General features: G+C 47.4%; 1 protein-coding gene and 3 pseudogenes across 1 annotated transcript; 3 read left to right on the top strand and 1 right to left on the bottom strand.

Annotated features, from left to right (window-relative positions):
* Positions 1-70,647: 70,647 nt before the first annotated feature.
* sult6b1 (sulfotransferase family, cytosolic, 6b, member 1) lies at positions 70,648-134,912 on the bottom strand. The gene is made up of 7 exons (XM_070889240.1): positions 134,603-134,912; positions 123,973-124,097; positions 112,901-112,990; positions 86,799-86,925; positions 79,553-79,647; positions 75,607-75,763; positions 70,648-71,369 (listed from the first exon to the last, which is right to left on the bottom strand). Exons 1-7 carry the CDS (start codon positions 134,838-134,840, stop codon positions 71,239-71,241), a joined length of 963 nt encoding a protein of 320 aa, XP_070745341.1. The 5' UTR covers positions 134,841-134,912; the 3' UTR covers positions 70,648-71,238.
* LOC139274273 (U2 spliceosomal RNA) lies at positions 127,416-127,648 on the top strand (annotated as a pseudogene).
* LOC139274316 (U2 spliceosomal RNA) lies at positions 127,770-128,008 on the top strand (annotated as a pseudogene).
* On the top strand, positions 128,130-128,330 carry LOC139274262 (U2 spliceosomal RNA; annotated as a pseudogene).
* Positions 134,913-144,179: the final 9,267 nt, after the last annotated feature.

Here is a 144,179-nt window from a genome sequence, read left to right as displayed (position 1 = left end):
CTTTGAGGTCCTTTTTAATTTATCTCCTAGCTCCCTAAATTCAGCTTGTAGGACCTCATTCCGTTTTTTACCTATATCGTTGGTACCTATATTCACCACGACAACTAGCTGTTCACCCTCCCCCTCCAGAATGCCCTGCAGCCGCTCCAAGACATCCTTGACACTTGCACCAAAGAGGCAACATACCATCCTGGAGTCTCGATTGCAGCCGCAGAAGCGCCTATCTATTCCCCTTACAATAGAATCCCCTACCACTATATCTCTCCCACTCTTTTTCCTGCCCTGCTGTGCAGCAGAGCCACCCATGGTGCCATGAACTTTGCTGCTGCTGCCTTTCCCTGATGAGTCATCTCCCCCAACAGTACCCAAAACTGTATATCTGTTTCGGAGGGAGATGACCGCAGTGGACTCCTGCACTACCTTCCTTCCATTGCTTTGCCTGATGGTCACCCATTCCCTATCTGCCTGCGGTATGACCAACTCACTAAACGTACTATTCATGACATCTTCAGCATCGCGGATGCTCCAGAGTGAATCCATGCGCAGCTCCAGTGCCGCAATGCGGTCTGTCAGGTGTGCGGTACCTTGGACATTGGATCAGTCAGGGCAAGAAAGCCATGACAGAGGACAATGGAAAAATATTGAAAGAAGGATGGCTATTAGGGACATGCCTAATCCCCAGAATGTCAGGGGAGTAAGGAAGGTATTAGGACTTTTCAATTATAGTCGGAATTTTATACCTCAATACACAATAGCGGATCCCATACAGAAATTAATTAAAGGAACCGGGGTACCCCTACAGAAAATAGATTGGAGACCGGAACAGGAAGAGGCATACGGGGAACTAAAAAGAGCTTTGATGTCAGCCCCTGCCCTAGTATTGCCAGATCCCAATAAACCTTTCCACCCATATTGTGATTAGGATGGTGGAAGCTATTTCGCCATGGTAATGCAGGAACATGGGGGCCGGCAGAGACCTATAGCCTACTACTCGACGAAGAAAGACCCAGTGGTTAGTGGGATGCGCCGGTGTGTGGTGCTCAAAATAAGCGAACCAGGATGATGGAACAGACCATTTTGCACACAAAACATACTCTGGTAGAATTACTAAATACTGGAAAGCTGCAGTCGATCTCGGACTGGCGAAAGGCTGAGTGGGAGGCCGTATTGCTGCCCAAAGACAAGTCAGTAATAATAAAAAAAGCATAATGGAGTTAACCCCGGTACCGGGGTGCTGACAGAAGGGGAGGAACATAGCTGTAGGGAACGAGTAGAGGAGGAAATGGACAGCGGGGTAAAGGAAGAGCCATTGGACAACCCAGATAAGATTTTATATGTGGACAGATCCAGAAAATACATTGATGGGGAACCCCATACTGGGTGGGCGGTGGTCACACAGGAGGGAGAGACAATAATGGCAGGAGCGCTCCCAGGAGACAAGTCAGCTCAGGTGGCAGAACTGGTGGCCCTTATAAAGGCTCTCGAGTCAGCTAAAGGAAAGCGAGTAAACATATATACAGATAGTCGATACACTTTCAGGGTGATTCACGACTATATGGCAGCTTGGTCACGACGAGGGTATGTGACATCTACTGGCGAGGTGGTAAAACATGGAAAGTAGAAAGGCTAGTGAAAGCAGCAAAGGAATCATGGGAGCAGCAGTAATCAAGGTAAAAGCACACACAAAACTAACTAGTAAGGGCCACATGCACCCCCAAGACCTACCCGCCTTGGGGAATCGGTTTGCAGACCGAGCAACCAAATGAGCGGCAGCTGAACAGAAGCCAGAGCCAGCATTTAAGGTTGAAATTCAACCAGTAATGACTAACAGTGTTCAGACAGACATAAATATAGCCCAGGTCCACCAGAGTGTTGGAGTGGGTTTTCGGACATAGCAAAGCAGGATGGGGTAAGCCACCACTAAATGAACTTTGTACCAAGAAGCCTATCTGCTGTCCCTGATATGAACTCTGCAGCAACAAGTGACTCCTGGCCAGTGCAACAGAATAACTAACCACAAAAGAAGATACAGAGGAAGGGCCCCCAAACGCGCGCCATGCTATCAGGTTTCACTAGGACTAAAAAGTTGTATGTAAATGAATTGCATTGCCATATGGATTGATTGGTTGTATGTAAATGAATTTAAATGATTGTATTCCGGCCCTGTAAACTGCTTATAACCCCGCGGCACAAGGCACTCGGGGAGAAGGTGTTCGCAGATCGTGGGATCTCAACTCTTCTCCCAGAGCTCTGTTAGCAATAAAGTTGTCTCTCTTACTTTACTAGAGTCGATGTGAATTTATTTTCACTAACAGGATACCGCGGAGCTGGATAGTCGTATGACCCAGTAGAACGGGACAGTAGTCAATTTCTGACCACCCAGAAATTATACCGGGGGAAGCGGCTGGCCGGCGAAGTGGTATCAAACGAATAAAATAGATTAGATGAGTTCCTACGAAATGAATTTAAGGAGCTAGGAGCTAAATTAAAAAGTAGGACCTCAAAAGTAGTAATCTCGGGATTGCTACCAGTGCCACGTGCTAGTCAGAGTAGGAATCGCAGGATAGCTCAGATGAATACGTGGCTTGAGCAATGGTGCAGCAGGGAGGGATTCAAATTCCTGGGGCATTGGAACCGGTTCTGGGGGAGGTGGGACCAGTACAATCCGGACGGTCTGCACCTGGGCAGAATCGGAACCAATGTCCTCGGGGGAGTGTTTGCTAGTGCTGTTGGGGAGGAGTTAAACTAATATGGCAGGGGGATGGGAACCAATGCAGGGAGATAGAGGGAAACAAAAAGGAGGCAAAAACAAAAGACAGAAAGGAGATGAGGAAAAGTGGAGGGCAGAGAAACCCAAGGCAAAGAACAAAAAGGGCCATTGTACAGCAAAATTCTAAAAGGACAGAGGGTGTTAAAAAAACAAGCCTAAAGGCTTTGTGTCTTAATGCAAGGAGTATCCGCAATAAGGTGGATGAATTAACTGTGCAAATAGATGTTAACAAATATGATGTGATTGGGATTACGGAGACGTGGCTCCAGGATGAGCAGGGCTGGGAACTCAACATCCAGGGGTATTCAACATTCAGGAAGGATAGAATAAAAGGAAAAGGAGGTGGGGTAGCATTGCTGGTTAAGGAGGAGATTAAGGCAATAGTTAGGAAGGACATTAGCTTGGATGATGTGGAATCTATATGGGTAGAGCTGCAGAACACCAAAGGGCAAAAAACGTTAGTGGGAGTTGTGTACAGACCTCCAAACAGTAGTAGTGATGTTGGGGAGGGCATCAAACAGGAAATTAGGGGTGCGTGCAATAAAGGTGCAGCAGTTATAATGGGTGACTTTAATATGCACATAGATTGGGCTAACCAAACTGGAAGCAATACGGTGGAGGAGGATTTTCTGGAGTGCATAAGGGATGGTTTTTTAGACCAATATGTCGAGGAACCAACTAGGGGGGAGGCCATCTTAGACTGGGTGTTATGTAATGAGAAAGGATTAATTAGCAATCTCGTTGTGCGAGGCCCCTTGGGGAAGAGTGACCATAATATGGTGGAATTCTGCATTAGGATGGAGAATGAAACAGTTAATTCAGAGACCATGGTCCAGAACTTAAAGAAGGCTAACTTTGAAGGTATGAGGCGTGAATTGGCTGAGATGGATTGGCGAATGATACTTAAGGGGTTGACTGTGGATGGGCAATGGCAGACATTTAGAGACCGCATGGATGAACTACAACAATTGTACATTCCTGTCTGGCATAGAAATAAAAAAGGGAAGGTGGCTCAACCGTGGCTATCAAGGGAAATCAGGGATAGTATTAAAGCCAAGGAAGTGGCATACAAATTGGCCAGAAATAGCAGCGAACCTGGGGACTGGGAGAAATTTAGAACTCAGCAGAGGAGGACAAAGGGTTTGATTAGGGCAGGGAAAATGGAGTATGAGTAGAAGCTTGCAGGGAACATTAAGACGGATTGCAAAAGTTTCTATAGATATGTAAAGAGAAAAAGGTTAGTAAAGACAAATGTAGGTCCCCTGCAGTCAGAATCAGGGGAAGTCATAACGGGGAACAAAGAAATGGCGGACCAATTGAACAAGTACTTTGGTTCGGTATTCACGAAGGAGGACACGAACAACCTTCCGGTTATAAAAGGGGTCGGGGGGTCTAGTAAGGAGGAGGAACTGAGGGAAATCCTTATTAGCCGGGAAATTGTGTTGGGGAAATTGATGGGATTGAAGGCCGATAAATCCCCAGGGCCTGATGGACTGCATCCCAGAGTACTTAAGGAGGTGGCCTTGGAAATAGTGGATGCGTTGACAGTCATTTTCCAACATTCCATTGACTCTGGATCGGTTCCTATGGAGTGGAGGGTAGCCAATGTAACCCCACTTTTTAAAAAAGGAGGGAGAGAGAAAACAGGGAATTATAGACCGGTCAGCCTGACATCGGTAGTGGGTAAAATGATGGAATCAATTATTAAGGATGTCATAGCAGTGCATTTGGAAAGAGGTGACATGATAGGTTCAAGTCAGCATGGATTTGTGAAAGGGAAATCATGCTTGACAAATCTTCTGGAATTTTTTGAGGATGTTTCCAGTAGAGTGGATAAGGGAGAACCAGTTGATGTGGTATATTTGGACTTTCAGAAGGCGTTCGACAAGGTCCCACACAAGAGATTGATGTGCAAAGTTAGAGCACATGGGATTGGGGGTAGTGTACTGACATGGATTGAGAACTGGTTGTCAGACAGGAAGCAAAGAGTAGGAGTAAATGGGTACTTTTCAGAATGGCAGGCAGTGACTAGTGGGGTACCGCAAGGTTCTGTGCTGGGGCCCCAGCTGTTTACACTGTACATTAATGATTTAGATGAGGGGATTAAATGTAGTATCTCCAAATTTGCGGATGACACTAAGTTGGGTAGCAGTGTGAGCTGCGAGGAGGATGCAGTGAGGCTGCAGAGCGACTTGGATAGGTTAGGTGAGTGGGCAAATGCATGGCAGATGAAGTATAATGTGGATAAATGTGAGGTTATCCACTTTGGTGGTAAAAACAGAGAGACAGACTATTATCTGAATGGTGACAGATTAGGAAAAGGGGAGGTGCAAAGAGACCTGGGTGTCATGGTACATCAGTCATTGAAGGTTGGCATGCAGGTGCAGCAGGCGGTTAAGAAAGCAAATGGCATGTTGGCCTTCATAGCAAGGGGATTTGAGTACAGGGGCAGGGAGGTGTTGCTACAGTTGTACAGGGCATTGGTGAGGCCACACCTGGAGTATTGTGTACAGTTTTGGTCTCCTAACCTGAGGAAGGACATTCTTGCTATTGAGGGAGTGCAGCGAAGGTTCACCAGACTGATTCCTGGGATGGCGGGACTGACCTATCAAGAAAGACTGGATCAACTGGGCTTGTATTCACTGGAGTTCAGAAGAATGAGAGGGGACCTCATAGAAACATATAAAATTCTGACGGGGTTAGACAGGTTAGATGCAGGAAGAATGTTCCCAATGTTGGGGAAGTCCAGAACCAGGGGTCACAGTCTAAGGATAAGGGGTAAGCCATTTAGGACCGAGATGCGGAGGAACTTCTTCACCCAGAGAGTGGTGAACCTGTGGAATTCTCTACCACAGAAAGTTGTTGAGGCCAATTCACTAAATATATTCAAAAAGGAGTTAGATGAGGTCCTTACTGCTAGGGGGATCAAGGGGTATGGCGAGAAAGCAGGAATGGGGTACTGAAGTTGAATGTTCAGCCATGAACTCATTGAATGGCGGTGCAGGCTAGAAGGGCCGAATGGCCTACTCCTGCACCTATTTTCTATGTTTCTATGTTTCTATGTTTCTATTAAGTGAGGAAAGAGACATAACTTGATAGTATGTGATAAGAGTTAAGAAATTCAGACTGTAGTGGCGTACAACGCAGACTGAAAGTAAAGTAATTAGTGATGCGGGGGTTGATTATTTTAGTCCAATGTTCATAGAAGGTGATATAGAAATCGGTGCGGAAGGGAGCTGATCACTCCAACCAAGAGCCGGACTCCGGTGGTAAGGAAACACGTTAATCTTCACGAGCAAGACAAGAGGTCTCTGCGAGGTGAATCGTGGCCGTGAGTATTTAAGTTCGGAAATTCCATAAACTAAAGGGGAATACAGGAACATAGAATGGCAGGTAAGGAAACGGACGTAAAATGTGGACCGCCCAGGTCCCTAATTAACTCTTACATGACCGATCGACAAGTCTTAATTATAAAAATGCAGAAAGACGGCTGGGATGTATCCCAGACATTAGAACAACAACGAAATTGGATGGCAAAACAAAAGAAAGATAAAACCAAAAAGGTCAGAGTATTACTTGTACATCAGTTAGCGGGACTAATTGAGCAAGTAAAGGACAGAAAAAGGGGACATGCCATAACTGCGGGAAGGTGGGTCACTTTGCCAAAGAATGTAAGGGGAAACGCATGGAAAAACAATGCACATATTGCGGCAAAAAGGGACATTTAGACGCGACCTGCTATAGTAAAAATGGCTATCCTAATAAGGCAAGGACCCTGTCAGAACAGGAATACCAGCAGTGGCAGGAGTACAAAGCCACCCTGTGATGCCCGGTGGTCCCTATACAAAGTAAAAAGGAGGGAAGTACATATGTGTCTGCACTAGTAGGGGGCCGACAGTGTGAGATGCTAGTGGACACTGGAGCCTCAATATCCATTACCAATCTACCCCTTCCCGTAACCGACAAAAAGGCTTTAATAAATGGAATAGATGGACGGCCAACACCGGCCTACCTGAGCACCACCCAAGTGGTGGAAATTGATAATTTATGTAATGAGATTTTACGTATGCAAGAATCGTGAGGGAACAATATTGGGGAATGACGTAATGAAGGAATTTCAGGCCCTGGTTGATTGTGGCAAGGGGAAATTAACATGGCCAAATGCAGATGGCAGTAAGGGAGATTTGGGACAGATAGCTCACCATATGGAAAGTTTAGGTGTAGCAACAGCCACAAAAACCAACTGGCATACCGAGACTGGAGGATATGGCGGCATTTGTGCCTCTGTGCCTGGGGTTTGGGCACAGACAAAATTGGATACCGGAAAGGCGGCATGGACCCTATTAAGGTCCCTGGACCATCTCATAAACCACACCGGCAATACCCTATAAGACCCGAAGCCAGAACAGCAGTTGTAGAAATAGTAAAGGGACTAGTGGAAAAAGGTATCTTCAGAGAAACGGTTAGCACCACTAACTCCCCAACATGGCCAGTAGGGAAGCCAGATGGGAGTTATAGACTAACCATTGACTACACCGCCCTTAATAAGGTCACCCCCAAACTATACCCGATAGTGGCCAGTCCCTCCACAATCCTTAATGGATTATCCCCTGAACATAAAATCTTTACAGTCCTGGACATAGCCAATGGCTTCTGGGCACTTCCCCTCGACCCAGAATCACAAGAGAAATTCGCCTTCACGGTGGAGGATAAATAATATACTTGGACCCGATTACCACAAGAGTTCCATAATAGTCCTGCCATATTCCACCGAGTCATGAACGACATACTAAAACAAATAGAAGTACCGGCAGGAAATAGTATTTTACAATATGTCGATGACATATTAATAGCTTCAGAAACCAAGGAGGGACATCAGGCAACCCTATACCTGGTGTTACGAGCTTTGGAGACGGCAGGCCTTAAGGTCAACCCAAGAAAGCCCAGGTAGGGAAAACCCAAGTCCTGTACCTAGGGTACTGCCTTTCAAAGAGGTTGAAAGAAATGCCCTTGGATCGGAAAAAGGCTGTCAAGGACATGCCTAGACCAGTAACGGTAAGGGGGGTGAGGAAGGTACTGGGTCTCTTTAATTACAGCCGGAACTTTATCCCTGAGTTTGCAAAGATTGCTGAGTCTATACAAAGACTAGTAAAGGGAGGAAAACCGGCCCTAGACCTTATAGAGTGGGGCCCTGAACAAGAACAGGCGTATAGTAAACTCAAGTCAGAACTAGTCTCCGCACCTGGATTGGGACTGCCTGACATGGGTAAAGATTTCCACATCCACTGTAACAATGAAGATGGGTTCTATACGACCGTGGTCACCCAAGATCACGGGGATAGCCTATTACTCTACTGCCGAAGGTCCGGTGGTGACCAGATTATCCAGATGTATAGCTGCACTAGACTGCGCAGCTTGGGCAGTAAAAATAAGTGAGCCCGTGGTAATGACCGGAAACATCATGCTCCACACCAAACACACGTTGGTAGAAATATTAAACACAGGAAAACTGAGAACTGTTTCTAATATGAGACGGGCAAAGTGGGAAGCAGTCGTCTTGCCACCCATAAAAGCAGTAACTATAATTAGAGATGTAGGGGGAAACCCTGCGGAGGGCATAGTGCAAGAGGAAGAGCCCCATGATTGCGGGGACGTGGATATGGACATGGAAGAGGATAGAATAAAAGACATGCCCCTTCAAACCGCAGAAAAAACCTTGTTTGTGGACGGCTCGCGAAAATACGTAGAGGGACTACCTCGTACCGGATGGGCTGTAGTTAACCAGGATCTAGAGACAGTCAAATCAGGGCGAATTAATGGGGGGGTCGTCAGCTCAGGTGGCAGAATTGGTAGCCCTCACCCGGGCACTGGAACTATCAGGGGGTAAGATCGTTACTATCTATACGGACAGTAGATATGCATTCGGGGTAGTACACGATTATATGACAACATGGGGGAGGAGGGGTTTTATCACAACCAGCGAACATCCCATAAAACACCAGCTGAGAATAGAAGCTCTCTGAGCAGCCAGTAATAAACCAAAACAAGTAGCGGTCATTAAAATTAAAGCCCACCAAAGGGAACCGGACCGAACCAGTCCAGATTGGCTGAGTCACCAGGGAAATCAAGCTGTGGCCTTAGCTGCACAAGAGACATTAGAACAAGAGGAGTGTGAGGAAGCCTCAGTCAGCACCGCTGGGGTCCGAGACGAACAGATAAGTATCGAGAAACTACACTAGGACACTTCTGAGGAAGAAAAGGGTATGTGGACAAAGCAGGACGCAACGCAAGGAAAGGATAACGTTTGGAGACGAAACAACAAGGTAATGGCGCCTGAATGCATACAGAATACCTTATTGGAGTTGCACCATGGCCTGTCCCATTCTGGACGAGAGGCCATGACCGGGAGTCTTGGAAGAGATTGGTGGTGGAAGGGGATGGGGAGAGATATTGCCAAACATTGCCATCGATGCGTTACGTGCGCACAAAATAATCCAGGCAGGCCCATTAAAATTAAAATGGGACACCAGCTCCGTCCACGGGGGCCATGGGAACATTTACAAATTGATGCCCCCATCCCATGGAAAAAGATATTGCCTAGTGATTATAGATCAATTTACCCGGTGGGTGGAAGCTTTCCCCACACGTGATTGCACTGCCTCAACAGTGGCAAGGATATTGACCGAGCAGGTGATTCCCCAATGGGGAGTGCCTCAACAGTGGCAAGGATATTGACCGAGCAGGTGATTCCCCGATGGGGAGTGCCTCAACAGTGGCAAGGATATTGACCGAGCAGGTGATTCCCCAATGGGGAGTGCCTCAACAGTGGCAAGGATATTGACCGAGCAGGTGATTCCCCGATGGGGAGTGCCTCTTCAAATAGATTCCGACCAAGGCACCCACTTCACCGGGAAGATTGTAAAAACTGTATGCCAGCTAATGGGCATAAAACAAAAATTCCACATCCCCTACCACCCGCAGAGTTCTGGAATGGTAGAACGCATGAACCGTACCCTTAAGAACGCCCTGGCCAAGGCCATGGAAACATCAGGAAGAACGTGGACAGAAGTATTACCTATTATATTAATGAAGTTAAGAGCCACAGTAAACCGGACAACCGGATTAAGCCCTTATGAACTAATGACAGGAAGGGCGATGCAATTACCAGGAAGCATCATAACAGGTGGGGCCAACGTAGGCCCATTAAAAGACAAAATTAAACGGTATGTTTTGGAACTAAGCACTCAAATCAAAGGGATGTGTAAATTAGCAAGAGACAATCAGGAAGAGAGAGACGCTCAGAAAGAGCTTGAAAGGCTCCCTGACATCCCGATGGCAGGACGTCGCGTCATGGTAAAAACATTACCTGAAAAATCAGGGTTTGCACCAAAATGGAATGGCCCATATGAGGTCATAATCAGTGGAGACACCTGTGCCTGTCTGGACACAAGAGGGAAGAGTGTATGGAAACATTGGACCCAGTTGAAATTGTACAAAGAAACTAATGAGTAAACATAAGACATGTGATTCACGATAATGTAACCAGGATACTTGTTTATGCACCCCGAACAGGTGACGACTGCAAGCAAGTCCAAATTACAGCTACTGCTAATGTGTAAATATTGTACTGTTTGAGCGTAACAAACGTGTCTAAGATAGCGTATATAATCGCGTTACTCGATGGTGTCATGGTTGTTAAGCTAATAGGATTAGAAGATAACTTGTTTTTCAAAACCCATATACGTTTACACGGCAATCGAACCGTGTGTTACCCACTAGCCCAATCAGTAGAGGCCCTGTTCGTGGCCACCCCTGGGTGGACCCCCCATGACTTATATACGGCGGATACCTCGGACGTACCCTGTGAGGGACAAACGGGCGAATATAGAAGGGGTATACAGGGAAGATGCGTGGAATTAATAAATCCCACAGATCCCGTGTGCAGGGGGTCCCGGGGAAAGGACGAAACGGTATGCTCAGACAATGCAAGCTACCCGCTTTGCTTCTCGGGGCAAGGATGGGGGTGCGTATATGCCCTGGTCCCCGAGAACGCCACCTGTGTGCAGACGCAGTGTGCCCGTCAGCACTGTCGAATGCATAGAGGCCAGTTTACTTGCACCTGTAACGAGCAAAGATGCCTGAACGTGACCGCAGGGAGGCAAGTTATCTGCGGTCAGTGCAACGGAATTCATGTCAGCTCAGAAACACGGGCATACCCGTTTGATGCTTACCAATTGGTAGGATCGGGCTCAAATTCAAGGGAACCGAGCAATTGGTGGTATAAGCAGTTCACGAGTGTTAGCAACACTGACGTAAAGTGTTATAGAGCTAAGGAGGGATTCGTGTTCCTCCACAACACCACCTTCAAGACCGCAACACCGACCCTCCCGGTCTTCTTTGCACTCACTGTTCCATGCCCTCAAAGGGGGCATACCCGAGGAAGGATAGTAACACGGGCCATCAGCAAGGAGTTCTGTGCCAATTAGGAGGATCCTATCATGCTGGGATCATCACTCGGCCATGGGTTCCTCGGGGCCCTGTCTGTGGGGGGATCAGCGGGGGTAAGTAATGCCAAAAATAGGAACTATCTTATTTGTGGATTAACCATTCTGGGAAACAGCACATCTAAGGGATTGGATGCCATCAACCGGGAGCTGTCTGAATTAAGATTGTATACGCAGCAGACCCGTTATGCCGTAGATTATCAGTTAGCCCAACAGGGGGGAGTATGCACAATAATAGGAGACAAATGTATAACGCATGTTACGGATGAATCATACAATATCACCCAAGCCATTGATGCCATAAGAAAGCAGCTTGACGAGTTCAGACAAGGCTCAAAAAGGGGGAATAGCTGGCTTGACTGGCTATTAGGGGGATCCTGGGGGTCCTATTTAACGCATGGAGTAGTTATTCTTGTTGTAATAATAATTACTTGTTGCTTGATTATCGGATGTTTTAATATCTGCTGTAAAGTCATGATGGCCCGAATAGTGCCGGTTGCCAGCGTGATCACCGGAAAAGAACATCTGATGGGAACACCCAGAGACGCCGAGGAAGACAGAGCGGACGACGCAGGCACAGACCACTACCTATGAAGGGTAGGCTAGAGCTACAGGCAAGGCAGGGAAGTAACTTGCCTCAAAGGTAGGCACTGAGCCACCTTCATTGTGGTCATCTGGATTTCGTGAACATCCTCCAGGACCAACAGGGGGAACTGTTGGAGTGGATTTTCGGACATAGCAAAGCAGGATGGGTTAGCCACCACTAAATGAACTTTGTACCAAGAAGCCTATCTGCTGTCCCTGATATGAACTCTGCAGCAACAAGTGACTCCTGGCCAAGTGCAGGCCACTGTTTCATAGGAAGCTTGGCAACAGAATAACTAACCACAAAAGAAGATACAGAGGAAGGGCCCCCAAACTCGCACCATGCTATCAGGTTTCACTAGGACTAAAAAGTTGTATGTAAATGAATTGCGATGCCATATGGATTGATTGTTTGTATGTAAATGAATTTAAATGATTGTATTCCGCCCCCTGTAAACAGCTTATAACCCCGCGGCACAAGGCACTCGGGGAGAAGGTGTTCGCAGATCGCGGGATCTCAACTCTTCTCCCAGAGCTCTGTTAGCAATAAAGTTGTCTCTCATACTTTACTAGAGTCTATGTGAATTTATTTTCACTAACAAGTGTCGATCAGGAAGAAAGACGTGAATGGAGTAAGCACGGGGCCCACCAAAAGGGTGACATATGGGTATGGGGTCCCCAGGAGCAAGTTGTGGCACCACAATGCTGCAAGCAACAACTACTAACATTATATCACCGGATAACACATACCGGGAGAAGTAACATGCTGTACCTGCTCTCGTAGTACTGGTGGTGGCCAGGAATGGGAAAGGATGTAGCAAAATTTTGCCAAAGGTGCATTGTTTGTGCCCAACATAATGTAGGCAGGGGATGCAAGGTACAAATGGGGCATCAACCAAGGCCACAGGGACCTTGGGAGAATTTACAGATAGACTTCACCGGCCCCCTACCAGAGGATAGGGGAAAAAGGTATTGTCTGGTAATCATAGACCAGTTCACCCAGGTGGGTGGAAGCCTTCGCTACCAGGGACTGCTCCGCTTGAACGGTAGCGCAGATCCTGGCTAGCGAGGTGATACCTCAGTGGGGAGTATCCCTACAGATAGATTCAGACAATGGGACATATTTCACTGGTAAAATAATGAAAGAAACATGTGCCCTGTTGGGAATCAAACAGAGGTATCACATACCATATCATCCCTGAAGTTCGGGAATGGTGGAAAGAATGAATAGGACCTTAAAAACGGCCCTGTCCAAAGCAATCCAGGAGACAGGCAAGGGATGGACTGAGGTGTTAGCAGCAATTCTAGTGCGGCTCAGAGCCACCCCAGGGCGAACTGGACTAGTGACCTAAATGGCAGGTAGGAGGCCGGGTAATTCTGCCACCTGGCTCATCTCCCCAAAGCCTCTCCACCACCTGTATGGCACAAGTCAGAAATGGAATACACTCCACTTGCCTGGATGGATTCAGTTGCAACAACACTCAAGGTGCTCAACACCACCCAGGACAAAGCAGATTGATCGTGACCCCATCCGCTAGCCTAAACATCAATCCCCTCCATCACCGCGTAACGTGGCTGTAGTGTGTACTATCTACACTGATGCACTGCAACAACTCGCTATGACTTTTTTGCAGCACCTCCCCAAACCCATGATCTCAACTGTTGTATATGCTGACTATGGATGTACTCTATGTGTAGTCACTGTGAGATTGTAGTCACTGTAAGATAGAGACTTGTTTACCTGATGTACTATCAATAAGGTTCACACTGGGTACATACATGCTGGCACCACTAGAGAGTGTAACTGGTGGAGACCAGGAGTTTCGTGCCTTGGTGGCAAGGCCCTGTATAAAGGATTGTACAGCATGCTTGCACAGCACTCTGGAGTTTGGAATAAAGGACCAGGGTCACTACAGTTCAAGCACAATATATTGCCCTGTGGAGTCATTCATAAGTACATTATAGTCATAATATCAACCACCTAGAAGGACAAGGGCAGCAGGTGCATGGGAACACCATCACCTTCAAGTTTCCCTCCAAGTCCCATACTATCCTGACTTGGACATATATCGTCATTCCTTCATCATCACTGGGTCAAAACCTGGAACTGCCTACTAATAGCATTGTGGGAGCACCTCCACCACACCTTGAGCAGTGTATATTTGTTGTTGGGTTGTTACAATGTCCACTATTATTATTTCCTGCTGGTAAATTTGCAAGTGAAAATCTCCCACTCATTGCCGAGACAATGCAGAAATCAAGCGCAGGCAGTGGAAAGAGCCTGCGGCAAACCAGACTTCACACCCACCCTTTCCCACAACGACTATCTGTCCCACCTGTGACAGGGACTGTGGCTCTCGTATTGGACTGTTCAGCCAACTATCATTTTTAGAGTGGAAGCAAGTCTTCCTTGATTCCGAGGGACTGCTTATGATGATGACAGGCAAATGAAACACTTAGAAACATAGAAAATAGGTGTAGGAGTAGGCCATTCGGCCCTTCAAGCCTGCACCGCCATTCAATGAGTTCATGGCTGAACATGCAACTTCAGTACCCCATTCCTGCTTTCTCGCCATACCCCTTGATCCCCCTAGTAGTAAGGACTACATCTAACTCCTTTTTGAATATATTTAGTGAATTGGCCTCAACAACTCTCTGGGTGAAGAAGTTTCTCCTCATCTCGGTCCTAAATGGCTTACCCCTTGTCCTTAGACTGTGACCCCTGGATCTGGACTTCCCCAACATTGGGAACATTCTTCCTGCATCTAACCTGTCTAAACCTGTCAGAATTTTAAACGTTTCTATGAGATCCCCTCTCATTCTTCTGAACTCCAGTGAATACAAGCCCAGTTGATTCAGTCTTTCTTGATATGTCAGTCCCGCCATCCCGGGAATCAGTCTGGTGAACCTTCGCTGCACTCCTTCAATAGCAAGAATGTCCTTCCTCAAGTTAGGAGACTAAAACTGTACACAATACTCCAGGTGTGGCCTCACCAAGGCCCTGTACAACTGTAGTAACACCTCCCTGCCCCTGTACTCAATCCCCTCGCTATGAAGGCCAACATGCCATTTGCTTTCTTAACCGCTTGCTGTACCTGCATGCCAACCTTCAATGACTGATGTACCATGACACCCAGGTCTTGTTGCACCTCCCCTTTTCCTAATCTGTCACCATTCAGATAATAGTCTGTCTCTCTGTTTTTACCACCGAAGTGGATAACCTCACATTTATCCACATTATACTTCATCTGCCATGCATTTGCCCACCTGTCCAAGTCACTCTGCAGCCTCATAGCATCTATGTCAATGTGGCAATGGCAGTTAATTTACAGAACTGCTTCCAGTTCAGTGTGCTAACTTTGTGAATTTACCAGATTTACATTGCGGGACAGATTCAGAGCACCATGGGCAGCATCGAAACAATTGAACATGTCTAAGTACGCTCAATCTGCAGTGATACAACAGTACATAAAAACATGAGAATTAAGAGCAGGAGTAGGCCCTAGGACTCCTCGTGCCTGCTGCATTATTCAATAAGATCATGGCTGATCTTCGACCTCAACTCCACTTTCCCGCCCGATCTCCATATCCCTTGATTCCCCGAGAGTCCAAAAATCTGTCTATCTCAGTCTTGAATATACGATTCAGCATCCATGGCCCTTTGGGATAGAGAATCCCAAAGATTCAGAACCCTCTAAGTCAAGAAATTCCTCCCCATCTCAGTCTTAAATGGCTGACCCCTTATCCTGGGATGATGTCCCCTAGTTCTAGACTCTCCAGCCAGGGAAACCAACCTCTTAGCATCTACCCGGTCAGTACAAAACACTCACCAACAGAAACCAGCCTCAGTATGAATCTATGAGTGACATTGACAGATAATAACAACATTAGTAGAATTTATCTTCTACAAAGTTTTGGATTGCTGTGCTTTATTTTTTGTTGACATTTCCCTTTCCCTACAGATCACAGCACCTCCTCAGGAAATGGAAATTGTATTAATCTTATTTGAATTCTGTATTTTTACCCAAACAAGTGAATTACATCTAAATTGTGTGTTGTTTTACCTTGCACTAAACTCAATTTGTAATGATAACGGTATAACTTGCTATACAATGGTAAAAGGGCCTCAGATGGATTGAATAAAATTTTGAGTTGTCTGGGTTTCCATCTGATTCAATAATCATTGACAAAATATTTGTACTTTTGTCAGATAGAATAAACAGTAATCTTATGTTACCAGATGCCCAACCCTCCAGTTTCTTACTAGCAAATGCAAAAGGTCATTTTGGCAGTATTTCTCACTCTCTACATTTTCTGGTACAGGTTTAGCGTACTAATATTTGGTTATTACTTATGAACTCAAAATAAAAGTTAAAACTTGGAACTGAGGGAGAGAAATTGGATAAGGGGGAGAGGAATCTCATTTGATTTAACCTAAATGCCACTATCTAATTTAAAATAAACATTTATATCTAAGTCTCACTTAAACACATTTTATTACTGTAATAATGTCTTACACTGGGAAATAGCTGCTGCTAAGACAGAGGAAGATGGGTTTGAACATAACATGAAAGCAGAGGATCAATTTTAGAAATGGCACCAAATACTGCTTTTACAATCCAGAATGTCAGTGAGTGGCTCAGTTGGTAGCACCCTTGCTTCTGAGTCAGAAGGTTGTGGGTTCAAGCCCTGTTCCAGAGACTTGAACACAAAAATCTAGGCTGACATTCCAATGCAATACTGAGGGAGTACTGCACTGTCGAAGGTGGCGTCTTTCAGATGAGACATTAAACTGAGGCCGCATCTGCTCTCTCGGGAACGTAAAAGATCCCATGGCACTATTTCGAAGAAGAGCAGGGGAGTTATCCCCGGTGTTCTGGCCAATATTTATCCCTCAATCAACATAACAAAAACAGATTAGCTGGTCATTATTATCTTGCTGTTTGTGGGAACTTGCTGTGTGCAAATTGGCTGCTACGTTTCCTACATTACAAGAGGCGGGAGTCCAGAGAGGCAGCGTTAGATGCAGGAAGAATGTTCCCAATGTTGGGGAAGTCCAGAACCAGGGGTCACAGTCTAAGGATAAGGGGTAAGCCATTTAGGACCGAGATGCGGAGGAACTTCTTCACCCAGAGAGTGGTGAACCTGTGGAATTCTCTACCACAGAAAGTTGTTGAGGCCAATTCACTAAATATATTCAAAAAGGAGTTAGATGAGGTCCTTACTGCTAGGGGGATCAAGGGGTATGGCGAGAAAGCAGGAATGGGGTACTGAAGTTGAATGTTCAGCCATGAACTCATTGAATGGCGGTGCAGGCTAGAAGGGCCGAATGGCCTACTCCTGCACCTATTTTCTATGTTTCTATGTTTCTATGTTTCTATGTCTATGTTTCTATGTTTCTATGTTTCTAACAGTGACTACAGTTCTAAAAGTATTTCATTGGCTGTAAAGCGCTTTGAGATGTCCAGTGTATAAAAGGCATTATATAAATGCAAGGTTTTCTTTCAGAGATGGTGTACACTGTATTATTTGAGGAGCAGTACTTTTAAAAACCTTAAGCTTGTCACAGAAGTGATCACTGAGATTTGCTAGGTATATGCTCTAGATTTACTGACACCTATTGCTGTACTGGTGGCCATAAAAGTCACTTCAGCTATTTTTTGCCAGGTCTTTAAAGATCTGTGGAGAGAACCACGGTGATAGGAATCAAGGCTTCATGTCCATCTTCAGGATGCGCTGTTCCAGGGGGTGGGCAAGTTCATCCATTTTTTTAGAAGAAAAATTGAAAAATTGAGACATACAGCAAAACTTGTGTAGCTGGATTCCTAACTGTATTGGGCATGAGTGACAGCACCCACATTGAAATATAGGAGCCACCGGTTTATCTGCATTGGTGTAAGTCACCCACAAGGGCATTTACTCCAGCAAAATGTACGTGATGTGTGACATTCACAACACAATTCTTCAGGTGACTGTGAAATTCCTGGGGCTAGATTTTTCATTATTTCAGCATGCATAATGCCCACTTAAAGTACATTTTAACGCTGAAATTAGGTGTAACGCCCAGATAGCGCCCATTTATGGAAACTGACGCCCATTTTTCGGACATTGATCGCCGAGCGTTACTTTCGGCATGTAAATAACACCGGGAAAAAATAATACCGCCCACCCACTTTTTTGGGGCAGAATCATCAGAATGGACGAAACCAATGCCCATAATATCGCCCAGCGTTACTTTCGGCACGTAATTAACACCGAGATTCAATATAACCGACCGTCCACTTTTTTTTGTCGTAAAGATCAAATTTGTCGAAATTAACGTCCAGTATATCGCCCAGCGTCACTTTCACCACCTCACACACATCTCACCCACAATATCGCACGTCCAAAACACCGCTCTGAAAAAGTGGAACTGTTCTGAACTAATCACAGTGGTGTGGGCGCCATTTTTCAAATCGCAGGTCGCTTCATTGAAAAGGCTGCTTCAACTTCGGGGAAGTTTTTATTGACTCTGGAGTTCTTAGGTGAAGTGACCATCTGAACAGACATCTTTTCAGACTGTGGATGATTGGGTTTTAGTGTTGAAATTATTGCTTCTGAACAATCGCCATTATACTTTTATTGGAATGGGGTCAGCCATTTCTCAGCCTGCATTGATTAATACGCAGATGCTGCAGAATACAAATGGCACAACGCCTAATGCACATCATTATGTGCCCAATCTAAAATGTGCCAGACTGAGGAGGAGGTCCAGACAATACACACCCCGCACTTACAGGGAGAACCGGTCTTACCTCGACGTGTCCAAGAACACCTGCCTTTGGAGACTGTGCTTCCACAAAGTGGTGATCACTGAAATATGCCAGCTCATCAGGGCAGATCTGCAGCCTGCCATCACCTTCAGGACATCACTGTCCGTCGAGGTCAAGGTCACCGCGGCACTGTCATCCTATGTGTCCGGTTCCTTTCAGGCCTCCGTGGTTGACATTTCCCCTTTATCTCACCATGCTACACATTGCTGCATTAGAGAGGTCACGGAGGCCCTGTACGCGAGTAGGATGGACTTTATCAGCTTTCCCATGACCATGGAGGCTCAGACTGGCAGGAGCATTCTACCGCATTGCTAAGTTCCCCAGGGTGCAGGGAGCAATACAGTGTACTTACATCGCCATGCGGGCACCTTTTCAGGACCCAGAGCTTTTTTGCAACAGAAAAGGACTTCACTCCCTGAAGGTCCAACTAGTTGTTGACCACAACCAGATAATTATGGCAGTGAATGCCAAAAGTCCAGGCAGCTTCAATGAGGCTCACATCCTGCGTGAGAGCGCTGTCTCTGAAATGTTTAGCAGTCAGCCACAAGGACAATGCTGGATGCTTGGTGACAACCGATATGGCCTAGCCACCTGGCTGATGACCCCCCCCCTGCGTGACACCTACACCGAGGCTGAGAAGCGATACAACGAGAACCACAGAGCCACACGCAATGTGGTCCAGAAAACAATTAGTGTGCTTAAGCAGCGCTTTAGATGCCTGGAGCACTCAGGCGGGGAGCTACAATACAACCGTGATCAAGTAGCTCAACTCGTGGTTGTGTGCTCCATGCTGCATAACCTGGCTATCAGGAAGGGCCAAGAATTGCCAGAAGGGACTGATGGTCCACCTCAGGAGAGAGAGGAAGAGGAGGACGAGGGCTGGACGCTTACCTCGGGCCAGACAATCAGGCTGACTATGCAACCATGCCCACGCCTCCCTCCAGACCGCAGGAATGGGCCCGTGGTGGCTGCATAGCTGCAAGACTCTTACGTCAGGAGCTCATAAATGAGCGATTTGCCTGAAAGAACATTGCTGTAATTGACAAAGCTGACACACTGCTGTGTGTGTGCAGCTCAGGAATCAATGGTGGGCATCATCTTGGTGCCAGTTAAAGTTTAAGTTGATTCAAGTTAAGTTTAATTATACCCTTTCATGTTAAGGAATCACCAGTGTGTAACGGTCCAGCCATCTGAGACAATGTGCAACAAGGTTATGTTGAATAAAAGACATTTAATATGACCATTGGTCTGAAATCATAAGTATCATGGGCAAAAACACCCCACCCCTAACCCACTTTTCGACCATTGACATCAACCAAATGGTCAACATGTCCAGCAACACAGAACACAAATGCAAAGCAGGAGGGTGGCCCCATTCCCTCATACATTGCAATAAATTGCATACACCAAGATGGAGATATAACACAGCCATCACCTGCAGACATGCACCTCACTTTCCTTCCCCCCTCCCCTTCTTCTCCCCACCTCTACCCCTTCCCCTCCTCATTCCACGCCGCCTGGCCAAGGAGCTCCACAGGCGGTGTTTCATTGGCGGGGTTGAAGGCAGAGCCAGTGGTTGCACGGGTACGGGAGCGGGGCATGCCGAGGTGGGAACATTCTCGGATCCAGAAGCAGGATCTTGGTCCTGCCTCTCAGCTGTCATTGGCAGTAGGGGTGCGGAACCTAGGGGTGGAGTGCCGTGCTCCTGGACCACTGGGAGGCCTGTGCCAGCAGTGTCCTTGGCTATCGCCTCCAGGGCCTCTGCCATCTGTGGAACGTACTCCGTCATGGTACCGGAGATGCTGGCCAGCTGTCGGGATATGCCCCCACAATGCATTGAGGATCTGGTCACCTATGTCTACAGTTCTCCTGGACAACTTTACCATTTCTCCGCTCTTATCTGGTGCTCATGGACCAGAACTGCCGCGTCCACGAAACCTCCGCGGGGTCGGCACCATCCTGGGGACAAATGGGGTGCTCTGTGGCGAGGTGCTTGGGCCCGGTACCTCCAGAGTGAGGACGGGAAAGAACGGAGGACCACTAGATGGCACTTGGGGTGGAATGACTTTTAGAAACATAGAAACATAGAAAATAGGTGCAGGAGTAGGCCATTCGGCCCTTCTAGCCTGCACCGCCATTCAATGAGTTCATGGCTGAACATGCAACTTCAGTACCCCATTCCTGCTTTCTCACCATACCCCTTGATCCCCCTAGTAGTAAGGACTACATCTAACTCCTTTTTTAATATATTTAGTGAATTGGCCTCAACAACTTTCTGTGGTAGAGAATTCCACAGGTTCACCACTCTCTGGGTGAAGAAATTCCTCCTCATCTCGGTCCTAAATGGCCTATCCTTTATCCTTAGACTGTGTCCCCTAGTTCTGGACTTCCCCAACATTGGGAACATTCTTCCTGCATCTAACCTGTCTAACCCCGTCAGAATTTTAAACGTTTCTATGAGGTCCCCTCTCATTCTTCTGAACTCCAGTGACTACAAGCCCAGTTGATCCAGTCTTTCTTGATAGGTCAGTCCCGCCATCCCGGGAATTAGTCTGGTGAACCTTCGCTGCACTCCCTCAATAGCAAGAATGTCCTTCCTCAGGTTAGGAGACCAAAACTGTACACAATACTCCAGGTGTGGCCTCACCAAGGCCCTGTACAACTGTAGCAACACCTCCCTGCCCCTGTACTCAAATCCCCTCGCTATGAAGGCCAACATGCCATTTGCTTTCTTAACCGCCTGCTGTACCTGCATGCCAACCTTAAATGACTGATGTACCATGACACCCAGGTCTCTTTGGAACTTCTTCACCCAGAGAGTGGTGAACCTGTGGAATTCTCTACCACAGAAAGTTGTTGAGGCCAATTCACTAAATATATTCAAAAAGGAGTTAGATGAGGTCCTTACTACTAGGGGGATCAAGGGGTATGGCGAGAAAGCAGGAATGGGGTACTGAAGTTGAATGTTCAGCCATGAACTCATTGAATGGCGGTGCAGGCTAGAAGGGCCGAATGGCCTACTCCTGCACCTATTTTCTATGTTTCTATGTTTCTATATGGCTCGCGGTAATGTCCAATTTCAAAAATGGAGACTAGGGGCTTTGAAAATGGGCAACAAGCCGGCGATCTGAAAACCCATTTTTACTGCCCACGCAGGAAATAACGCTCATTTTTGGGCGATTTGCACAAAAGTGTAAAATCTAGCCCTTGAAGGCTACACATGATTTCACATTTACCTAATCGTATGCTCTGACTTTATTCAAACTAGACAAAGAGTATAAATGGAGTTGGGGGCTCTGTGATTGATAACTCTTCCCTTAAGTGAGTGTGGCATGGGTCAGTGACATGCATATTGGCCCCTCATGATGCCACACTGATCAAGGTTCTGATGTCAGCAATGCCATGGGGAGATAAGCACCGCCTCTGAGTCAGAAAGTTGTGAGTTCAAGTCCCACTCCACAGACTTGAGCACAAAAATCTAAGCTGACACTCCAGTGCAGTGCTGAGGGAGTGCAGCACTGTCGGAGGTATCGTCTTTCGGATGAGACGTTAAACCGAGGCTCCGTCTACTCTCTCCGGGGGACGTAAAAGATCCCATGACACTATTTCAAAGAAGAATACGGGGAGTTATCTCTGGTGTCCTGGCCAATATTTTTCCCTCAATCAACATAACAAAAGCAGATTATCTGGCCATTATCACATTACTGTTTGTGGGAGCTTGCTGTGTGCAAATTGGCTGCCGAATTTCCTACATTACAACAGTGACTACACTTCAAAAGTACTTCATTGGCTGTAAAGCAGTTTGGGACGTCCGGTGTTGGTGAAAAGTGCTATATAAATGCAAATTTTTCTTTCTATGACAGAGATAGTGATAAACAACAAAAATTTGCTGTTAAATAGCATCTTTAACATAGAAACATGTACCAAGGCACTTCCCAGAGGCAAGAGATAGAACATAGATGGCGTCAAAGAATAAGGTATCAGAGTAGTTGTCAAAGTGGTGGATATTAAATATGATCTTAAAGGAGCAAAGCAAGATGGAGTGATGGTGGGATTTAGGGATGGAATTCCAGAGCATGGGACCTGTATGGCTGAAGGCACCGCTACCAGTGGTGGACCAAAGGGAGCTGGGGTGGAGGGGTCACGGGGTGGAGGGGTCATGGGGTGGTGAGGGCCATACAGGAAAGTTCATGCTCTTCCAAGGCTAGATGTTGAACAAGCAATCTGACACTACAGAGGGTTGAAATAAGTGATAGAAATGTGTGTCATTAGCATACTTGTGGGAACTGGCCCCACTTTAATTTGGGCCTGAAAAAAGGATGAAACATTTCTGTTTCTATCACTATGTAAGGTGAAGTATATAGGGGCCGAAATTGATGAAGCCCCCCCCACCCCCGCCCCCGCCCAAGTGCCACCCAAAGGACTGCCGATGGCTGCTGAGGTGCCTGATGGTACTTTGGGTGGGGTTTTCATCAAAAAGATCCTTCAAAGGGCAGCGGGCGGCAAATGGGGGACTTATGCCGCCAATCTCGGCGGCAAAAGCGCTTGCCGCCCAAGTACCACTGAGGATGGAGTTGGGCCCAGGAGGGTCGAAGACCTGCAAAGAAAAATCATCGTTAAAAAAAACCCATCGGAACACCTTCAGGGAACCCCAGTAAGTAGCTGTGAAAAAAATATCTTAAAAATGTTTGCCAACCTTTTCTTTACAATCTTCATACTCACCGTCGGGGACAGACCAGCCTTCTCCCAGTGGTCCACCCCCGTTCTGGTGCTGACTCCCGCCCACACCAATCTGGCATCTCGGCAGGCGGGAGTCCACTTACGCCACTTGACCGTCCGCCTGCTCTCTTCACACCAAATGGACCGTGGCACCGGATGGAACCCGAAGAGGAATGTCGGCGGCAGTGGGTGGTGTGTCCATCAATTTCGGGCCCCTAGTCTAATGTATAAAAATGTTAACAGGTAGAATTATATAGGCAGGGAACATTTTGTGAACAGTTACTGCACTTGCTCTGCGCTCAAACTCTATATCTTCGAATTCATGTAAGTACAGTAACAATGCAGGGTACCACCTATTTTTCTCACCTATTTGCATCACTTTCTGATTTAATTTCAGATTTCCAGCTTTTTATTGTCTTCCTTTTTATCTCGGGTATATTAGGAATATTATTCATGAGCGACAGCTTGCAATCCCAGGGATGCATAAATCTCAGGCATATATACACTTTGCTAACTCATGCAATTTCATTCAAATATTGATTTCCTCTATTGTTTCAATGCACAAAATTCAAGGGAAAGAGAGAGAAAGAAAAAAATGGTATCCCTGGTGTTGGTCTTTTTTTCATTTTGGAAATTAATCTATTTTTGTTCTCCCTGGTTTCCTCTTTACATCCTTAAGTACCTCCTCCCTCCCCCCGACCTACAAACCAGCGATGGGTTCAATTTCACATTTTCATTTACTTGCAGTTTCCATCTATTGCTCTGGACTGATTGTGTTATTATGTTCAACCAATTTCACAATAAGTGCTCCAGTATGTTGACATGGGGAATGATTGTGAACCTCCTTGATTCATACATCCTTCCCCTAACTCCAACCTCCCTTTTAGGATCAGTGCGTGTTTCTTTTAAAATCTCCCAGCTATATCTGTGATGAGTTATGTTGGCCGTCAGGTACCCTACGCGTTGTTGAGGCATCCCTCAGAATCGCTGCACGCCATCATTGTTTATTTTAACTTGCAACAACCAGCTCTTCTCTCCACAGGAGCGCAGGCAAATCTGAGGTCACAGAGGAGCCTGCGACCTGTCTGCCTGTTCCGTGGCTGCCATCCTGGTTAAGGAAAGATTGAGAAAGTGCAGAAGTCTCTCTCGATAAGTGTGCATTGGAGAGCAGTAAAAAAAACCAAGTGTGTTACATGTTACAAAGAAGGCGCTTTGTATGGGTCCTGTATTAACGAGATATCTGTAAATAACGTGCTCTGTCAGAGATTGCTGTATGTGAGAGATGGTTACAGCGAGGGGTTAGTGTGCCGTAAATACGGTGTGTGTGCTCTGAATGGCTCCTGTTCATTGCGCCGTCTGTTTTAAAGACAACACAATCAGTATGTCAGACTGTCAACATTGCTTCGTGCGCACTGCACATATAGCACCCTGTCGATAGGCTGCATGCCAGATACATCACTGAACCGCAAGGAGATCCTTATGCAAGTTAATCTCTTATGTTATTAGGATCACGATCTCATTCATATTCACTGAAACATTTCCCCTGAATGTGGCAATCAATTAAACCTTTTCTTTATATATTGTACCATCTGCGATCCCCCCCTCCCAAAAAGTGCCTGAGGATATTAAGAATTCTAATTTTGTTAATTGGCAATCTGAAGAGCCAGAATCTATTCCCCTGGATATGTGTCTTTCACCCATGTTGTCTCTTACAATGCTATGGACTGCTATAACATCAGACTCCATAACAAACCCCAGAGGCAACAACCAATAGCATCCAAAAATCATCAGATGTACTAATCTAAGAAATGCTAATGATGAATTCTAGAAGGCAGAATTGTTGGACAAATCAGTCAAATTCACTTAGAAAATGATGTAAACACTGTACACAATTTGTTAGTTTATAATTTATGGGTTTAACAAAGATCTCTTTTGACAAGTGACATCAGGAATGTATAATTGTGCAGAATTTAAAACACATCTGACAAGCGACTCGACGAAATTCAAACATTTTATTGTAATTATTTTTCGTGCCAGGAATATAAAAACATTCACAAGATAGACCAGTGTTTTATGTTTACATTTTTACATATTGATTGTGGAGATGAACCAAAGGCGAATTTTATTCCACATGTTAGTTTGTCAAAGGCTGCTGCTTTTTTTGATAATGTTGAGGAAACGTTATCCATATATAAACCCGACCCAACAATAGAGATATTGATATTAGTGGGCAAAGGCTTCATGTGCTTGTATGATATTCCTCTGTTTCTGTTTTAGCAGAGGAGTTATCCGTTTAATGCAAACGGATAATCGCCTGTGTTAAAAGAGAACAAAAGAATGTGGTCTGGCAAATATCACTAATTGCTCGGCTTGTAAGTCTCATGAGGAAATCTTTCAGCTTGAGGGTAAAACTCCCTCTCTTCAAAATATGTTTCACCCTTTACTCTTTCTTGGTCTCCACACACCACACACAACCTGTAGCCAAAGCTACAAGCAGGTCTCGGTTATTTCTGCTCTCAAGCTCTGGGAGGCATACAAGAGCCCCTAGGTGACCCTCCCTCCAATCTTCCCCTTCTGAAAGGAATCAGTTGGCCTCTGTCAGATTTTAACTACCTCCGCTTGGCAGAAATGGAGCGGTACAGAGTTAAAATGGAGGCGGGGGACATACCGGCACGTCCCTGCTCCGCCATCGTTTGTCCCAGACACGTCCGCTGGTGGGCCGGGGAGCCGACCTGAATCAAGCTGGAGCCTCATTAATCTATGCAAATCAGGGTTCTATGACGCACACACGATCCCAATCCGATTGGGCGGAGCAAGTGCCTTGGACGCTCCACTCAGTAATATTTGGCAATACAACAGAAAAGGCCCGAAAAGCTAAGCGATAACTCTTTTAAAAAGGGGCCAGGAGGAGCAGGCATGCTGCTCTGGGCTTCACATAAATAATCTGGGTTACTGCCGCCCCAAACCCCTCTCCTCCCACACCTGTGATCGTACCCCCACCACCCCATCTCCTGTGTGGGTTGCCCTCCAGGTCAGCCGATATTGCAGCAGGTCTGAGCCAGCGGCCCAGCGTCTTGAAGTGGATCTGGCCTCCCAGCGGAGGGATTGGGCTGGACACCCAAAAGTTAAAATCCACCCTGAGCACCTCGAGTCTCGTCGCCGAGAGCATGCAGAAAACAAGCGCAGGCGGCGGAAGGATCGTGCGGCAAACCAGTCCCACCCACCCTTTCCTTCAACCACTATCTGGCCACCTGTGCCAGAGTCTGTGGTTCTCGTATTGGACTGTTCAGTCACCTAAGAACTCACTTTTAGAGTGGAAACAAGTCTTCCTCGATTCCGAGGGACTGCCTATGATGATGATGATGAAAATCCATCCTAAAGGCTGAAATCGCTGTCTGCCTTCAAGAAGCTAGTTGAGCAGATCAAGTCCCAGGACTCCCATGGATCCGCTTTAAACGGATAAGGTTCACGTTGTGGCGGAGCCTCACCCGAGGTTGGAACATTCGGTGTAGGATTTGGGCATCATGCAATTTTCAGAAGGGATCCCTGCCAGTAACTTGCTCTCATTTTTGGCCCATTGTCGCCACCAGAAACATAGAAACATAGAAAAATAGGTGCAGGAGTAGGCCATTCGGCCCTTCGAGCCTGCACCACCATTCAATAAGATCATGGCTGATCATTCATCTCAGTACCCCTTCCCTGCTTTCTCTCCATACCCCTTGATCCCTTTAACCGTAAGGGCCATATCCAACTCCCTCTTGAATATATCTAACGAACGGGCATCAACAACTCTCTGTGGAAGAGAATTCCACAGGTTAACAACTCTCTGAGTGAAGAAGCTTCTCCTCATCTCGGTCCTAAGTGGCTTAACCCTTATCCTTAGACTGTGACCTCTGGTTCTGGACTTCCCCAACATCGGAAACATTCTTCCTGCATCTAACCTGTCCAGTCCCGTCAGAATTTTATATGTTTCTATGAGATCCCCTCTCATTCTTCTCAACCCCAGTGAATACAGGCCCAGTTGATCCAGTCTCTCCCCATATGTCAGTCCTGCCATCCCGGGAATCAGTTTGGTGAACCTTCACTGCACTCCCTCAATAGCAAGTACGTCCTTCCTCTGATTAGGAGACCAAAACTGAACACAATATTCCAGGTGAGGCTTCACCAAGGCCCTGTACAGCTGCAGCAAGACTTCCCTGCTCCTATACTCAAATCCCCTAGCTATGAAGGCCAACATGCCATTTGCCTTCTTCACCGCCTGCTGCACCTGCATGCCAACCTTCAATGACTGATGTACCATGACACCCAGGTCTCGTCGCACCTCCCCTTTTCCTAATCTGCTGCCATTCAGATAATATTCTGCCTTCATGTTTTTGCCACCAAAGTGGATAACCTCACATTTATCCACATTATACTGCATCTGCCATGCACTTGCCCACTCACCGAACCTGTCCAAGTCACCATGCAGCCTCTTAGCATCCTCCTCACAGCTCACACTGCCAGCCAGCTTAGTGTCATCTGCAAACTTGGTGATATTACTCTCAATTCCTTCATCTAAATCTAAATTATTAATGTATATTGTAAACTGCTGGGGTCCCAGCACTGAGCCCTGTGGCACCCCACTAGTCACTGCCTGCCATTCTGAAAAGGACCCATTTATCCCGACTCTCTGCTTCCTGTCTGCCAACCAGTTCTCTATCCACGTCAGTACATTACCCCCAATACCATGTGCTTTAATTTTGCACACCAATCTCTTATGTGGGACCTTGTCAAAAGCCTTTTGAAAGTCCAAATACACCACATCCACTGGTTCTCCCTTGTCCACTCTACTGGTTACATCCTCAAAAATTCTAGAAGATTTGTCAAGCATGATTTCCCTTTCATAAATCCATGCTGACTTGGACCGATCCTGTCACTGCTTTCCAAATGCGCTGCTATTTCATCTTTAATCATTGATTCCAACATTTTCCCCACTACTGATGTCAGGCTAACCAATCTATAATTCCCTGTTTTCTCTCTCCCTCCTTTTTAAAAAAAGTGGAGTTACATTAGCTACCCTCCAGTCCATAGGAACTGATCCAGAGTCGATAGACTGTTGGAAAATGATCACCAATGCATCCACTATTTCTAGGGCCACTTCCTTAAGTACTCTGGGATGCAGACTATCAGGCCCTGGGGATTTATCGGCCTTCAATCCCATCAACTTCCCTAACACAATTTCCTGACTAATAAGGATTTCCTTCAGTTCTGCCTTCTCGCTAGACCCTCTGTCCCCTAGTATTTCCGGAAGGTTATTTGTGTCTTCCTTCGTGAGACAGAATCAAAGTATTTGTTCAATTGGTCTGCCATTTCTTTGTTCCCCATTATAAATTCACCTGATTCTGACTGCAAGGGACCTACATTTGTCTTCACTAATCTTTTTCTCTTCACATATCTATAAAAGCTTTTGCAGTCAGTTTTTATGTTCCCAGCAAGCTTCCTCTCATACTCTATTTTCCTAATTAAACCCTTTGTCCTCCTCTTCTGAATTCTAAATTTCTCCCAGTCCTCAGGTTTGCTGCTTTTTCTGGCCAATTTATATCCCTTGGATTTAACACTATCCCTAATTTCCCTTGTTAGCCACGGTTGAGCCATCTTCCCCATTTTATTTTTACTCCAGATAGGGATGTACAATTGCTCAAGTTCATCCATGTGCTTTTTAAATGTTTGCCATTGCCTATCCACCGTCAACCCTTTAAGTATCATTCGCTAGTCTATTCTAGCCAATTCACGTCTCATACCATCAAAGTTACCTTTCCTTAGGTTCAGGACCCTAGTCTCTGAATTAACTATGTCACTCTCCATCTTAATAAAGAATTCTACCATATTATGGTCACTCTTCCACAAGGGAAACGAAGAGTAGAGTTCCTTCCCTTTTAGTCAGGAGGAATCATGACTTCTTTTGGAGTCTCATCTAAAACACCGACAGTGCAGCACTCCCTCAGTAGTGCACTGAATTGCCAGCCTAGATTTTGTGCTCACGTCTCTGCAGTGCAGCTTGAACTCACAGCCTTCTAACTCACAGGTGAGAGTGCTACCAGTGAGCCACAGCTGACATTGTGGTGAAGTGGCCTTCCCTGGAGGGCATACCATTAGTTTGTAGCATGGTGACCTCCTGACAACATCTGAAACAGGAGTAGCTCTTAGTGTGCAAGTCAAAGCTTCCCTGGGTTGTTACTTTGCAACATGTAGCGATCATTACTGTACGATAACGTAACACCCACCTCCCAATAAAACTAATTTTGGCTTTTGCTAATGATCATACTGATATTAAAAATAGATGAGGGAATGGAGTAAAGAAAAAAAGAAAGAATTTGCATTAATATAGCACCTTTCATGACCTCAGGACATCCCAAAGCGCGTTACAGCCAATGAAATACTTTTGAAGTGTGGTCACTGGTGTAATGTAATATCCCAGCTGCTTTCTTGGAAAGGAACTGCCAGTTCTAAATAGATAATTAGGGTCACATACATGATGATCAAATTTAGTTGACAAACAAGGGTGGGGGGTGTATCATTATCCAGCCCATTGACATGTTGCTGACAACTAGTTATGCGCCATTAGAAACGATTGTCATCACTTGTCACAAAGTCTTGACCTGAAACTATCAGGGAAATTTCCACTGGGGCCTGTGTTCAACACAATTATTAATATGGGGGACCTGTATTTTTTTTATTCTTTCATGGGGTGTGGGTGTCGCTGACAAGGCCAGCATTTATTGCCCATCCCTAATTACTTTTGAGAAGGTGGAAGCCTTCTTGAACCACTGCAGTCCGTGTGGTGAAGGTATTTCTACAATGCTGTTAGGGAGGGAGTACCATGATTCTGACCCAGCGACGATGAAGAAACGGAAATATATTTCCATGTGTGTGGCTTGGATGAGAACTTGGAGGTGGTGGTGTTACCATGCACCTGCTGTCCTTCTAGTTGGTAGAGGTCGCAGGTTTGGGAGGTGCTGTCGAAAAAGAAATCTTGGTGAGTTGTTGCAGTGCATCTTGTAGGTGGTACACACTGCAGGCACGGTGCACCGGTGGTGGAGGGAGTGGATGTTTAAGGTGGTGGATGGGGGGGCCAATCAAGCGGGCTGCTTTGTCCTGGCTGGTGTTCTTCTTGAGCGTTGTTGGAGCTGCATTCATTCAGGCAAGTGGAATGTATTCCATCACACTCCTAACATGTGCCTTGTAGATGGTGGAAAGACTTTGGAGAGTTGGCAGGTGAGACACTTGCCACAGAATATCCAGCCTCTGACCTGCTCTTGTAGCCACAGTATTTATGTGGCTGATCCAGTTAGGTTTCTGGTTAATGGTAACCCCCAGGATGTTGATGGTGGGGGATTCGGTGATGGTAATGCCGTTTAATGTCAAGGGGTGGTGGTTAGACTCTCTCTTGTTGAAGATAGTTATTGCCTGGCACTTGTGAGGTGCGAATGTTGCTTGCCACTTATCAGTACCAGCCTGAAGATCTTGCTGCATGTGGGCATGGACTGAGTCATTATCTGAGGAGTTGCGAATGGAACTGAACACTTGGCAATCATCTGTGAACATCCTCAACTTCTGACCTTATGATGGAGGGAAGGTCATTGATGAAGTAGCTGAAGATGGTTGGGCCTAGGACACTGCCCTGAGGAACTCCTGCAATGATGTCCTGGGGCTGAGATGATTGGCCTCCAACAACCACAACCGTCTTCCTTTATGCTAGGTATGACTCCAGCCAGTGGAGAGTTTATGTAATAGCACCCGGCCAAAATTCCATTAGACTCAACATCCCTGCACTCGCTGACATACATTGGCTTCTAGTTCCCCAACGTCACAAATTTAAAATTTTCATCCTCGTGTTTAAATCCCATCATAGCCTTGTGCATTCCCATCTCTGTAACCTTCTACAACCCTACAAACATCTGAGAACTCTGTATTCCTCCACTTCTTGTGTATTCCCCACTCCCTTTGATCCACCATTGGTGGCTGTACCTTCAAGTGTCTAAGTCCTGGAATTCCCTCCCTAAAACTCTCCACCTCCAACTTCCTTAAGACTCTCCTTAAAAACCTCTTATTTGGCCAAGATTTTATTCACCCCTCCCCATGTCTCCTCCTTTGGCTTGGTGTTGTGGTTTTGTCTGATAATGCTTCTATGAAATGCCATGGCATACTTTTTATGTTAAGGGGGCTACATAAAAACAAGTTGCTGTTGTTGAAAGCTCTGCTTCCTGACATTACCCCTGAATGACCTAATTTTAAGGTTGTGCCCCCCCCTGTTCTGGACTCCCCCCACCAGAAGAAATAGTTCCCCTCTGCTGCCCTATCAACTCCTTTAATCATCTTAAACACCTCAATTAGATCACCCTTTAATCTTCTATATTCAAAGGAATATAAGCCCAGTCAATGCAACCTGTCCTCGTAATTTAACCCTTTTAGCTCCAATATCATTCTGATCAATCTGTGCTGCACCCCCTCCAAGTGCAATATATGCCTCCTGAGGTGCAGTGCCCAGAATTGAACTCAGTACTCTAAATGGGACCTAACCAGAGCTTTATATAACTGTAACAGAACTTCCACCACTTTGTGTTCCAGCACCCTTGAAATAAAGGGCAACATTCCATTAGGCTTTCTAAATTATTTTTTGTCTCCTCTGACATGTTCAGGCATATACAAAGAGGCCTGTAATGCAAATCCTAAGGTAGTGATGGGTGCAGGCAAAATGCATTAGGCATGCCCCTAGATTGTTTTTGAACTATTCTTCCGCATCTGAATCATGCAGCGCGATGGAAGCCTCCCCATCCTCAGGAATTTTCATCCTCCTCACTTTGAACTTTAAATATCATCAGCAAACAAGAATAATGAAGGAAGGTGCAATGTATTTGCTTCATGGCTTCTTTTCTTAAGAATTCATAGCAACACATTACTATCAAGAACTAGTTGGTTTATCAACAAAGGTTTAACAATCACACTACACATTACCAGTTCATCCACCAGGCTCACAACTGCATACCTCATCGTAGATGACCTAGACTCAACTGACTGGGGTTTTATTGAGTCTTGTGAACATCACCTGACTGGCTGAACCACTCACAATGCAACAGCTCTACAAATCTGCGAGCATACTCAGAGATGCATACATCACAGAAGATACTGGGGAAAAAGAACAAAAAACACAAAAATAGCAGACTACATTCCAGAATCAACTGGAGCATGGAGCAAATGTATGTAGAAACACCCTCCCGAAAAATATTTTGAACAGCAACTTAAACTGCACTCTCCCTTTAAGAAGCCTACTTGAGCAGGTCTGATCTCAGGAATTCCAATGTGCCTATTTTATAATGGTGAGGTATGTGCTGTGGTCCGAACCTTGCCCGAAGTTATGACTTTTGGCGTGGAGCCAAATTTCAATAAATATTCAGAGTGAATTACGTTTGCACGTGTGTGTGGCATCTGTGTCCTGCCCCCAAAGTCATGCATCAAATGTGTGGCGCAGAGTACTTTGGGTGCGTGAGGTTGGGGGACCCAATTTTACAATGCACACCTGTCATCAGTCAGGTTCTGTACCACAGAAAATCAGAGTCACACAGAGGTTTTCTTATGAGCAGTTTTCGTGCATTGATGCATTTTATATCCAAAAAACAGGTATGTTAGAACTTAAAAAGACAATATTTTTCTCTGGACATACCCCCATCGCATTAGCTGTATTAGTGGATTTGGAAATGTTGAATTGATACCAACCAGGCTTCCAGATACCAGTGAAGGTCGCACTACGCTCACATCCTGTGACAAGGTCAGCTGTCATTTTCCTACCCCAACAACACAGTGCCATCACACGTCAGCAATGCCCACAGTCATTTCTTAAATCAAGGCTGCTTTGCTCAAGTTACCTCACTGTATTTGCTGCCCACAGGTCCCGCAACAGCCACAGACAGCCAAAAGCATTCTTTTGTTAGTGTTGACTTCGCCCTCACTTGATATCTATCAACGATACCCATATTCATGAATGTTCAGTCCTATATTAATAGGAGAGGCTTCCATCTTATGATGGTGCAAGTGGTGTGCGATGCCAAGAGCATCACAGATGTGCTACTGACTATTGTAGTAGCAGTCGCAACTCATTTAACTAACCGTGCCAATTTGCAGCTAGGCATACCACTTCTGCCAGGATAATTAATTGTTGGATGGCTGACAACTAACATTAATCTGTATATCTCTCCACGGTACTATATGGGGAAAAATATTATCGTGCAACCGCAAATTTTCCATTGACCACCTCGTTGATAGATTTGGCACATCAATGGCTCATTTACTGGATTAATTGATGCAATGGCAGATTGTGGGTCATCCGACAATTTTTCAGTGCAATTGATTGATAATGAAGGAATTTTCCCAAATAATAAAGACAATCTCAGGCGCCAGAGAATTGATGAATTTAAATGTTTTTAATTAAATGTGCTTCTCTGAGTTTGGTATGGAGTGCTGTCCATAATGTGTTGCATTACACATATTCTCAGTATTGCTGATGCTCACATATTCAGGGCTCAATTTTCCCCAAGCGTACTTGAAGAGTTACGCCCGTTTTTTGGGGGCCCAAGTACGCCAAAAAAAAAAGGTTCTAAGTTTCCCCATTGGATTTCTTCATTTTGGCATAGCCTAACCTGTCCTTTAGTTTTAGGGGTGGAGCCTTGGTCTGCGCCAAAAAGATCGGGTTGCCATGGTAGCCAGGGACACAATGTGAGCTGAGGCTGCAAAGTGAAACAAACAGCCAGCTTGCAACACATTAAAACACATTGCATCAACTTAAAAACACATTAAAACACATTGCATCAACTTAAAAACATATAAAAATATATTGCAGCAACTTACCTCCAATTATTAAAGCTGGTGCCGATCCCCGCCCCTATCCCAGGCCGAAGGGCCTCCCGGTCTGCTTCCCCCAGCCATCCAGCCCCTTGCTGGTGCCGGTTATGCTCCCCTAGCCCTGGCCGAATGGCCTCCCGGTCCGCTCCCCTGCCCCGGTCTGTTTCCCTAGCCCACCCCGAGCCTCGAGTGCCTTGCCAATCCCAGTCCTGCTCCCTGCCCCCCCCTCCCTCTCCCAGCACTGGCCGAAGGGCTTGCCAGTCCGTTCCCCGCCCGACCCTCATCCCTAGTGCCTTGCCAGCCCCACTCCCCCCCCCCCCCCCCAGCCCAGAGTGCCTTGCCGCTCCCGCCCCTAGCCCAGGCCAAATCACTTCCCCGTTGTTGTGTTCAGAATAAATCCACAGGACTGTTTTACAAGCTCAAGCTGTTGTGACCTTGGTCTCTTTATTCAGACTCCAAAGTGGAGAAGCACCATGGCGAATCACCGTTTATACCTGCTTGCCCCAGGGTGCACAGGTGATCCTTAGGTCTCCCACAGGTGTGCCCCCTAGTGGCAAGTCTTACATTTTGGTGAGGTTTATATATATATACATAACACTACTCCCCCCCAAACATACAGCCAGCTCGCAACACATTAAAACTCATTGCATGAACTTAAAAACACATTAAAATATATTGCAGTAACTTACCTCCATTTATTAAAGCTGGTGCCGTACCCGCCGCTATCCCAAGCCGAAGGGCCTCCTGGTCTGCTTCCCCCGCCCGCAGGTTGAGGTGATCTAGCGCCCCGCGTCCCCGGGTCGATCGCCTGGATTGAAGTCCTGACATGGTGGGTTCATATCCGTGGTTGACGGCGAGGTCGATTGTGATAGTGGGTCGTTGGGGGTCAGGTCCTTTCACCGTGGTTCCTGGTTATCTGTAATTTGCAGGTTGGTCAGGTCCAAATGCATTACGCGTTAGCCCAGTACATGGTTTCACAATCAAATGCTCCGTTTTCATCGCATACACTCCATTCCCCCCTCTGGCTAATGCGGGGCTAGCGGCCCAACTGGAGCTCTGAACATGGTCTACATCACTTATTCTGATGTCGTGTGGAGGGGCCGTGCGATCATGGTGCATTCTTTGCTGATGGCATACAGAGGGCTCGGTTCTGAGTGATTCTATCTGGTGACTGCGTAGCACCCAGGATAACGGGTCTGTAGGGAGTCTACCGTGACACGTGTGGTGCTTGGTTTAGTGATTTGGGCTGCCTGCTCCAGACTATTGTTACTGACCCTGAGGTCTAGCAAGCCCAGGCTGGCCACAATGGCCTTGAGACTTTTGGTAGTGGCGGGAGGCCTAGTGGTCCCCGTAGATCCTGGGCCATAGAATGGGGGCCCCAGACCACCGACTGTGTGGAGCTGCCCTGTCTTACTTTGCAACATTGGGGTGGGCCTTTCCTCTTTGCGATGAATAGATTGCAACATCCCGTCCAGCAGTTCACCTTTGGCAGGCGGTAGCATGAGATCCTGGTTGGTCCAGGTCCTAAACTGGGGGGCCGTTACGGTTGACCCCTCACTTTCTAGCACCTCCACGACCACAAGTGGGTCTGCAGACTGCACTGTTTCCACCCCGGTGGTGGGCAACGGTAGCCAACTAAGGGCATAGGTACCATTCTCAGTGCCTGACCCGTGGCAGATCATGTTGCAGTGCACAAACAGTGTTAGACATTCTCGAAACAACACATCAGTAATGGTGCCTCTACTCTTCCAAACTAGTGGGATGGGCAATGTTATGTCTTTGGATGCTCTGATAATGACTCCACGAGGCAATGTATTGCACTTGACAGTAGTGACCTTAGTCCATTTAATATAACTCCAGAGTGATGATCACACCTGGTGGCCTGCCTTTTATACTAGGCCAGGCGCACCTGTACAGGTAACCTACAAGTCTCCCACTGCAGTGCCCTCTGGTGGCACACCTTAGTGACCATACAGCTGGTGTACAGGTTTCCCATAGTAGTGCCCTCTGGTGGCACATTATATGTAATAGTACAGGCAGTAACATATCTAGATACATGGCATCACTCTCCCCCAAGTCCTTAGTGCAAATCGCCTTCATGCATTGACTGTGCTCTGGGCTTAGCTCTATCTGGTTGACCCTTGGAGGGTTGTTTCCATGACAGGCAGCTTGTCTGACTCGAGCACATATTGGGATACTCTTTGGTTCGTCTCTTTAGTCCCGTGAATACAGGCTGCTGCCTTTGTTAGTTTATTGGATACATGTTCAATTGTTTGGGGTTCGCCCGCTACTTTTGCTTGCTGCACAACACTCCCAACCCCATGTGGTCACACATCACTTGTTACAAGTACTTTGTCAGATACATATACGACCCGGTTAGTGTTCGCCGCTACTTTGGCTTGTTGTAAAGTCCCCCTGACCCCATATAATGGTACGTAATTGGCCGCGAAAGACCACTCACATGGGTTACATAGTGCAAACATCTTATTGGAACGTGGTGGGTTCCTGGCCTTCTCAGCGGCTGCCCCTTTACCTTTGCCCCAAACTCAGTCGTCTTCCTTGTTGGGTGACACATTCCTTCGTTCCGTTGCGGCGACTTCCCGTGGTCTGGACACTCTCTCGTCCCGTGGTCTGGACATACCTTCGTCCCATGGTCTGGATGCCCTCATAGTCCCGTGGTCTGGACATACCTTTGTCCCGTGGTCTGGACATACCTTCGTCCTGTGTTCTGGACGCCCTCTCGTCCCGTGGTCTGGACATACCTTCGTCCCGTGGTCTGGACATACCTTCGTCCTGTGGTCTGGACGCCCTCTCGTCCCATGGTCTGGACGCCCTCTCGACCCGTGGTCTGGACGCCCTCTCGACCCGTGGTCTGGACGCCCTCTCGACCCGTGGTCTGGACGCCCTCTCGACCCGTGGTCTGGATGCCCTCTCGACCCGTGGTCTGGACGCCCTCTCGACCCGTGGTCTGGACGCCCTCTCGACCCGTGGTCTGGACATACCTCTCGACCCGTGGTCTGGACGCCCTCTCGTCCCGTGGTCTGGACGCCCTCTCGACCCGTGGTCTGGACATACCTTTGTCCCGTGGTCTGGACATACCTTCGTCCTGTGTTCTGGACGCCCTCTCGTCCCGTGGTCTGGACATACCTTCGTCCCGTGGTCTGGACATACCTTCGTCCTGTGGTCTGGACGCCCTCTCGTCCCGTGGTCTGGACACCCTCTCGACCCGTGGTCTGGACGCCCTCTCGTCCGAGTCCGTGATGCCGACTGCCGCGATTGTCGTCCCCAGGGATTTGGCCTCTGGCGTCGCGGAGACACATTTGGATCGTTTCGACCTGGAGCCTCTTCCATCATTGCGAAGAGGTCGTTGGCTTTGAGTGGTGGGTACCGCGCCTGTACTGCTGCTCAGTTGATCTTCACCTCCTTCTGGTCGTGATGAATGGCCTGTGCCTCGGGGATCTGCAAATGGATCTGCACTTCGATGCCTGGTTCAGCTGAAGGTGGGGGCTTTGCTCAGCCTTTGAGAAGGGGAGACGTCGTTTGCTGGAGTAGGTACGCAAAGGTCTTCCCAGTTCCATCGAATCTTACCCATCCACCTCCTGCCAGGCAGCGTTGGCCCATCACCTGAAACAATCCACAGTGGTAAATCGTGCACTGCTCCCTCATGGGATACTCTTATGTCCACACTACCAATAACTGGTATTAGTTCCTTGGTGTAGGTGCGCAGCTTTGCCTGAATCGGGATCAGCTTGGGTCACTGTGCTTCATAGAAACATAGAAAATAGGTGCAGGAGAAGGCCATTCGGCCCTTTGAGCCTGCACCACCATTCAATAAGATCATGGCTGATCATTCCCTAAGTACCCATTTCCTGCTTTTGCTTCATACCCCTTGATCCCTTTAGCCGTAAGGGCCATATCTAACTCCCTCTTGAATATATCCAATGAACTGGCATCAACAACTCTCTGCGGCAGGGAATTCCACAGGTTAACAACGCTCTGAGTGAAGACGTTTCTCCTCATCTCAGTCCTAAATGGCCTACCCCTTATCGTAAGACTGTGTCCCCTGGTTCTGGACTTCCCCAACATTGGGAACATTCTTCCCGCATCTAACCTGTCCGGTCCTGTCAGAATCTGATACGTTTCTATGAGATCCCCTCTCATCCTTCTAAACTCCAGTGAATAAAGGCCCAGTTGATCCAGTCTCTCCTCATATGACAGTCCAGCCATCCCTGGAATCAGTCTGGTGAACCTTCGCTGCACTCCCTCAAAACCAAGAACATCCTTCCTCAGATTAGGAGACCAAAACTGAACACAAAAGTCCAGATGAGGCCTCACTAAGGCTCTGTACAATTGCAGTAAGACCTCCCTGCTCCTATACTCAAATCCCCTAGCTATGAAGGCCAACATACCATTTGCTTTCTTCACCGCCTGCTGTACCTGCATGCCAACTTTCAATGACTGATGAACCATGACACCCAGGTCTCGTTGCACCTCCCCTTTTCCTAATCTGCCGCCATTCAGATAATATTCTGCCTTCCTGTTTTTGCCCCCAAAGTGGATAACCTCACAGTTATCCACATTATACTGCATCTGTCATGCATTTGCCCACTCACCTAACCTGTCCAAGTCACCCTGCAGCCTCTTAGCATCCTCCTCGCAGCTCACACCACCATCCAGTTTAGTGTCATCTGCAAACTTGGAGATATTACACTCAATTCCTTCATCTAAATCGTTAATGTATATTGTACACAAACTCAATACCACTCGAGGATAATGGGCTGTGGGGGTGGGGGGATCCTCTCTATTACAGTAGGTAATGGATGTTCTACTGCGGTCCATCATGTCTGTGTCCCAGCATTCGTCGCCCCACAGCCTCTCGAATGCCTTCTGGCTCATAACTGATTGACTCGCGCCTGTGTCTACTTCCATGGAGACTGGAGTGCCATTAAGTTAATCTTTTAACATTATCGGAGGACATTTGGTGACGAAGGTGTGTATCCTATAGACTTCCTCTTCATGCTCAGGTTCAGTTGCCTCTTCTGCTCGTTCAGTGTGATCCTCGCTGGATCGGCCGTCCTCTCCTGACTCTGCCACGTGGTGAGACAGAGACTATTTGCACATTCGCTGGAGGTGCCCCATTGTTCCACAGCCCTTGCACACATAGGGCTTGAATCGACATTGATAAGCTCGATGGCTGCCCCCGCAGCGCCAACATGGTGCTAATGGATACGCAGTCACGCCCCACGGCGGACTCTGAGTCACTCTAGGCCTAGGTCTGGCCTCTGCAGTTGTGTGGGCCCTGCCCTGTGCTGTTCTGCCTGCTGAAAACATTATTTTATGCACAGTACTTGCCGGTGAGCTTCGATTCTGTGAAGATATCTGTTTCGTGTTATCGCTCGTGGATATGAAGGCTTGGGCTATTGTGATGGCCTTGCTCAGATCTAGGGATTCAGCCGACAGCAGTTTGCGAAGAATGACCCCGTGGCCGATTCCAAGCATGAAAAAGTCCCGCAACATTTCCCCCAAAGATCCTGCAAATTCTCACTGCCCCGTAAGACGTCTTAGGTCGGCGACAAAACTCGCCACGTTCTGGCCCTCTGAGCGACAGTGCGTGTAAAAGCGATACCTGGCCATTAAGATGCTCTCCTTTGGCTTGAGGTGTTCCCTAACCAGCATGCACAGCTCTGTGTAAGACATGTCCGTTGGTTTGACCAGTGCCAGCAGATTTTTGAGGAGGCCATATATCGAAGACCCACATACGGTGAGGAGAATCGCCCTGCACTTGATCGCCATCTCAGCCGTGTCCAGCTCGTTGGCCACAAAGTACTGGTCGAGGCGATCAACGAAGGCTTCCCAATCATCACCCTCAACAAATCTCTCAAGAATACCAACGGTAGCCACGTGAAAGATCGTGATCCGTTACTTGTCGCCAATTTGTTATGTTAAGAATAAATCCACAGGACTGTATTGCAAGCTCAAACTGTTGTGACCTTAGTCTCTTTATTCAGACTCCAGAGTGGGAAACAGCATGGTGAATCACCTTTTATACCTGCTTGCCCCAGGGTGCACAGGTGACCCTTAGGTCTCCCACAGGTGTGCCCCCTAGTGGCAAGTCTTACATTTTGGTGAGGTTTACATACATACATAACACCAGTCCACTCTCCCGCCCCTATCCCAGGCCAAATGGCCTCCTCCCTCCTGGTCTCCGCACCTAACTACACCTGATAGGCTTCCCCCCCCGCCCCACCTCTCTCTCCCCCTCTCTCTTACCTTTCCTGCTGCTGCTGTCCGGGCATCTGATGCACTTGCCTGCGCCGATTTCTTTACCTGCGCCAGTTTCTTTAACTCTCCAGAAGGTTTTTCTGCAGAGGCCACAGGCCTAAGAAGAACTGGAGTAACTCTCAGCTGGCCAAACTTGCCTAAATGGCCAGAATTGGCGCGGGTGTCAGGTTATGCCCCCTTTGACTGAAAAGAAAACGTACCTAAAAAAGTTGTAACTGAGTTACACTGGTGCAAATTGACTGGGAAAACTGTTTCTTTTTAACAGGCCGAAAAAAGGCAGCCTTCTCAAAAATCACTGGGGAAAATTGAGCCCAAAATTTTTAACAATTATACAACAGGACACAGGATACATAGGACACAGTCCATCTGTGGCCTGCAAGCACTGGATATCTGACCCTCCAAGCTACATTAGTATTTGTGGCGCCTGGCCATCCTGCAGCACCATGATCACTGCAGTTTAGAACTGTTATTGCAGAAAAGTGTCCTGATGGTTTGTTCAAACAGGTTTCTGCTTTTACAACTCGGCACCACTGCCACCTCCCTCCACATGGTGCTGGTGACTGCCTTCAGTGAACTCCTTCCTTTCCCTGTGTGGTTTCTCCTTTGTCTGATCTCATCCAGGAGATCTGCATCTGAAACCAATCTGGTCTGGCCTCCTTCTGCCATCACCTGTCCAATCCCTTCCCTGCCACCTACCAGCGGCTGCTGTGGAAACCAGTATGAAGTCCCGAGAAAGTACAGAGAAATCCTTTGGTAAGAAATCACTGCAGTTGAGCATGCTTGTCAAAAGCTGAGGACAATACGCACACCTGCTGTGCCTCCGGGAAGTTGCTGTTGGGCTTGTAAAACCTACAGTTTCCAGTTTCCTCCTCTCCAGCGACCCACTCCTGTGTTACACAAGGGTTGCGCTCCCGGCTGGCCATTTGATATCCTAATGAGCTGATGACCTTGTGAATTCTAGTGGGCTCTGCAGCACACTTTGCCAGTGGTCAGACGTCCTGGACCCTCAGTGTTACTGCAACGTTCCAGATTTTTGGTCCCTAGCTGTATAATTTACATAACTTTTCAAAGGTCACTGATAAAGTTGCAGATCTTGGATTGTTTTTTTTAAGTTAAAGGAATTAATTGCAATAATAGATAGAAAGTTGGCTCAACAGTAAAAATAAAAAGGTGATGATGGACACGATTCTGTTTTGCGAAGACAGCACATAGTGATGTTCCTCAGGGGTCTGTTCAGTGCCTAATATACATTATTTATAAATAATAGAGGAGGGTACTGGTAGTAATAATAATTTAAAATTTGCCGAGCACACCAAACTACATGGCCCGGTCGGTGACTGATGTATGGGCGTTTGATAGCATTCAAAAGGATCTGGGTAAATAAGCAGTTGCGTTAATGAATGCCAGGTAGGTTTGAGCTCTTAGACTGCTGGTAGGTGCAGGAAATTTTAGGCTTCCTATACTGATCACTACATATCAATTTACAGCACAGAAACAGGCCATTCGGCTCAACTGGTCCATGCCGGTGTTTATGCTCCACACGAGCCTCCTCCCACCCTACTTCATCTAACCCCATCAGCATATCCTTCTATTCCTTTCTCCCTCATGTACTTAGCTGGCTTCCTCTGAAACGCATCTATGCTATTCGCCTCAACTATACCATGCAAGTTCCACCATCTAACCACTCTTTACAGTAACATTACTGTAATAAAACTACTTAAATGCCAGGAGTACCTTTAATGCTGTAATATTACACCACTGAAAGATTTAAGGGCTCCTGGCCTGACACAGCCTAACATTGGCAAAAGAGGCAGAAATACGAGGCACAGATGCATGGCCAACAAGTTCGCAAACCAAGAAATGAGACAGGAGACCAGGGCCACCCCGTGCAGCCTACAGACTTCTGCCTAGTCTGTGATTTCTGCCCAATTTATATTAATGATTTAGACTTTGGAATCAAAAACACACTTTCTAAATTTGTGGATGGCATCAAATTGGGGAGGCGGGGGCAGGGGGTAGTTAATACCGAAGAAGACTGCAACAAGTTACAGCAAGACATTAATAAATTTGCAGCAGGCGGTGAAGAAGGCAAATGGTGTGTTGGCCTTCATAGCTAGGGGATTTGAGTATAGGAGCAGGGAGGTCTTACTGCAGTTGTACAGGGCCTTGGTGAGGCCTCACCTGGAATATTGTGTTTAGTTTTGGTCTCCTAATCTGAGGAAGGACGTTCTTGCTTTTGAGGGAGTGCAGCGAAGGTTCACCAGACTGATTCCCAGGATGGCAGGACTGACATATGAGGAGAGACTGGATCAACTGGGCCTTTATTCACTGGAGTTTAGAAGGATGAGAGGGGATCTCATAGAAACATATAAGATTCTGACGGGATGGGACAGGTTAGATGCGGGTAGAATGTTCCCGATGTTGGGGAAGTCTAGAATCAGGGGACACAGTCTTAGGATAAGGGGTAGGCCATTTAGGACTGAGATGAGGAGAAACTTCTTCACTCAGAGAGTTGTTAACCTGTGGAATTCCCTGCCGCAGAGAGTTATTGATATATTCAAGAGGGAATTAGATATGGCCCTTACAGCTAAAGGGATCAAGGGGTATGGAGAGAAAGCAGGAAAGGGGTACTGAGGGAATGATCAGCCATGATCTTATTGAATGGCAGTGCAGGCTCGAAGGGCCGAATGGCCTACTCCTGCACCTATTTTCTATGTTTCTATGTTTCTATATAATTGGCAAATGAAATTCAATACTGATAAATGTGAGGTATTACATTTTGGTAGAAAGAATAGCATTTAGGAAACACGGCAGCCAATTTGTGCACAGCAAGCTCCCACAAACAACAGTGTGATAATGACTGGATTATCTGTTTTTTTGGTGATGTTGAGGGATAAATATTAGTCAGGACACCAGGGATAACTCCCCTGCTCTGCCTTAAAACAGTGCTCTGGGATCTTTAATGTTCACCTGAGAAAGCAGACAGGGCCTCGATTTAATGTCGCATCTGAAGGACAGCACCTCCGACAGTGCAGCACTCCCTCAATACTACACTGAAGTGTCAACCTAGATTTTTGTGTTCAAGTCTCTGGAGTTGGACTTGAACTCACAACCTTCTGACTCAGATGAGAGTGTCAGCTGTGGGTAGCACACTTGCCACTCAGTCAGAAGGTTGTGGGTTCAAGTCCTACTCCAGGAACTTGAGCACATAAATCTCGGCTGACACTCCAGTGCAGTACTGAGAGAGCATTGTACAGTTGGAGTTGCTGTCTTTCGGATGAGACGTTACATTGAGGCCCCGTCTGCCTCCTCAGGTGTACGTAAAAGATCCCATGGTACTATTTCGAAGAAGAGCAGGGGAGCTATCCTCGGTGTCCTGGCCAATATTTATCCCTCAATCAATATAACAAAAAAACAGATTATCTTGTCATTGTCACAATGCTGTTTGTGGGAGTTTGCAGTGTGCAAGTTAGCTGCTGCGTTTCCCACATTACAACAGTGACTACACTCCAAAAGTACTTCATTGGATGTAAAGCGCTTTGAGATGTCCGGTGGTTGTGAAAGGCGCTATATAAATGTATGCCGATGGTGGCATGAAGAACATCATGGCAGCGGTCGTGTCACCACTGGGCCTCCCCAATGCGGTAAATACGGCAAAAACCGTGGCACCAGGGCTCTGAGGGCAGCGGGTGGTGAAAATCTGTGGTTTATTTTTGCAACCAGCAGGGGAGAAATCGGAGAAACTGGGAGCAGGAGCAGCAATTCCCAATGGTAAACTCGTCATTCACCTTAGAACGGGTGAACAAGTCATCGCCCGATGGCACTTTTGCAGTTCCTTGCTCCTGGTTGCTGGCGATGTCAGCAGATTAGTGAGTGGGCTGTTGCAGGGAGGTCGAGCCCAGCACCGTAGTCGGGAGGTCCAGTCCAGCACTGTAATCGGATGGTACAGTCCAGCACTGTAGTCGGGGGGTTCAGTCCAGCACTGTAGTCGGGGGGTTCAGTCCAGCACTGTGGTCGGGGGGGTCAGTCCAGCACTGTAGTCGGGAGGTACAGTCCAGCACTGTAGTTGGGAGGTCCAGTCCAGCACTGTAGTCGGGGGGTTCAGTCCAGCACTGTAGTTGGGAGGTCCAGTCCAGCACTGTAGTCGGGAGGTCCAGTCCAGCACTGTAGTCGGGAGGTCCAGTCCAGCACTGTAGTCGGGAGGTCCAGTCCAGCACTGTAGTCGGGAGGTCCAGTCCAGCACTGTGGTCGGGAGGTCCAGTCCAGCACTGTGGTTGGGAGGTCCAGTCCAGCACTGTGGTTGGGAGGTCCAGTCCAGCACTGTAGTCGGGAGGTCCAGTCCAGCACTGTAGTCGGGAGGTCCAGTCCAGCACTGTGGTCGGGGGGTTCAGTCCAGCACTGTAGTCGGGAGGTCCAGTCCAGCACTGTTGTCGGGAGGTCCAGTCCAGCACTGTTGTCGGGAGGTCCAGTCCAGCACTGTTGTCGGGAGGTCCAGTCCAGCACTGTGGTCGGGAGGTCCAGTCCAGCACTGTGGTCGGGAGGTCCAGTCCAGCACTGTGGTCGGGAGGTCCAGTCCAGCACTGTGGTCGGGGGGTTCAGTCCAGCACTGTAGTCGGGGGGTTCAGTCCAGCACTGTAGTCGGGGGGTCCAGTCCAGCACTGTGGTCGGGAGGTCCAGTCCAGCACTGCGGTCGGGAGGTCCAGTCCAGCACTGCGGTCGGGGGGTTCAGTCCAGCACTGTAGTCGGGGGGTTGAGTCCAGCACTGTGGTCGGGAGATCCAGTCCAGCACTATAGTCGGGAGGTCCAGTCCAGCACTGCGGTCGGGAGGTCCAGTCCAGCACTGCGGTCGGGAGGTCCAGTCCAGCACTGTGGTCGGGAGGTCCAGTCCAGCACTGTGGTCGGGAGGTCCAGTCCAGCACTGTGGTCGGGAGGTCCAGTCCAGCACTGTGGTCGGGGGGTCCAGTCCAGCACTGTAGTCGGGAGGTCCAGTCCAGCACTGTGGTCGGGGGGTCCAGTCCAGCACTGTGGTCGGGGGGTTCAGTCCAGCACTGTAATCGGGGGGTTCAGTCCAGCACTGTAGTCGGGAGGTCCAGTCCAGCATTGTAGTCGGGAGGTCCAGTCCAGCACTGTAGTCGGGGGGTTCAGTCCAGCACTGTAGTCGGGAGGTCCAGTCCAGCACTGTAGTCGGGGGGTTCAGTCCAGCACTGTAGTCGGGGGGTTCAGTCCAGCACTGTAGTTGGGAGGTCCAGTCCAGCACTGTAGTCGGGAGGTCCAGTCCAGCACTGTAGTCGGGAGGTCCAATCCAGCACTGTAGTCGGGAGGTCCAGTCCAGCACTGTAGTCGGGAGGTCCAGTCCAGCACTGTAGTCGGGAGGTCCAGTCCAGCACTGTAGTCGGGAGGTCCAGTCCAGCACTGTAGTCGGGAGGTCCAGTCCAGCACTGTAGTCGGGAGGTCCAGTCCAGCACTGTAGTCGGGAGGTCCAATCCAGCACTGTAGTCGGGAGGTCCAGTCCAGCACTGTAGTCGGGAGGTCCAGTCCAGCACTGTAGTCGGGAGGTCCAGTCCAGCACTGTAGTCGGGAGGTCCAGTCCAGCACTGTAGTCGGGAGGTCCAGTCCAGCACTGTAGTCGGGGGGTTCAGTCCAGCACTGTAGTCGGGGGGTTCAGTCCAGCACTGTAGTTGGGAGGTCCAGTCCAGCACTGTAGTCGGGAGGTCCAGTCCAGCACTGTAGTCGGGAGGTCCAATCCAGCACTGTAGTCGGGAGGTCCAGTCCAGCACTGTAGTCGGGAGGTCCAGTCCAGCACTGTAGTCGGGAGGTCCAGTCCAGCACTGTAGTCGGGAGGTCCAGTCCAGCACTGTAGTCGGGAGGTCCAATCCAGCACTGTAGTCGGGAGGTCCAGTCCAGCACTGTAGTCGGGAGGTCCAGTCCAGCACTGTAGTCGGGAGGTCCAGTCCAGCACTGTAGTCGGGAGGTCCAGTCCAGCACTGTAGTCGGGAGGTCCAGTCCAGCACTGTAGTCGGGAGGTCCAGTCCAGCACTGTAGTCGGGGGGTTCAGTCCAGCACTGTAGTCGGGGGGTTCAGTCCATCACTGTAGTCGGGAGGTCCAGTCCAGCACTGTAGTCGGGGTGTTCAGTCCAGCACTGTAGTCGGCGGTTTCAGTCCAGCACTGTAGTCGGGAGGTCCAGTCCAGCACTGTAGTCGGGGGGTTCAGTCCAGCACTGTAGTCGGGGGGTTCAGTCCAGCACTGTAGTCGGGAGGTCCAGTCCAGCACTGTAGTCGGGGGGTTCAGTCCAGCACTGTAGTCGGGAGGTCCAGTCCAGCACTGTAGTCGGGAGGTCCAGTCCAGCACTGTAGTCGGGAGGTCCAGTCCAGCACTGTAGTCGGGAGGTCCAATCCAGCACTGTAGTCGGGAGGTCCATTCCAGCACTGTAGTCGGGGGGTCCAGTCCAGCACTGTAGTCGGGAGGTCCAGTCCAGCACTGTAGTCGGGAGGTCCAGTCCAGCACTGTAGTCGGGAGGTCCAGTCCAGCACTGTAGTCGGGAGGTCCAGTCCAGCACTGTAGTCGGGAGGTCCAGTCCAGCACTGTAGTCGGGAGGTCCAGTCCAGCACTGTAGTCGGGAGGTCCATTCCAGCACTGTAGACGGGAGGTCGAGCCCAGCAGCGTGGTCAGGAAGTCGAGCCCAGCAGTGTGGTCAGGAAGTCGAGCCCAGCAGTGTGGTCAGGAAGTCGAGCCCAGCAGTGTGGTCAGGAGGTCGAGCCCAGCAGCGTGGTCAGGAAGTCAAGCCCAGCAGCACGGTCGAGAGCCGAGGTCAAAGCGCGAGTGGCTGGAGAGAGTGGGGAGCGGAGAGCAGCGTGTTTGAGCTGGGGCCAGGGGCCCAGGAAGCTCGGGGTACAGTGTCAGTACCACATGGTCAAACTCAAAAGCTGCTCAATTTGTTCACTTACACCACGCTCCCTGAAAAGCAGGAGAGAGAACCTGAGGGAGGGCGGGACGAGTTCAGTGGGAGCATGAGTGTGTGTGTGTGCTAGGCCCATGTAGCAGAACCTGATCTCCAATCGTCTCAGGTACCCTTGCCATTGGACCAAGACCTTGCTCTGTCAAGTTCGTATGGTGGCTGGGGTGCAAGGGCCACCCCATGTTAAAATAACTTGCGCATAGGCACCTTCCACCCTTTAAAATGAAGTTCAGGACCTGGAAGGTCAGGACCCTCATGGACAACCCAACAGTGACAGACCGGAACGCCACACTGCTATCGTTGCCCGGGAACTCAGGCGTTTTGACATTGACATTGCCACCCTGAGTGAGACACGGCAGACAGCGGAAGGCCAGCTCAAGGAACAAGGTGGTGGTTACACCTTCTTCTGGAAAGTCTCCATGGGGTAGGCTTCGCAATAAAAAATGATAGTTATGTATTAGAGACTCCCCTTGTGGGATAAACGAACGCCTCATGACCCTTCGGCTCACCCTAGCCCGGAACCAGTGCACTGCGGTCATCAGCGCGTATGCCCCAACCCTAGAAGCTACGGATGAGACCAAAGAGGAATTCTACTCCAGTCTTGAATAATCCCTGTCCCGAGTCCCAACGGGCGACAAGCTGATCCTCGTTGATGACTTTAATGCCAGAGGTGTGTTCGGCAGAGAGGGGGTAGGGAAAACCAACTCCAATGGTACCCTCCTCCTGACAAAATGCTTAGAACATGGTCTTGTCATAACCAACACCTATTTCGTCAGAGAGACAAGTACCAGGCCTCATGGCAATACCCTCGCTCCAAGCACTGGCATCTGCTGGATTACGTCATCGTCCGAGCGAGGGACCACAAGGACGTCTGCATCACCCGCGCCATGACAGGAGCTGACGACTGCTTGACTAACCATTATCTAATCCGCTCTGTTATCTCCATCAATGTAGCCTCAAGACAGCGGCGGCAACAGAAACGATGCAGCAGGAAAATCAACGCTGGAGCACTCAAAAGACCCTGCTAAGAAAGCCCTATTCAGCCAGCGCCTCACAACCAACCTGACAATTACCAATGAACCGGAACTGTAGAGTGTCCACAGCACCTGGTTTGCCCTCAAGGCTTCCATAATTAGCACCTGCAAAGAGACTCTTGGTCACTCTACAGAAAACATCAAGACTGGTTCGACGAGAACGACCAGGAGATCCAGGAGCTAATAAACTGCAAAAGCAAGACATTCGTGAATTGGAAACAACATCACAACCCGAGAGCAAGAAAGCAGCTCTACAGGCAACTGAAGGCTGGAGGTCCAACAAAAAACTCGTGACCTAAAGAACAGATGGTGGGTGGAGAAAGCGCAGGAGATCCAGCAGTTGGCCGACAACCATGACGTACGTGGATTCTTCAGCGCAGTCAAGGCCACCTACGGCCCAAGCACCCAAGGTCCTACCCCATTGCGGGCCAAGAACGGAGAGGTACTCATCAAGGACAGAGAGACAATCAGTGCCCGCTAGAAGGATCACTTCGAAGATCTCCTTAACCAAGACTCTGTCTTTGATGTGAGTGTCCTTGACTCCATCCCGCAGCATGTTGCCCGCCACCACCTCAGCCCAACCTCAGCCCAAACCCATATGGTTGAAAAGGCCATCTGACAAATGAAAAACAAGGCCTCAAGAGCAGATGGAATCCCCGCCTAAATATTAAAGCATGGCGGAGAAGTACTCTGCGTGAATCCATGACCTCATTTCTCTGATCTGGAAGGAGGAGAGCATGGCAGGAGATCTCAGCGATGCCGTAATCATGACCAACTTCAAGAAAGGTGACAAGTGCAATTGTGGTAATTACAGAGGAGTTTCTCTGCTGTCTGCCACGGGGAAAGTCATAAGAACATAAGAAATAGGAGCAGGAGTAGGCCATACGGCCCCTCGAGCCTGCTCCTCCATTTAATACGATCCTGGCTGATCCGATCATGGACTCAGGTCCACTTTCCTGCCCACTCCGCTCATTGCAAGAGTCTTCCTCAATCGACTCCTCCCTGGCTGAAGAGCTCCTCCCAGATTCGCAATGCAGATTCCGCCCACTAAGGGGCACAAGAGGCATGATGTTCACCGAGCGCCAAATCCAAGAAAAATGTAGGGAGCAGCATCACCCTCTGTACATGGCCTTCTTTGACCTCACAAAGGCCTTCGACTCTGTCAACGGTGAGGAGTATCCTTCTCAACTTTGGCTGCCCTCAAAAATTTGTCACCATCATCTGCTTCACAATGACATACAAGCCGTGATCCTGACCAACGGATCCACCACATAACCAATACACATGCAGACCGGGGTCAAGCAAAGTTGTGTCATCACACCAACGCTCTTCTCAATCTTCCTCACTGCAATGCTACATCTCACCCTCAACAAGCTCCCCGCTGGAGTGGAGCTAAACTACAGGACAAACGGGAAATTGTTCAACCTCCGCGCCTCCAGTCCAGATCCAAGGTCATCCCAACCTCTTTCATTGAATTACAGTATGCAGACAACGCTTGCGTTTGTGCACATTTGGAGGTCGAACTCTATAAATTATCGTCGACACCTTCACCGAAGCGTACGAGAACATGGGCCTTACACTAAACATAGAAACATAGAAACATAGAAAATAGGTGCAGGAGTAGGCCATTCGGCCCTTCTAGCCTGCACCACCATTCAATGAGCTCATGGCTGAACATGCAACTTCAGTACCCCATTCCTGCTTTCTCACCATACCCCTTGATTCCCTTAGTAGTAAGGACTTCATCTAACTCCTTTTTGAATATATTTAGTGAATTGGCCTCAACAACTTTCTGTGGTAGAGAATTCCACAGGTTCACCACTCTCTGGGTGAAGAAATTCCTCCTCATCTCGGTGCTAAATGGCTTCCCCCTTATCCTTAGACTGTGTCCCCTGGTTCTGGACTTCCCCAACATTGGGAACATTCTTCCTGCATCTAACCTGTCTAACCCCGTCAGAATTTTAAACGTTTCTATGAGGTCCCCTCTCATTCTTCTGAACTCCAGTGAATACAAGCCCAGTTGATCCAGTCTTTCTTGATAGGTCAGTCCCGCCATCCCGGGAATCAGTCTGGTGAACCTTCGCTGCACTCCCTCAATAGCAAGAATGTCCTTCCTCAGGTTAGGAGACCAAAACTGTACACAATACTCCAGGTGTGGCCTCACCAAGGCCCTGTACAATTGTAGCAACACCTCCCTGCCCTTGTACTCAAATCCCCTCGCTGTGAAGGCCAACATGCCATTTGCTTTCTTAACCGCCTGCTGTACCTGCATGCCAACCTTCAATGACTGATGTACCATGACACCCAGGTCTCTTTGCACCTGCCCTTTTCCTAATCTGTCACCATTCAGATAATAGTCTGTCTCTCTGTTTTTACCACCAAAGTGGATAACCTTACATTTATCCACATTATACTTCATCTGCCATGCATTTGCTCACTCACCTAACCTATCCATGTCGCTCTGCAGCCTCATAGAATCCTCCTTGCAGCTCACACTGCCACCCAACTTAGTGTCATCCGCAAATTTGGAGATACTACATTTAATCCCCTCGTCTAAATCATTAATGTACAGTGTAAACAGCTGGGGCCCCAGCACAGAACCTTGCGGTACCCCACTAGTCACTGCCTGCCATTCTGAAAAGTACCCATTTACTCCTACTCTTTGCTTCCTGTCTGACAACCAGTTCTCAATCCATGTCAGCACACTACCCCCAATCCCATGTGCTTTAACTTTGCACATTAATCTCTTGTGTGGGACTTTGTCGAAAGCCTTCTGAAAGTCCAAATATACCACATCAACTGGTTCTCCCTTGTCCACTCTACTGGAAACATCCTCAAAAAATTCCAGAAGATTTGTCAAGCATGATTTCCCTTTCACAAATCCATGCTGACTTGGACCTATCATATTACCTCTTTCCAAATGCACTGCTATGACATCCTTAATAATTGATTCCATAATTTTACCCACTAACGATGTCAGGCTGACCGGTCTGTAATTCCCTGTTTTCTCTCTCCCTCCTTTTTTAAAAAGTGGGGTTACATTGACTACCCTCCACTCCATAGGAACTGATCCAGAGTCAATGGAATGTTGGAAAATGACTGTCAATGCATCCACTATTTCCAAGGCCACCTCCTTAAGTACTCTGGGATGCAGTCCATCAGGCCCTGGGGATTTATCGGCCTTCAATCCCATCAATTTCCCCAACACAATTTCCCGACTAATAAGGATTTCCCTCAGTTCCTCCTCCTTACTAGACCCTCCGACCCCTTTTATATCCGGAAGGTTGTTTGTGTCCTCCTCAGTGAATACCGAACCAAAGTACTTGTTCAATTGGTCCGCCATTTCTTTGTTCCCCGTTATGACTTCCCCTGATTCTGACTGCAGGGGACCTACGTTTGTCTTTACTAATCATTTTCTCTTTACATATCTATAGAAACTTTTGCAATCCGTCTTAATGTTCCCTGCAAGCTTCTTCTCATACTCCATTTTCCCTGCCCTAATCAAACCCTTTGTCCTCCTCTGCTGAGTTCTAAATTTTTCCCAGTCCCCGGGTTCTCTGCTATTTCTGGCCAATTTGTATGCCACTTCCTTGGCTTTAATGCTATCCCTGATTTCCCTTGATAGCCACGGTTGAGCCACCTTCCCTTTTTTATTTTTACGACAGACAGGAATGTACAATTGTTGTAGTTCATCCATGCGGTCTCTAAATGTCTGCCATTGCCCATCCACAGTCAACCCCTTCAGTATCATTCGCCAATCTATCCTAGCCAATTCACGCCTCATACCTTCAAAGTTACCCTTCTTTAAGTTCTGGACCATGGTCTCTGAATTAACTGTTTCATTCTCCATCCTAATGCAGAATTCCACCATATTATGGTCACTCTTCCCCAAGGGGCCTCGCACAACGAGATTGCTAATTAATCCTCTCTCATTACACAACACCCAGTCTAAGATGGCCTCCCCCCTAGTTGGTTCCTCGACATATTGGTCTAAAAAACCATCCCTTATGCACTCCAGGAAATCCTCCTCTACCGTATTGCTTCCAGTTTGGTTAACCCAATCTATGTGCATATTAAAGTCACCCATTATAACTGCTGCACCTTTATTGCACGCACCCCTAATTTCCTGTTTGATGCCCTCCCCAACATCACTACTACTGTTTGGAGGTCTGTACACAACTCCCACTAACGTTTTTTGTCCTTTGGTATTCTGCAGCTCTACCCATATAGATTCCACATCATCCAAGCTAATGTCCTTCCGAACTATTGCCTTAATTTGCTCCTTAACCAGCAATGCTACCCCACCTCCTTTTCCTTTTATTCTATCTTTCCTGAATGTTGAATACCCCTGGATGTTGAGTTCCCAGCCCTGATCATCCTGGAGCCACGTCTCCGTAATCCCAATCACATCATATTTGTTAACATCTATTTGCACAATTAATTCATCCACTTTATTGCGGATACTCCTTGCATTAAGACACAAAGCCTTCAGGCTTGTTCTTTTAACACCCTTTGTCCTTTTAGAATTTTGCTGTACAGTGGCCCTTTTTGTTCTTTGCTTTGGGTTTCTCTGCCCTCCACTTTTCCTCATCTTCTTTCTGTCTTTTGCTTTTGCCTCCTTTTTGTTTCCCTCTGTCTCCCTGCATTGGTTCCCATCCCCCTGCCATATCAGTTTAAATCCTCCCCAACAGCACTAGCAAACACTCCCCCTAGGACATTGGTTCCGGTCCTGCCCAGGTGCAGACCGTCCGGTTTGTACTGGTCCCACCTCCCCCAGAACCGGTTCCAATGCCCCAGGAATTTGAATCCCTCCCTGTTGCACCACTGCTCAAGCCACGTATTCATCTGCACTATCCTGCGATTCCTACTCTGACTATCACGTGGCACTGGTAGCAATCCCGAGATTACTACTTTTGAGGTCCTACTTTTTAATTTAGCTCCTAGCTCCTTAAATTCGTTTCGTAGGACCTCATCCCTTTTTTTACCTATGTCGTTGGTACCAATGTGCACCACGACAACTGGCTGTTCTCCCTCCCTTTTTAGAATGTCCTGCACCCGCTCCGAGACATCCTTGACCCTTGCACCAGGGAGGCAACATACCATCCTGGAGTCTCGGTTGCGGCCGCAGAAACGCCTATCTATTCCCCTCACCATTGAATCCCCAATCACTATTGCTCTCCCACTCTTTTTCCTGCCCTCCTGTGCAGCAGAGCCAGCCATGGTGCCATGAACTTGGCTGCTGCTGCCCTCCCCTGATGAGTCATCCCCCTCAACAGTACCCAAAGCAGTGTATCTGTTTTGCAGGGGGTTGACCACAGGGGACTCCTGCACTACCTTCCTTGCACTGCTCTTCCTGTTGGTCTTCCATTCCCTATCTGGCTGTGGACCCTTTCCCTGCGGTACGACCAACTCGCTACACGTGATACTCACGTCATTCTCAGCATCGTGGATGCTCCAGAGTGAATCCACCCTCAGCTCCAACTCCGCAACGCGGTCTGTCAGGAGCTGGAGGCGGATACACTTCCCGCACACGTAATCATCAGGGAACATCCGTAAGACAAAGATTCTCTACCAATCTGCCTCCACCACACACTACTGTCCCCCCAATTATCAAGATCTTGACAATGTGGACAACTTTCCATAACTTGGGAGCCTACTGTCAACAAGAACAGACATCGATGACAAAGTCCAACACCGCTTTCAGTGTGCCAATGCAGCCTTTGGTCGCCTGAAGAAGAGAGTGTTCGAAGACCAGGATCTCAAACCCGGCACCAAGCTCATGGTCTATAGAGCAGTAGTGATACCCGCCCTCCTATATGCTTCAGAGACATGGACTATGTACAGCAGGCACCTCAAAGCACTGGAGAAGTACCACCAACACTGCCTCTGCAAAATCCTGCAAATCCATTGGTAGGATAGGCGCACCAACATCGTTGTTCTTGCTCAGGCCAACATCCCCAGCATCGAAGCACTGACCACACTCGACCAGCTCTGATGGATGGGCCACATTGTACGCAAGCCCGACACTAAACTCCCGAAACAAGCACTCTACTCCGAGCTCAGACTTGGCAAGCGAGCCCCTGGAGGGCAGAGAAAATGCTTCAAGGACACCCTCAAATCCTGCTTGAAAAAGTACAACATCTCCACCGCCACATCTGGGAATCCCTGGCCCAAGGTTGCTCAAAGTGAAGAAGAAACATCCGAGAAGCCGGTGACCACCTCGAGTCTCTTCGTTGCGAAAGCCAAGTACAAACAGCGGAAGGAGCGTACGACAAACCAAGCACCCCATCCACCCGTCCCTCCAACCACCGTCTGTGACAGAGACTGTTGGTCCCGCATTGGTCTCATCAGTCACCTGAGAACTCGTATTAGTGTGGAAGCAAGTCATCCTCGACTCCGGGGGACTGCCTAAGTCGGAGAAGTTATAAAAGCAAGTCTTTCTTTCTTCTTTCTTACCCACTGAGCCACGGCTGACAAAGAATAAGTTAACTTAGATGAAAGATTATCCATTCAGTGAGAGGAGCTTTACCAAGTGCTGGAATGGACCTGATTAGACTATTCATCTAACCAGAATATTTAGCCTCTGTAAATCATTAATTAGGTGCAGTTTGGTCTGAAGATGTGCTGTAAAATTTAGCCCAGATCTATAGCTGTCTTGCCAAAGAACCTGTATGACTGGAAAAGATTATTTCATAAGCTGCATTTTTAATGCTGTCAAAGGAATTACTCGAGTCATAATGACAATGTGTGAGATTCACTTACCCTTGCATTTGATTCTTAAGATTTAGTCACATGTTACAGTAGAGTACATTGAACCAGCAGCTCAGAGTGATATCAGACTGAGGAAAGAAGCCAGGCTTAGCATTATTGTATTCATATTGTAACATATATTCTAATATTCTTATTATTGGCTTAGCCCAACAGCGTGACTGTTTTGCAAAGCTCATTTAATAGAGGGATAGCTCCAGAAGATCGGAAATTAATGAATGTTATTCCAATCTTTTAAAAAGGTCAAAAGTGTGATCCTGTGGAGTACAAATCTGTTAGCCAGGCATCCATAGTGGGAAATGTATTGGTATCCATTATAAACAAAGCAATTCAAGGGTATCTGATGAAAATGGAGCTGATAAATCCAAGCCAATGTGAAATTATGAAATGCAAGTCATGCTCCATATATTTATTTTAATTCTTTGCAGCATTCACAGTAAATGAATGAAGGTAATGTGGTCAATGTTATATATATCTTGATGTATTTTGTTTTAGAAGAATCATTTGCTCGAAATTCATGGCTAAAGCAGGATGAAGAAAGAAGCAAAATGGAAAGTTAATTTAATAGACTAGCTAATCTCCCATATATTGCTTATGGATAGTATGTGGTGTGGAGCACATTTGTGATTGTTAGCTGCTTAACTGGCTTGTCCCTTTAAGGAAAGTGTTCAAGTACGTCCTACATAGAAGGAAGATATTCGGCCCATTGGGGGTGATATTCTGCGGAGGTTCTCCCGGCCTGAACAGCATTTTTCTGGGATTTCTGCGTCTCTTCCACCGAAGTTCCGACAATCGGCAGAAGCCCTGCAGATATTCACCCCCATTGTATCTATGCTGACTGTTCAGTCTTGAATAAAGCATCAGACTAGATACTGCAAGCTCAAAGTAAGGTGTGACCGGAGTCCTTTATTACAGATCTCAGAGTGCCTCTCCAGCCTGTGAGGCCTCTTTATATACAGGTGCTCCCAAGGGATTGTGGGATACCTTGGGACTCCAGGGGATAAGCCCTCTGGTGGTTAGACATGGTATTTACAGGTTTACATACATAACAACATTCTCCGCCCCCCACCGCAAAGTCAATAGTATAACTAGTTACAATGTGAGTCGATCTGGAGCCTTCCTTTCCCTGGTTGATAGCCTCGGTGCAAATGCTGGTGTTGGTGAGTCATTTGTTGGGCCTTCGCTGGGCTGCTGCGCAGTTGGCCTTGCTGGACTGCTGGGGGTGGTGAGCCTTGCTGGGCTGCTGCGGGTGATGGGTTCTGCTTCGTGGTCAACCGCTGGGTCGGTTGCCACTTGTGTGTGTGTTGGAGGGTCGAAAAAGGTAGAGTCTATTGTGGGTTGTTCTGGATAGTCCGTAAATCTGAGTTTGGTTTGGTCTAAGTGTTTCCTGCAGGTGAGTCCATTTGAGAGTTTGACCACAAACACCCTACTCCCCTCTTTGGCCAAAACAGTGCCAGCAATCCACTTGGGACCTTGTCCATAGTTCAACACAAATACATGATCGTTTATCTCAATTTCGCGTGACACATTTGCGCGATCATGATATGTATTCTGTTGAAGCCGCCTGCTCTCTACCTGTTTATGTAGATCAGGGTGGACTAACAAGAGCCTTGTCTTAAGTGCCCTTTTCATGAGCAGTTCAGCGGGGGAAACCCCAGTGAGCGAGTGGGGTCTTGTGCGGTAACTAAGCAGGACTCGGGATAAGCAAGTCTGCAGTGAGCCTTCAGTTACCCTGTTCAAGCTTTGCTTGATTGTTTGAACTGCTCATTCTGCCTGACCGTTGGACGCTGGATTAAACGGGGCAGACGTGCCATGTTTGATCCCGTTGCGAGTCATGAACTCCTTGAATTCGGCACTGGTAAAGCACGGTCCATTGTCACTTACAAGGACATCAGGCAGGCCGTGCATGGCAAACATGGCCCGTAGGCTTTCAATGGTGGCAGCAGACGTGCTTGCTGACATTATCACACATTCAATCCATTTGGAGTACGCATCTATAACCACTAAAAACATTTTTCCCAAGAATGGGCCAGCATAGTTGACATGGACCCTAGACCATGGTTTGGAGGGCCAGGACCATAAACTTAGTGGCGCCTCCTTGGGTGCATTGCTTAACTGTGAACATGTATTACATTTGTGCATGCAGGACTCCATGTCTGTATTGATACCGGGCCACCACACGTGGGATCTGGCTATCGCTTTCATCATTACAATGCCTGGGTGGGTGCTGTGGAGATCACTGATGAAGGTGTCCCTGCCCTTTTTTGGCACCACTACCCGATTATCCCATAGGAGACAGCCTGCCTGTATAGACATTTCATCTCTGCGCCGCTGGTACGGCTTTATTTCTTCCTGCATCTCTAACGGGACACAAGACCAACTCCCGTGGAGCACACAGGTTTCTACTCAGGACAGTAAGGGGTCCTGGCTCGTCCAGGTTCTAATCTTTTGGGCGGTAACAGGTGATTGCTCACTCTCGAATGCTTCCATTACCATAACTAAATCTGCAGGCTGTGCTATTTCCACCCCTGTGCTGGGCAATGGCAGCCTACTGAGAGCATTGGCACAGTTTTCTGTTCCTGGCCTGTGGCGGATGGCGTAGTTGTATGCGGACAATGTGAGCATCCATCTCTGGATGCGGGCCGATACATTCGTATTTATCACCTTACTTTCAGAAAAGCGGGATATAAGTGGCTTATGGTCAGTTTCCAATTCAAATTTGAGCCCGATCAGATATTCTTTACCCCATAGACACACGCTAACGCTTCTTTTTCGATCATACTGTAGGCCCTCTCAGCATTAGACAGACTTCTGGATGCATAAGCAACTGGTTGCAATTTCCCAAAATCATTAGCATGTTGCAATACATACCTGACCCCATACGACGACGCATCACATGCTCATACCAAACGTTTACATGAATCGCACAACACAAGCAATTTGTTTGAACATAACAGCTTCCTAGCTTTCTCATAGGCATTTTCTTGCCTTTTACCCCATACTCATTCATCTCCCTTACGCAGCATAGAGTGCAGCGGTTCTAACAATGTGCTATGACCCGGTAAGAAGTTACCAAAGTAGTTCAGGAGTCCTAGAAACGACCGCAGCTCTGTCACGTTCTGTGGTCTCGGTGCGTTCTCGATTGCCTCCGTCTTCGAATCGGTGGGCCTGATGCCGTCCGCCGCGATTCTTCTCCCCAGGAACTCCACTTCAGGTGCCAGGAAAACACATTTCGAGCATTTTAGCCTGAGCCCCACTGGAAGACCACGACTTCAGTAAGCTTTCCATGTTGCTCTGGAATATCGCCGCAGCCGATCGAATTCCAAACGGGCATCTGTTGTAAATGAAGAGACCTTTGTGCTTATTGATGCAGGTGAGGACTTTCGATGATTCCTCCAGCTCCTGCGTCATGTAGGCCGAGGTCAAGTCCAGCTTCGTGAACGTCTTTCCTCCCGCCAGCGTCGCAAATAGATCGTCTGCCTTTGGTAGTAGGTATTGATCTTGCAGTGGGAAACGATTGATAGTTACTTTGTAATCACCACAGATTCTGACGGTGCCATCTCCCTTGAAGACTGGAACAATTGGACTGGCCCACTCGTTGAATTCGATTGGTGAAATGATGCCCTCTCGTTGCAGCCTGTCCAGCTTGATCTCCAGCCTCTCTCTCATCATGTACGGTACCGCTCTCACCTTGTGATGGATAGGTCGCGCCCCCGGAATCAAATGGATCTGCACTTTTGCTCCTTGGAACTTCCCGATGCCTGGTTCGAACAGCGAGGGGAACTTGCTTAGGACCTGGGCACATGAAGTGTTGTCGATGGACGAAAGCGTCGGACGTCGTCCCAGTTCCAGTGTATCTTTCCCAGCCAGCTCCTGTCGAACAGCGTGAGGCCATCGCCCGGTACCACCCAGAGTGGTAACTCGTGCAACGCTCCATCGTAGGAGACCTTTACGGTAACACTGCCAATTACGGGAATCAGTTCCTTTGTGTAAGTTCTCAGTTTAGTGCGAATGGGAGTCAGGACTGGCCTTGAAGCCTTGCTGCACCACAACCTATCGAAAGTCTTTTTACTCATTATGGATTGGCTTGCGCCCGTGTCCAGCTCCATGGACACCGGGAGTCCATTTAATTCAACCTTCAGCTTTATTAGGGGACACTTTGTGGTAAACATGTGCACCCCATATATCTCTGCCTCCTCGGTCTGAGGCTCTGGTTCGACGTGATCCACCGTGGATCTGTCCTCTTCTGCAACTTGGTGGTTTGCAGGATTAGCAGGGTTTGCAGCTCGCCTGCACATATGTTGGAGGTGTCCCATTGTTCCATAGCCCTTGCAAACGTATCCTTTGAAGCGGCATGAATGGAAACGATGATCACCCCCGCAGCGTCAACAAGGTGTTAATGGTCTTGTATTCACCACTCTGAATCATCTGCGAACGTGCAGCTGCAGGCGTGTAAGTCCTGCCATGTACATTTCAATTCAAAAACAACGTTACTTTGTTCACAGTACTTGCAGCAGCACTAGTGTGCTGAGAAATTTGTTTGGTATTGTCACTGGTGGCGATAACCGCCTGGGCTATCACTATGGTTTTACTCAAGGTTGGGGTCTCTACAGTCAAAAGTTTGCGAAGTATTACTTCATGGTCAATGCCAAATAGAAACAAGACCCTGAGCATATGCTCCAAGTGTCCTTCAAATTTGCAATGTCCTGCAAGGCGCCTTAGCTCAGCGACGTAGCTCGCCACTTCCTGGCCTTCAGACCTCTTGTACGTGTAGAACTGATACCTCGCCATCAGAACGCTTTCCGTCGGATTTAGATGCTCCTGGACCAGTGTGCACAAATCATCGTACGATTTGTCTGTGGGTTTCGCTGGAGCAAGCAGGTTTTTCATGAGGCCATACATTGATGCCCCTCAAACGGTGAGGAGGATCGCCCTTCATTTGGCAGCATTCGCTTCTCCTTCCAGCTCGTTGGCCACAAAATATTAGTCGAGTCGCTCCACCAAGGTTTCCCAATCATCTCCCTCTGAAAATTTCTCCAGGATGCCCACAGTTCTCTGCATTGTTGCGGTGGGGTTCGTCATTTGTATCTCGTCGCCAGTTGTTAAGTCTTGAATAAAGATTCAGACTAGATACTGCAAGCTCAAAGTAAGGTGTGACTGTAGGCCTTTATTGCAGATCTCCAAAGCGCCTCTCCAGCCTGTGAGGCCTCCTTATATACAGGTGCTCCCAAGGGATTGTGGAATTCCTTGGGACTCCAGGAGATAAGCCCTCTGGTGGTTAGACATGGTATTTACAGGTTTACATACATAACCCTGACTCTTTACTCGTGCAACTCTCCTCACTGCCTCGCTCTCCTTATAGTTCCTTATCTTCCCTTGCTGCACTTTTCCCTTAAAACTTGCAATGCTCTCTCTCAACTATTTCCCATTTCTCAACAATCCTAATCTTCCTATACTTCCCTATTGTAGCACATGGTTGGGGCAACATTCCAGAGATGACCAAACTAGAAGCCCTGCTCCTAAACTTGCGTCATAATCTCCTATTGTAGGACTGTAGGCCTTTCCTTTTCTTTCCTACACCACTGGCTCTCACATAGACTACAATGACTGGTTGCTCACCCTCCCCTTCCCTAATCTTTACCAGTCTTCCCAAAACGTCCTCTGCTTTAGCATCCGAGAGGCAAGAAAATAAGCGTTGACGTTAGCTTGGAGGCGGTCGCAGTGGGCGACATACTGTCCGGCTCCCGGAGATTTTAACTCCTGGGCCTCATTAGCGTGACCCGACACTACTCTCGCCCAAAGCTGGCGGGAATGACGTCATGACCAGAGGGCAGGGGTCAAAATTGGTGGGCGGTTCAGGCCACAGAAATGATCCCCAGCAAGGTAAGTACAGTTTTTGGGGGGGATGGGGCAGAAGAAGGTGGGCAAGTTTGCTATCAGGAGAAGACCAAGGTATCCTTGTGGGGGTCAAAGGAAACTTAACAAAAAAATTAAGACATTTAAGGCCCGGTTCCATTATTATCTATCTAATCATAGCCAGAAAATCGCCTGCAATGGATTCTCTTCCCGCTCCCACATCGTTACCTCTGGTGTCCCCCAAAGATCTATCCTTGGGCCCCTCCTATTTCTCATCTATATTCTGCCCCTTGACGACATCATCTGAAAACACAGCGTCAGTTTCCACATGTACGCTGATGACACCCAGCTCTACCTCACCACCACTTCTCTTGACCCCTCCATGGTCTCTAAATTGTCAGACTGCTTGTCCGACATCCAGTACTGGATGAGCAGAAATGTTTCTTCAATTAAATATTGGGAAGACATTGTCTTTGGTCCCTGCCACAAACTGCGTTCCCTAGCCACTGACTCCATCCCTCTCATTAGCATTTGCCTGAGGCTGAATCAGAGGGTTCGCAACCTTGGTGCCATATTTGACTCTGAAATGAGCTTCCGACTACATATCTGCAGCATAACTAAAACCGCCTATTTCCACCTCTGTAACATCTCCGCCCTTGCTTCAGCTCATCTGCTGCTGAAACCCTCATCCATGCCTTTGTTACCTCCAGACTTGACTACTCCAATGCACTCCTGGCTGGCCTCCCACATTCCACCCTAAGTAAACCTGAGGTCATCCATAACTTGGCTGCCTGTGTCCTAACTCACACCAAGTCCCATTCATCCATCACCCCTGTGCTCATTGACCTACATTGGCTCCCGGTTAAGCAACGCCTCGATTGCAACATTTTCATCTTTGTTTTCAAATCCCTCCATGGCCTCGCCCCTCCCTAACTCTATAATCTCCTTCAGCCTCACAATCCCCGAGATATCTGCGCACCTCAAACTCTGCCCTTTTGAGCATCCCTAATTATAATCGCTCAACCATCAGTGGCCGTGCCTCCAGTTGCCTAGGCCCTAAGCTCTGGAACTCCCTCCCTAAACCTCGCTACCTCTCTTTCTTGCTCCTGAAAACCTGCCTATTTGACCAAGCTTTTGGTCATCTACCGTAATTTCTTCTTAAGTGGCTTGGTGTCAATTTTTTTTCTGATAACACTCCTGTGAAGCGCCTTGAGACATTTTTCATGTGTTAAAGGCGCGATATAAATACAAGTTGTTGTTGTTATTACTTGGGCCTCGTCGGAGCAGGATTTTTGCTGATGGGTTGGAGACTTTGCAGGCCTTAGCCAGGACCGCAGTTAAAATGGCATGCATGTTGGGATGACATAATTGGGGTTGTGTCAATGCCATTTAAGTCAATGCCCCACTCTTCTGGGGCAAGTGGCCTTCCCATGCCTGAAATCAGGCATGTAAAGATGGTGGTGGGAGCGGTATCGCAAAGTGAACCATCACCTGCCATCCTGACACCACCTGCCCCACCCCGCCCCCACAAGGTTCTCGCCAGGTGGGGGTGGAGTCGAAATTAGCCCTTTCGTGTCTGATCCTCTAACTCCCATTACTACTGTATTCCTAACTTCATTGCTAATCTCCCTCTCTTGAGCCATCTCATATTTTTGGTACCATTATAATCAATTAGTTCTCATCCTCCCCCACAGAAAACCAGTGCTTCAAACTTGTTAGAAAGGATAATTTAATCAGGGCATTCTTGTCTAGTCTGTCCCTCCTTGCTTTCCTTGATCTGGGGATAGACATCACTCGAAGCTCCTTATCTCTCAACAGGGTGACTATCCTCTGAGACTTGTTCTCCCAAAACCTCTCTCCCTCTTTATGTGTCAAATTGTGCTCAACTCCGTATCAAAGGTCATGAGATCTTGAGCTCAAGTAATTTCAGTTAGAGACATTTCTCACAGGAGGTGTTTGTCCAAGGGCTGCTCAAAACTCACACATGCTGCCGAAGTCACCCATCACTAGCTCTTCCTTTGCTGCTATTCATATTCTAAATGGAATTGACATTATAGTTAAGTTTTAAGTTAATTTTTTTTTTACACTACTTTTAATTTCAATTGAACTACTCTGCTTCACCTTCCTTTTTCGCTCCAAGTTCCCAAATCTGGATAAATTCCCGTTCTCACCCCGGGGCCAAAATTACCCCTTTCCTTAAGGCCTGTTACCACCGCAAATCGGCGGCCACTTGGTTGCCAGGCCACTGGCCCGGCCGAAACCCTCCCTGGTGGCCCAATGGCCTGAAGTTTAAAATCGCGGAGGCTCTCCCCTTTAAGTGAAGAGGAGAGCTGCGATGATGCGGCGCCGTGATGACGTCATCGCGGCGTTAATCCGCACCGCCCCCAACTTCCGCCCCTCAGTTGCAGTCACCGCCGTGTCTTTGTCCCTCAGGTATAGCCACCGCCGTGTCTTTGCCCCTCAGTTGCTGTCACCGCCGTGTCTTTGCCCCTCAGGTATAGCCACCGCCGTGTCTTTGCCCCTCAGTTGCTGTCACTGCTGTGTCTTTGCCCCTCAGGTATAGCCACCGCCGTGTCTTTGCCCCTCAGTTGCTGTCACTGCTGTGTCTTTGCCCCTCAGGTATAGCCACCGCCGTGTCTTTGCCCCTCAGTTGCTGTCACTGCTGTGTCTTTGCCCCTCAGGTATAGCCACCGCCGTGTCTTTGCCCCTCAGTTGCTGTCACTGCTGTGTCTTTGCCCCTCAGGTATAGCCACCGCCGTGTCTTTGCCCCTCAGTTGCTGTCACTGCTGTGTCTTTGCCCCTCAGGTATAGCCACCGCCGTGTCTTTGCCCCTCAGTTGCTGTCACTGCTGTGTCTTTGCCCCTCAGGTATAGCCACCGCCGTGTCTTTGCCCCTCAGTTGCTGTCACTGCTGTGTCTTTGCCCCTCGGGTATAGCCACCGCCGTGTCTTTGCCCCTCAGTTGCTGTCACCGACGTGTCTTTGCCCCTCAGTTGCTGTCACTGCTGTGTCTTTGCCCCTCGGGTATAGCCACCGCCGTGTCTTTGCCCCTCAGTTGCTGTCACCGCCGTGTCTTTGCCCCTCAGGTATAGTCACCACCGTGTCTTTGCCCCTCAGGTATAGCCACCACCGTGTCTTTGCCCCTCAGGTATAGCCACCACCCCCATTTACACCGACTTCCGGATCAAAACAAAAAAAACAAAGAGCGCAATTTTGCGAAAGAGTCGACCTGAACCACAGCTGCGGTACAAAGCATTGAAATGGGCGGGGAGCAATTTGTGCCCTCTCATGTTGAGGAAGGGAGCCTTTAACGCCGTCAAATTGCTTTTGTTACCTCCAGACTTGAATATTCCAATGCTCTCCTGGCCGGCCACCCATCTTCCACCCTCCATAAACTTAAGTTCATCCAATACTCTGCTGCCTGCACTCTAACTCGCACCAAGTCCTGCTCACCCATCACTCCTGTACTCGCTGACTTAAATTGGCTCATGTCCCACCAACGCCTCGATTTTAAAATTCTCATCCTGGTGTACAAATCCCTCCGTGGCCTCCCCCCTCCCTATCTCTGTCACCCCCTCCAGCCCTACAACCCTCCAAGATCTCTGCACACCCCCAATTCTGGATCTCCCCCACTAGCCATCTCGCCCAAAGATGCTGTGGAATTCCCTTCCTAATCCTCTCCACCTCTCTCTCCTCCATTAAGAGGCTCCTTAAAACCTACCTTTTTAAACAAGCTTTTGGTCACCTGTCCAAATGTCTCCTTCTTTAACTTGGTGTCATGTTTCTGTCTGATTACGCGCTTGTGAATCGCCTTGGGACGTTTTACTACGTTAATGCAAGTTTTTGTAACAGTGTGCGTATCTCTGCACAGGTATGTGCCCCCACAGAGGAAGCCCGTGAATAGAGTCACTCTTCTCAAGCAATGCTACAGTAGTCTTGTTCAGTAGACCTATATTGCCAAAAGATTGTAGCTGAAGTGCCTCACAATTGCAGGTAAGGCAGTGGGAATCATTGAGCTACTTTTCAAATCTACCGCCAGTATATCTGAATAATTGGGGGGAATTTTAACGCCAGGAAACAGGTGGGTTTGGGTCGGGCGGGAAGTAAAAATGTAAAATATCTCAAACCCTACCCTACCCGCCTACTTTCGATTTTAAGGGAAGGGCAACCAACACACCTCCAGGAAGCGGGTGGCTCATTTAAATATTTTAATGATGCTGCGTGCCTCAGATTTTACCTCCATGTTATCTTTAACCCTGGCCGGCAGGTTTCCTGGCTGCTGATGGCAGGCGAGGACTGCTGGATCCAGCCTTTCCAGCACTGCTTGTGGGCCTGGAGAAGCAGGAATGCCTCCCGGCCTAGCAAACTTCTTGTAAACCACTCCCGCGATCATACCCCTCTCCCCTCTCTCCCAAGTCACAATGTTCCCGAGCCATGATTTCCCAACAACCCAGCCTTTCTGACCTCCCAATGTTGCCCAGCGTGGCTCAGTGGTAACTCCCACGTCTGAGTCAGGAGGTTGTGAGTTCAAGGTCCCACTCCAGAGACCCGAGCACAAAAAAATCTAGGCTGACACTCCAATGCAGTGCTGAGAGTGTGCTGCACTGTCGGAGATGCCACCTTTAAACCGAGACCCCCGCCTGCCCTCTCAGGTGGACGTAAAAGATCCTATGGCACCATTTTGAAGCAAGGGAGTTCTCTTTGGTACAATCCTAAAGCAAGGCTTTCGATAAGGTCCCACATGGCAGATTGGTCATGAAAGTAAAAGCCCATGGGATCCAAAGCAAAGTGGCAAGTTTGACCAAAATTGTCTCAGAGGCAGGAAGCAAAGAGTAATGGTTGATGGGTGTTTGTGATTGGAGGGCTGTTTCCAGTGGGGTTCCGCAGGGCTCAGTACTGGGTCCCTTGCTTTTTGTGGTGTTTATCAATGATTTAGACTTGAATGTAGAGGGTATGATTAAGAAGTTTGCAGATGATACAAAAATCAGCTGTGTGGTTGATAATGAAGAAGAAAGCTGTAGACTGCAGGAAGATGTCAATGAACTGGTCAGGTGGGCAGAACAGTGGTAAATGGAATTTAATCCAGAGGTAATACATTTAGGGAGGGCCAACAAGGCAAGGGAATACACATTAAATGGTAGGACACTGAGAAGTGTAGAGGAACAAAGGGTACCTTGGAGTGCAGGTTCACAGATCCCTGAAGGTAGCAGGCCAGGTAGATAAGATGGTTCAGAATGCATATGGAATACTTGCCTTTATTAGCCGAGACATAGAATACAAGAGCAGGGAGGTTATGCTTGAACTGTATGAAACACTAGTCAGGCCACAGCTCGAGTACTGCGTGCAGTTCTGGTTACCATATTACAGGAAAGATCTGATTGCACGAGAGAGGGTGCAGAGATTTACGAGGATGTTGCTTGGACTGAAGAATTTTAGCTATGAGGAAAGATTGGATAGGCTGGGTTTGTTTTCTTTGGAACAGTGGAGGCTGAGGGGAGATCTTATTGAGGTGTATAAAATTATGAGGGGCCTAGATAGGGTGGATAGGAAGGACCTGTTTTCCTTAGCAGAGGGGTCAACAACCAGGGGGCATAGATTTAAAGTAATTGGTAGAAGGTTTAGGGGGGATTTAAAGGAAAATTTCTTCACCCAGAGGGTGGTGGAGGTCTGGAACTCACTGCCTGAAAGGGTGGTAGAGGCAGAAACCCTCACCACATTTAAAAAGTACTTGGATGTGCACTTGACATGCTGTAACCGAGCTGGAACGTGGGATTAGGCTGGATAGCTCTTTGTTGGCTGGCGCGGACACAATGGGCGGAAATAAGAACATAAGAAATAAGAGCAGGAGTAGGCTATTTGGCCCCTCGAGCCTGCTCCGCCATTCTATAAGATCATGGCTGACCTGATCTTGGCCTCAACTCCTCTTCCCTGCCTGCTCCCCATAACCTTTATCATTCAAAAATCTGTCTATCTCCACCTTAAATACATACAATGACCCAGCCTCCACAGCTCTCTGGGGTAGAGAATTCCATAGATTCATGACCCTCTGAGAGAAGAAATTCCTCCTATTTCCGTTTTAAATGGGTGACCCCTTATTCTGAAACAATGTCCCCTAGTTCTAGATTCCCCAGGAGAGGAGACATCCTCTCTGCATCTATCCTGTCAAGCCCCCTCAGAATCTTATATGTTTCAATAAAATCACCTCTCATTCTTCTAAACTCCAATGAGAATAGACCCAACCTGCTCAACCTTTCTTAATAAGACAAACCCTTCATCTCAGGAATTAACCTCGTGAACCTTCTTTGAACTGCCTCCAATGCAACTCCCTCCTTAAATAAGGAGACCAAAACTGTACACAGTACTCCAGGTGGCCTCCTTCCATGCTGTAAATATCGATGATTCTGTGAAAGTGGGTGCATGAACAGAGAGACCTGGGGGTATATGTGCACAAATCGTTGAAGGTGGCGGGGCAGGTTGAGAAAATGGTTTAAAAAGCATATGGGATCTTGGGCTCTATAAATTGAGCCATAGCATACCAAAGCAAGGAAATTATGATGAATCTTTATAAAATACTGGTTCCACCTCAACTGGAGGCCAGTTCTGGGCACCACACTTTAGGAAGGATGTGAAGGCCTTAGAGAGGGTGCAGATAAGATTTACAAGAATGGTTCCAGGGATGAGGGACTTCAGTTATGTGGATAGACTGGAGACGCTGGGGTTGTTCTCATTGGAGCAGAGAAGGTTGCGATGAGATTTGATAGAGGTGTTCAAAATCATGAGGGGTCTAGACAGAGTAGAGAGAAACTGTTCCCATTAGTGGAAGGGTCGGGAACCAGAGGACTCCAATTTAAGGCGAATGGCAAAAGAACCAAAGGCGACATGAGGAAAAACTTTTTAACGCAGCGAGTGGTTAGGATCTGGAATGCTCTGCCTGAAAGGGTGGTGGAGGCAGACTCAATTGTGGCTTTCAAAAGGGAATTAGTAAGTGTCTGAAGGAAAATAATGTGCAGGGCTACGGATAAAGGGCGGGGCAGTGGGACTAGCTGAAGTGATCTTGCAGAGAGCCAACACAGGCTGGACGGGCCGAATGGCCTCCTTTGTGCTGTAACCATTCTATGATTCTATGATGTCCTTGCTAATATTTATCCCTCAATCAACATTACTAAAAAACAGGATATTTGGTCATCATCACATTGCTGTTTGTGGGAGCTTTCTGTGCACAAATTGGCTGCCCCGTTTCCTATATTACAACAGTAACTACACTTCAAAAGTACTTAATTGGGCGTAAAGCATTCTGTGCTGTTGGGAACAGCGCTATATAAATGCAAGTCTTTCTTCAGCACTCCCTCTGGTCTTTGCAATCCCTCCCTCCGGTCTTTGCAATCCCTCCCTCCTTCCTTCCTCTCGCCGGCTGCTGTCCCCAGCCTCTCAATCTCCCAGTAAATATCAGGTCAGCACCAGCCTCCGTGTACACGACTCCTCAGATAATGGCCGATAGTTCAACCTTGACCTACAAGGCTTCCGACCTGGATGAGGTCTCCTACAAGTGACCCTTGGGAAGTAGCATAGAGGCAGGTTGTGGAATGGGGCACTGCATCGTTTGTGTCTTTAGCAGTAACAACATCTCATTGGAATTGGAACTGGACTTACACTACACCTGGGGCACAAGGTTTCACTAACTCAGTAAATGGCTGAGTGGCTTCTGTTAATGAGACTTGCTCCCTTAATATTTAGCTCCATTGGCAACGGCAGTAATGCATTAGCACAGTTTTAAATTCAGTATGATGGTATTTAACTCAGAAGGTATTAAGGGACATGGGTCAAAGGCGGGTATATGGAGTTAGGTCGCAGATCAACCATGATTTCATTGAATGGCGAAATAGGCTCTAGGGGCTGAATGGCCGACTCCTGCTCCCATGTTCCTTTGATTGTAACGCAAGTGCTGCTCACCACACCTGACTGGATATGTACTACACTGCCTGAACTGAGTTATAAGCTGCCCGTAACAACATTTTCCCTTCCATTACATTTTTTTTTAATGATTCACATGTGGCAAACACATTCAGGATAATTCCGTACTGAACATTCTGCTGTAAAAAGCAAGGTGCACATGTGCACAGTTTTGAATTTGCTCAGGCTGCTTTCAAAACTGCAGGAAAATACTGTCAAGATGTGTAACACATTTATTTTTAATGCTTTAATTTCTGGGAGATCTCTGCAAATCGCCCACAAAGCTTTCACTTCAGAAAGTCCATCTGCAGAAACGTGACGCACAGCTCGTTACTTCATTCGTGCAGAATGTGCTGCCGTGTCTGCACTCTCCCCTCTCTATTAGGCTGTTAGCACCACCCAGTGGCTAGGCTCGGAACCGCATCCTTGAGCTCTTCTCCAGATGGAGTTAGACAGGCTGCATGGTGCCAACATTTCCTGCTGTTACTTTAGAAGTTTATGCAACTGTATCTATGCAGCTGTTTTGTTACTCAATGTATTAAAGAAACACAGCACCGAGCTCCATCAGCTATTTCTGCTGACAAGCGACTAAGTTCCAAACAGCAAATGTCCAGTTATAGCGCTCTCGTATTCATTTTCCAACACTTATCTCCGAATGGCAAAATAATTATTACATTTCAACAGTGCTTCGTCACACGGTGACATCTCAGAAAACACAATCAACAAAACAGCACATGGAAAATCTGCAGATCAAAGACCCAACAAAACCCCAAGTGACTCATTTTGTTTTTGGATGCTAGTCTTTTCATAATTATATTAAAAAAAAGCCTGAAGAATTCAGACTGATACACATTAACAGTGGAGGCTAAGTTAAGGGATGAATTCCTCACGAAGGACAAGGTTGCCTGATTTTTCTCTTTAATTTATGACCTGAGAGCAAAATAATACTCAGGAATTGCAACTTGCTTTCTCGCAATGTTGTTAGTAGGTCCTAATCTCAAAAACAACTTGTATTTATATAGCGCCTTTAACGTAGTAAAACATCCCAAAGTGCTTCACAGGAATGTTACAAGACAAAAAAAATAGATTTGACACGAGCGACGCAAGAAGAAATGACGGTATGACCACAAGCTTGGTCAAAGAGGTAGGTTTTAAGGAGCATCTTGAACATAAGAAATAGGAACAGGAGTAGGCCATTCGGCCCCTCGAGTCTGCACCGCCATTCTATAAGATCATGGCTGATCTGATGCAGGCCTCAGCTCCACTTCCCTGCCCGCTCCCTATAACCCTTCACTCCCTTATCGTTCAAAGATCTCTCTATCTCCGCCTTAAATATATTCAATGACCCAGCCTCCACAGCTCATTGCGATAGAGAATTCCACAGATTTACAACCCTCTGAGAGAAGAAATTCCTCCTATTTCCGTTTTAAATGGACGACCATGAAGGAGGAAAGAGGTAGAGAGGCGGAGAGGTTTGGGGAGGGAGTTCTAGAGCTTGGGGCACGGAGAAAAAAAAAAGGTAGTCAGAAACTCTGAAATTGATGTCTTCATTTTTTAATATACTTTTTCAGGAAAGCATTAAAAAAGGTGCTCAAGGTACAGCTGGGTATTCCCAGTATCCACTGATTTTTAAAGAAAATGAGAAATGCGACTGTTTCATTAAAAGATTTCCAATCCCTTCTTCAGCACTGCCGTTCGAACAAAGCAACAAAGACAAAGGGACCAATCAAGGTGCTCTCCATCCTGCGTTTGAGCTAATGACAACTGCCGTGCCTGCCAGGATGCAGATGACAACAATCCTTACCGCAATGACCTATAATCGGCCTTGTTCAGGACATGTCACGTTGCTGCCACAACAGTGTAGAGCCTGTGAGACTGCGATATTACAGTATACATCAGGCAGTATTCACCTTTGATGAATTGCAAGAAATTTCAGAGTGGATTCGTTTCTGCTGAGGAGGAACAGAAGGTGCGAGATGATTGCTACGGCCACCATTGGGAGGAGGGCGCGGCGGGGAGCACGGAAGAAAGAAGCTGAGAGTTTATCGTGCTTAGTTCTAATCACTTTTCTTTTTAAAAAAAAAACAAGAATTAGTCCTCGTTCATCACAATGTTCACAGGGCTGTTGTTTAATGCTTACAGTAGAGGTCATATTTCAATTTTGCCCCTAGTTTCGTGCCAGCTAAACACGATTCAAACTTCGCATCCATCTCTTGACTCTGTTCATCGGTGAAAAGGTTTCTCCAGTCTCCAACCACACCTAAATGTAAAAATAAAACCTGCAGAGTCAATAAAACCGATCGAGTTCAGCCAATTATGTACAATCCTATGACTGGTTCCCTCAAACCAAAGTAAATGGGAGGCAGGGCCAGATTGAGGGCCTGATGGGCCTGGGGCAAACTGATCTAAATGGGCCTACAGTTATGTGTGTTCATGTTCATTAAATGACGTATATGATTCTGATTCTGAGTATGAAAACATAGGCCAGCATATTCCACAATGAAAGTATATATTCTGTATCAAGTAGGTATATATTTTGGTTCTGGTAACATTGCAATACTAAATTCCTGGACATATATGCAAATTTCTCTCAATAACATGTGAAATAAAACAGGCTAGAACATATTCTGTTCTGTATATAGGTACATTAGTGTATATAGGTACTTCTGTATTTGTTATTAAACAAGTGAATCTATTTTCCTCGGTCTTGTTTTTCCTCTCTTAGGGCCCAAGTTTGAACTGGTCATTAGAACGGCACACCTCCAAGCCTTGCGCCTATTATTTAGAATTAAAAGTGCGCCTAAAAAGTACCTCACTATTCTGAAGTGTCTGCAGGCCTCCATTCCAGTCGGCGCAGCGCAGCTTGAGCTGCGGGGGGGGGTGGAGCTATCAACGTGCTGTGTCTACACAGCTGGCATGGGGGCGGGGCTAGGGCCCAGCGTGTCTGTGAGTGCCGGCAGCATTGCGCATGCGCGTTGGAGTGTGCGCGCATGGCACAGAAACATTGGCTGGGTGAGCGCTTTCCCGCCCATAGTCCCTGGCCGAACGGCCGAAGATATGCTGCTGCGTCCTTTAGTGAGCTGCTGGGTGATTGATTTCCCGCCCCTAGCCCCTGGCCGAACGGATAGGTGTTGCGTGCTGCAGTAGGTGAGGTAGGGACTTTTATTTTTTTATTTGTTGATTTATTGATTGATCTTTTATTTTGTTAATTTTTAATTTTTTTATTTATTGATTGATTGATTTATCATTTATTATTGATGATGTTTCTTTATTTTTAAAAGTGAAGGTGTTTAGTGCTCTCTCTTTGCCCCCGCCCCCACCCCCACACCCTATCTCTGGCTAGCTGCACTGATTTCTTAACTCTACACAAGGTTTTTCTGAACGTACAAAAGTGGACACTTACTCCATTCTAATTTAGTTTGAGTAACTTTTCGCAGTTCAAACTTGCAAAACAGGCATAAGTGGCTGGACACGCCCCCGTTTGAAAAAAAAACTGAACTAAAACGAAACCAAACTAACTCACTAGAACTGGAGCAAACTAAATGTGGAGAATTGCAATTTCTAGGATACTCCAAAAAAAACTAGTTGCTCCAAAAAAATAGGAGCAAATCCAGTTGAAACTTGGGCCCATATTGTCTATTCTATTCAGCCTATTTGGTGGGTCGATGTTCTTTGGTGGGCCTGAGCCCCAATCCACCCCATGGTTAATCCGGCCCTGAGAGGGCCACCTATATACTGGGGGCCTTCCTTGGCCGGTGCGCACCCAAGCATACTGGTAATAACTTCATGATTGCTTGGAATTAAATCCAACCGTGTTTGGAACCTCAAAGTATTTACCACGCCTACTTTTCCAGGCATATTATTGCAATGTTTATTGCCTTGTGTTCGGAGAGGTTCCTCTAGAATATGTTCTAAATTAAATTGAACACTTCACTGTGCCTTTTCACTGACGCTCCCATCATCCGGAGAAACAGGGGGACACAGCAAAAACCAGCCTTGAAATCAGGGGGAAACTAGTCTATGGTCGTATCGCAAAATAGGCGATAGTGAATTGGCAGCCCATAGGAATAGGCCATTCAGCCCCTCGAGCCTGTTCCGTCATTCATTAGATCATGTCTGATCTGTATCTTAACTTCCAGGCCTCACCTGGAATATTGTGTTCAGTTTTGGTCTCCTAATCTGAGGAAGAATGTTTTTGCTATTAAGGGAGTGCAGCGAAGGTTCACCAGACTGATTCCCGGGATGGCGGGACTGACATATGAGGAGCGACTGGATCAACTGGGCCTTTATACACTGGAGTTTAGAAGGACGAGAGGGGATCTCATGGAATCTTACAAGATTCTGACGGGACTGGACAGGTTAGATGTGGGAAGAATGTTCCTGATGACGGGGAAATCCAGAACTAGGGGACACAGTCTTAGGATAAGGGGTAAGCCATTTAGGACTGAGATGAGGAGAAACTTCTTCACTCAGAGAGTTGTTAACCTGCGGAATTCCCTGCCGCAGAGAGTTGTTGATGCCAGTCCGTTGGATATATTCAAGAGGGAGTTAGATATGGCCCTTACAGCTAAAGGGATCAAGGGGTATGGAGAGAAAGCAGGAAAGGGGTACTGAGGGAATGATCAGCCATGATCTTATTGAATGGTGGTGCAGGCTCGAAGGGCCGAATGGCTTACTCCTGCATCTATTTTCTATTTACACTGCCTTGGTACCATAATCCTATACCCTTGCTCAACAAAAATCTAGCAATCTTAGTTTTGAAATCTTCAATCGACCCACAGCCTCAACAGCTTTTTGGGGGAAGAAGGTTCCAAATTTCCACTACCGTTTGTGTGAAGAAGCACTTCGTGACATAACCCCTGAACGGCCCAGCTCTAATTTGAAGGTTATGCCCCTTGTTCTGGACTCCCCTACCAGAGGAAATAGTTTCTCTCTATCTAACCTAACAAATTCTTTAATCATCTTACACACACACACCTGAATCATCTTAAACACCTCAATCAACACCCATTTCACACCCTGCCTGATTCTCTTTTCCAATGAAATGAATGGAAAAAGATCAGGCTGATTGTACAACGGGCTTCCAATTCCTTATCGTCCATTTTCACCACCGTCAAAGACCAATTTCAGCCCCCACCAGTTAGATTACTGTGAAAGGCTCAGAGGAGCGAAAGTGTGAAGAATGATGATGCCAATCTGGTAGACATGATGCAAAAACATCAAATGATCTTGTTCAACTTTCTCCCCATGTCTCCTCTTCTGTAGTCACCATCAGTCCATTGCCTACAGTTTGACACCGAGCTGTACAAGTAGAAATTAGGGCAGGTGACCAAAAGTTTGGTCAAAGAGGTAGGTTTTAAGGAGCGGCTTGAAGGAGGAAAGAGAGGTAGCGAGACGGAGAGGGTTAGGCAGGGAATTCCAAAGCTTGGGGCTTAGGCAACAGAAGGCACGGCCACCAATGGTTGAGCGATTATAATCCGGGATGCTCAGGAGGGCAGAATTAGAGGAGCACAGACATCTCGGGGGGGTTGTGGTGCTGGAGGAGATTACAGAGATAGGGAGGTGAAAAGCCATGGAGGGATTTGAAAATATGGATGAGAACTTTGAAATCGAAAGCCAATGTAGGTCAGCGAGCACAGGGTTGATGGGTGAGCAGGACTTGGTGCGAGTTAGGACATGGGCAGCCGAGTTTTGGAGCACTTCTAGTTTACGTAGGTTAGAATGTGGGAGGCCAGCCAGGAGTGCGCTGGAAAAGTCAAGTCTAGAGGTAACAAAGGCATGGATGAGGGTTTCAACAGCAAATGAGCTGAGGCAAGGGCAGAGGCGGGCGATGTTATGGAGGTGGAAATAGGCGGTCTTTGTTACGCTGCGGATATGTGGTCAAAAGCTCATTTCAGGGTCAAATATGACACCAAGGTTACAAACAGTCTGGTTCAGCCTCAGACAGAAGTTGAGGAGAGGGATGGAGTCAGTGGCAAGAGAACGGAGTTTGTGGTGGGGGACCGAAAACAATGGCTTCGGTCTTCCCAATATTCAATTGGAGAACATTTTTGCTCATCCAGAACTGGATGTCGGACAAGCAGTCTGACAATTTAGAGACCGTGGAGGGGTCAAGAGCAGTGGTGGTGAGGTCGAGCTGGGTGTCATCAGCGTACATGTGGAAACTGACGCTGTGTTTCCAGATGATAACAGCATTGCGGCATAATGTCTAACACACTGCAATGTCATGCAATGCTAAACTCTGTTACAAGGATACCTACTGTTGATGTTGTGAAATATCTCCTTTTCCTCTACATTACAACATCTGGTGAGCATCATCGCCAGCAACAAGTCTTAGCAAATCAAGTGGGGAAAAAAGTTTTGCCAAATGTGTGGTGGAACAATCCACATCAAAAATAAAATCACGTCACATGAGATTTCCTAAGACACCAATAACATTCCATTTCCTGTCTCAAAATGACCATTTAAGACTCTCACAAGATTTCATTTTCACCTACCCTTTCGGAAGATAACTTTGCCAAAGATGGAGTGAGTTTCCTGGGAATTGTCACTCATGGCCTGGAAGGTTCCAGTGCAAGCAATGTGTTGAATGTGTTCCTCACTCAGAGTAATGCCATAGAACTCTGCGATTTTCTGCACCCCCTTTGCCAAGTTCTATTGGGGGGGGGGGAGGCAAGAACCCAAAACATTTTAATAAATCTATGAAAAGGAAAGTCGGTCGAACAAAATAGATGCATAAATTCAGCAATCCTGTGCTCCCAGCAATGAGGGAGGTGCAGGTCACACAATTGGGGCCACAGTATGTTGGCCTCAGTCTGATCCAAGCATAGTGCAGTGCTGAGAGAGCAAGATGGCTAAATATAGGCAAGAATTTTTAAGTAATATATTCCACACCAATGTTCAGTTTATTTCTCGCCCGTCCTTTTAAACCCCACACCCTTCATCATTCCCGCCGCGCGAGAGAGAGAGAGAGAGAGAGAGAGAGAGACAGAGAGAACGGGCTCTGGGGAACAGCATGTGGCAGGTTCACAAAGGTCACCAGGGAGTAACTCATTCTTTCCTTCGCTGTTCCACTTGGATGCTCCCTTGGACCGAGATTAGGAACTTGCCCCTCCAGCAATGATGGAGGAAGATTTCCTCTTGTGTGCTAGGTGTAGCCAAATCAAAAAAAATGTAAAGAACTGCTCTATGATTTTTCACACACAGGAAATCTTTCCCAAAAGTATAAAGTCATACCCCACCACTCTGACGCAAAACAACCTGCTAGCATAAGGCAAGTAAAATAAAGAAAATAGATTAACATTAAATTGATTAAAGTATATCTTTAAACAGTCTAGATTTAAAAAAATATTTTAAGTTCGGCAAATGTTGGACATAAAGCTGATTTTGCACCACTTATGTTGTAAATGTGTTTCTTCCCCTAATTTTGTACCTCTTTTCTCCCCTAAAAAAGTGCAGATCCCTGCAGAGGGTCAGTTTCACAGGTGCTGGCAACCGCATAGTACCTCATCCAAGTGGCCATTCCCAATGGGCGAGCCCAGACAGCCAGTGTCAGTATGCGAGGGTATACCTCAAGGATAGGCTTATCAGGAAGGGATGAACAGGCTGGGTCTGTTTTCTCTTGAAAAGAGAAGACTGATGGGTGACCTAATAGGGGTCTTTAAAATTATGAAAGGTTTTGATAGAATAGATACAGAATGTTTCCACTTGTGGGGAAGAGCAAAACTAGAGGCTATCAATATAAGATAGTCACCAAGAAAACAAATAGGGAATTCAGAAGAAACTTCTTTACCCAGAGAATGGTGAGAATGTGGAACTTGCTACCACAGGGAGTAGTTGAGGCGAATAGTATAGATGCATTAAGCATATGAGGAGAAGGGAATTGAGGGTTACGCTGATAGATTTAACTGAGCAAAGACGGGAGGAGGCTCGAGTGGAGCATAAATGCCATTCGGCCCAATTAGTCCATGCCTTTGTTCAACGTCTCACCCGAAAGACAGGACCTCAGACTGTGTAGCGTTCCCTCAGCACTGCACTGGGAGTGTCAGCCTAGAATAATGTGCTCAAGTCCCTGGACTGGGGCTTGAACCCACAACCTTCTGACTCAGAAGTGAGAGTGCTGCCCACTGATGAGTGCAAAGATTTAGGCAAAAGATGAGACTAAAGTTGCCGCAGCCCGAGGTTAGACAACACAGCAGAAACCAGGAATCGAAGCTGTTCCTTCCTTCTCAGTTCTATTCACTTGTAATTGAGCAATTGCAGGAGCTCCTTGCCCTGCTTTCAAATTTAAAAAATTACAGTAAATGTCGCATACCAAAACTGATTCAACATCCATTTCACAACGTGAAATTGCATTATTGCCACACTGTGGAACAGATTTGATGTTGATCTTTCGGATGTCACAATTACATTTCCAGTATTTCCCAACTTCCTCATGACATCACACTGTGATTGAAGCGTGAGAAATAAAGATTGTCTGAAAGTAGCTTTGCAATGCTGAGTTTTAAACTGGACCACGACAGGAGGAGCAGTGACACAGCCTCTTGATGCTTCAATGTGCTATGCCATCGAGTGGTGCAATGCAGTCTAGGTTTAACCCCTCTCCCTCCCGGCACAAAAAAAAAATCTCCATCGCTAGCAGAGGTGATACCAAGCAGAGACTTGAGACTTCCTCCCAGAAAGGGGATGGGTGAGTGGGGTGGAATAATAAGTCAAAGCGCACATCCCTCTGGGGTCACTATCCAGGACTACAGATCATAATTTAATTCAGCACTGGTGGAGCGCTGCATGGTTCAAGGTACTGTCCTTCGGATGAGACCTTAAACTGAGGCCCCATCTGCATGTTCAGGTGGGCACTAAAGAGCCCCTGCTACTATTTGAAGAACAGCAAAGGACTCTGTATACCACCAATAATAGAGCCATTGACTGCACGGTTGTTTGTCTACTTAACGGCCGCACTTCAGAGTCATTTGTTTTGCAAAGTCAATTGAGAGGTTTGAGAAACATGTGCAAATGTCATAGAGATGCAAATCCTTCTTTCTTTAATTTGTTAATTTAATTTTAATTATTGGTCATGCTTAACACAGCTTTTTAAATGGATTAAATTGAATGCCTGTGCTATTGAGTTAACTTGCTCCCCGAGGAAAAATTGCCAAGGACAATTGTCAAATTGATCTTGACCCATTGACCCACACAGATAGCTACAAATCACTCTATACACAGGACATTGATCTGTCAGCCATGGCTCAGTAGGTAGCACACTCGCCTCTGAGTCAGAAGGTTTTGGGTTCAAGTGCACAAAAATTGAGGCTGACACTCTAGTGCAGTGCTGAGGGAGTGCTGCACTGTCGGAGGTGAGGTCTTTCAGATGAGACGTTAAACCGAGGCCCCGTCTTCTCTCTCAGGTGGATGTAAAAGATCCCATGGCACTATTTCAAAGAGGAGTTTATGCCCCATATCCTGGCCCTTATTTATCCCTCAATCAACATAACAAAAACAGATTATCTGGTCATTATCACATTGCTGTTTGTGGGAGCTTGCTGCGTACAGATTGGCTGCTGCGTTTCCCACATTACAACAGTAACTGCACTTCAAAAGTACTTAATTGGCTGTAAAGTGCTTTGAGCCGTCCGGTGGTCGTGAAAGGTGCTATATAAATGCAAGTCTTTTTCCACCTATTGATAAGGCTTGGATAGTTTGTTTTTTATATTTTTTTAAAAGTTAGGAGAGGAGCAGGGAGGTGGGAGTGGGGAGGTGGTTACTAAAGTAAGTCTCTGCACCACTGAGCAGCAATCGCTTCACAATTCTGGTCTGAATATTCAGCAAATGCCAATTGACCATGCAATTATTTGCATAGCGCTGCTTCAGTCTGTTGGCCTTAATGGAAACGATCCCATTGGAAATAAACTGGCAACTACTGACTTGAAACCTGGGAAAAATAGATCAATTAGAAAGGAGGGGAAACTCCATTTACAGTGTATGCAGTGTCATTAACAGAAACGTGGAGGTTCTTAAATTAATAGTAAATTACAAACAACATTTTATAGGGAAATAGGAGAAGGTGAAAGAAAAAAGAAAGACGCATTTATATAGCGCCTTTCACAAACATAGCACGTCCCAAAGTGCTTTACTGCTAATGAAATACTTTTTTGAAGTGTTGTACTGTAGGAAACGCAGCAGCTAATTAGCACACAGCAAGCAAGCTCCCACAAACAGCAGTGTGTTAATGACCAGATAATCTGTTTTAATGATGTTGGTTGAGGGATAAATATTGGCCAGGAGGTTGAAATCGCGGAGTTCAACAGTTCTAAAAAGCACAAAATAGTTCGGAGGTTAAGACACAGCACCTATGCATTCATGTATCAGTAAGTGTGCACTGTACTCCTGCGTGCTAATCTGTACAGTATTGGGTTTGCACCATTATAAAATAAATTCCCGCTGTACCTCTTTCAGCTCTTCATACGTAATCAGCATCACATCCTTGTCATCAATGTGTTTCTCCCAGCTGAGCGCATGATCAAAGTAGGAGCCCCAGCCAACTGTTTAAAAAATAAAAAATATAATGTCAAATAGAAAAATATTAAAGGCAGAGTCACACTTGTGCGGCTGTATGATGTTTGGGCCACACTGGATACTTCTCTCTTGCTCAGTGCCAAGAACCATTACTGTAAGCGAGTTCCTCATTGTCCACAAACAGAAAGGTGACCTCACACATATTTAAAAAAAATATTTGTTCATGGGATGTGGGCATCGCTGGCAAGGCCAGCATTTATTGCTCATCCCCAATTGCCCTTGAGAAGGTGGTGGTGAGCTGCCTTCTTGAACAGCTGCAGTCCTATGGTGAAGGAACTCCCACAGTGCTATTAGGGAGGGAGTTCCAGGATTTTGACCCAGCGACGATGAAGAAATGGCGATATAATTCCAAGTTAGAAAGGTGTGTGGCTTGGAGGGGAACGTGGAGGTGATGGTGTTCCCATACGGCTGCTGCCCTTGTCCTTCTAGATGGTAGAGGTCACGGGTTTGGGAGGTGCTGCCGAAGAGCCTTGGCGAGTTGCTGCAGTGCATCTTGTAGGTGGTATACACTACAGCCACGGTGTGCCGGTGGTGGAGGGAGTGAATGTTTAAGGTGGTGGATGGGGTGCCAATCAAGCGGGCTGCTTTGTCCTGGATGGTGTCGAGCTTCTTGAGTGTTGTTGGAGCTGCACTCATCCAGCACACACACAATATCTGGTGATGCAGCGTCGGACACTGTCAAACACAGCAGCTTTGTTAATGTCATTTGCTTCTTGCAAATGATCCTTTTGTGTCTTACCAGAATAGTTAATCTATTAGACAATGTGCCTTAGTTTAAAAGCTGTGAATCAGATTTATTAAAGCAACAACTAAACAGTAGCAAAATGTTAAAGTGTAATTTTGTCTAGAATTAGTGATTTAAAAAAGGGAAGTCCCATAACATTGGATACGGGAGTCAAGACCACATGTAGTCTGCAGGAGAAGTGGGAATAGAAGCTGAAAGATATCGGAATGAGGCACATAGACACAATGCAGTTCCCATTTTAAAGTCATACATTCAATCTTTACTTTTTATATTTTTCCAATATAAATTACTATGTCCACATTTAAAATGGAAACTACCTAAGTAAACGTGTCACGCTGTAGTTACCCCATCTCACCAGTGGTGGCGCCACATAAGTTCACATCTGCAGTTTCCATTATAAATGTGGGCAGAGGAATTTAATCTCCAGTAGGAGACTAATGGAACGACCTGGGAAATTGCATAGTATTTATTTACCGCACAGAAGCAAGCCATTCGGCCCAACCAGTCCAAGTTGGTGTTTATGCTCCACACAAGCCTCCTCCCACCCTTACTTCATCTCACGCTATCAATATATCTTTCTATTCCTTTCTCCCTCATGTGCTTATCTAGCTTCCCCTTAAATGGATCTTTACTATTGGCCTCATCGACTCCCTGTGGTAGCGGGTTCCACATACTCACCACTCTCTGGATAAAGTAGTTTCTCCTAAATTGCCTATCGCATTTATTAGTGAAAACAGGTCACTTGGGCAGTGCTGCCCGATTCTCGCTAGATTTACGATGGGAGACTGGGAAAACCCCTGCAGAATTTCAGAGCCAAAGTTTTTAGTATATTAATAAGGTTAGTACTAAAGTCAGAAACAGCAAGACAAGGGCCTGAAGCCAGGAGGAAGCGATCAGAGGGAGCCAAAACTAAAAAACTCATGAGTTGGCTGGGAGAAGGCAATGGTGTCTTTTTGAAAGTGTTTTTTTTTTGTTTTGCTCCATTTGATGAAGCTGAACCAGTCGTGTCCTCTGCTGAATGGAGTGACATTTCTGGTAGAACACACAAAGCAGAGCTGAAGTGGTAGGGTGTGCACTCCCACGCCACTACGCTTTTGAGCGCACCATTTTCCCTGCAGCTGCCCAGATACTGTTGACACATCTTCCCCCTCATCAAATTACCAGCCGTAATCATACAGTACAGAATAGGTTTAACAATTCTGATCCAAGGGAATCCCCGTCCTCCATCTAATAGACTGAGCTAATTGAAAAAACTCTGACTCTTCTAATATGTTCTTTTAAATGACTGGGGTGGTGGTGCGGGGGAGGGTGGGGGGGGGGTTGATTTTGTTGGGGGGGATTGATGTGTCATGGGGTGGGTAGGGTAGCACTCCCGGAAATCAGATTTTAACGGCCGGGCTTTGTCATAATATCTGAAATGGGTCTCCCGCGCATAACCAGATAGATTGACGTCAAGGCAAGTAGGCGGGAGCATGAATTGGGGTGGGAGGCGACTGATGCTGGGTAACCAAGGAAACGGTCCCCGGCTTAAGGTAAGTACTTGGGGGTGAGGAGCGGGGAGAGTTTCAAAAAAGATGCCAAAAGACTTCCAAAAAGTGTAGGGAGGCAGCTTTGCTGTTTAGCCTGGCTTTCTACACTCTGCATTGTACCAGCGTTGGTCTCCCGACTTGATGGGGCGGGAGGGGGTCAAAGAGCGAGGGATGTGGTTGCTAGGCAACTCCGTTGCTGCCATCAGCCCACTTGGATGACAGGTCTTGGGCTTCTCGTTAATCCCACACAAACCTGTCTGTACCTTTAGACTTCAACAAAAATAAAATTGTAATCACCACGTTGGTTGTAGATTCCACAAGACTGGAAAATGTTAAAAATGAAAATCTTCTGCCTGGGGCAGGTGGAGTGCTCCAGACCCTCTTCCCCCAAACAGTAGAGACATTTTGTGCCTTCAAGATTTGTATTCCTCCTTCAGACTTCCCTAGGCTTATGTTTCCTTTCACTCCAACACAAGCAAACATACCACAGCTCAAGGTACAAAGCCGATGTTACTTTGTGTTTTCAGATGCCATTAGGCTTACAATCAGGGTAGTTTTAAGTTTCAGATTTTTTTTTTAAACTGTACCCGCTTTTTGAAGCTGTTGGTTAACTTTTGCTAATTTTCAAGGTTGAAAATTTATGGGTGCGAGGCAATCTATCTATCAGGCAATCTTTTTCTCGTATCGGTCTGGATTGCGAGGGAGGCGTTCGAAACTCCCCATATACACAAGAATAGCACTCCAGGCTTGGATGGACTTGAACTTTAGAGTTTAAGATTTATTGAGAGGAACATGAAATTTATATTCTACAATAATAGAAACACAGGGAACTTGGAAGCAGCTTCAAAGGGAGACTGAGAGTTTGAGTTGAGGTTACAGCAGACAGTGAGGCCAAGAACTAAGGAGATTTACAATGTTTTTTTTTGGGGGGGAGGAGAGGGGGGGTTTCACAGTTCTTCCACCGAAGTTACAATGGAAAAACAGGGCAATCCTCTGCGTAAAGTCACCCCCTAAAGATGGAGCACGTGATAACAGTAGGAGATTTTGCCTTTGAATTTGTACAGTTAAATGTTTAAGGGCCGTTTTAAGTTGGGGCAGGAATTGGGGGCTGTCGGGCTGAAGCAGGTGGTGAACCATACAACAGCCCCCATCCCGGAGCGCCAGACCTGGGAGAGCTGGTGGGAATGCAGACATCGCCAGTGGGCGAGACTCAGATTGGTGGGGGTGGGGGGAGGGGGGGGGGGAAGAGGATGGGTCAGGCGGGGTACATAAGAACGTAAGAAATAGGAGCAGGAGTAGGCCATTTGGCCCCTTGAGCCTGCTCCACCATTCAATGAGATCGTGGCTGATCGGATCCTGGCCTCAACTCCACTTCCCCGCCCGCTTACCGTATGGTCTCCAGCAAAGGTAAGTAGGTATATGGGGATGGGGGCCAGCAAATCTACGATCGGGAGGGGGAGAAACACAAGGCAGGGGAGACCCACGACACCCAGGAGGAGCACTCCTGCAGTTAGAATGTCATCAGGACGCGACACTGCCATTTAAAATGAGGCCCCCGCTTCTCTGTGTCAGGAGGCCTTCCCGTGCATGGTCAGGCTGGTAGAAGCTATGGTTGAAAGGCAGGGGAGGGGAGAAAGGGCAGGAACACAGCACAAATCCCCAGTCATCTTACCCCCTGTCCACACTGATTAGAGAGGGGGTTAAAATTGACCCTTTAAACTGAAGCCTACTCCATCGCTCACTATGAGGCTGGAAGAAAGTAAAGTATCACAGTCTTCCATTTTAGATCAGGAAACGGTTAAAATAAAGGTGCTTTGATCTGGGGTGAACTGAATGCTGCATGAGCCAGAGTAGGTGTTGGTGCTTGAGTCTCAAACAATTTGTGTTTGACTTCACAGTAACATTCCATTTAGTCATCTTGCTTGCATGGCCTTTGGATGTTGAGATCAGAGTGATTGTTCTTCTAATTACAAATGATTGACAGCACACTTTGAAAAGACTCTGCAGGACTTGTGCATTCTATACGCAACACCGCAGTATCTGAACAGATACACTTTGAAACTGCAGCCCGATTACCAAGCAAACACAGTCTAAGAAACTGCTCGGTTTGTCTACATTACAACGCATCAAAACTACTTCATTGGCTGCAAAGCGCTTTGGGACGCCCAGAGGACATGAAAGGCGCTATATAAAGGCAGGTTCTTTCATTCTATTCCCAGAAACTACATAAAGGAATTTTCTGAAAAGGGTATGTTCATTTGAGGGCTGATTCTCTCAAAAACTTTGCTGTTTGGGATTTTGTCCATGTTGTTTTCCTTCTACAGTCTCAGTCTTGACTCTGTGGCAGCACTCTTGCCCGAGTCAGAAGGTCATGGGTTCAAATCCCATGCCAAGACTTGAGCACATAACCTAGTACTGACACTTCAATGCAATACTGAAGGAGTGCTGTATTGTCGGAGGCATTGACTTTCACAAAACATATTAAACCCTGTCTACCCTTTCAGATGACATAGAAGGACCCAGTGCACTGTTTCAAGAAGAACAGGGGAGTTCTCCTGGCCATCATTTTCCCCTGAATCAAACTTCCTGCCATGTTTGCCTACAACAGCAGCGACAATTCAAAAATAATGAGTTGGCTGTAAAGAAGGTGCTATATAAATGCACCTTTGTTCTTTTCTCTCTGTACTATTTTATTTGTAAATAAATGCAGGACAATGGTTCGACCAGTATGAAGTGGTACACTGAACACAGTGAAGGCTATGGGCCGCGTCAACATCCCAGTTCTAGTGCTGAAGAGGAACTTGCTACGCTGTCTCAGTACAGCTGTGACGTTGGCATCAATAGGCAACGTGGAATATTGCCCAGGTATGTCCGAGTCACAAAGAAAATGATCGATCTTACCTGGTCAATTACAAGCCTCCTTCCAATCATCAGTAAAGTACTGGAATGATTAATCAATATTACAAGAAGAAAAACCTACTCACTCATGCTCAGCTCAGGTTGACCAGAAACACTCCGCTCCAGTCCTCACTACAGCCTTGAGTTAGACACGGACACAAGTTGAATGCCAGAGGAGAGCCATGGATACCAGGGCATTACAATGGCATTGAAGAGCCCGAGCAGAATGAGGATCAAAGGGAAATTCTTCCAATGACTGGAGGCAAACCTGACAAAGGAAGACAGCCAGAGGCAGTCGTCACACTGCAAGACATCTCTGCAATAGTTCCCCATGGCAGCATCCTTGCATCAACGATCTTCAGCTCTTTTAACAACCTTCCCTCCATCACAAGTAAGGAGTGAGATTGACAACTCAAGTGCTCAATTCCATTCACAATTCCTCTGAAAATGAAGCAGCCCATTCGAGCAGGACTTGGACTACAACCAGGCTTGGGCTGACAAGTGGCACGTAACATTTGTGCCGCACAAGTGCCAATGGGAAAAAGGCTAACCATATCCCTCTAACCGTCAACAGCACCAATCGCTAAGTCAACCCTCATCGCCACCTCAGGAGTCACCATTGACCAGATATCAACAAGAGCAGGACAGAGGCTGGAAACTCTGCAACAAGTGGCTCAGCTCCTGACCCCTCAAAGCCCATCCATCTACAAGGTTCAAGCCAGGAGTGTGAGCATTCGCCTGAATGGATGGAGCGGCAACAATACTGAAGAAGCTCGGCACCATCCGGGGCAGTGCAGTTCGCTTGACTGACACCCGGCCACTGGAATCATTCACCCCCTCTGTCACCAGCACACTGTAGCAGCAATATATATCTACCGCAGGGTTACCTTAACAGTACCTTCCTCTCCCTGCGACCTCATCACGCAGAAGGACGAGACTGGGAACGCCACGGGAACATCAGCTCTCAAGTCATGCACCATCCCAACTCGAACATATACCGACCACTGCAGTTGGCCAATACGGATGGGGTAGATTCTACAAATTCACGCTCGTGCCACAAAGCTTTCAGGGTCAGGAGCACATAGCATGGATATCAGAGGGGCCTGCAGAAATACTTTAAATTATGGTGTCAAGCCAAGACAGGACTGGCTTACAGAGTGTGATTTGTAGCGGGGTAATCTACACGAGCCAGACATGAGAAAGTAGTTAGAAAATGCCAGCAGTGAGGAGACAGATACAATGCAAGACTTGCGATTAGAGACAAGGAAGGAATGGGAGACTTCTTGAATTACCTACTCACCATGGATATTAGCGAGTAAGCCAGGTAGACTAATTGAGGAGCAATTCTGGATAGCAAAGTACTAATCTTTAATCTTGATCTGATCAGTAGAAGAGAAGTGGAGCTATTGCGGACTGTGAGCACTGAAGTCACCCAGAATAGTGCTTTCAGCACAGGTAAACGTTATTGTTGATAGCTTCGAATCGGTTTGGTAAAATGTTTTTTTTAAGTTGCAGAGAGTTACAGATTAGGAAAGCGATAGAGGCAGTAGATAAACTTAGTGAGGTGGTAAAGAGGTATGTTTTAGCCAAAGGAGACCAAAGTTACATGACTGAAGTGATCAGCAGCGATACAGAATAAACAGAAGTGCTTTGATCCTCCTTTGCATTGAAGTAGAAAAAAAACAGTCAGTATAAGGGGAAACTTGGGTTTCATTGAGAAAAAGAAAAGGCAGACCATAAAGAAAAGATATACGCATCGTGCTCTCCTCACCCCACCAATCCCTGCGGCACAGAGAGGGTTCTGTTGCTTCGATAATCAACTGCATACACTTGTATATCCTGAAGTCAGCTTTCCAAAGGGCCGGTGGCTTGTGATTAAAATTCTAAAAGTATTATGCAGTTTGAAACGGTTAAAAATAACCGTCATGGTAGCCAAGACGTGTACCTTCTCCAGTCATGAACTTTTTGAAGAACTCATCCCAGGATGCAGGGTTGGGCAGGAGAGGGTTATTCAGACAGAAGTGATAATAGGACACCGCGTTGTCCTTGGGATTGCGACACACAACCAGCACCTATAGAGAGGCGACAAGAGAAATTTGGATTTAATCTTTTTCTGCAACACTACTGGTGTTATGTATTTAACCCCTTGTAACCTGTATTACACTACCACCAGAGGGCCTACCTGTTGGGAGTCCCAAGGGATCCCAGCATCCCTTGGGAGCACAGTATATAAGCAGGCCACCCACGAGGTACCGGCACTCTGGAGTCTTATTAAAGGAGCTAAGGTCACACTCGCTCATTGTACACAGTACTCAGTTTCATCCTTTATTTTGAACGTATCAACTGGGGAGACCAAACAGAACAACATCACAATCTATTCTGCTTTCACATTTATAACAGGAATCGCTTCAGTGGAGGTTGCGGACCTGGTTCCAATCAGCACTCAATTTCATAAAGGTGGTACTCTTTGCATTAACAAAAGATAAACCATTCATGGTGTAAAGTCTACTCTCAAACCACACCGGTAAAAAAGATTGTTTTACCCTCCCTGGTTTCAGATTTTACTGGCTGAAAGGGGTCATGCAAGTAGCTTGCTCTCATGACTATGTTAATTCCACTCGTGATCTGGCCATCAGGTTTCAGGTTCAAGCGCAATTTAGTATGACTCACCCTCCCTCTCTATATAGAAGTGCTTGCCCTATACTCTGCTCCTTTCTGGTGACAGTCACGTTTATGAACTCATTTGTGTAGGGAAACCCAACTTCAGTTGGCATTTTACCAGCCAAGGCGTATCACACTGGGCACCGACCAAGTCTACCACACGCAATATCCTGCTTGAAATAACAGATAAGTGCCACTTCATTTATTTTCCTCTTTTCTTTTTGTCAATTTTCTCCACACCCCAGTTTCTTTCCTGACTTCCTCAGGTCCATGCTGAGCAACAGCATAGAATGGCATTTGTGAGTTTGGTAAGTGGGTGAGTTTTAAGGGTTATTCTCTTTAAACCATTTGGAGGCTGGAGTAAATTGTGAGTGGCAATTGCCAGTAGCTTCTAAGTAAGTAGCAGTTTAATTTAAAGGGGAAAAGTTAAATAGTTGGGAATCTTTCAGGTTTAGGCAGAGAAAAACAAGGTAACTCTCCGGTAGCAGGCAATTAGCAGCTAGTTAAAACCAGTTCTGTAAACGACTGACCAGTAGTGAGTCATCTGACCTAGATACAGTTTAAAAAGAGGCAGCTCGTGCAGAGCATGGAGTGCAGCAGCATAGAGTGGCATTTGTGAGTTTGGTAAGTGGGTGAGTTCGGGCAAGAGGGGGTGGCAGGTGCTGTTTTGTCTTGTTTTTCCTACCAGTGCTGACACTAGAGCAGCTGATAAGGAGTGTGAGAGTAGGACCCGGAGACCAGCCCAACCAGTTGCAGACAAAGATAGAGGGGTGCAAAATCGAGAGGTGACGTTACAGCCAAGCTGGTAAGTGGTTGGCTGTTCGACTGGTAAGTATAACTCTCTTTTAGACTGACTTTTAGATTGGTTTAATTGGCAGTGAACGACTAAGTAGCTGCTTGGTGTTTAAGTAAATTTTAGTAAGTAAATTAATTTAAGGGTTAAGTCATGGCAGGAGAGCTCGGACCCGTGTCATGCTCCTCCTGTGCTATGTGGGAAGTCAGGGACGCTTCCAATGTCCCTGACTACTATGTGTGCGGGAAGTGTGTCCAGTTGCAGCTCCTGACAGACCAAATTATGGCACTGGAGCTGTGGATGGACTCATTCTGGAGCATGCGCGATGCTGAGAATGTTGTGGATAGCACATTTAGTGAGTAGGTCACACCGCAGGTAAGGGTTAGGACAGATAGTGAATGGGTGACCAAGAGACAAGGCAAGAGCAGGAAGGCAGTGCAGGAGTCCCCTGCGGTCATCTCCCTCCAAAACAGACACACCGCTTTGGATACTGTTGGGGGAGATGACTTACCAGGGGAAGGCACCAGCAGCCAGGTTCATGGCACTGTGGGTGGCTCTGCTGCACAGAAGGGTGGGAAAAAGAGTGGGAGAGCTATAGTGATAGGGGACTCTATTGTAAGGGGAATAGATAGGAATTTCTGCGGCCGCAACCGAGACTCCAGGATGGTATGTTGCCTCCCTGGTGCAAGGTCAAGGATGTCTCGGAGCAGCTGCAGAGCATTCTAGAGAGGGAGGGTGAACAGCCAGTTTTCGTGGTACATGTAGGTACCAACGATATAGGTAAGAAGTGGGAAGAGGTCCTACAAGCTGAATTTAGGGAGCTTGGAGTTAAATTAAAAAGTAGGACCTCAAAAGGTAGTAATCTCTGGATTGCTACCAGTGCCACGTGCTAATCAGAGTAGAGGGAGCAGGATAGTTAGAATAAATACATGGCTTGAGCAGTGGTGCAAGAGGGAGGGATTCAAATTCCTGGGACATTGGAACCAGTTCTGGGGGAAGTGGGACCTGCAGAAAAGGGACGGTCTGCACTTGGGCAGGATTGGAACTGATGTCCTGGAGGTAACATTTGCTAATGCAGTTCGGGAGTGTTTAAACTAATATGGCAGGGGGATGGGAACCTATGCAGCGAGATAGGGCGAAGTAATATGGAGTCAGAAACAGATGGTAGAAAGGTAAAAAGCAATAGTGGAAGGCCGAGTAAACAAAGGCAAGAAATAAAAAGGGCCACACTATATCATAATTCTAAAAGGACAAAGGGTGTTAAAAAAACAAGCCTGAAGGCTTTGTGTCTTAATGCAAGGTGTATCCGTAATAAGGTGGATGAATTAACTGTACAAATAGATGTTAACAGATATGATGTGATTGGGATTACAGAGACGTGGCTCCAGGATGATCAGGGCTGGGAACTCAACATCCAGGGGTATTCAACATTCAGGAATGATAGAATAAAAGGAAAAGGAGGTGGGGTAGCATTGCTGGTTAAAGAGGAGATGAATGCAATAGTTAGGAAGGACATTAGCTTAGATGATGTGGAATCTATATGGGTAGAGCTGCAGAACACCAAAGGGCAAAAAACATTAGTTGGAGTTGTGTACAGACCTCCAAACAATAGTAGTGATGTTGGGGAGGGCATCAAACAGGAAATTAGGGATGCATGCAATAAAGGTGCAGCAGTTATCATGGGTGACTTTAATATGCATATAGATTGGGCTAACCAAACTGGAAGCAATACGGTGGAGGAGGATTTCCTAGGGTGCATAAGGGATGGTTTTCTAGACCAATATGTCGAGGAACCAACTAGGGGGGAGGCCATCTTAGACTGGGTGTTGTGTAATGAGAGAGGATTAATTAGCAATCGCATTGTGCAAGGCCCTTTGGGAAAGAGTGACCATAATATAGTGGAATTCTACATTAGGATGGAGAATGAAACAGTTAATTCAGAGACCATGGTCCAGAATTTAAAGAAGGGTAACTTTGAAGGTATGAGGCGTGAATTGGCTAGGATAGATTGGCGAATGATACTTAAGGGGTTGACAATGGATGGGCAATGGCAGACATTTAGAGACCTAATGGATGAAATACAACAATTGTACATCCCTGTCTGGCGTAAAAATAAAAAAGGGAAGGTGGCTCAACCGTGGCTATCAAGGGAAATCAGGGATAGTATTAAAGCCAAGGAAGTGGCATACAAATTGGCAGAAATAGCAGTGAACCCGGGGACTGGGAGAAATTTAGAACTCAGCAGAGGAGGACAAAGGGTTTGATTAGGGAAGGGACAATAGAGTACGAGAGGAAGCTTGCAGGGAACATTAAGACGGACTGCAAAAGTTTCTATAGATATGTAAAGAGAAAAAAGTTCGTAAAGACAAACGTAGGTCCCCTGCAGTCAGAATCAGGGGAAGTCATAACGGGGAACAAAGAAATAGCGGACCAATTGAACAAGTACTTTGGTTCTGTATTCACTAAGGAGGACACAAACAACCTTCCGGATATAAAAGGGGTCAGAGGGTCTAGTAAGAAGGAGGAACTGAGGGAAATCCTTATTAGTCGAGAAATTGTGTTGGGGAAATTGATGGGATTGAAGGCCGATAAATCCCCAGGGCCTGATGGACTGCGTCCCAGAGTAATTAAGGAGGTGGCCTTGGAAATAGCGGATGATTGACAGTCATTTTCCAACATTCCATTGACTCTGGATCAGTTCCTATGGAGTTGAGGGTAGCCAATGTAACCCCATTTTTAAAAAAAGGAGGGGGAGAGAAAACAGGGAATTATAGACCGGCCAGACTGACATCGGTAGTGGGTAAAATGATGGAATCAATTATTAAGGATGTCATAGCAGCGTATTTGGAAAGAGGTGACATGATAGGTCCAAGTCAGCACGGATTTGTGAAAGGAAAATCATGCTTGACAAATCTTCTGGAATTTTTTGAGGATGTTTCCAGTAGAGTGGTACAAGGGAGAACCAGTTGATGTGGTGTATTTGGACTTTCAGAAGGCTTACATAAGAACATAAGAATTAGGAACAGGAGTAGACCATCTAGCCCCTCGAGCCTGCTCCGCCATTCAACAAGATCATGGCTGATCTGGCCGTGGACTCAGCTCCACTTACCCGCCCGCTCCCCGTAACCTTAATTCCCTTATTGGTTAAAAATCTATCTATCTGTGACTTGAATACATTCAATGAGCTAGCCTCAACTGCTTCCTTGGGCAGAGAATTCCACAGATTCACAACCCTCTGGGAGAAGAAATTCCTTCTCAACTCGGTTTTAAATTGGCTCCCCCGTATTTTGAGGCTGTGCCCCCTAGTTCTAGTCTCCCCGATCAGTGGAAACAACCTCTCTGCCTCTATCTTGTCTATCCCCATCATTATTTTAAATGTTTCTATAAGATCACCCCTCATCCTTCTGAACTCCAACGAGTAAAGACCCAGTCTACTCAATCTATCATCATAAGGTAACCCCCTCATCTCCGGAATCAGCCTAGTGAATCGTCTCTGTACCCCCTCCAAAGCTAGTATATCCTTCCTTAAGTAAGGTGAACAAACCTGCACGCAGTACTCCAGGTGCGGCCTCACCAATACCCTGTACAGTTGCAGCAGGACCTCCCTGCTTTTGTACTCCATCCCTCTCGCAATGAAGGCCAACATTCCATTCGCCTTCCTGATTACCTGCTGCACCTGCAAACTAACTTTTTGGGATTCATGCACAAGGACCCCCAGGTCCCTCTGCACCGCAGCATGTTGTAATTTCTCCCCATTCAAATAATATTCCCTTTTACTGTTTTTTTTTCCCCCAAGGTGGATGACCTCACACTTTCCGACATTGTATTCTATCTGCCAAACCTTAGCCCATTCGCTTAACCTATCCAAATCTCTTTGCAGCCTCTCTGTGTCCTCTACACAACCCGCTTTCCCACTAATCTTTGTGTCATCTGCAAATTCTGTTACACTACACTCTGTCCCCTCTTCCAGGTCATCTATGTATATTGTAAACAGTTGTGGTCCCAGCACCGATCCCTGTGGCACACCACTAACCACCGATTTCCAACCCGAAAAGGACCCATTTATCCCAACTCTCTGCTTTCTGTTAGCCAGCCAATTCTCTATCCATGCTAATACATTTCCTCTGACACCGCGTACCTTTATCTTCTGCAGTAACCTTTTGTGTGGCACCTTATCGAATGCCTTTTGGAAATCTAAATACACCACATCCATCGGTACACCTCTATCCACCATGCTCGTTATATCCTCAAAGAATTCCAGTAAATTAGTTAAACATAATTTCCCCTTCATGAATCCATGTTGCGTCTGCTTGATTACACTATTCCTATCTAGATGTCCCGCTATTTCTTCCTTAATGATAGTTTCAAGCATTTTCCCCACTACAGATGTTAAACTAACCGGCCTATAGTTACCTGCATTTTGTCTGCCCCTTTTTTTAAACAGAGGCGTTACATTAGCTGCTTTCCAATCCGCTGGTACCTCCCCAGAGTCCAGAGAATTTGGGTAGATTATAACGAATGCATCTGCTATAACTTCCGACAAGGTCCCACACAAGAGATTAATGTGCAAAGTTAAAGCACATGGGATTGGGGGTAGTGTGCTGACATGGATTGAGAACTGGTTGGCAGACAGGAAGCAAAGAGTCGGAGTAAATGGGTACTTTTCAGAATGGCAGGCAGTGACTAGTGGGGTACCACAAGGTTCTGTGCTGGGGCCCCAGCTGTTTACATTGTACATTAATGATTTAGACGAGGGGATTAAATGTAGTATCTCCAAATTTGCGGATGACACAAAGTTGGGTGGCAGTGTGAGCTGCGAGGAGGATGCTATGAGGCTGCAGAGTGACTTGGATAGGTTAGGTGAGTGGGCAAATGCATGGCAGATGAAGTATAATATGGATAAATGTGAGGTTATCCACTTTGGTGGTAAAAACAGAGAGACAGACTTTTATCTGAAAGGTGACAGATTAGGAAAAGGGGAGGTGCAACGAGACCTGGGTGTCATGGTACATCAGTCATTGAAGGTTGGCATGCAGGTACAGCAGGCGGTTAAGAAAGCAAATGGCATGTTGGCCTTCATAGCAAGGGGATTTGAGTACAGGGGCAGGGAGGCGTTATTACAGTTGTATAGGGCCTTAGTGAGGCCACACCTGGAGTATTGTGTATAGTTTTGGTCTCCTAACTTGAGGAAGGACATTCTTGCTATTGAGGGAGTGCAGCGAAGGTTCACCAGACTGATTCCCGGGATGGCGGGACTGACATATCAAGAAAGACTGGATCAACTGGGCTTGTATTCACTGGAGTTCAGAAGAATGAGAGGGGATCTCATAGAAACGTTTAAAATTCTGATGGGTTTAGACAGGTTAGATGCAGGAAGAATGTTCCCAATGTTGGGGAAGTCCAGAACCAGGGGTTACAGTCTAAGGATAAGGGGTAAGCCATTTAGGACCAAGATGAGGAGAAACTTCTTCACCCAGAGAGTGGTGAACCTGTGGAATTCTCTACCACAGAAAGTTGTTGAGGCCAATTCACTAAATATATTCAGAAAGGAGTTAGATGTAATCCTTACTACTAGGGTGATCAAGGGGTATGGCAAGAAAGCAGGAATGGGGTACTGAGGTTGCATGTTCAGCCATGAACTCATTGAATGGCAGTGCAGGCTAGAAGGGCTGAATGGCCTACTCCTGCACCTATTTTCTATGTTTCTATGTTTCTATGTTCCATGGGTGCTGGATTCTCTCCAGTACCTCATCCAATTGGCTATCTTCATGTGGGCCCGGTGAGAGAATGCTGGAAGACGATTCGACCCAGGGCTGGGGGAAAGACTGGTTCAATCACAAACATCCCACTCTGTCTTCAAGTGCACTCATTTCCAGCGCAGATCAATTCCTAAACCACTTCTACACAATGCAGTGCGATAATTATAAATAGAGTTTAACTTTGCCTGTGTTAGCTCATCTGCATTCTATCTGGTTTGTACAGAGAGGTCATAACTACACTACTTTCTGTGTAAAAGAAGTTTCTTCTGCCCTTTGTTCCAAGTCTCTTGCATTCAATCTTGCATCAATGGCCCCTTGTTCTTGACCACTTAACAGTGGAAACAGTCTGCTCCGAACTACCCAGTCTCATCATTTCACAATTTTAAACACGATCATACAGCCCCGTAACATACATTGTTCCAACAAAGACCCAATTTTTCAAATCTTTCTTCACATTTGTATTTCCTCATACCAGACAGCATCATAGTGAGTCTGTGTTGTACTGTCCCTAAAGCCTCAATATCCTTTTATAATGTGGACCCCAATACTGCATGCAGAAGACCTCAAGAGTATATTAAGGTTTGATATAGGCTAGATTTTATACTTCCTGGGCTGGATTTCAGGCTTTTATGTTTTTGGGACGATAATGGTGGCGGGGTGGGAAAGTTAGCGGCAGGGAATAATTTGCGCCCCAGTCGGTAAGTTTGGGCATCTGGCCCCTGCGTCAGGTGGTGAAGCGCCAAGGGAGGCATTGTACACCTCTCTTGGCGCAAGGATGGGAAACTCCAGAGCTAAAGAGCAGGCCCGGGAGTGCTCCAAGAGACGTCTCGTGGTGGGGGGTGGGGGGAAAGGAAATCTTAAAAAAACCCACAAAAACATTCCCAAAACATTGCCCACGCCACCACAACACATTAAAAAAAATTAAAAAGAAAAAACAATCACACTTGCCCTCGGAGTCCATTACTAACCTCTTCGCTGACAGGATTGTTGGACCGCCCTGATTTCCCAGGCGGTCATTACGGAGCGCACTTCCGGGCGGACTGGTCGGGCAGGTGTTCAAACTCACGCCAGTGTTGCAACCAGGGGTGTTGCACACCGGCACAGTTCTTCCGAGCGGTGCTGCTCCGTGCCGCCACAAAACCGGATCCGAGGATCGCTGCAGGGCGCTGGAGACTGACCGCACGCCTAGAAGACCTCACTGCCTCCATTGCCGTCGCTCCGGTGCAAAAAATGGAGCGCAGAAGACCGAAAAATCCAGCTCCATACCTCTTGTGATAAAACCTAAAATTCTATTAACATTTTTTAATATACAGCCTTTATCAACCAGAGGTGTTGCCTTTAATGTCCTGTGAACGTATACCCTGAACTCCCTCTGCTCTCTTTTTCACAACACTGAGCCTATTATCTTTCAGAGTAAGATTACTGGTGTTACAGAAATCCAAATCATTGATGTACACAGTGAACAGATGTGGCCTCAGCATTGAATCCAATGGGACACCGATGCTACCAACCACTCAAAAACTGCCCTCAACTCCTACTCTATCTTCTAACCAATTTTTAAATCTAGTTTGCTCTTAATCTTCTGTAGTAATCTCCCATGTCATCATAGGCAGTCCCTCAAAATCGAGGAAGGCTTCTTCCACTCTTAACTTGAGTCCTTAGTTGGCTGAACAGTCCAATATGAGAACCACAGTCTCTGTCACAGATGGGGCAGATAGTCTTTGAGGGCAAGGGTGATAAGCTCATAATAAAGGATGAAACTAAGTACTGTGTACAATGAGCAAGTGTGACCTTAGCTCCTTTAATGAGACTCCAAAGTGCAGGTACCTCGTGGGTGGCCTGCTTATATACCGTGCTCCCAAAGGATGCTGGGATCCCTTGGGACTCCAACAGGTAGGCCCTCTGGTGGTCGTGTAATACAGGTTGCAAGGGGTTAAATACATAACATCACTCCCCGTGAAGTCAATAGTACATTTATTTACAAGGTGAGACGATCTGGGGCTTTTCGCGCCCTTGTCGATCGGCTCGGTACAAATGCAGGTGTGGGTGAGTTGGTTAGTTCTTCACTGGGCCTTGCCGGGCTGCTGGGGATGGTGAGTTCGGCTTCATGGTCAACCATGATGTCGGTTGCCACTTGTGTGTGTTGGAGGGTCAAAATTGGTGGTGTCTTCTTCGGTTTGTTCGTAGCTGTTGGTAAACCGCAATTTGATTTGGTCCAAATGTTTTCTGTACGTTTGTCCATTGGTCAGTTTGACCTGAAACATCCTACTCCCCTCTTTGGCTGTGACCGTGCCAGCGAGTCATTTCGGACCATTTCCATAATTGAGTACAAACACAGGATCATTGATCTCAATATCGCGTGACAAATTTGCGCGATCATGGTACACACTTTGTTGATGCTGTCTGCCCTCCACGTGATCATGGAGATCAGAGTGGACAAGAGAGAGTCTTGTTTTGAGCGCCCTTTTCATGAGCAGCTCGGCTGGGGGAACTTCAGTGAGTGAGTGGGGTCTGGTGCGGTAGCTGAGCAGGACTCGGGATAGCCGGGTCTGCAGGGAGCCTTCCGACACACGTTTCAAGCTTTGCTTGATGATCTGAACTGCCCATTCTGCCTGGCTGTTGGATGCAGGCTTGAACGGGGCCGATGTGACTTGCTTGATCCCACTGCAGGTCATGAATTCCTTGAATTCAGCGCTGGTGAAACACGGTCCATTGTCGCTGACCAGGACATCAGGCAGACCATGCGTGGCAAACATGGCTCATAGACTTTCAATAGTGGCTTACAGACGTTATTGCACATTCAATCCATTTTGAGTAAGCGTCCACGACAACCAAAAACATTTTGCCTAGAAATGGGCCCGCATAGTCCATGTGGATCCTTCACCACGGTTTGGAGGGCCACGACCACAAAATTAGCGGTGCCTCTCTGTGTGCATTGCTCAGCTGAGAGCAAGTGCTGCACTGGCGCATGCATGACTCTAAATCTGAGTCGATGCCGGGCCAGCACACATGGGATCTGGCTATGGCTTTCATCATTACAATGCCTGGGTGGGTGCTGTGCAGTACACAAATGAACGTATCTCTGCCTTTCTTGGGCAAGACCACGCGATTGCCCCACAACAGACAGTCCGCCTGCAGGGACATTTCGTCTTTGCGCCTGTGAAACGGCTTAATTGCCTCCTGCATCTCCGCTGGAATGCTGGACCAGCTCCCATGGAGGACACAGTTTTTTACTAAGGACAGTAAAGGATCCTGGCAGGTCCTGATCTGGCGGGTTGTGACGGGGGACTTTTCGTTCTCGAATGCATCCATTACCATGAGCAAGTCCGCTGGCTGTGCCATTTCCATCCCGGTGGTGAGCAATGGCAGCCAACTGAGAACATCTGCGCAGTTCTCTGTTCGCGGTCTGTGGCGGATTACATAATTGTACGCCGACAGCATGCGCGCCCATCTTTGGATGCGGGCAGAGGCATTGGTATTAATCCGTTTGCTCTCAGAGAACAGCGATATGAGTGGCTTGTGGTCAGTTTGAAGCTCAAACTTGAGGCCAAATAAGTACTGGTGCATTTTTTTTACCCCGTAAACGCACGCCAGAACCTCTTTTTCAATCATGCTGTAGGCCCTTTCGGCCTTGGACAAATTCCTGGGCTCATAAGCGACTGGTTGCAAAATCCCCGATTCATTAGTCTGTTGTAACATACACCCGACCCCAGATGACGACGCATCGCAAGCTAGCACTAATCGTTTACAAGGGTTATACAGGACAAGCAGTTTGTTTGAACACAACAGATTTCTGGCTTTCTTACAGGCAGCCTCTTGTGAATTCCCCCATACCCAGTTATCTCCCTTGCGCAGTAGCGCATGTAGGGGTTCTAGCAGGGTGCTTAACCCAGGTAGGAAATTACCGAAATAGTTAAGGAGTCCCAGGAATGACTGCAGCTCCGTCACGTTCTGTGGTCTCGGCACGTTCTTGATGGCCTCCGTCTTGGCGTAGGTGGGTCTGATGCCGTCTGCTGCGATTCTTCCCAAAAACTCACACTTCGCGCATTTCAACCTGAGCCCTACGCGATCCAACCAAGAACCTCTTCCAGGTTCTGCAAGTGTTCGATGGTGGCCCGACCTGTAACCAGTATGTCGTCCTGGAAAACCACAGTGCGAGGAACCAACTTTAGCAGGCTCTCCATGTTCCGTTGGAAGATTGCCGCGGCCGACCGAATCCCGAATGGGCATCTGTTATAGATGAACAGACCTTTGTGCGCGTTGATGCAGGTGAGGCCTTTCGAAGACTCCTCCAGCTCCTGCTTCATGTAGGCTGAGGTCAGGTCCAGCTTGGTGAACGTCTTCCCTCCAGCCAGGGTCGCAAATAGGTCGTCTGCCTTGGGTAGCGGGTACTGGTCCTGTAGCGAAAAACGGTTAATCGTTACTTTATAGTCCCCACAAATTCTGACCGTGCCGTCCTCTTTAAGTACCGGGACAATCGGATTGGCCAATTCGTTAAATGCCACTGGCGCGATGATGCCTTCTCGCTACAGCCTGTCCGGCTCAATTTCCACTTTCTCACGAATCATATACGATACCGCCCGTGCTTGTGGTGGATGGGTCGCGTACCGGGAACCAAATGAATCTGTACTTTCACCCCCGAGAAGCTTCCAATGCCTGGCTCGAACAACGATGGAAACCTGCTCAGAACCTGGGCACATGAGGCGTCTTCGACGGATGAGAGCACTTGGATATCGTCCCAGTTCCATTGGATTTTTCCCAGCCAGCTTCTGCCAAACAATGTGGGGCCATCCTCTGGCACAATCCACAGCGGGAGTTCGTGTACTGCTCCATCATAGGAGACTTTGACTTCAGTAGTGTCAATTACAGGGATTAGTTCCTTGGTGCAAGTCCTTAGTTTAGTGTGAATGGGGCTGAGCTTGGGCCTGTGTGCCTTCTTTCCCCACAGCCTGTCGAAGGCCGTTTTACTCTTTAATGGACTGACTTGCCCCCATGTCCAGTTCCATAGATAACGGAATTCCGTTCAGTTTAACTTTCAACATTATTGGTGGACATTTCGTGGTGAATGTGTGTACCCCGTATACTTCTACCTCCTCGGTACGAGTCTCCAATTCAGCCTGATCCACAGTGGATCAATCTTCCTCTGCAATGTGATGGTTTGCAGGAGTTGCAGGGTTTGCAGCTCGCCTGCACATTCACTGGAAGTGTCCCATTGTTCTGCAAATCATTGCACGCATAGTGCTTGAAGCTGCATTGATGGGGCCGATGATCACCTCCACAGCGCCAACAAAGTGTTAACTGCCTTGCATTAACGATTGATGGCGGACTCTGGGTCATCTGAGGTCGGGCAGCAGCAGCCGACGTGTACGTTCTGCCATGTATATTCCTGCTTGAAAACGACATTACTTTGTTCACAGTACTGGCCGAAACTTCTTTATTCTGTTTGGTGTTGTCGCTGATGGACATAAATGTCTGGACTATCGTTATGGCTTTACTTAGATTCGGAGTTTCAACGGTTAACAGTTTGCGAAGAATTGCCTCATGGCCAATGCCCAGTACAAAAAAGTCTCCAAGCATTTGTTCTAGGAATTTCTCAAATTCACAATGTCCTGCAAGGCGCCTTAGTTCGGCAACATAGCTCGCCACTTCCTGGCCATCCGACCATTGACATGTGTAGAACCGATATCTTGTATTAAAACACTTTTCTTAGGATTTAGGTGCTCCCAGACCAGCATACACAATTCTTCGTAGGATTTAGCTGTTGGTTTTGCCGGAGCTAGGAGGTTCTTCATGAGGCCATAAGTTGTTGCCCCACAGACAGTTAGGAGGATCGCCCTTCGTTTGGCAGCGTTTCCATCCCCTTCCAGCTCGTTGGCCACAAAGTATTGGTCAAGTCTCTCCATGAAGGCCTCCCAATTGTCCCCTTCTGAGAACTTCTCCAGGATACCAACTGTTCTTTGCATTTTCGCGCAGTTGTTCATTACCTCGTCGCCAATTGATAAGCTCATAATATAGGATGAAACTGAGTTCTGTGTACAATGAGCAAGTGTGACCTTAGCTCCTTTAATAAGATTCCAGAGTGCAGGTACCTCATGGGTGGCCTACTTATATACCATGCTCCCAAGGGCTGCTGGGCTCCCTTGGCACTCCAACAGGTAGTAGTGTAATACAGGTTGCAAGGTGTTAAGTACATAACAAAGGGACGGTGGGACTGATTTGCCGCACGTTTTTTCCGCTGCCTGTGCTTGATTTCTGCATGCTCTCGGCGACAAAACTTGAGGTGCTCAGCGCCTTCCGGATGCGCTTCCTCCACTTAGGGCGGTCTTTGGCTAGGGACTCCCAGGTGTCAGTGGAGATGTCGCATTTTATCAGGGAGGCTTTGAGGGTGTCCCTGTAACGTTTCCTCTGCCCACCTTTGGCTTGTTTGCCATGAAGGAGTTCCGAGTAGAGCACTTGCTTTGGGAGTCTCGTGTCTGGCATGCAAACAGTGTGGCCTGCCCAGCGGAGCTGATCAAGTGTGGTGAGTGCTTCAATGCTGGGGATGTTGGCCTGGTCGAGGACGCTAACGTTGGTGTATCTGTCCTTCCAGGGGATTTGTAGGATCTTGAAATACCACCACATCGTTGGTGGTATTTCTCCAGCAAATTGAGGTGTCTGCTGTACATGGTCCATGTCTCTAAGCCATACAGGATGGTGGGTATTACTACAGCCCTGTAGACCATGAGCTTGGTGGCAATTTTGAGGGCCTGGTCTTCGAACACTCTTTTCCCCAGATGGCCGAAGGCTGCACTGGCGCACTGGAGGCGGTGTTGGATCTCGTCGTCAATGCCTGCTCGTGTTGATAGAAGGCTCCCGAGATATAGGAAGTGGTCCACGGTGTCCAGGGCCATGCCATGGATCTTGGTGACTGGAGGACCGCAAGAAAGAATGCAAAAGGCAGGAGGCAACAGAGCAGAGTAGCACTGGGGTAAGTGTAAACCACAAGGTGATAGGAAGGGACAATATGTATGAATATAAAGGGGCTGCAGGAGGGGTCAAAACTAAAAATCATGGTTTAGAAACTAGTATTAAAACACTCTACCTAAACGCACGCAGCATTCGAAATAAAGTAAATGAGTTGACGGCACAAATCATTACAAATGGGTATGATTTGGTGGCCATTACAGAAACGTGGTTGCAGGGTGGCCAAGACTGGGAATTAAACACACAGGGGTATCTGACAATTCTGAAAGATAGACAAGAAGGGAAAGGAGGTGGGGTAGCTCTGTTAATAAAGGATGATATCAGGGCAGTTGTGAGAGATGATATTGGCTCTAATGAACAAAATGTTGAATCATTGTGGGTGGAGATTAGAGATAGTAAGGGGAAAAAGTCGCTGGTGGGTGTAATTTATAGGCCCCCAAATAATAACTTCACGGTGGGGCAGACAATAATCAAGGGAATAATGGAGGCATGTGAAAAAGGAACGGCAGTAATCATGGGGGATTTTAACCTACATATCGATTGCTCAAATCAAATCGCACGGGGTAGCCTTGAGGAGGAATTCATAGAATGCATACGGGATTGTTTCTTAGAACAGTATGTTACAGAACCTACAAGGGAGCAAGCCATCTTAGATCTGGTCCTGTGCAATGAGACAGGAATAATAAACAATCTCCTAGTAAAAGACCCTCTCGGAATGAGTGATCACAGTATGGTTGAATTTGTAATACAGATTGAGGGTGAGGAAGTTGTGTCAGAAACGAGCATACTATGCTTAAACAAAGGGGACTACAGTGGGATGAGGGCACAGTTGGCTAAAGTAGACTGGAAACAGACCAAATGGTGGCACAATTGAGGAACAGTAGAGGACTTTTAAGGAGCTCTTTCATAGTGCTCAACAAAAATATATTCCAGTGAAAAAGAAGGGCGGTAAGAAAAGGGATAACCAGCCGTGGATAACCAAGGAAATAAAGAAGAGTATCAAATTAAAAACCAATGCGTATAAGGTGGCCAAGATTAGTGGGAAACTAGAAGATTGGGAAAATTTTAAACGACAGCAAAGAATGACTAAGAAAGCAATAAAGAAAGGAAAGATAGATTACGAAAGTAAACTTGCGCAAAAACATAAAAACAGATTGTAAAAGCTTTCACCGATATATAAAACGGAAAAGAGTGACTAAAGTAAATGTTGGTCCCTTAGAAGATGAGAACGGGGATTTAATAATGGGAAATGTGGAAATGGCTGAGACCTTAAATAATTATTTTGCTTCGGTCTTCACAGTGGAAGACACAAAAACCATGCCAAAAATTGCTGGTCACAGGAATGTGGGAAGGGAGGACTTTGAGATAATCACGAGGGGGGTAGTGCTGGACAGGCTAATAGGACTCAAGGTAAACAAGTCCCCTGGTCCTGATGAAATGCATCCCAGGGTATTAAAAGAGATGGCGGATGTTATAGCAGATGCATTCGTTATAATCTACCAAAATTCTCTGGACTCTGGGGAGGTACCAGCGGATTGGAAAGCAGCTAATGTAACGCCTCTGTTTAAAAAAAGGGGCAGACAAAAGGCAGGTAACTATAGGCCGGTTAGTTTAACATCTGTCGTGGGGAAAATGCTTAAAGCTATCATTAAGGAAAAAATAGCGGGACAACTAGATAGGAATAGTGCAATCAAGCAGATGCAACATGGATTCATGAAGGGGAAATCATGTTTAGCTAATTTACTGGAATTCTTTGAGGATATAACGAGCATGGTGGATAGAGGTGTACCGATGGATGTGGTGTATTTAGATTTCCAAAAGGCGTTCGATAAGGTGCCACACAAAAGGTTACTGCAGAAGATAAAGGTATGTGGAGTCAGAGGAAATGTATTAGCATGGATAGAGAATTGGCTGGCTAACAGAAAGCAGAGAGTTGGGATAAATGGGTCCTTTTCGGGTTGGAAATCGGTGGTTAGTGGTGTGCCACAGGGATCGGTGCTGGGACCACAACTGTTTACAATATACACAGATGACCTGGAAGAGGGGACAGAGTGTAGTGCAACAATATTTATAGATGACACAAAGATTAGTGGGAAAGCAGGTTGTGTAGAGAACACAGAGAGGCTGCAAAGAGATTTGGATAGGTTAAGCGAATGGGCTAAGGTTTGGCAGATGGAATACAATGTCGGAAAATGTGAGGTCATCCACCTTGGAAAAAAAAACAGCAATAGGGAATATAATTTGAATGGGGAGAAATTACAACATGCTGCGGTGCAGAGGGACCTGGGGGTCCTTGTGCATGAATCCCAAAAAGTTTGTTTGCAGGTGCAACAGGTAATCAGGAAGGCGAATGGAATGTTGGCCTTCATTGCGAGAGGGATGGAGTACAAAAGCAGGGAGGTCCTGCTGCAACTGTACAGGGTATTGGTGAGGTCACACCTGGAGTACTGTGTGCACTTTTGGTCACCTTACTTAAGGAAGGATATACTGGCTTTGGAGGGGGTACAGAGATGATTCACTAGGCTGATACCGGAGATGAGGGGGTTACCTTATGATGATAGATTGAGTAGACTGGGTCTTTACTCGTTGGAGTTCAGAAGGATGAGGGGTGATCTTTTCAAAACATTTAAAATAATGAAAGGGATAGACAAGATAGAGGCAGAGAGGTTGTTTCCACTGGTCGAGGAAACTAGAACTAGGGGGCACAGCCTCAAAATACGGGGGAGCCAATTTAAAACCGAGTTGAGAAGGAATTTCTTCTCCCAGAGGGTTGTGAATCTGTGGACTTCTCTGCCCAAGGAAGCAGTTGAGGCTAGCTCATTAAATGTATTCAAGTTACAGATAGATAGATTTTTAACCAATAAGGGAATTAAGGGTTATGGGGAGCGGGCGGGTAAGTGGAGCTGAGTCCACGGCCAGATCAGCCATGATCTTGTTGAATGGCGGAGCAGGCTCGAGGGGCTAGATGGCCTACTCCTGTTCCTAATTCTTATGTTCTTATATTATGTAGGACAGTACTGTGCGGTGAGGACAGGCTGGTGGAGGACCTTTGTCTTACTGATGTTTAGTGTAAGGCCCATGCTTTCGTATGCCTCAGTAAATATGTCGACTATGTCCTGGAGTTCAGCCTCTGTATGTGCGCAGACACAGATGTCATTTGCGTACTGTAGCACGACGACAGAGGTTGGGGTGATCTTGGACCTGGCTTGGAGTTGGTGAAGGTTGAACAGCTTCCCACTGGTTCTGTAGTTTAGTTCCACTCCAGCGGGGAGCTTGTCGACTGTGAGGTGGAGCATGGCAGCGAGGAAGATTGAGAAGAGGGTTGGAGCGATGACGCAGCCCTGTTGGACCCCGGTCCGGACGTGGATTGGGTCTGTAATGGCTCCGTTGGTGAGGATCGCAGCCTGCATGTCGTCGTGGAGCAGGTGGAGGGTGGTGACTAACCTTTGGGGGCATCCGAAACGGAGAAGGACGCTCCATAGACCCTCGCGGTTGATGGTGTCAAAGGCCTTTGTAAGGTCGAAGAAGGCCATGTCTATGGGCTGGCGCTGTTCCCTGTATTTTTTCTGCAGCTGTCGCGCTACAAAAATCATGTCCGTTGTGCTCCATAGGGGACGAAATCCGCACTGTGACTCCGGGAGAAGCTCCTCGGCCACAGGGAGATGACGGTTGAGGACTTTCCCAGTGGCTGATAACAGGGAGATCCCTCTGTAGTTGCCGCAGTCAGTCTTGTCCCTTTTTTAAAGATGGTCACGATCACTGCATCTCTTAGATCTCCCGGCATGCTCTCCTCCCTCCAGATGAGAGAGATGAGGTCATGTATTCGTGCCAGTAGTGCTTCTCCAACAGACTTCAGTGCCTCGGCAGAGATTCCATCCGCTCCCGAAGCCTTGTTGTTCTTGAGCTGTCTTACGGCTTTTTCTATCTCGTGTAGTGTTGGGGTTTTACTGAGGTGGTGGCGAGTAGCATGCTGCGGAATGGAGTCAAAGGCAGAGTCTTGATTGAGGAGATCTTCGAAGTGCTCCTTCCAGCGGGCCCCGACTGCCTCGGTGTCCTTGATGAGTGTTTCCCCGTTCTTGACCAGCAGCAGGGTGGAACCTTGGGTGTTTGGACCGTATGTGGCCTTGACTGCGGTGAAGAATCCTCGCACATCATGGCTGTTGGCCAGCTGCTGTATCCTCTGTGCTTTCTCCATCCACCACTTGTTCTTTAGGTCCCGGGTTTTTTGTTGAGCCTCAGCCTTGAGCCGTCTGTAATGCTGCTTTGTTGCTCCAGAGTTGGGTTGTTGCTTAAGGCTCAGAAATGCCCTAGGTTTGCAGTCTATTAGCTCTTGAATCTGATCATTCTTATCAAACCAATCTTGGTGTTTCCTGGTCAAGTGACCGAGCGTCTCTTTACAGGCATTGGTTATGGAGGCCTGGAGGGCAGACAAAGTGCTGTGGGCATTCTGCGTTTCGGGGTCTTCAAGGCACGCCAGGCTAGCTGTGAGGCGCCGACTGTAAAGGGCTCTCTTAGCTGGCTATTTAAGTGCCCCGGCATTGACTTTTTTGCGGCACTGATTCAGCTGCCCCCTCCGCTTTGGGGCTATGTTGATGTCGATATTGGATTAGGCGGTGGTCCGTCCAGCAGTCATCAGCTCCTGTCATGGCACGGGTGATGTGCACATCCTTGCGATCCCTGGCTCCGACGATGACATAGTCGAGCAGGTGCCAGTGCTTGGAGTGAGGGTGTTGCCACGATGCCTTTTATTTGTCCCTCTGGCGGAACAAGGTGTTGGTGATGACAAGGTCGTGCTCTAGGTATTTTGTCAGGAGTAGGATACCACTGGAGGTGGCTTTCCCTACTCCCTCTCTGCCAATCACGCCTCCGCAGAGGGCTGTGCCCTTGCTGACCCTGGCGTTGAAGTCACCGATGAGGATCGGTTTGTCATCCATGGGGACACAGGACAGGGATTTTGAGGTTGGAGTAGAAACACTCTTTGGTCTCATCCGTTGCATCGAGTGTTGGGGCGTACGCACTAATGACTGTGGCGCATTGATTCCGGGATAGGGTGAGTCGAAGAGTCATGAGGCGTTCGTTATCCCCGCAGGGGGAGTCTTTGAGGCGGTCGACCAGCTCGTTTTTGATGGCGAAGCCGACTCCGTGGAGGCGGCGTTCTTCCTCTGGTTTCCATTTTCTGAAAAAGGTGTAACCTCCACCTTGTTCCTTGAGCTGGCCTTCCCCTGCCCGCCGGGTCTCACTTTGGGCGGCAATGTCGATATTAAAGTGTCTAAGTTCCTGGGTAACTATGGCGGTACGGCATTCCGGCCTGTTGCTATTGGAGTTGTCCATGAGGGTCCTGACGTTCCAGGTCCTGAACTTCATGTTAGAGGAGTGGAAGATGCCTGTGCGTGAGTTCTTTTAACGTGGGGTGACCATTGCACACCGGCTACCACACGGGCTTAGCTGAGCAAGGTCTTGGTCCAGTGGCAAGGGGGTCCAAGACAACTGGAGACCAGGCACTGCTATATGGGCCTAATTGCCTATGGCAAGATGTTGGCCGTAGGCTCGGCGCGGAGTAGCGCCCTTGATGGTTGGTGGTCCGAGGCTTGGCTGGGGGCAGGCATTGGGAGAGTCAGTGGCCCACTGGGGTTCAGAGTGGGAGGTCAGGAGGGTCACAGCCATGGTGCTCACCACGTGCTGGAGGAGGAGGTCACCTGTGGGGAAGGAGAGGTCCAGCCGTCATCGAGGAGAGACCCAATCGCCGCTGGAGGAATTGAAGGCCCGTCGCCACTGGAGTTGAAGGCCCGCCGCTGCTGGAGGAGTTGAAGGCCCGCCGCTGCTGGAGGAGTTGAAGGCCCGCCGCTACCTTGTCAAAGGCTTTTCTAAAGTCCATGTACACACATCTACCATGTCTGTTTCCTCCACGAATAACAATGCGGTTTGTCAAGCACGATTGTGCCTTTTGAAATCTGCGCTGCCTAATTCTAACTATTGTCCCTTTATCGAGATAGATGTCATTTTTATCCTTACTTAATAACGCTAAAATTTTCCCTATTACAGGTTTTCAGCTAACTGGCCTGAAATTACCCAGATTAGCTTTGTTTTCCTTTTTGAAAATGAGTGTTACATTGGTCAATCTCCAGTTATCCGGCACACATCCATACTCAATAGAGCCCTGAAGTATAACTTCTAGGCCCCCTGCAATCTCAGGATCCTGGAGTGTACAGTCCCCACTGTCTGGTCAGTTTTACCCGAAGGTAGCAGGGCTTAATGACAGGTAATCGCACCTTAATGAAGTGCGGACAGCTTCTTGAACTACCCGAAATAGTCAATGCGTTTAATGCGATTCAAGCAGCATCTTTGTAATTGATGTCTATGGTAATGGCAAATGATCAGTAACAGTGTCCAATATAGGCATCTGTCTGGGATAAGTGGGGAAAGTGCAAGTGGTGGGGAGTGTATTGCATGGAGCCCTGGTGCTTTGACTTCCTTTGGCTTAACAAAGATCTAAAATGTTCCTTTTGTCCATTTATAATATCCCTCGTCTCACTCTCAGCCACTTCAGGGATCACCTCCTTCACCCCTTTCATACTTTTACTTTTCCTACAATGTTTAAAATTTGAAATAGTGATAGCTAAAACAAGTTGTCTGCATCCCTGCAACTTGCCTTCCAGTTTTATTTTTCTTACTATTTGTGTTTCTGTGGTCTCAGTTCTCAGACCGTGGCCACGCAGCATCATGACCAGATCAATTGAGTCCTTTTAAGATTTAGTTTGGGTAATGTAATGTATTTGCTTCATGGGTTCTTTGCTTAAGAATTCATAGCAACACTGTCATCTATTTCACCATCTTGCAATGACTATGTATGTAACTGTAACTCATGCATACTTACCTGTACCCTTGTAATGCACACCCTGACCACAGGGAGTGAGCTGCTCACCTGGGCTTCCAGGTATAAAAGGGGAGGTTCCACCCAGGATCAGCACTCTTTAGTCCTGGAAATAAAGTGAAGGTCACAGAGTGACCATGTCTGATATATACATGCCTCGTGTGAGTTTGTAACAAGGTGCACAGACACTACATCTGGCGACGAGAAACGGGAATCACCGAACCACAAGGATGGCCACCGGCAGCACAGAGGAACGCTACTGTGTGGGTGAGGACTGGGACGACTTTGTGGAAAGACTCCAGCAGAGCTTTGTCACAAAGGACTGGCTGGAAAAGGCAGCGGCTGACAAGCAGAGGGCGCATCTACTGACCAGCTGTGGTCCACAGATGTATGCGCGAATGAAAGACCTGCTCGCACCCCAAAAGCCAGCGGACAAGTCATTCGAAGAGCTCAGCCAGCTGATCAGTGAGCATCTCAAGCCAGCAAGTAGCGTACAAATGGCCTGGCACCGGTTCTACTCTCACCAGCGTCGGGAGGGTCAAAACGTCTCGGACTTCGTGGCGGAACTGCGGCGTTTGGCCGGTCTCTGTAAGTTCTCCGATGCCTGCAGGGGGGAGATGGTAAGGGACTTTTTCATCGAGGGCATTAATCATGCCGGCACTTTCAGGAAGCTCATAAAGACTGAGGATTTGACTTTAGAAAGGATAGCTCAGACCTTTATGGAAGGGGAAGAGGAGACCAAGCTAATCTAAGCACAGAGCCCTGGTTTTAAAGTTGCGTTGAACCAGGGAATCAATGATATAAAAATGACACAGAACCCCACAGGCAGGCAAAGGCAATTCGACACCATCCAGGCAGGCAGGCAAGGGCAATTCGACACCACCCAGGTAGCAACAAGCTCCTGGCAACAGGGACAATGGAAAGGGGATCGGCAATTCACGCCATCACGAGGAACAATACATCCTGTGATGGGACAATTAACATCCCCCATCAGAGTGCTTAGAAACAGCCAAAAGGGCCATCAGAGAGGAATGCCTGGGAATAGTCCTTTTGTTAACAGCAATCTCAGCTCATGTTGGAGATGTGGGAGCAGACACACTGCAAAAATCTGCAGGTTCCAACTTTACACCTGTCGGATTTGTAATGTCAAGGGACACCTGGCCAGGATGTGCAAAAAGGCAGTAGCGAGGCTAGTCAGTGAGACAGAGGAACCAGACGAGGGGTCTGAAATGCAGGATGAGGCCTGGGGAACAACCATCAATGCTGAAGTTCAGAGAGTTCATGTGGTTGCCGTCCACAGCTCATACACCAAAACGCCACTCATGATGATGAAAGTCTTACTGAATGGTATCCCGGTGCACATGGAGCTGGATACCGGAGCTAGCCAGTCACTCATGAGCGCCCAACAATTTGAGAGACTATGGCCACACAGAGCTAGCAGGCCCAAATTGGAATGCATTGAGACGCAGCTACGTACATACACCAAAGAGATCATCCCGGTGCTGGACAGTGCAAACTTGGTGGTAACGCATAATGGATCACAGAATCGGCTGCCACTCTGGATTGTTCCGGGAAATGGCCCCGTGCTCTTGGGGAGGAGTTGGCTAGCTGAGATGAATTGGAAATGGGGGGATGTGCACGCCATTTCATCCGTGGAGCGAAGTTCATGCTCGCAGGTATTGCAAAAATTCGAGTCACTCTTTCAACCCGGTGTCGGAACGTTCAAGGGCACCAAAGTAGTGAGACACATCACTTCAGACGCCGGACCAGTGCACCACAAAGCCAGAGTGGTGCCGTACATGATGCGTGAAAATATTGAAAGTGAACTGGACAGGCTGCTCAGAGAGGGCATAATTTCGCCCATTGAATTCAGCGACTGGGCAAGTCCCATTGTTCCCGTCCTCAAAGCAGATGGCTCGGTCAGGATTTGTGGCGACTACAAAGACACCATCAACCGAGTGTCGCTGCAAGACCAATACCCACTCCTGAGAGTGGAGGGCCTTTTTGCCACGCCGGCAGGTGGTAAGCTGTTCACGAAGCTGGACCTCACTTCAGCCTACATGACTCAGGAACTGGCTGAAGAATCCAAGATTCTGACCACCATCACGACACACAAAGGATTATTTGTTTACAACAGGTGCCCGTTTGGCATTCGTTCGGGAGCGGCCATCTTTCAGCGAATCATGGAAAGCTTGCTCAAGTCTATCCCTGGAACGATCATGTTCCAAGACGACATCCTTATAACGGGTCGAGACACTGAGGAACACCTCCGCAACCTGGAGGAGGTGCTACGCTGATTGGAACGGGTAGGCCTGCGGCTAAAAAAGGCCAAGTGTGTGTTTTTGGCCCCAGAGGTCGAATTCCTGGGCAGGAAGGTTGCCGCAGACGGGATCTGGCCCACTGAATCAAAAACTGAGGCAATTCGCCGGGCGCCCAGGCCCGGCAATACGTCGGAGTTGCGATCATTCCTGGGACTCTAGAACTGTTATGGGAACTTCCTGCCGACCTTAAGCACATTGTTGGAGCCGTTACATATGCCCCTCCGTAAAGGTTGTGAATGGTCTTGGGGGGGATTGTCAAGAACAGGCTTTCAATAAGGCGAGGAACTTGCTGTGTTCCAACAAACTGTTGACCTTGTATGACCCCTGTAAAAAACTGGTTTTAACATGCGATGCGTCACCCTATGGGGTTGGGTGTGTGTTGCAGCAGGGTAACAATGACGGCCGACTCCAACCGGTGGCTTACGCCTCCAGGTCACTCTCCCAGGCAGAGCGTGGATACGGCATGGTCGAGAAGGAGGCACTCGCGTGTGTGTGTATGGTGTGAAAAAGATGCACCAGTACCTTTTCGGTAGACGGTTCGAGCTAGAGACGGACCACAAGCCGTTAACATCCCTGTTGTCCGACAACAAGGCTGTCAACGCTAATGCGTCAGCTCGCATACAGCGATGGGCCCTCACGCTGGCTGCGTATGACTACACCATACGGCACCGGCCGGGCACCGAAAATTGCGCTGATGCGCTCAACAAGCTCCCACTGGCCACCACTAAGGGGGCGTCGGAGCAGAGCGCCGAGATGGTCATGGCCGTTGAGGCTTTTGACACTGCGGACTCCCCCATCACAGCCCGCCAGATCAAACTCTGGACCAACAGGGACCCCATCCTATCCATGATAAAGAAATGTGTCCTGGCTGCGGACTGGGCGCCCCCACACAGGGCGTGCCCCAAGGAAGTCAGGCCGTTTCAGAGAGGGATGGATGAACTCTCCGTCCAAGCCGACTGCCTGTTATGGGGCAGCCAGGTAGTCATGCCCCAGAAAGGAAGGGAAGCGTTCATCAGAAAACTCCACAGCGAGCACCCTGGCATCGTGTTAATGAAGGCCATTGCTCGGTCATATGTATGGTGGCCGGGGATTGACTCAGACCTGGAACACTGGGTTCGCAGGTGCACAATATGTGCCCAGCTAGGCAATGACCCCAGGGAGGCCCCACTCAGCCCGTGGCCCTGGCCCACCATGCCATGGTTACGTATTCACGTGGACTATACGGGCCCGTTCATGGGAAAAATGTTCCTGATCGTTGTCGATGCCTACTCGAAGTGGATCGAGTTCATCATATTGAACTCGTGCACGACATCCATCACTGTGGAGAGTCTGCGTACGGTTATCGCGACCCACGGCTTGCCGGACATCCTGGTCAGCGATAATGGCCCGTGTTTTACCAGCCATGAATTCCAGGAGTTTATGTCGGGCAATGGGATCAAGCACGTCCGGACAGCGCCGTTCAAGCCGGCCTCCAATGACCAGGCGGAACGGGCGGTCCAAGTCATAAAGCAGGGCATGCTACGCATCCAAGGACCCTCCCTTCAGTACCACCTATCGCGCCTCCTGCTGGCCTACAGGTCCCGGCCGCACTCGCTCACGGGAGTCCCGCCAGCGGAACTCATGAAACGCACGCTCAAGACGCCGCTGTCCCTTATTCACCCAGCCCTGGCTGACATTGTTGAGGGCAAACGCCAGTCCCAAACCGAGCTCCATGATCGAGGCTCAAGGGGGAGGTGTATAGAAATAGATGATCCGGTATTTGTTCTTAACCATGCTTTGGGACCCAAATGGCTTGAGGGCACCGTAATTGGCAAAGAAGGAAACAGGATCAGAGTGGTTAGACTAAACAATGGGCAGATATGCCGCAAACACTTGGACCAAGTAAAGACAAGGTTCAGTGCAGACACGGAGGAACCGGAAGAAGAGCATGATGAGATAGCACCCATACCACTGCCAGCGCACGACAACAAAGACAGCCCTCAGCATGCACAGTCCCTGTGGCCAGCCTGGACAGGCCGGAATCACCTCAAGTGACAGACGCATGCTGAGGCTCAGCCAGCAGAGCCACAACTGCGGCGCTCCACGAGAGAGCGCCGACCACCCGATAGACTTAACCTCTGAAACTAAAAGACCTAAAGGGGGAGGTGATGTCATGTATTTCACCATCTTGCAATGACTATAAGTATGTAACTGTAACTCACGCATACTGTACCTGTACCCTTGTAATGCACACCCTGACCACAGGGAGTGAGCTCCTCACCTGGGCTTCCAGGTATAAAAGGGGAGGTCCCACCCAGGATCAGCACTCTTTAGTCCTGGGAATAAAGTGAAGGTCACAGAGTGACCTTGTCTTATATATCCATGCCTCATGTGAGTTTGTAACAAGTTTGTAGCAAGGTGCAAGAACTAGTTGGTTTATTAACAAAGGTTTAACAATCACATTACACATTACCAGTTCATCCACTAGGCTCACAACTGCATACCTCATCGTGGATGACTTAGACCCAACTGGCTGGGGTTTTATTGAGTCTTGTGAATATCACGTGACTGGCTAAGCCACTCACAATGCAACACCTCTACAAACCTGTGAGCATACTCACAGGTGCACACATTATAGGTAACTAAAACTTTTGTTTGGTCTCACATTACTGTGCGTTGACATTTAATGTGTAACCTTACCTTTGTTTTCTTCTCTATTATAGATGGTGGTAAATTTTCGTAATGATTATGCGTTCCATAAACCCGTGGAGATGGGTAACTTTTCATTATCTTAAATGAATAATCAAATATATGTATCAGAAATGAGCAGACTGGGAAGGGTAATTGCACATGAATGAATGCAGAAATTAGTCCACACTTATAAAACAATTTTCTGCTAACAACGTCTCACCCACTAACTCCAAATACATTCTGATGTTAGGTCAACAATCTGAAACATTGACTCTGTTTATCTCTCAACAGATGCTGCCTGACCTGCTGAGTGTTTCCAGCATTTTCTGATTTTATACCAAATACATTGGAGCTTGGATAAAGAAACATTCCAGTCAACAATAATGGGTGCATTACAATGTTATACTACAGCCAGATCAGGTATAGCACAGCCAAGCTCCCCCTGCAGAGCCATAACAATGCACTTTCAACTGAACTTTAGGGGTAACAACAGGCATTCACACCTCACCAGTGTGGACCTCACCACTTCCCAAAGAAGCCCATTCTTTTTGCTTTCGGGGTCCAGCATCAGAATCAAGCTCTCCCAATTCAGGAGTTTCTCATAGGCTGTTGACTACCATGTGATCTAGGGATCACAAAGAGGGGAGGATTAAGGCTCAGGCCACACTGTGTCGATGTTAGACACAAGGATTGCGAAAAAGATCATTCACGTAGAAAAATATATATATAATAATTATAAACCATTGGTACAGTAGGCGAGATAATGCTCTTGAGGTTAGAATGAAGGTACATTATTGGGGCAGGGTACAAGGAATATAGGTATATATAGAATTATAGGTGTCAGCTGTGGCTCAGTGAGTAGCACTCTCGCCTATAAGTGAGAAGGTTCAAGTCCCACTCTAGGGATTTGGGCACAAAACGTCTAGGCTGAGGGAGCACTGCACTGTTGGAGATGCTGTTTTTCGTATACATTAAACCGAGGCCCCATCAGCTCTCTCAAGTGGACGTAAAAGATCCCATGGCACTATTCGAAGTCGAACAGGGGAGTTATCCCCGGTGTCCTGGCCAATATTTATCCTTCAATCAACATAACAAAAAAACAGAATATCTGGTCATTATCACATTGCTATTTTTGGGAGCTTGCTGTGTACAAATTAGTTGCTGCATTTCCTACATTACAACAGTGACTGCACTTCAAAAAGTAATTCATTGGCTGTGAAGCAGTTTGATACGTCTGGTGGCCATGAAAGGCACTATCTAAATGCAAGTCTTTCTTTTTTTTAGGTAAGGAAATTACAAGACTGGAAAAGACACTGCAGTTCATCTGGGAGGTCCCAAAAACTAATACCATTTCATCACTCACTACCTCAAAGATCGATCTCATTTCTCCCGTAAATGTTTGCAAACTACCTGCACCCCTGGGCATTCCATTCCACACATTCACCCTCCAATTTGTGCAAAATAAATAAAACTAAACTACCTATGCACCTTCCCTTTAAGGAGGCAGAGTAATTTAAAATGCAAAACTGAATGTAAAGGTGTGTAGTCAAAATAGTCTCTAGAAGCTGTGCTAGTCTTTACAATAGGCACTGTTTGGATCAGAAACCTGGCACACTTACTGTTTTTAAGTGTTTTCTCCATCGGGTAGGATGAGGTCGACTCTTGATCAATATTCAGCTATTTTTGCATTTTTTTGCAGCAGACCGAAAGTCGGTCATAATGGGTGGGTAAGTGGGGCGGTAAGTACTGTAGAGGGGTGGGAGGGGGTCTCTGACCGTCAGCAGCGGAGCGGAGATGACGTCATGACCCATGTGCGTCACCACAGCTCTCCCCTTCACTTAAAGGGGAGAGCCTTTAGCATTTTGAAACTTTGGTCCATGGGGCCAACCAGGGAGGGTTTCAGCCTAAGAGGGGGTGCCAGGCCTGCTTGTTGGTGGCCCGGCCGAACCCGGGGGCATAATTGTCGGCCCGACCTCGCAGTCGGCCAACAAACAAAACCATGGCGGCTGCGGCAGTGCGCCCTCCCCTCGACGGGCCGCTGTGCTGCCATGGCTCACACAGTGAAAGTAAGGCGCACCAACAAAAAAAGCTGTCTGGGGCACCGCGCAGCGGATTGTGGATCTTTGCAGTTAAACTTCGCGGGAGGTGCGAAGGAGGTGCGAGAGATCGGCGTTGCACGCTTTGATGACGTGCTGAGGACGGTCGGCAGCTGCGGAGCGGAAGCGGGAACTACCAGAAAAATCTCCGAGGTGAATTTCGATCGTGGCGGCCATTGGACAGGAATTCGGCGGCCGCTCGACTCCACCGCCTGGCGGTAAGTGGCCTTTTTGGGAGGCTGAATTTCGGCCCCACCGTGTTTAATTCTGGTCATCACACCACAAACATAGGCATGAATTGGAGAGGGTGACAAAAGACGTCCCTTGTATCACGCGGAGGAGTTGGAGAAAAGCTCAGCAACTCCAGCTCTACAGTCTAAAAAGAGGTCAAGAAGGAACCTCTCAAGGTGCATAAAATATGAAATTGTTCACAGACAGTCTAAATCTAGATAAGGTGGTTAAGAAGGCATACTTTCCTTTGTTACCTGAAGCATAAATTATAAGAGCACAGAGGTTATGCTGGAACTGTATAAAACAATAGTTCAGCCACAGATAGAGTACCGCATACAGTTGTGGTCACCACATTACAGGAAAGATGTGATTGCACTAGAGAGGGTACAGAGGAGATTTACGAGGATGTTGCCAGAACTGGAGAATTTTAGCTGTGAGAAAAGATTGGATAGGCTGGAGTTAGAATCATAGAATGAATGGTTGCAGCACCGAAGGATGCCATTTGGCCCATCGGGCCCGTGCCGGCTCTCTGCAAGAGCACTTCAGCTAGTCCCACTCCCCCACCCTTTCCCTGTAGCCCTGCTTTTTTTTTTCTCTCAGGTCCTTATCCAACTCCCTATTGAAAGCCATGATTGAGTCTGCCTCCACCACCCTCTCAGGCAGTGCTTTCCAGACCCTAACCACTCGCTGCGTAAAAAAGTTTTTCCTCATGTCGCCTTTGGTTGTTTTGCTTTAAATTTTTGTCCTCTGGTTCTCGACCCTTCTGCCAATGGGAACAGTTTCTCTCTGTCCAGACCCCTGATGATTTTGAACATCTCTATCAAATCTCCTCTCAATCTTCTCTGTTCGAAGGAGAAGAACATCAGCTTCTCCAGTCTATCCATGTAACTGAAGTCCCTCATCCCCGGAACCATTCTTCAAAATCTTTTCTGCACCCTCTCTAAGGCCTTCACATCCTCCCTAAAGTGCAGTGCCCAGAATTGGACACAATACTCCAAACCAATGTTTTATAGAGGTTCATCATAATTTCCACACTTTTGTTCTCTAGTTTGGGGGCGCATAATTTCAATTAAATAAAAGTTTACATCCTGGCGAGAAGAAGGGGTTACTGACCCAAAATTGTCGAGGCGGTGTTGGAGGCACTCTGTGCCTCCGCGGGGTGAGAGAGGGGCAGAAGAGCGGCGATATCACTCAGCCATCGCCCTAACGCGTCCCAGCGTCCCTCCCCTTCTCTTAAAGGGAAGGTCCACTGCGAACTCTGCAGCCACTTCCGTGATGCCCACTGGGCCACCAGGGAGGGTTTCGGCCAACAAAAGAATAAATCCGGCCGCAGTGGAGGTCCTCCCCTTTAAGGGCGGATAGGAGGCCCCAGCCAACACAGCTTTGTGACCCGCAAAGCAGTTGGTGGCATCGCCCCGCGCCAACCTCGCTCCCGCAGGGCAATTTCCCCCGTGGGGCATAAAGGGGTCGGCACGCACGGCGATGCCTGGGACAAAAAGTATGGGTGAAAAACCGTTTTCGCCACCGACATCCCTGCCCCCGGGCGGAAAGTCCTTATCGTCACATTAGCGCCTCCCAGAGATGCCAATGGACCTTTCAGAAAGGGGCAATTTCGACCCCTATACCTCTAAACATGAAGCCCAGGATCCCATAAGCTTTTTTAACCACTTTTTCAACCTGCCCTGCCACCTTTAACGATTTGTGCACATATACCCCCAGGTCTCTCTGTTCATGCACCTCCCAGCAGGACCAGAAGGTATAAATCATAGAATCATAGAAATTTACAGCACGGAAGGAGGCCATTTCAGCCCATCGTGTCCACGCCGGCCAACAAAGAGCTATCCATCCCAATTCCACTTTGCAGCTCTCGGTCCGTAGCCTTGTAGGTTGCGGCACTTCAAGTGCATATCCAGGTACTTTTTAAAATGTGGTGAGGGTTTCTACCACTCCTTCAGGCAGTGAGTTCCAGACCCCCACCACCCTCTGAGTGAAGAGATTTCCCCTCAAATCCCCTCTAAGCCTCCTACCAATCACTTTAATTCTATGCCCGTTGGTTGTTGACCCCGCTGCTATCCACCCTATCTAGGGCCCTCATAGTTTTATACACCTCAACAAGGTCTCCCCTCAGCCTCCTCTGTTCCAAAGAGAACAACCTCAGTCTATCCAAGCTGTCCTCATAGCTAAAATTCTCCAGTCCAGGCAACATCCTTGTAAATCTCCTCTGTACCTTCTCTAATTCAATCACATCTTTCCTGTAATAAGAACATAAGAAATAGGAACAGAAGTAGGCCATACGGCCCCTCGAGCCTGCTCCATCATTCAATAAGATCATGGCTGATCTGATCATGGACTCAGTTCCACTTCCCTGCCTGCTCCCCATAATCCCTTATCCCCTTATCGTTTAAGAAACTGTTTACTTCTGTCTTAAATTTATTCAATGTCCCACAGCTCTCGAAGACACTGAATTCCACAGATTTACAACCCTCTGAGAGAAGTTCTCCTCATCTCAGTTTTAAATGGACGGCCCCTTATTCTAAGATCATGCACTCTAGTTCTAGTCTCCCCTATCAGTGGAAACATCCGCTCTGCATCCACCTTGTCAAGCCCCCTCATAATCTTATACATTTCGATAAGATCATCTCTCATTCTTCTGAATTCCAATGACTGGAGGCCCAACCTGCTCAACCTTTCCTCATAAGTCAACCCCCTCATCTCCAGAATCAACCTCGTGAACCTTCTCTGAACTGCCTCCAAAGCAAGTATATCCTTTCGTAAATATGGAAACCAAAACTGCACGCAGTATTCCAGATGTGGGCTCACCAATACCCTGTATAGCTGTAGCAAGACTTCCCTGCTTTTATACTCCATCCCCTTTGCAATGAAGGCCAAGATTCTGGTCAATGTGACCAGAACTGCAAGCAGTATTCTAGCTATGGCCTAACTAGTGTTTTACACAGTTCCAGCATAACCTCCCTGCTCTTGTATTCTATGCCTCATCTAGAAACATAAAAAAATAGGTGCAGGAGTAGGCCATTCGGCCCTTCGAGCCTGCTTCGCCATTCAATAAGATCATGGCTGATCATTCCTTCAGTACCCCTTTCCTGCTTTCTCTCCATACCCCTTGATCCCCTTAACCGTAAGAGCCATATCTAACTCCCTCTTGAATATATCCAGTGAACTGGCATCAACAACTCTCTGCGATAGGGAATTCCACAGGTTAACAACTCTCTGAGTGAAGAAGTTTCTCCTCATCTCAGTCCTAAATGGCCTACCCCTTATCCTAAGACTATGTCCCCTGGTTCTGGACTTGCCCAACATCGGGAACATTCTTCCCCCAGTCCCGTCAGAATCTTATGTGTTACTATGAGATCTCCTCTCATCCTTCTAAACTCTAGTGAATAAAGGCCCAGTTGATCCAGTCTCTCCTCATATGACAGCCCAGCCATCCCTGGAATCAGTCTGGTGAACCTTCGCTGCACTCCCTCAATAGCAAGAACATCCTTCCTCAGATTAGGAGACCAAAACTGAACACAATATTCCAGGTGAGGCCTCACCAAGGCCCTGTACAACTGCAGTAAGACCTCCCTGCTTCTATATTCAAATCCCCTAGCTATGAAGGCCAACATACCATTTGCCTTCATTACCGCCTGCTGTACCTGCGTGCCCACTTTCAGTGACTGATGAACCATGACACCCAGGTCTCGTTGCACCTCCCCTCTTCCTAGTCTGCCGCCATTCAGATAATATTCTGCCTTCGTGTTTTTGCCCCCAAAATGGATAACCTCACATTTATCCATATTATACTGCATCTGCCATGCATTTGCCCACTCACCTAACCTGTCCAAGTCACCCTGCAGCCTCTTAGCGTTCTCCTCACAGCTCACTCCGCCACCCAGTTTAGTATCATCTGCAAACTTGGAGATATTACACTCTATTCCTTCATCCAAATCGTTAAGGTATATTGTAAAGAGCTGGGGTACCAGCACTGAACCCTACGGTACTCCACTAGTCACTGCCTGCCATTCTGACAAGGACCTGTTATCCCGACTCTCTGCTTCCTGTCTGCCAACCAGTTCCCTATCCACGTCAGTATATTACCCCCAATACCATGTGCTTTGATTTTGCACAACAATCTCTTGTGTGGGACCTTGTCAAAAGCCTTCTGAAAGTTCAAATACCCCACATCCACTGGTTCTCCCTTGTCCACTCTGCTAGTTACATCCTCAAAAAATTCCAGAAGATTCGTCAAGCATGATTTCCCTTTCATAAATCCATGCTGACTTGATCCAATCCTGTCACCGCTTTCCAAATGCGCTGCTATTTCGTCCTTCATGATCGATTCCAACATTTTCCCCACTACTGATGTCAAGCTAACCGGTCTATAATTACCTGTTATCTCTCTCCCTTCTTTTTTAAAAAGTGGTGTTATATTAGCTACCCTCCAGTCTATGGGAACTGATCCAGAGTCGATAAACTGTTGGAAAATGATCACCAAAGCATCCACTATTTCTAGGGCCACTTTCTTCAGCACTCTGGGATGCAGACTATCAGGCTCCGGGGATTTATCGGCCTTCAATCCCATCAATTTCCCTAACACAATTTCCCACCTAATAAGGATATCCTTCAGTTCCTCCTTCTCACTAGACCCACTGTCCCCTAGTACATTCGGAAGGTTATTTGTATCTTCCTTTGTGAAGACAGAACCGAAGTACTGGTTCAATTGGTCTGCCATTTCTTTGTTCCCCATTATAATTTCACCTGAATCTGACTGCAAGGGACCTATGTTTGTCTTTACTAATCTTTTTCTCTTCACATATTTATAGAAGCTTTTGCAGTCAGTTTTTATATTCCCTGCAAGCTTCCTCTCGTACTCTATTTCCCCCCTCTTAATTAAACCCTTAGTCCTCCTCTGTTGAATTCTAAATTTCTCCCAGTCCTCAGGTTTGTTGCTTTTTCTAGCCAATTTATATGCCTCTTCCTTGGCTTTAACACTATCCTTAATTTCCTTTGTTTGCCATGGTTGAGCCACCTTCCCAGTTTTATTTTTACTCCAGACAGGGATGTACAATTGCTGAAGTTCATCCATGTGATCTTTAAATGTCTGCCATTGCTTATCCATCGTCAAGCCTTTTAGTATCGTTTGTCAGTCTATTCTAGCCAATTCACACCTCATACCGTCGAAGTTACCTTTCCTTAAGTTCAGGACCCTAGTTTCCAAATTAACTTTGTCACTCTCCATCTTAATAAGGAATTCTACCATGTTATGGTCACTTTTCCCCAAGGGGCCTCGCACAACAAGATTGCTAATTAGTCCCTTCTCATTACACAATACCCAGTCTGGGATGGCCAGCTCCCTGTTTGGTTCCTCGACATATTGGTCTAGAAAACCATCCCTAATACACTCCAGGAAATCCTTCTCCACCGCATTGCTACCAGTTAGGTTAGCCCAATCAATGTGTAGAATAAAGTCGCCCATGATAACTGCTGTACCTTTAATGCATACATCCCTTATTTCTTGTTTGATGCTGTCCCCAACCTCACTACTACTATTTGGTGGTCTATACACAACACCCACTAGCGTTTTCTGCCCTTTGGAATTCCGCAGCTCCACCCATACCGATTCCACATCATCCAGGTTAATGTCCTTCCTTACAATTGCATTGATTTCATCTTTAACCAGCAACGCCATCCCGCCTCCTTTTCCTTTCTGTCTATCCTTCCTAAATGCTGAATACCCCTGGATGTTGAGTTCCCAGCCTTGGTCCCCCTGGAGCCATGTCTCCGTGATGCCAATCACATCGTATCCGTTAACTGCTATCTGCGCAGTTAATTCATCCACCTTATTCCGAATACTCCTCGCATTGAGGCACAGAGCCTTCAGGCTTGTTTTTTTTTTTAAACACACTTTGCCCCTTTAGAATTTTGCTGTAATGTGGCCCTTTTTGTTTTTTGCCTTGGGTTTCTCTGCCCTCCACTTTTACTATTCTCCTTACTATATTTTGCTTCTGCCTCCTTTTTATTTCCCTCTGTCTCCCTGCATAGCTTCCCATCCCCCTGCCATATTAGTTTAACCCCTCCCCAACAGCACTAGCAAACACTCCCCCTAGGACATTGGTTCCAGTCCTGTCCGGGTGTAGACCGTCCGGTTTGTACTGGTCCCACCTCCCCCCGAACCGGTTCCAATGTCCCAGGAATTTGAATCCCTTCCTTCTGCACCACTCCTCAAGCCACGTATTCATCTGAGCTATCCTGCGATTCCTACTCTGACTAGCACGTGGCACTGGTAGCAATCCTGAGATTACTACTTTTGAGGCAAGTATTCCATATGCCTTCTTAACCACCTTCTCTACCTGGCCTGCTACCTTCAGGGACCTGTGGACATGCACTCCAAGGTCCCTTTGTTCCTCTACACTTCTCAGTGTCCTACCTGTTAATGTGTATGCCCTTGCCTTGTTAGCCCTCCCCAAATGCATTACCTCAAACTTCTCTGGATTGAATTCCATTTGCCACTATTCTGTTCACCTGACCTGTGCATTGATATCTTCCTGCAATCTACAGCTTTCTTCTTCATTATCAACCACATGGACAATTTTTGTATAATCTGCAAACTTTTTAAACATACCCCCTGCATTCAAGTCTAAATCATTGATATATACCAGAAAAAGCAAGGGACCCAGTACTAAGCTCTGCAGAACCCCACTGGAAACAGCCTTCTAGTCACAAATATACCCATCGACCTTTGTTTCCGGCCTCTGAGACAATTTTGTATCCAATTTGCCTAGATAAATGCATACGGAAGTAAATTTAATACGTTTTAAGACAAACATATTTTACTCAAAATATCTAGGCAGTCCATCAGAGAAGAAAACATAAACAACACTCAAATGCAGCTGGATGTAACAGTCACAATCATATGTGAGAAGGAATATCTTCCATGTACTGAATGGCCTTCACTCAGGACCTTATGTAAATCATGGAAACATAAAATGATCCAAGAGGAGTATTCACAATCATTTCTGTACAAATTTCTAATGGGCGTTGACTTTTCCTAGCCTAGTTCAGAATTTATTATCTGCCAAAAGGCTTTTAGTTTATTCATAAAATACAAGACAGCGGATCAGTGCAAGAACACTGAAAATACCTATCAATCAGTAATTTGGCCTGCAAGAAAGAGTTTCATAATAGATTCAAGTCTGAATTATTAACTTGTTATTGGGGTACATGTCCTGGTTTCTGAGATAACAAGCTCAAAAAATTTTACTTAAAAAAAATATTTAAATAGAAAATTTACAGTTATCTGTTGCTTAAAGATTAGCTACAACAGCCAATGGATTGCAGCACAATAGGTTTTAGCACCCATGTAAAGTGATTTTGGCCCTCATTACTAATACTAGTTGCCGTTTGACCATCCCTCCCCTGTACATAGTTCAGACTTTAGTGCAGCACATCTCAAACAGATGTCAATATCAAAGTAACAAAGAAAAACTTGCATTTCTATACCGCCTTTCTTGACCTCAGGATGTCTCAAAGCACTTTACAGCCAAAGAAGTACTTTTTGAAGTGGAGTCACTGTTGCAATGTAGGAAAGTACTCACAATAAGTAGGTTATCCTATTTAAATAAATACAATAAGCTTTTGCTGCCAGTGATAGTCTTTAGTAGCTGGTTATTTACACTCAGCAACATGCGGTGAAACACAAATTAAGGGTCTAGAGCTCTCTGAGACTGGAGAATGGAAAATATCAAGTACGATTTGAGGGGAGGATGGTATGAAAACAACCTCAACAAATTCTTCCTACACTCTACGAGGTCATTGTTACAAATGAGTGCTGTTGGGACAGAGCTTTTGGTGAGGAGAGTTCATATCAGGAACTGGGACAAAGAGGCCAGCATGAAGGGAGCACTTGTGAATTCAGACAAGACAGTACTGGAGCTTGTTAACTGCCGATGAGCATTCGGCTGAAGAGGACGGCACCCACCCACCCCTCCCGAGGATTTGCTGCGGCCGGAGCCAGGAACACCTGGCAAAATCTGGTTCTCCCAGCTCCTGCAAGTCTGGCAAAAAATTCACTGTGGGGCGGTTGTCACTGGCCACACATGTCAGGAGCACGTGATCCACGCATTACACTAAACGCAGCATACCAGCAGCTCAACCTTTACCCCTACAGCTCCCAGCCAAGGAGTTCTTAATGTGCTCGTTTGAAATTTCTCTCCCATTATTTTAGCAGTGTTGTTTCCCCAATTAATTTTAAATGGGTTACCATATTTGTTTAAATTGGTGGCATAAGGAATTTCAAAGAAGCATATAAGCATCCATAAGCTAGTGTGCCATAGCATGATCCCAGGGACCCAGTACCTATTGCTGTCCTTTCCTCCCTCTCCCTCCAAGACCTTATCACTTATCCGTGTGAGGAATGTCAAAGCTATCGATGAAAATTTTTCCTCTTTCTCCCCGACACTCTGATATGTCCTTACTATACAGTATAAATGCACACGAGGCCCATACTTGAGAGAAGGTCACTCTGTGACCAGTTACCTTTATTACCAAGACCTTCTGTGATCTAGGTGGGTGGAGCTTCCCCTTTTATACCTGAAAGTCTAGGTTAGGAGTGTCTCCCACAAGTTCACCCCCTTGTGGTCAATGTTCTCAAGGTGTACAAGTTAGGTCAGCTTATACATGGGTTACAATGATAGTTGAATACATGACACACTCTTTTTCATAGGTTAAAAGACACACCATTTGCCATGCACATACCTCATATTCCTCAGCACCTCCAAATTCTAGTAATTTGATACCACGTCTTTCAGGCTTCCCTTCTTTAGATTCATTTTCACTGGCAGAGGCAATATCTTTAAGTAACTGTTGCACCCAATTAAATCCTGTAGTGTGCAGTAAAAAAGGTTAATATAACCGGTAACATGCCATCGGTGTAAGCAGATACTTGCTGCAGTAACAGTGTTCTGACCTAGAGCAGGTCCTAGGGCAGGTCCTAACTCAGGTGACACACGCGCATACGCCACACACAAACACAAAGGGCTTGATTCTCGATTCTGCTCATTTCGGGGCGGTAATGGAGGCGCCCAGGAACAGTTTGCGCCTCAGTCAGCAGCTGGGCCCTGAGTGTGGGGCGGAGCACTAAGGGAGGCGTTACACACCTCTCTTGAGGCGCTAGGCCGGCTGAGCAAACAGCCGGAGCGCTGTGAGAGAGGCCTGGGGGAAAGAAAACCGGGGGGGGGGGGGGGAAACACCAAAAACATTCCCAATATATAAGTCACGCCACCACAACATAAATCTAAAAAAAAATTAAAATCACACTGAGGTCGACATTACTTACCTTCCACAAGCGGTCCCAGCAGGGCGCGCTGCGGGGCGCTACTGATCAAGTAAAATCGAGCCGATGTCATAACCAGGGGCGTTACACACCGGCTCGCCTCTTCCGGGCGTTAATGCTCTGCGCCCCGTTGAAACCGGCACCGACTGTCCCGGCGGGGCACTGGAAGCTGGCCGCAACCAAGGGTAAAGTGCCCCACCTACCATTTACGAATTGGGGGAGGCGAGGGCACGGGCAATTATCGGACACAAGTACTCTCGCTGGCCATCGATTCAGTATTCCCAGCCGGCACTCTGGTCTCCCGCTTTCTAGGGCTGTTTGGAGTGGGACTCGAAACGGTTCTGTGACGTCTTCGCAGCCTGACATGCAGAGGATCAGCGAATCCTTCTATGCCAGGCTGTACGAAGTCAAGCCCACAGACCGCACGGCCTCCCAGTCTTTCCTGTCGTCTATTTCGGATGTCTTAGACGACGGCGAGCGAGAGAGTCTGGACCACCCGCTAACTCTGGACGAGCTGACAAAGGCCGTCCGGTTCTTCGAGACGAATAAAACTCCCGGAAGCGATGGCTTACCGGTCGAGTTGTACTCGGCTCTGTGGGACTGGATGGGCCCAGACCTGCTGGAAGTGTACGGAGGTATGCTTCTGGCCGGCAGCATGTCAGAATCGATGAGGAAAGGCATCATCACCCTCATCTACAAGCAGAAGGGGGAGAGGGAGGAAATCAAAAACTGGCGGCCCATTTCGCTGCTCAATGTGGACTACAAGATCCTGTCAAAGGTCATCGCCAACAGGGTCAAGTCTGCTCTTGAGCTGGTGATTCACCCGGACCAGACCTGCGCTGTCCCCGGCAGGAAGATCTCTGATAGCCTCGCGCTACTCAGAGATACGATCGCCTACGTGCGGGACAGGAGGGTGAACACCTGTCTAATCAGCTTAGACCAGGAGAAAGCCTTTGACAGGATATCGCACACGTACCTGATGGACGTGCTCTCCAAAATGGGGTTCGGGGAGGGCATCCGAAATTGGGTCAAAGTGCTCTACACAGACATCAGTAGTGCAGTTCTAATCAACGGGTGGGAAACTCAAAGCTTTCCAATTAGATCTGGAGTCAGGCAAGGCTGTCCTCTGTCGTCTGTCTTGTTTGTGTGTTGTATCGAGCCCTTTGCCGAGTCCATCAGGAAGGACGCGGGCATCAGAGGGGTGACGATCCCAGGCAGCGGAGGCGCCCAGGTCAAAACCTCGCTGTACATGGACGACGTCGCCGTCTTTTGCTCGGACACGCAGTCGGTCCGCAGATTGCTCGCAATCTGCGACCAGTTTGAACTGGCCTCGGGAGCAAAGGTCAACCGCACCAAAAGCGAGGCCATGCTCTTTGGTCACTGGACCGACCGAGCCTCCATTCCCTTCACCGTCAAGCCAGATTTCCTGAAGGTGCTGGGAATATGGTTCGGAGCGGACGGGGCGTGCGCCAAAAACTGGGACGAGCGCATTGCCAAGGTCAGACAGAAACTGTCATTTTGGGAGCAGCGCTCCCTTTCCATCACAGGCAAGAACCTGGTCATCAGGAGCGAGGTGCTCTCGGTGTTGTTGTACGTGGCGCAGGTCTGGCCCATCTCACGCTGCAGCGCCGCGGCAGTCACCCGAGCCGTCTTCCACTTTGTCTGGAGATCCAAAATGGACCGTGTCCGCAGAGACACGATGTACAAATCTCTGGACAGTGGAGGAAAGGACGTTCCGAACGTGGCCCTCATCCTGATGGCCACCTTTGTGTGCGGCTGCATCAAGCTATGCACAGCCCCCCAGTACGCAAACACCAAGTGTCACTACGTGCTGAGGTTCTACCTGTCCCCATTGTTGAGATGGATGGGTCTGGCCACGCTGCCGCGAAACGCCCCCACCAGTTGGACCATGCCTGTCCACCTGTCCTTCGTGGAAAAGTTCTTCAAAAGAAACCCCTTTGACCACAAGGCCATCAAACAGTGGTCAGCACGTAAGGTTCTGGACGCCCTCCGAAAGAAGGAGACGGTGGACCCTGTCGGGTGGTTCCCTGAGCGGACTGTCGAACTTGTTTGGCAGAACGTCTCATCGCCAAAGCTCACACACAAGCACCAAGACGTAGCTTGGTTGGCGGTGAGGGGGGCCCTACCCGTCAGAGTGTTCATGCACAGCCGACGCCTCAGCAGCACGGCTCGGGGGGCGGACGAGACTGTCACCCATCTCCTTCAGGATTGCGCCTTTGCAACGCAGGTCTGGAAAGAGATGCAGTGGTTGCTGTCGAGGTTCATCCTAAGCAGCTCCGTAACACAGGACTCTGTGCTCTACGGGCTGTTCCCAGGGACACACACCGAGACAGACATCACCTGCTGCTGGAGGGCCATCAACTCGGTCAAAGACGCTCTTTGGTCTTGCCGAAACTTGCTGGTCTTCCAGAACAAGGAGATGACCACGTCCGCATGTTGCAGACTGGCGCAATCCAAGATCCAGGAATACGTGCTGAGGGACGCACTGAAAAGGCACGGTGGGGTAGGGCCACAGTCTAAAACCCTTCCGCCACGGAAAACCCGGGGGCAGAAATCAGCACCAAACTCCCTCGGGCTGTATTTGTATTTGTATGTGTAATTTACACTTTGTGTACATAGAGCACCAAACCTGTAAACATCAATGTAGTGCCATGTACAATGTAAGGTGTGTTATGAAATGCAAGTTTTAAAAGAAAAAATGTAAATGTACCAGCACCCATTCCGGGCTCTGTATTGTAACACATGAAATGTAATTTGTGTAAATGTACCACAATGTACCCTGTTTATTGTACTGAATCGCAGTTGAACAGAAAAACGAGAAATGGCTACGAATTAAAAAAAAACTTTCGCTTCTCGGCCTTTTGGCTAAGATCATGCGTAACTGACCTGACCAGCCACCATGACCTCCGGGTGGTTTCTCCCTGGTCAGGAAGGTATATGCTTGCTTTTTTGGAAACAGGAGGTGGGTGGGGTGGCTTGACCCATCCACCTCCACGGAGGTGTGTGGGGTGGCTTGACCCATCCACCTCCATGGCACGAACCTGGTATTGCAGTACTTCCAGGAACGGTGCAGTGGCTCTAGGCCTTTTGGCTAAGAGCATTGGCGCAGAGTGATCCTTGGCATGTGCAAGGTGACCTCTGGCGTTTGTGATTTGACAAAGAATTGGAACAATTGGCTACGAATTTATAAAAAAAAACTTTCGCTTCTCGGCCTTTTGGCTAAGATCATGCGTAACTGACCTGACAGGGGAGTAACCACCATGACCTCCGGGTGGTTCTCCCTGGATCAGGAAGGTATATGCTTGCTTTTTTGGAAACAGGAGGTGGGTGGGGTGGCTTGACCCATCCACCTCCACGGAGGTGTGTGGGGGACCTGACCCATCCACCTCCATGGCACGAACCTGGTATTGCAGTACTTCCAGGAACGGTGCAGTGGCTCTCTAGGCCTTTTGGCTAAGAGTATTGGCGCAGAGTGATCCTTGATGTGTGCAAGGTGACCTCTGGCGTTTGTGATTTGACAAAGAATTGGAATGATTGGCTACGAATTTTTAAAAAAACTTTCGCTTCTCGGCCTTTTGGCTAAGATTATGCGTAACTGACCTGACAGGGGAGTAACCATGACCAGAAAGTGGTTCTCCCTGGATCAGGAAGGTGGTTCTCCTATGCTTTTTGGAAATAGGAGGTGGGTGGGGGGCTTGACCCATCCACCTCCATGGCACGAACCTGGTATTGCAGTACTTCCAGGAACGGTGCTTTGGCTCTCGGCCTTTTGGCTAAGAGCAAAAACATTGGCGCAGAGTGATCCTTGAATGGGCCCAAGGTGACCTTTGGCGTTTATGATATGACAAATTGATCTGACAAAGAATTGGAAAGATTGGCAACGAATAAAACATTTAAAAGAAACTTTGAGGTGGACAACTGGGTGAAGTCATCAGGGCCCAGGTCGCCGGTTAGAGCATAGGCTGGAACTTCGGCGGGGCCCAGGTGCAGCGGACGAGTGGGAAGGTTGTAGCGGAGGTGCAGCAATTGAGGTTACGGGGCCCAGAAGAGCCGAGGGCCCAGGGGCAGCACGGGCCAGCCCACACTGCGATATGTGTGCGCACCAGGTCCATGCAGCAGAGCAGGTCTCCATTTTTCCTGGTTAACCCTTGCCACTGGATAAAGGCCTAGTTCTGTCAAGCCCGTGTGGTGGCTGATGTGCAATGGTCACCAGACGTTAAAAAAATACACGCGCAGGCATCTTCCACCCCTGGAGTTCAGGACTGGAACACCGGGTCATAGAAACATCATAGAAAATAGGTGCAGGAGTAGGCCATTCGGCCCTTCGAGTCTGCACTGCCATTCAATGATATCATGGCTGAATATGCAACTTCAGTACCCCATTCCTGCTTTTTCGCCATACCCCTTGATCCCCCTAGTAGTAAAGACTACATCTAACTCCTTTTTGAATATATTTAGTGAATTGGCCTCAACAACTTCCTGTGGTAGAGAATTCCACAGGTTCACCACTCTCTGGATGAAGAAGTTTCTCCTCATCTCGGTCCTAAATGGCTTACCCCTTATCCTTAGACTGTGACCACTGGTTCTGGACTTCTCCAACATTTGGAACATTCTTCCTGAATCTAACCTGTCTAAACCTGTCAGAATTTTAAACGTTTCCATGAGATCCCCTCTCATTCTTCTGAACTCCAGTGAATACAAGCCCAGTTGATCCAGTCTTTCTTGATGATATGTCAGTCCCGCCATCCTGGGAATCAGTCTGGTGAACCTTCGCTGCACTCCCTCAATAGCAAGAATGTCCTTCCTCAAGTTAGGAGACCAAAACTATACACAATACTCCAGGTGTGGCCTCACCAAGGCCCTGTACAACTGTAGTAACACCTCCCTGCCCCTGTACTCAAAACCCCTCGCTATGAAGGCCAACATGCCATTTGCTTTCTTAACCGCCTGCTGTACCTGCATGCCAACCTTCAATGACTGATGTACCATGACACCCAGTTCTCGTTGCACCTCCTCTTTTCCTAATCTGTCACCATTCAGATAATAGTCTGTCTCTCTGTTTTTACCACCAAAGTGGATAACCTCACATTTATCCATATTATACTTCATCTGCCATGCATTTGCCCACTCACCTAACCTATCCAAGTCACTCTGCAGCCTCATAGCATCCTCCTCGCAACTCACACTGCCACCCAACTTAGTGTCATCCGCAAATCCCCTCATCTAAATCATTAATGTATAATGTAAACAGCTGGGGCCACAGCACAGAATCTTGCGTTCCCCACTAGTCACTGCTTGCCATTCTGAAAAGTACCCATTTACTCCTGCTCTTTGCTTCCTGTCTGACAACCAGTTCTCAATCCACGTCAGCACACTACCCCCAATCCCATGTGCTTTAACTTTGCACATTAATCTCTTGTGTGGGACCTTGTCGAAAGCCTTCTGAAAGTCCAAATACACCACATCAACTGGTTCTCCCTTGTCCACTCTACTGGAAACATCCTCAAAAAATTCCAGAAGATTTGTCAAGCATGATTTCCCTTTCACAAATCCATGCTGACTTGGACCTATCATGTCACCTCTTTCCAAATGCGCTGCTATGACATCCTTAATAATTGATTCCATCATTTTACCCACCATAGATTGGTCAGGCTGACCGATCTATAATTCCCTGTTTTTTCTCTCCTTCCTTTTTTAAAAAGTGGGGTTACATTGACTACCCTCCACTCCATAGGAACTATCCAGAGTCTATGGAATGTTGGAAAATGACTGTCAATGCATCCGTTATTTCCAAGGCCACCTCCTTAAGTACTCTGGGATGCAGACCATCAGGCCCTGGGGATTTATCGGCCTTCAATCCCATCAATTTCCCCAACACAATTTCCCGACTAATAAGGATTTCCCTCAGTTCCTCCTTCTTACTAGACCCTCTACCCCTTTTATATCTGTAAGGTTGTTTTTGTCCTCCTTAGTGAATACCGAACCAAAGTACTTGTTCAATTGGTCTGCCATTTCTTTGTTCCCAGTTATGACTTCCCCTGATTCTGACTGCAGTGGACCTACGTTTGTCTTTACTAACCTTTTTCTCTTTACATGTCTATAGAAGCTTTTGCAGTCCGTTTTAATGTTCCCTGCAAGCTTCCTCTCGTACTCTATTTTCCCTGCCCTGATCAAACCCTTTGTCCTCCTCTGCTGAGTTCTAAATTTCTCCCAGTCCCCGGGTTCATTGCTATTTCTGGCCAATTTGTATGCCACTTCCTTGGCTTTAATACTATCCCTGATTTCCCTTGATAAGCACGGCTGAGCCACCTTCCCTTTTTTATTTTTACGCCAGACAGGGATATACAATTGTTGTAGTTCATCCATGCAGTCTCTAAATGTCTGCCATTGCCCATCCACTGTCAACCCCTTAAGTATCATTCCATTGAAACATCTTTGAACTCATCCCTTCTGATGTGGAAGCGTCATCCTGGTTCGAGGATCGCCTATGAGAGACTTGAGACAACCAGGACCTGGCTGCAACACAGGAAGTGGTTCAACTACTTGACCCTGGCAGTGAAGGTGTCAATTTTAATCATCCTGTTCTTTCTCTGGCTGAAGCCTTGCAACACTACACTTTCTTTGCAACACTGCTAACCTTTCCCCCTTCCTCCTCCTCCTCCTCCTCCATGCCCCCACCTCCAATCACCCCTGCTGCTGCATATGCTTTTCCTCCCAATCACAACGCAACCCTGAACTACAGCTGCTTCCCCTTACAATCAGGCACTCAACATCTGTTCCTGGCCTCAAAATTGGCACAAACATTTGACTGCTATCCAGTTACAAATTGGACTGCACGTCACTATTCTGACAACTGCTTTCGCATTTCACCAGGTCATAGTTGTAATGCTACAGCAGTAACACTACAGCAGCGGGTAGGTCAGAAGGCCTTCTCGTAGGATTGCTCTTGGGCATGGCTAAGGTGGCCATTAACCGGTCCAGGCAGCGGGAGCCGAGGGGGTCGTTCAGCTCGACTGCCTGCCTCTCTTCCACTGATACATTCGAGCCAGGGTGTCCCTGGAGATGTAGCACGCGGTGTCCACCGGTACACTCGTGGCCTTCCGCGAGAGGTGGGCACCGGAGGGATTGGAGTGCATCATCACCCCCGGCAACCAAATTTTAATTTGATGTCAGTTACTGTAAAAGTTTAATTTGAAATTTGTCGGTTCTGGTGCCCTTGCCAAAAGGGGGCATTTGATTTTACGTAATGCTAAAATAATTGTAGTGCTACAGCCATTGACATCCTCTGCAATCTCTGTCTGTGCCAGCTGACTTGGTTTGCCTGGGCCCCCCGTCTGCCATTGGAAGGAAAGAGAGATACTTTCTTGCATGTCACCATCGCCCCTTCATGCTCACAACTTGCTGCTGGGCTCACTGTACATGAAGCTACATCACAAATCTGCACAACCTGTACACGGGCCACCGACTAACTCGCTCCCACTCCTTCTGCAGGACGAGGCAGCAAGCAACACAAGGAAGAGGAACAGAACCGAAGGAGCTCCATCGGCCCTCCGGGTCCTCGCTCCAATGTGTCACATTGCCATGGAGATAACTGGCACAGGGAGGCGGTGTCAGAGATGGCCAGTGCAGCAGGCGGTTTGGCTTTTTCTCTTAACTTTCCTCAAGCAATCACACATACAGACAGCACGGCATTGCACTGCCACTCATCTGCTACAACAACAACTTTATGTAGCACCTTTAAAGTAGTGAATCGTCCCAAGGCATTCCACAGGAGTATTATAAAGATAAAACATTTGACACCAAGCTGCATAAGGAGAAATTAGGGCAGGTGACCAAAAGCTTGGTCAAAGAGGCATGTTTTACGGTGCGTCGTGAAGAAGGAAAGAGAGGTAAAGAGGCGGAGAGGTTTAGGCAGAGAGTTCCAGAGCCAATTACCTAGGCAACAGAAAGCACGGCCACCGATGGTTGAGCAATTATAATCAGGGATGCTCAAGAGGGCAGAATTAGAGGAGCACAGACATCTCGGGGGGGTTGTAGGGCTGGAGGAGATTACAGAGATAGGGAGGGGCGAGGTCATGGAGGGTTTTGAAAATAAGGGTGAGAATTTTGAAATCGAGGCGTTGCTTCACTGGGAGCCAATGTTGGACTTAGTACGAGTTAGGACACGGGCTACCGAGTTTTGGATCACTTCTAGTTTACATAGGGTAGAATGTGGGAGGCCAGCCAGGAGTGTGTTGGAATCGTCTAGTCTAAAGGTAACAAAGGCATGGATGAGAGCTTCAGCAGCAGATGAGCTGAGACAAGGGCGGAGACGGGCAATGTCACGGAGGTGGAAATAGGCGGTCTTAGTTATGCTGCGGATATGTGGTCGACAGCTCATTTCAGGGTCAAATATGTCACCAAGTTTGCGAACAGTCTGGTTCAGTCTCCGACAGAAGTTGGGGAGAGGGATGGAGTCAGTGGCTAGGTACTGCTCAGCCTTCACATGAGGAACGGACTCCTGTCCCTCTCGGACCCAGCAGCCAACCCTCCAAACGATGCATTATCTTTAAAGCACCAGCACGGAATTCAGCAATGTTGGGTGTCATGGAGGTCAATGATGGTCTGTGGTCGGACGTCCTTTATTGGAAAGTGTAAGGACTAGCACTGTGGAACGTTTAAGGCGCTATATAAATATATGCTTTTGTTGTTACGAGAAACGTTGTTCATGATTGTTCTTGCGGAGGGGGGGCGGGGGGGGGAGTAGAATTAGTTTGGCTAAATGCTGATCAATTAGCTACTGCCCAAGTGGTCTGGGTGCAAACTGGAGCACTCCCCGCACCCCCCCCCCCCACTCCGACGGCACTTCTACACCATCATCGGAGTCTTCCTCATGAGGTGACAGAAGATCTTCACACTGTGCTGCCCCCATTGCAGAACAACATTGTTCAGAATGCAGCAGACCAGCACAATCTCTCTCTTTCTCTGGCCTGAACTGGGGAAAGACACCTGACCTGCCCAGGCTGTTGTTTGAGCATGGCGGCTCTGGTGTACTCGTGGCCCAGGTTGTAGTATCCAGGGCTGCGAGAGGTGGGCGCTGGAGGGACTGGAGTGCATCATCACACCCGGCAACCACATTTTAATTTGATTACGTTTGTTTGAAGTTTAATTTGTTTAATTGCCGGTTTTAGTACCCCCCCTTTTTAGCTAGGAGGCACGTGTATAATTTGCCTCTCGGTGCCCTCGGGAAAAAAAAAGAGGGCACTTGTTTGAAAATGTTTGGTGTGGGGGCACGTGATTAATTGATTACAACAGAAAAAGTTGTCGTATCCAGGGTGGGTTCCAGAGAGGGGTCATGATGAACCCAAGATGCTCCCCAGGCAGCCAGAGGCTAAACTTGCTGTGCTGTGACAAAGGGCAGGGCCGGAGAGGCATGTTGTGCAATAAGTTTACACCACTCCAGGAAGGCGAAATAAATCGGGTCTGGACAGGAGATTTAGTCGAGGCTGCCCGCCATAATCTCAAATGAAATCAATATCCAAAATTTAGCAGCAGTAAAGCTGCAGTGTGAGGGGAAAGCACTATAACAAACAGGTATAAAAGCTAAACAGCGATAAGAACTGTAACAGTTAGTAACAGAATGACACAAAACCAAAGCAAAACACTGCGGATGCTGGAATCTGGAATAAAAACAGAAAATGCTGGAAATACTCAACAGGTCAGGCAGCATTTGTGGAGAGAGAAACATAGTTAACGTTTCGGGTCAATGACCCTTCGTCATATCGTAATAGAATGAAGCAAGGGAACTGCAGGAAAAAAATTGTGAAAGTGAAACAAATAGGAAATTCCATCAGCATCTAAAAATATGAAATATATCACTATTCGGAGAAAGATACTCTTCAGAAAGGACTGGGACTTAAACGGATTGCACTTTTTTGACAGCAACTTAAATAGTTCGAGACAAAATGAGCTCGACCTGATTTTAATCATTTAAAATGCAGAGAGAGAGAGAGAGAAACACAAAGCAGCACACAGGCGAGCTGGGCATCTCACCGCACTTGGGGTAAGAGGAGACCACCATGTCCTCGGGACGCGCCTGGAAAGCTGTGAGTTCTCGCAGGGTCTGTGCCGAGCTCAGCACGGTGGGGTAGAGCAGCCCGTTATAGCGGAACAGCATCTCCTCCGGCGACAGCTTGCTCGCCCTCTCCAGCAGCTGCTCCACCCGCGACCAGAAGCTGTTGGCATCGCCGGCCGCTCCAGCCTTCGCCGTCTCGCCTTCCTCGCTCGCCATCACCACCCGACAGTTTTGACAGAACCAGTATAGCTGCTGAGAGCCGCCTCCCCTTTTTATATCTGGTGGAGCGAAGGAAGGGTTGTGAACTTGACTCAACTCTGATGCAGCCGGGAGGGCGCGGCATGCCTTAGCTCGCACGCTCGGTGGAGACGACAAACAAAACTCCTTCACGGTTCAAGGACTTGATTGATTGCTGTTTTCCACTGATTGGAACTGTTCAGCATCGAGTCTACTAAGTCCTTTCTGTTAAGCTTCAAAGCCTCCTTGATAAAATGCAACATCCCCACCACACCTGAGAGTCCCTGGCCAAAGACCGCCCTAAGTGGAGGAAGTGCATCCGGGAGGGCGCTGAGCACCTCGAGTCTCATCGGCGAGAGCATGCAGAAATCAAGCGCAGGCAGCGGAAAGAGCGTGCGGCAAATCTGTCCCACCCTCCCTTACCCTCAACAACTATCTGTCCCACCTGTGACAGAGACTGTAATTCCCGTATTGGACTGTCCAGTCACCTAAGAACTCACTTTTAGTCTTCCTCCATTTCGAGGGAGTGCCTATGAAAATGATGATGATGCTGTTAAGCTTCAACACTAAGTTACAAAGTATTTACAACACAGAAACAGGCTGTTTGTGCTCCCACGAGTCTCCTCCAACCCTATTTCATCTAACTCCATTGACATATCCTTCTATTCCTTTCTCCCTCAGCTGTGAGCTGGACTGATAGTTGAATGCTGCAGCTACTGAGCGGGTGCGGTTTGGGTTGGTTCGTACGTGAGTGCGTACTTATCCAGCTTCCCCTGAAAGGCATCAATGCAACTCACCTCAATTACTCCTTATGGTAGCGAGTTCCACTTTCTAACCACTGTCTGGGCAAAGAAATTTAAACTGGATTGCCTATTGGATTTATTGTCACTATCTTATATTCATGGACCCTGGTTCTGATCTCACCCACAATCTTCTCCACATCTACCCTCTCAAACACTTTCATAATCTTAATCATCATCATAGGCAGTCCCTCGAAATCGAGGAAGACTTGCTTCCACTCAGGCAACCGAAGGCTGCACTGGTACACTGGAGGCAGTGTTGGACCTCGTCATCGATGTCTGCCCTTGGTGATAGTAGGCTCCCGAAGTATGGAATATGGTCCACGTTGTCCAAGGCCGCGCCATGGATTTTGATGACAGGGGCCAGTGCTGTGCCCTTAAAGACCTTTATCGGTTCATCCCTCAGTCTTCTCTATTCTAGAGAAAAGAGCCCCACCCAGTTCAATCTTTCCTGATACGTATAAACTCTCAGTTCTGGTATCATTCTAGTAAATATTTTTTGCACCTTCTCCAGTGCCTCTTATGTCCTTTTTATAATATAGAGACTAGGACATCAGGACGTGCACAGGGGGCGGTGGGCGGGATGGGGGAGGGCGGGGGGTCATTGCTAGTGCTGTTGGGGAGGGTTTATACTAATTTGGCAGGAGGATGGGCACCAGGATGCAGCATTACAAAGGAGAAACAAAGTGCACAAAGGATGGGGAGAGACAGATAGCACTAGAATAAGAAATAGTGAGGTGTCTGCTTGATTTCTGCATGCTCTCGGCGACGAGACTCGAGGTGCTCAGCGCCCTCCCGATGCTCTTCCTCCATTTTGGACGGTCTTGGGCCAGGGATTCTCAGGTGCTGGTGGGGATGTTGCAATTTATCAAGGAGGCTTTGAGGGTGTCCTTGAAATGTTTACTCTGCCCACCTGGGGCTCGCTTGCCGTGTAGGATTTCCGAGCAGAGCGCTTGCTTTGGGAGTCTCGTGTCCGGCATGCGGATGATGTGGCCCACCCAACGGAGCTGGTCGAGCATGGTCAGTGCTTCAATGCTGGGGATGCTGGCCTGAGCGAGAACACTGACGTCAGTGTGTGTATCCTCTCAGGGGATTGCAGGATCTTGCGGAGGCAGCGTTGGTGGTACTTCTCCAGCTAACTTTGAGGTGTCTATACTGTATATGGTCCACGTCTCTGAGCTATACAGGAGGGCAGGTATCACTACTGCCCTGTAGACCATAAGCTTGGTACCAGATTTGAGGTCCTGGTCTTCAAACACTCTCTTCTTCAGACTGGCCAAAGACTGCCATTACACTAATAATAGAGGTGCCATTACACTACTAGGTGTATTCTATAGACCACCAACTAGTGGGAAGGATATAGAGGAACAAATTTGCAGGGAAATTACAGCGAGGTGCAAGAACTATAGAGTAGTGGTAATGGGGGACTTAACTTATCCTAATATAGATTGGGATCATAATAGTGTAAAGGGCAGAGAGGGGGAAGAATTTCTGAAGTGTGTTCAGGTGAACGTACTTCAATAGTAAGTACGTTTCTGTCCCAATGAGGAAGGAGGCTGGATCTGGGGAATGAGGTGGGTCAAATGGAGCAACTGTCAGTAAGGGAACATTTAGGGAATAATGATAATAGTATCATAAGATTTAGATTAACTTAGATTCATTGGATATATTCAAGAGGGAGTTAGATATGGCCCTTATGGCTAAAGGGATCAAGGGGTATGGAGAGAAAGCGGGAAAGGGGTACTGAGGTGAAGGATCAGCCATGATCATATTGAATGGTGGTGCAGGCTCGAAGGGCCAAATGGCCTACTCCTGCACTTATTTTCTATGTTTCTATGTTTCTAACTATGGAAAAGGACAGGGAGCAATCTAGAGTAAAAGTACTTAATTGGAGGAAGGCAAACTTTAGTGGGTTGAAAACAGACCTGGCCCAGGTAAATTGGAATCAAAGATTGGCAGGCAAAACAAAATCGAACAATGGGCTGCCTTTAAAGAGGAGATGGTTCGGGTACAGTCGAGGTACATTCCCACGAGGGTGAAAGGTAGGGCAACTAAATCCAGAGCTCCCTGGATGACAAAAGAGATAGAGAATAAGATGAAGCAGAAAAAGAATCCTTATGACAGATGTCAGGTCGAGAATACAAGTGAGAATCAGGCTGAAAATAGAAAGTTCAGAGGGGAAATGAAAAAGAAAATGAGAGGCAAAGAGAGAGTATGCGAATAGATTGGCAGCTAACATAAAAGGGAATTCAAAAGTCTTCTATAGGCATATAAATAATAAATGGGTAGTAAGAGGAGGGGTGGGGCAGATTAGGGCAGATATGGAGGCAGAGGGCATGACTGAGGTACTAAATGAGTACTTTGCATCTGTCTTCACCAAGGAAGAAGATGCTGCCAAAGTCACAGTGAAAGAGGAGGTAGTTGAGATACTGGATGGGTTAAAAATAGATAAAGAGATACTAGAAAGGCTGTCTGTAGTTAAAGTTGATAAGTCACCAGGACCAGATAGGATGCATCCTAGGATGCTGAGGGTGGTTAAGGAGGAAATCACGGAGATACTGGCCATAATCTTCCAATCCTCCTTAGATACAGAGATGGTGCCAGAGAACTGGAGAATTGCAAATGTTACACCGTTGTTCAAAAAAGGGTGTAAGGATAAACCCAGCAGCTACAGGCGACTCAGTTTAACTTCAGCAGTGGGGGAGCTTTTAGAAACTATAATCAGGGACAAAGTTAATAGTCACTTGGACAATTGTGGATTAATTAAGGAAAGCCAGCACGGATTTGTTAAAGGCAAATCGTGTTTAATTAACTTGATTGCATTTTTTGATGAGGTAACAGAGAGGGTAGATGAGGGCAATGCGGTTGACATGGTGTATATAGATCTCCAAAAGACGTTTGATAAAGTGCCACATAATAGACTTGCCAGCAAAGTTGAAGCCCATGGAATAAATGGACTTTGGTCTTTATCTTTGGTCCCCTCCGCAAACTACGTTCTCTAACCACGCCATCCCTCTCCCTAGCATCAATCTGAGGGTGAACAAGACTTTCGCAACCTAGATGCCTGAAATGAGTTTCCGGCCACATATCCGCGGCATAACTAAAACCGCCTTTCTCCACCTCCGTACCATTGCCTGCCTCCACCCCTGCCTCAGTTCGTCTGCTGCTGAAACCTTCATTCATGCCTTTGTTACCTCTAGACTTGACTTCTCCAATTCACTCCTGGCCGGCCTCCCATACTCCACACTACGTAAACGTGAGGTCATCCAAAACTCAGCAGCCCGTGTCCTAACTCTCACCAAGTCACGATCACCCATCACCCCCGTGCTTTCTGACCTACATTGGCTCCCGGTTAAACAACGCATGATTTCAAATTTCTCCTCCTTGTTTGCAAGTCACTCCATGGCCTCGCCCCTCCCTATCTCTGTAATCTTTTTCAGCCTCACAACTCCACAAGATGTCTGCGCTCCTCAAATTCTGCTCTCTTGGGCATCCCTGATTATAATCACTCAACCATCGGTGCCTGTGCCTTCAGCTGTTTGGGCCCTAAGCTCTGGAACTCCCTCCCTAAACCTCTCCGCCTTTCTACTTCTCTTTCCTCCTTTAAGACGCTCCTTAAAAACCTATCTGTTTAACCAAGCTTTTGGTTATTTGCCTTAATTTGTGGCTCAGGTCAAATTTATCTGTTTGTCTTGTAACATTGTTGTGAAACACCTTGGGATGTTTTACTATGTTAAATGCGCAATATAAATAAAAGTTATTAATATTATAAAAGGGGACACTGGCAGCATGGATACAAAATTATTTAAGTGACAGGAAACAGAGATTAGTGGTGAACGATTGTTTATTGGACTGGGGAAAGGTACAGGGTGGTGTTCCTCAGGGGTCGATACTAGGGCCACGGCTTTTCTTGATCTATATTAATGACTTGGACTTGGCAGTACAGGGTACAATTTCAAAATTTGAAGATAATACAAAACTTGGAAGTATAGTGAACAGTGAGGAGGATAGTGATAGACTTCAAGAGGACATAGACAGGCTGGTGAAAGGGCAGACACGTGGCAGATGAAATTTAACGCAGAAAAGTGCGAAGTGATACATTTTGATAAGAAGAACAAGGAGAGGCAATATAAACTAAAGGGTTCAAACCTAAAGGGGGTGCATGAACAGAGAGACCTGGGGGTATGTGTGCACAAAATGTTGAAAGTGGCAGGGCAGGTTGAGAAAGCAGTTATAAAACCATACAGAATACAGGGCTTCATAAATAGAGACATAGGGTACAAAAGCAAGAAAGTTATGATGAACCTTTTTAAAATACTGGTTAGGCCTCAACTAGAGTATTGTGTCCAATTCTGGGCACTGAACCTTAGGAACGATGTGAAGACCTTAGCGAGGGTGCAAAAAGGATTTACGAGAATGATTCCAGTGATGAGGGACTTCATTTACGTGGATAGACTAGAGAAGCTGGGGTTGTTTTCCGTAGAGCAGAGAAGGTTGAGAGGAGGTTTGATAGAGGTGTTCAAAATCATGAAGGGTCTGGACAGAGTAGATAGAGAGAAACTGTTCCCATTGGTGGAAGAGTCGAGAACCAGAGGACACAGGTTTAAGGTGATTGGCAAAAGAACCAAAGGCAACATGAGGAAAAACACTTTTACACAGCGAATGGTTAGGATCTGGAATGCACTGTCTGAAAGAGTGGTGGAGGCAGACTCAATCATGGCTTTCAAAAGGGAATTGGATAAGTATCTGACGGGAAAAAAATTGCAGTGTTACGGGGAAAGGGCGAGGGAATGGGACTAGTTGAAGTGCTCTTGCAGATAGGTGTCACAGGCTTGACAGGCTCAATGGCCTCCTTCTGTGCTGTAACCTTTCTATGATTCTATGATTCAATGACTGTTCACAGTACTCCAAGTGTGGTCTATCTACGGCACTATATATGTTTAACATAAAATCTCTGCTTTTCAATCCTATCCCTCTAGATGGGGTGAGGTGCTTGGAAAGTCAGGAGGAGGGTACTATTGAAGTTGGTTGTCCCTACCCTCGCTCTGCTGATCACATCTCCCCAGAGGTCTGTGTCCTTTCCAACTTTGGCGTTAAAGTCGCCAAGGAGGATCAGCTTGTCGCCCGTTGGTTCTCGGCACAGGGATTGTTCAAAGCTGGAGTAGAATTCCTTTTTGGTCTCGTCTGTAGCTTTCAGTGTTGGGGCTTTCGCACTGAGGACCGTAGTGTACTGGTTCCGGGCTAGTGTGAGCTGAAGGATCATGAGGCATTTGTTTATCCCGTAATGGGAGTCTCTGAGACGGCCAGCTAGCTCATTTTTTAAGGCGAAGCCGATCCCATGGAGGTGGCGTTGTTCTTCTGGTTTGCCTTTCCAGAAGAAGCTGCAACCACCACCTTGTTCTTTGAGCTGGCCTTCCCCTGCCCGGTGAGTCTTGCTTAGGGCGGCAATGTCAATGTCAAATCGTCTGAGTTCCCAGGCAACGATATCAATACGGCGTTCCGGTCTGTCGCTGTTGGGATTGTTCATGAGTGTCCTAACTTGACGTGCCAGGTCCTGAACTTCATTTTAAAGGGTGGAAGATGCCTGTGCGTGAATTCTTTTAACGTGGGGTGGCCGTTGCACACCAGCTACCACACGGGCTAGACAGAGCAAGGTCTTCGTCCAATGGCAAGGGGATCCAAGATGATTGGAGACCAGGCTCTGCCGTCTGGGCCTAGCACACACACACACACACACATTTTCCTACTGTCCCCCTCCCTCCTTCCCACAGGTCCCGACCTCGCTGTTGGCCCCTGCTGTACATTCCCTGGGCCCCGACCCCGCTGCAGTTCCACGCTGCGCCACAGCCAAGAGGGTAAGTGATTGGCTGGTTGAATGGTGAGTAGTTTTCTTTTTCTTTATCTTTTTTCTTGTTCTTAGCAGTAAGAAACCTTTGGCATTGTTGCCAAATTAAGTAATTTAAGGGTTAAGTCATGGCAGGAGAGTCCAGAGCTGTGACATGCTCCTACTGTGCTATGTGGGAAGACCAGGGACACTTCCAATGTCCCTGACAACTACATGTGCAGGAAGTGTATCCTGCTGCAGCTCCTGACAGACCGCATTGTGGCACTGGAGCTGCGGATGGATTCACTGTGGAGCATCCGCGATACTGAGGATGTCATAAATAGCACGTTTAGTGAGTTGGTCACATCGCAGGTAAAGGTTACTCAGGCAGATAGGGAATGGGTGACCATCAGGCAGAGCAGCGGAAGGAAGGTAGTGCAGGGGTCCCCTGCAGGCATCTCCCTCCAAAACAGATACACCACCTTGGGTATTATTGGGGGAGATGACTCATCAAGGGAAGGCAGCAGCAGTCAAGTCCATGGCACCGGGATTGGCTCTGCTGCACAGGAGGGCAGGAAAAAGAGTGGGAGAGCAATAGTGATAGGGGATTCTATTGTAAGGGGAATAGATAGGCGTTTCTGCGGCTGCAAACGAGACCAAGATGGTATGTTGCCTCCCTGGTGAAAGGGTCAAGGATGTCTCGGAGCGGCTGCAGCGCATTCTGGAGGGGGAGGGTGAACAGCCAGCTGTCGTGGTACATATAGGTACCAACGATATAGATAAATAATGGGATGAGGTCCTACAAGCTGAGTTTAGGGAGCCAGGAGTTAAATTAAAAAATAGGACCTCAAAGGTAGTAATCTCAGGATTGCTACCAGTGCCACATGCTAGTCAGAGTAGGAATGGCAGGATAGCTAAGATGAATACATGGCTTGAGGAGTGGCGCGGGAGGGAGGGATTCAAATTCCTGGGACATTTGGGCGCGGTGGGACCAGTACAAACCGGACGGTCTGCACCTGGGCAGGACCGGAATCAATGTCCTAGGGGGACTGTTTGCTAGTACTGTTGGGGAGGGTTAAACTAATATGGCAGGGGGATAGAAATCTATGCAGGGAGAGAGAGGGAAGTAAAATGGGGGTAGAAGCAAAAGATAGAAAGAAGAAAAGTAAAAGTGGAGGGCAGAGAAACCTAAGGCAAAAATCAAAAAGGGCCACATTACAGCAAAATTCTAAAGGGATGAAGTGTGTTAAAAAGACAAGCCTGAAGGCTCTGTGCCTCAATGCGAGGAGTATTCATAATAAAGTGGACGAATTAACTGTGCAGGTAGCTATTAACGAATATGATACAATTGGGATTACAGAGACATGTCTCCAGGGTGACCAAAGCTGGGAACTCAACATCCAAGGGTATTCAATATTCAGGAAGGATAGACAGAAAGGAAAAGGAGGTGGGGTAGCGTTGCTGGTTAAAGGGGAAATTAACGCAATAGTAAGGAAGAACATTAGCTTGGATGATGTGGAATCTGTATGGATGGACCTGCAGAATACCAAAGGGCAGAAAACGCTAGTGGGAGTTGTGTACAGACCACCAAACAGTAGTAGTGAGGTTGGGGACAGCATCAAACAAGAAATTAGGGACGCGTGTAGCACTTATCATGGGCGACTTTAATCTACATATAGATTGGGCTAATCAAACTGGTAGCAATACGGTGGAGGAGGATTTCCTGGAGTGTATTAGGGATGGTTTTCTAGACCAATATGTCGAGGAACCAACTAGAGGGCTGGCCATCCTAGACTGGGTAATGTGTAATGAGAAAGGACTAATTAGCAATCTTGTTGTGTGAGGCCCTTTGGGGAAGAGTGATCATAATTATGGTAGAATTCTTTATTAAGATGGAGAGTGACACAGTTAATTCAGAGACTAGGGTCCTGAACTTAAAGAAAGGTAACTTCGATGGTATGAGACGTGAATTGGCTAGAATAGACTGGCAAATGATACTTAAAGGGTTGGCGGCAGACAGGCAATGGCAAACATTTAAAGATCACATGGAGGAACTTCAACAATTGTACATCCCTGTCTGGAGTAAAAATAAAACAGGGAAGGTGGCTCAACCATGGCTAACAAGGGAAATTAGGGATCGTATTAAATCCAAGGAAGAGGCATATAAATTGGCCAGAAAAAGCAGCAAACCTGAGGATTGGGAGAAATTTAGAATTCAGCAGAGGACAAAGGATTTAATTAGGAGGGGGATAATAGAGTATGAGAGGAAGCTGGCTGGGAACATAAAAACTGACTGCAATAGCTTCGCTAGATATGTGAAGAAAAAGATTAATGAAGACAAACGTAGGTCCCTTGCGGTTGGATTCAGGTGAATTTATAATAGGGAACAAAGAAATGGCAGACCAATTGAACAAATCCTTCGGTTCTGTCTTCACGAAGAAAGGCACAAATAACATTCCGGAAATACTAGGGGACCGAGGGTCTAGCGAGAAGGAGGAACTGAAGGATATTCTTATTAGTCAGGAAATTGTGTTCGGGAAATTATTGGGATTGAAGGCCGATAAATCCCCAGGGCCTGAAAGTACTTAAGGAAGTGGCCCTAGAAATAGTGGATGCATTGGTGATCATTTTCCGACAGTCTATCGACTCTGGATCAGTTCCTATGGACTGGAGGGTAGCGAATGTAACACCACT

Source organism: Pristiophorus japonicus, chromosome 9 (assembly GCF_044704955.1).
Source record: "Pristiophorus japonicus isolate sPriJap1 chromosome 9, sPriJap1.hap1, whole genome shotgun sequence".
In the NCBI taxonomy this organism is placed as follows: Eukaryota; Metazoa; Chordata; class Chondrichthyes; family Pristiophoridae; genus Pristiophorus; species Pristiophorus japonicus.
The sequence above is the reverse complement of the archived record's forward strand: the minus strand, read 5'-3'. Positions and strand labels throughout refer to the sequence as shown.

Excerpts from the sequence above, each read along its gene's own strand:
- sult6b1 (XM_070889240.1), bottom strand. The coding sequence starts at position 134,840 with ATGGCGAGCGAGGAAGGCGAGACGGCGAAGGCTGGAGCGGCCGGCGAT. Across the intron at positions 112,991-123,972 it reads GAGGTGCTGAGGAATATGAG|ATAATGAAAAGTTACCCATC; the intron begins GTATGTGCATGG and ends TATTCATTTAAG. Across the intron at positions 86,926-112,900 it reads TAATAGAGAAGAAAACAAAG|GTGCTGGTTGTGTGTCGCAA; the intron begins GTAAGGTTACAC and ends GCCTCTCTATAG.